We start from the raw sequence: 121,291 nt of genomic DNA, 5'->3' as shown, positions 1-121,291 counted from the left end.
GTCAAGATTTCACTGTAGCTAAAAATTCTTGAATACATACCCAAAATGACCAACAATGTGGTCACTTTTGAAATCATGTTTACCCTCAGACCGATTTGAATACAATATCCTTTTATAGGGAAGATAAGATATACTTCGTGGGGAAAAGTTGCTCAATAATTAGAGTCCTCTATACTTAGAGTCAGTTTAGTTGAATGGGAAAACAAGGAAGAGAGAAAGTGAGGAATAGAAAATGAATTTTTGGGTTGTTCGGTTGGGAGGAAAAGAGAGATTTTGGCAAGGCTCAAGTATTTTCTCCCCAAGCCAACCATAATATAATCTCTCTAATTAAGAGAGAAAACTTGGGTGATTGTGTTTGTTGTTGCTTCAGTTGATTTCAATTACATTTTTATCCCTCTAATTATAACGTTGATTACAACTACCAACCACGCATCTTTATTTCCTTCTTGGGAGAAATTCTACATTATCCCCATTTTTTTGGGGTGCAGTAATTACAAGTAGTCAACCTACCAATATATCACATTTGATGGTTTCATCGTCACATTAAGTAGTATCAATATCAAATATGACCATACTTACATTTGGTGGTTCCCTTATTGTTTAGTCATATAAGATGATTTTATTGTCATATTAGACAGTACTAAAATCACATATAACCTTACTTTTGTCACATTCAATGATTTTTTTCATTCATATTAGATGGCTCCAATATCACATTGGGCAATACTAACATCACATTTTACCATACGTTTGTCACATTTGGTGGTTTTCTTATTTTTTTTAGTCACATTAGATGGTTTTATCACCTCATTGGATAATACCAACATCATATACGATCGTACTTTTATCACACTTGATGATTCCATTTTTTTTTCTCACATTGGATGATGCAAACATCATAGCCCATCTTATTCCAAAGAAGCAACCCGCCCGCTCTTTTTTTGTTTGTAGAAGATATTTTTTGTTGGACCCTCCCCCCCCCCTCTTTTTTAGTTTTAGGCAGTATCAACATCACATATGACTATATCATTGTTATATTCAATGGTTCTTTGTTTTTTTACTCACATTGGATAGTTCTAACGTCAAATTGGGTATTATGAACATCACATATGATCATACTATTGTTACATTCGGTAGTTCCTTTCTTTTTTAGTCACAGTGGATGGTGTTAACATCACATTAAGTAGTACCAGCATCTTGTATAATTCTACCATTGTCACATTAGATGGTTTTCTTATTTATTAGTCATACATTGGATGGTTCCATAGTCACGTTGGGTAATACCAAAGTCACATTTGACCCATTACATTGTTAAATTCAATAAATTTCTTATGTTTTAGTCACATTAGGTAGTGCCAAAGTCACATTAGTAGTATACCAACATCTCATATAACCTTATTATAGTCACGTTTGATATTTACCTTTTCTTTTTGTTACATTGGTTGGTTCCATAGTCACATTGGGCATTACCAATATCACATATGGTCATACTATTGTTACTTTCAGTGGTTCTTTTATTTTTTACACACAATAGATAGTACTATTGTCATATTAGGTCGTACCAACACCACATATGACCATATCACTATCACATTTGGTGGTTCATTTATTTTTTACTTACATTGGATAGTGTCAACATCACATTAGATGGTACCAACATCACAAATGATTGTATCATTGTCACATTTAATGGTTCCCTTAATTTTCTTACTCATATTAGATGCTACCAACATCACATTAGGTAGTACTACATTACATATAAGCGTACCACTATAACATATGGTAATTCTCCTATTTCTCTCACATTGGATGGTGTTGATGTTAGATAGAACTAGCATCACATATGATTGTACCATTGTCACATTTAGTGATTACCTTTTTTCTTTGTCATATTGGATGGTATCAACGTCACATTAATTGGTGATTACCAAAGTTACATTTGGCGGTTCCTTTTATTTTTTTAAACACTCTTGATGGTACCAACGGAACATTGGGTAGTGCCATCCAATATGACTAAAACTCAACATGGCTAATAATGAAAATAAAAATGAAAATTTTATTTTTATGCCACTTAATTAAGATGCATAACCTAAAATAATTTTATTTTAACATTTATTATAAATTTTCTCAATGTTGATCTTCTCTCCATTCTCTGTCACTTTCTCAATGAGTTTGGGTATCCCTCTTGCCCTCTTTACGATTGAAATATTCAAAATATTTTGAGATTTAAAATTTCATATTTTAATAAAAAGCTATTGGATTAAATAATAAGTCATGGTATGTTTATCACATGTTCACTCTCTCCACCTCTCCAAGTAACTTTTGGAATGGGTGGCTCAAATTTTCATTGTTCATCAATTTCAATAAAACTCATGACTGCGATTCATATAAGTTCCAAAATATCATCATCGTTGTCTCAGAGTTAGAGAAATGCCTTACATTATTTTTTTTCTATAATGAAATTGAAAGGGCAAATGAGTTATAATGTATTTCATCATAAAGAAACCAATACAATAATCTATGATATGTGAGAGAAAAATTCTATATCAAATTGATGTTGAGAGAGCAAAATCTAATATTGAGTTTTTTTTAGTAATAACTAAAAATTTAACAATGAATTGTCCTAAAATAGGAATAAACTTAAAACTAACATGGAAACTATACATGCCCAAAAATAGCTATAAAATCTATGAGTGAGAATATACCGCAAAACCTTGAATATGACTAAAATTCTGTCATTAACAAATAAAGTGAGTGAAATAAAATTCAAAAACTTTAAAAATGATTAAAATTTCATTGAAACCTTAAAATAACCTAAATACCCATAATACCTTAAATTTCAAAAATGATGTGAAAATCCCAAGAATGATGTGAAAATCCCTAAAATCTTTAAAATGACCATAATAGCATTAGAACTACTATATTTAGGTTGGGTAGAAAATAGGGGTATTTTTTGTAACTGTTTTTTCCCATTATTTTCTGTTTCCAAAAACAATGTTCTATTTTTGAGATTAAAACATTTGTTTGGCAACCTAAAATGGATAGAAAACAAAAAATTTTCTCAAAACTCAATTTGTGAATGAAATTGAAAACATGCAAAATGCTGTTTTCAGTTTCTAATTTTCAAAAGTCAATAAAAACATGCATTTAATTTAATGAATTTGTCTCATTTAATGAGTTAGGATTAGAGTTCAAATCCTAGTAACAACATATTTTAGTATTTTCTTTCTTTTTTCTTCAAAAAACTATTTTTATAATTTCAACTAACCAAATATGTTTTTTATTTCATAAATACAAGAAAATTGTTTTTTTCTTTATATTCCCAAAAAAAAAATTTTTAAAATAGAAAACAAAAATTGTTACCAAACATAACCAAGATTTTTGAGTTGTTTGGTTGGGAGAGAAAAATGGAGAGATTTTGGTAGGGCTTGGGTATTTTCTACTCGGGCCATCAAAATGTAATCTCTCCAATTTAGAGAGAAAACTTAGGTGATAGAATGTTTTTTGTCTCTCTCATTATAACATTAACCACAATTACCAACTACATATCTTAATCTTTTTTTTCTTTTCTTTTTTTTGCAAAAAATCTTATCTTCTTTCTTTATTTTTATTTTTTTTCAAATGCAACATTTCTGCTTTTTGTTCACTATAGAGTCTCTGTCAATGATCCTGATCTTTCACTGCTTCTCTCTCATAGTCTAGGAATCACGAACACTTCATTTAAGGTGTCGTACCTGCGTCATACTAGTGTTGTATCTGCCGTTTTACATTATATTTTTTCTAAAATTGCTCGTGTCACCGTATCATATCTGAGTCCATGTCCATGCTTCCTAGCTTGCAGAACCTCGTCCACTTGACTCTGCGCGCATCTAGATTCACTTCCAGAATGCTTCAAAGTAGAGGATTCAAAGTTGCAATCTAGTCTAAGTCAACTAGTTATCTTGAAATGAGTTGGTTTTCACTTTCAGTGAAGGAGTTGTGGATGTTGTCAATGGTGGCTTTAGTGATTATGAATTGTGAGCTATTGATTGCGTTGACGATTTCAAGTTTAATATAAACTAGTCACTAACCTGTGCAATGCACGGAAGGTAAGCCATTGTGAAATTTCAATCAATTTTATGTTTAAAACATAATGATTAACATAATGTCTCTAGCATAATTATCCCAAACATGTAATTTTAAGTAGCAAGTAGCAATAGCTCGATTTTTATCTTCAGTATCACATTTAAGACCATGATCACTTCCCCTGTCCTAAGATCCAACATCAAATAGCCATATCATATATATAACTTTGACGTTGTCTAGAAAAAATGTAGTTATAAATATAGTAAAATATATATGGATTTAATATTGAAAACTTTTTGCTAAAAGTACTCTAAATAAAAGTAATTGTTAGCTAAAATAATACAGTGGGACCTAGGAATAGTACCAAAACGTGCAATGGGTCCATGAATAGTAACAAAAATAAGCTGAATAGTAAAATAAATGGGCTTTTTAATTTGGAGCCAAATGCACACTTATTGGGAACATTGTTAACAAATCTTGTAAAAAAGATTTCAATTTTTTTTTTTCATTTGTGTATTATGTTTTTGTAGGAAAGATTGATTCTCAGCTGGGCATTATAATTTGTGGAAATTTAATGCTCCTTTTGTTTACATAAATTTTTAAGAGCATCATCTTCGTGTTTGTATTTCTTGTAGCAAGGAGTTGAAGACTTTTTTTCAAGACCTCCTTCAGGTATTATAAGGAACATCTTTCCTTTCCATACAAAAATTTAAAAAAAAATGTTATATAATCCATAGAACTTTCATAAAATCATGAAAAATACAAACCTTTCTTGTAAGGTCAAATTCACATAATTAAGCCTGTCACCATCTAACTTTTACAATGAAAATATCCAATTAGAATGGTTACAAAATATCTCCCATATGCCAAGCACAAAAACCTAATCAAAAAAAGAAAAGAAGAAAGAAAAATCAATTTAATACTTTATAAAATATCAAAAGGTCAGAAAACTAACAAATTATGGTCCATACGAAACACTAGACCTATCAATTTGATCCCAATTCACAACCAACATCAAAACAAAACTATAATTGAAAGAAAAAACGTAAAGGACTTGTTAACACATAGTACCGATGAGCCCGAGATGTTGGAGTTGGGATACACATTCCTAGGGACTTAAGAATTGCACTGCCACTGCCTTCTGAAGAGGAAAAAAAGAAAAAAGAACACAATGGATAAATTGAATCTCAAACAAAGAGAGATAAACTATTTCACAAAATCATAGACCTCTACGCTGAAGAAGAAAGTGAACTGGAGACAGAGGAGAAGACGTTACTATGTTGCATGCGTTTAGGGTTTGTGGAGTACCTACCTTAAGGGTTTGTGGAGGAAGATTTTAAAACCCAAATAATAAAACCAAAAAACCTAAAATGGAATATAGCATTAAAACCTGCTAAAAAAATATTTGTGAAAACTAAAGGCTCTCCACCGTACATAGAGAGAGGGTGAAGAATTAGAATGAACTTGAAGTTTTTGAGTTTTGTCTCAAGAAATATAAACTGAAATTTATTAGGAAATGTGTAAAATCTATAACTACCCACTGGAACAATGCAATTGAACACCAACAATAGCAAAAAATTGTACTGAAATGGTTTGTATAAGCCCCAAATGAAAAGATACATTCTTCAGTGTTTTTAATGGTAGATGTGACATTAATTTATGTAGCCATGTGGCACATGAAAAAGTGGTCAACAAAAAATCAAACGTTTCGACTATTAGTTATTACTAGTCATAGACCCGCGCGTTGCGCGAGATAATATTATTGTTTTAGTTATTATTGCTTAATAGTTGATTTTTCATTTTCTTTCAAGTTAATATATTGATTTTTGAAAAATATACAATCTAATATATTAATTCAACAACAAAAATAATAATAATGTTGAATAAAATAATGTGAGAAGAAAAAAAAGTTAAAAAAAAAGGATATAACAATAAACACCAAATTAATTATCTCTAAATAAATACCAAATTATTTAAATCATATTATGTAATATTACATTCTTATATACTATATTTAATTCTTTACAATGCAATATGATAAAATTTAACAACCAATGTGAAAAAAAAAAAAAAAAAAAAAACAACAACAACAACAACTTAAAACACAATTAAATCACATCAACCTAAAGTAGAGTTCTAAAAAACACTAAAATTTCTCAACCTAAAGCAGAGATACAAAAAAAAAAATATATATATATATATATATATATATATATAAATCACCAAAAATTGAGAGAGAGAGAGAGAGAGAGAAATTAATTTTTTTGTGAAGAAAAATTATGCATATAATGGAAAAGAGAATGCCAAATTTATACTAAAAGGATAACAATAAGAAGAACCAAAATAAAGGGAAAGATGAAGAGTGATATTAAGAGAAAGGGTAGTGGGGAGATGAAAATGTAAATGTTAAAAAAAAAGTACAAGTTAATTTATTTAAATTTAAATAAAATATTATATGTTTAATTAAAAAAAGAAAATATAAATAATTTAATTATATGGAGAATGTGACTGAGTTTAAATATTGAATAAAATAAGATTAAAAGATTAAAAAAGTAAATATATATATATAACAATAAACTCCAAATTACCCAAATCATGTTATGTAATAGAATAATATATATATATATTATATTTTTTAATTTTTAATATTTTTATAACGCAATAGTATAATATTTAACAATCAAAGAGAACCAAAAAAACTTAAAACGCAAAACTAAATTGTACCAACCCAACGTAGAGTTATAACAAACACAAAAATTTATCAACTTAAGCAAACATGTAGGAAAATAAAAAATAAAAAATAAAAACACTCCAAAATTTTGTGTGTGTGTGTGTGTGTGTGTGAGAGAGAGAGAGAGAGAGAGAGGGAGAGCGAGAAATAACCTTTCTGTGATGGAAAACTATACAAAGAATGTAAGAGAGAATAACAAATTTATAGAGAATGATGTGAATATGAAGAGACAAAATAAGGAATATGAATGGAAAGATGAATAATGACATTAAGGTTGAGGGTACGTAGTGGGGAGATGAAAAGGTAAGGGAGGGAAAGATGAAGAGACAAAATAAAGAAAGATGAAAAGTGATATTAAGGTGGAGGGTAGTGGGGAGATGAAAAGGTAAAGGCATGAGAAAGATTGGAGAAAATGCAATTATTAAAAAAAAGCAAATGTTAAAAAACAATTGTAGGAAAATTAGAAAGAAAAAGGATAATGATGTGAATGCTGATGTGGCTTAACGTGAACACAGTAACATTAAAAGCTAGGTTTTAGCTTTTATATATATATATATATATATATATATATATATATATATATATATATATCACCAAAAATTGAGAGAGTGAGAGAGTGAGAGAGAGAGAAATAAATTTTTTTGTGAAGAAAAATTATGCATATAATGGAAAGAGAATGTCAAATGTATACTATAACAATAAGAATAACCAAAATAAAGGGAAAGATGAAGAGTGATATTAAGAGAGAGGGTAGTGGGGAGATGAAAATGTAAAGGGAAAGAGAAAGATTGAAGAAAGTGTAAATGTTAAAAAAAGTAAGTACAATTTAATTTATTTAAATTTAAATAAAATATTATATGCTTAATTAAAAGAAAAAACAAAGAAATAATTTAATTATATGGAGGATGTGACTGAGTTTAAATATTAAATAAAATAAGATGAAAAGAGTAAAAAAGTAAATATATATAACAATCAACTCCAAATTACACAAATCATGTTATGTAATAGAATAATATATATTATATTCTTATATATTATCTTTTTTAATTTTTTAATTTTTTTATAATGCAATAGTATAATATTTCACAATCAAAGAGAACCAAAAAAACTTAAAACACAAAACTAAATCGTACCAACCCAATGTAGAGTTATAACAAACACAAAAATTTATCAACTTAAGTAGAGATGTAGGAAAATTAAAAAAAACACTCCAAAAATTTGTGTGTATGTGTGTGTGTGAGAGAGAGAGAGAGAGGGAGGGAGAAACAACCTTTCTGTGATGGAAAACTATGCAAAGAATGTAAGAGAGAATAACAAATTTATAGAAGATGATGTGAATATGAAGAGACAAAATAAGGAATATGAATGGAAAGATGAATAGTGAGATTAAGGTTGAGAGTAGTGGGGAGATGAAAAGGTAAGGGAGGGAAAGATGAAGAGACAAAGTAAAGAAAGATGAAAAGTGATATTAAGGTTGAGGGTAGTAGGAAGATGAAAAGATAAAGGCAAGAGAAAGGTTGGAGAAAATGCAATTATTAAAATAAAATAAAAAGCAAATGTTAATAAACAATTGTAGGAAAATAAGAAGAAAAAAAAAGGATAATGATGTAAATGCTGATATGACTCAACGTGAGCATAATAACATTAAACGGCACGTTTCAGGTTTTAGTAATATATAGATTATATAAATTCTAAAATTTAAATACACTCATCATGTAAGGTGTATAGCTAGAGATTTTAAAAATTCTTGAAAATAAGAGCCGAAGGTATAGTCTTGAGTCATTTGGTTGCCCATGAAACCACCAAAGACTCAGTTTGTATAAATACGTTTCAGCTAGACATTTTAACAAACTCTTGGTATTCCAAATTGAGTACTGGCTGCACTCTTTGCATTAAACGTCCACCCCAAATATATGTTTCGAAACAAAAATTAATATCTTCGCTTTTAAACCACCTTATACGTTGTCGTTTAACTCCCTTTGGTACTCGACTTTGTTTTATTTTTTATTTTTTATTTATAAAGTAAAATCTACTTTCAAACCTTTTTTGTTACTTTGCTCTTAATTAGCTTCTTGAGTCGAAACTTTCCGGGACTATAGAAACTCTGTGCAAATATGTCATTCTAATTTTCGTTAATCTTCTAAAAAAAACGTTAAATACATTAAGATACTTTGATATTTCAAGGTCTCATGGAGTAGTGGGTTTTTTTTTTTTTTACAATTAATTTCATTTTTTTGTCCTTTAAGTTTGGAATTTACTTCAAGAGATAAATTGATAAATATTTTGATGAAGAATAGAATTTACTTCTAAACTAATTCAGAAGAAAAATCCGCAAATTCACGACATAGTGATTCAAATGGCCATCCACATGTATTATAGGTTACATAACCTAATTAATGAATCAATTGGGTTGTTTGAATAATTTAATAAGTCTTATGATTTAATACATATAGATAGTTCAATGGATCACCATATAATAAATTAGAAAAAATTCCCCTAAATCAGTTTGGAGGAAAACTGTCATTTGATTAAAACCATGATCTAAAGGAAGAAAAACCAAACCCATTTCACACCATTTTAACACAACCCCTTTTTCACCATACTCAAAAACCAAAATTACAAACATCGACTCTACCCCTAGCGTGTATGATTATATCTCCAATCTGTTTAAATCTATTATCTATATCTAACTTGTATATGATTAGGTCATACTTGAATCTGTATGAGACAACCCATTTCTCAAGTATACATGAGGGCATAATAACGCAACTTCTCAAGTCTACGAGAAAGTAGATTTGTAAATGAATAGCTCAAGTTTGGCTCAAGAACAAATTAGTTAATGACGAGAAGTGTACAATGATTGTCCATAAAGTGACCATCATTACTAAGGATAACTGTCATTACTAAGGACAATCGTAAGCATACATTAATGCCCAGATATAAATTCCTTATTTAAATAGCACAAGTGTAACGGATGTACAGCTTTTTCCAGCTATCAGCTTACAGCTGTTACAACTACCTCAAGCTGACCATTACATAGCCATTACAAGACATTGAATGGGGAAGTTAAATGGCTACTAAATGAGTCATTTAACCCTCCAGCTCAACCATAACTGATAGATAACGATAAAATGCTCGTCTATATTGCAAACCGTCCAAATTAATGATGAGTAAAAGCATAGACAAGTGTAAGCGCAATAATTCCAGACAGCATTCAATGACCAAATGATAAATGAGCACGGAGCCGTTATTGCCGTCCAATGATGTGCATTTAAATGGCCGTTACGAACATTAAAGGGCTAGGATTAAGTGGTAATTATTGAGCCATAAATCCTTCAGCTGTGGTTAAACATTAAAGAGGCCAGTAAATTGAGCATTTATTCACACATACAAATTTCTCTACAAATTACTTATTTCTAAAGAGTTTAAGCTAATTTAAGCATCAGAGAGTCTTTGGCAGGCCCCAAACCAATGTCATTATCTACTTAATGTTTTCTCTTACACAGGATCTCCAAGTCGTCTATTGTATTGACGAGGAACATACTGGCGAGGCAAAATCACGTTTTATCAGTTAATATTTGTGTATTCAACAAACAATTCAAACTCAAGCTTAGGTCTATGCTCAACTATTAAGCAAGCTAAACTTCAATATCGTGTTTGTGAACAAGAATGTGAGTATAAGGCATGATTTTAAGTATATACAATACCATATTTTTATATATATACATGTATGAAACTATATTTATATAGACTTGAAATTAGATTTTGATAAGTTCATAAGATATCATTTTAAATAATATAAATATTCTATGTCGTAATAAAAATCATATATAATGTTAAGTTAGTTATCCAATACAAGGTTAATGAATCTAATTTTTTATATATTTACAAATGAAAACTTGTCTTTCTAATTATTATAAATAAAATATAATTTCAACTAAAATATAGTTCCTAACTATTAGAAGAGATTTAAGGAGCAAAAAATTTTGTAAGTGATATTTACTATATATGGGAAAAGAATAGGGTTAGATTCATAATTTCATATTACATATGATGTAACATTAAATAATATTACAGTCTTCAATATTTTTTTATTAGATATGATTTTTGACAAATCCACTATTGAATTAGATTACGAACCAAAAACCATTGATCCACAATTTAATTAAACCGGGTCAATGGGTTGAATTTTTTTTTTTTTTTAATAATTGAGAATTGGGGCGATGAGCTTCAACACTCATTTTGTTAAGCTTCATACAGATGGTAGTGCATTAGGAAATCTAGAGAAAGCAAACTTAGTCTCTTTCTCTTGATGACTCTATGCATGAAAATAAGAATGAAAAATACTAATTGGAATGAATGAGGGACGAACTATTTATATTTTATAGACACTTAACCATATGCACGAACGAATGAATTATTTCAAAAAGCTAAATGATCTTAATGGTCCAAATCGAAATTTTTTTAAGTGTTCCGATACTGTGCTTTTAAACAAATGAAGAAAGAAGAAGAAAGTGCTACTACATGTATTTATTCATGCATACGTCACTACAAAAAAACTGGCCTACTGCGGCGGGCCAAAACCGCCGCTAAAGCCCCAAAAACCGCCGCTATAGGTACATTTCACCTATTGCGGCGGGGGCTATTGCGGCGGTTCTACCCGCCAGCCTTGTCGCGACGCAATAGCTCTATTGCGGCGGTACAAAAACCCGCCGCTATAAATACGCCTTTTAGCGGCGGTTTTGGTCTATTGCGGCGGGCAGAAAACCGCCGCTATATGTGGTTACATTTAGGTCTATTGACCTTTTAGCGGCGGGATATGCGTGCCGCTATAGGTGACAATCTTTAGCGGCAGGATAGCCCGCCGCTATAGGGCTTCAATTATAGCATAATTTTAGACCTTTAGCGGCGCTTTTTACCCGCCGCTATAGGTTAAAATTAAAATTAAAAAAAAAAAAAAAAAAAAAAACCCGTCCAATTACAAACAACCCGTAATAATGTTACCACAAATGCCTCCAAACAAACATTATATTGACATAGAAGCACAATGAAGTATCAATGTCCGTCATAGAAATAAGTGTTAATATAATAAAATAGACAAGCTTCAGAATTATATATCCTTGAACCAAATGCAACATAACTACCACTAGAAGGAGCAAACACATGAGTTTGCAGAAAAAATAACTTACTACAAGCATTGTGAGCAAAGATCCAATCAATGACATTACGGACATTCCGAAATAAGATTAACAAAATAATTTATTAACTATAATTTCCTTTATTTTTAATTTAATTTTTTGGTACACAAATGCTTACATGCATATATATAAGTTGCATGATCCAGCATCCGTATTCAAGTAGAAACACAACACTCATTTCTTTCCCTTATAAACATAAAAGCTGCACACTATCATCCCATACATAAAACTTTAATCCCACAATGTGTTTAAAAATCTCAAATAACACAACGACCAATCTTAAAACGACCAAATCTCAAATAATTGTATTAGAACATAATAAATTCTTCAAGAAAAAAACACACAAACATTGAGATATAATTTTAAGGAGACACGTTCTTTACAAGCATGAAAGACACATTCAAAGTCACATAATTTATAAAATGAAATTGATTTACGCACTGTACATGAACAAGGCATAGGATTGTGAACTATATCTTTGTCTCCATTGACTTAAAATTATCTAACATATATTCTACGTACTCAGAATCGAATAAATTTTGTGTAATCCAACCTAGCCAAAGAAAGAGCACAAACACAAATTAAATACCAATTCAGAATGCATATATAACAATTTCAAGGTAAACCAAGGACTTAAAAATGCAGATTTTTCAGTAAAAAAAATCAAAAAGAGAAAGTACAAGCACTAGTATGTGTTTAAATCATAAGAAGAGACAACTAGTAAAGAGAACCTAAAAGCAATTATCTTAGGGCAAGAATTTTTTATTAAAAAAAAATTCAATACATGCAACCATATTAGGAGGAAGTTCCTCAATCGTTCAACATGTTTGCAAGCAAGATGCCTGCAAATTATCAAACATTACTGTGTTTAAATAAACAAGTATAATAAGTAAAACCATAAGAGAATTGTCACCAAGTAATAGTTCAGCTTGAGCATTGAATGGTGAAATTCATTATTAAAAAAAACACACACACACAAGCTTAAATAATTCAACCCATACAAATATGGGGAAGGAGAGAATATAGCTTCAGTAAATAGAAAAACAAAAAAAAAACAAAAAACAAAAACAAAAAAAGAAAAAGAAAAACAAAACAAAAAAAGGGTCTAGCTGAAATACTGAAAAATTAATACAAGTAATAAAGTAGTTCTTTATGGTGAGAGACATTGACCTTACGTTAGGGGGTGTCATACTATAAAAAAAATTATAAAAAAAAAAAACAGGTGGGGTCCAAAGTCAATCAATTCTTACTACATCGCAAAACCAACCAAAGCATATAACATCATTAAGATGGCTTAATTGGTATCAAATTCATGTTAAAGTCAATCCGTGGAGTATTAATGAGAAAGAAACTATTAACCCAAAGTAAATACCCCATCCCCTGAGTCTGAGAGTGCACTAATGAGTCAAATATCTTTCTAAATCCTTTTGAGCATTATATCTTTCTAAATCCTTTTGAGTATACAATTTTTTTTTAGTTTGCAATACACATGTATAAAAAATATTCAAAAAAGGGCTTAGCATCTTGACCTTAAAGTGGCAATGTAGCATTATACTACAATAGTAAAACATTTGGCATCAAATTTAGCTCCTCTTTAAATAATCTAATGACTAAACATACCTATATAACGAGAAAATGTATTCATCAACTGATGATCAATTGGCTTTATTAATTAAAAGAAAAAAAAAAAACTAAAACCATAAGCTACAAGATAAAATAAATAGAAATTGAAATGAAATATAAATAAAAAAGATAAGAAAAGTACTGGGAAATTGAAATTAATTTATGGAGTTGAATGAAAAAGAAACTAGGCTAGTGTTGATTTGCTAGGCTAGTGTAGTGGCTACGTGTTTGGGAAAGCAATTTTGAGGCTTGTAAGGGACATGGACAGGTGGGGCTATGCTGTGGGGGGGCAATCAATTTCCTTGAAGGGGGACCCGCTCATAAATAATAAAAAAAAGGTATTGAGTCACATTTTTAGTTTTTAACCTACAATAAAATATTTTGTAAAATTTTTGTAGGGGCCTTGGACCCCCCTGCTATACACACAGTTCCGCCCCTGCTGCAAAGGGACCATGATCTAACAAGGAAAAAAAAAAAAAAAGATCTCAGTACAACAAGATCCCTCTCCTCTTAATCTAACAACAGCAACAACCACAGTAAAAAAAAAACAACTAATCCAAGTCCTGAACTAGTCAAGAAAAACATAACCCCCATAAACTGATTTAAACATCAATATACAGAAATCAATCCCAAATACCTAAGCAAAACATAACCAAGTCTCATATTACCATAAGCCCCACAAAACATAATACACCCACAAGCTGATTTCAATTCTATGTCAGAAAAACCATGCCCAAACCTAAACAAAAAAAAAAAAACACAACCCTAAACCATAAAACAACCCAAAAAATAAATACCCATCAACCATTTCTTTGTTCTTACCACAAATCACAACCATAGCAACGAAAAAAATTAAAACTTTACATGACCTCAGATCAAAACAACTCATAAAACCCACAAAGCTAAAACACCCACCAGCTGATTCAACCCCAAAGCTAAGATTTTGAGCTAATTTACCATAATTTCATTTTCTCAACAACCAAACATAGCTTACAACAACAAAAAAAAAAATCATAGAGATAGAGAGAAAACTTACAGCAGGAAATCTGGTATCGAGCTTTTTCCTCATGGCTATGAGATCTTTAAGGCATTGAATTTAAATACTAAAACATTAAAAAAACACAAAATAGAGTATCAAAATTTTTTAGAGAAAACACACTCCGATTCCCACGTTTTAGACTCGAGCAAAGAAAAGAGAAAAAAAAATAAACATAAAATAAACATAAAAACCAAATCCCTAATTTAACTCGAATACATCAAAAAAAAAAAGTTAGGCGACTAACCACCAGAATGCTTGTTGAACCACCTAGCTGTCCCTAACAATGGAATTGTAAGTGTGGTGACCCATTATGCTTTAACGAGATAAACAAAGCCATTCATCAAGAAAAAAAAATCGAATTTTGAATTTTCTTTTATTATTGCGTCAATACAAAATAAAGGAGCATGGAATTAACATACATATTAACATGCTAGAAAAATCGAGATGTAGTTACCATACAATGATAAAGTGTTTGAAAAAACACGAAGAAGAAAATAAAGGAGCATGGAATTAACATACATATTAACAACAAAAAAATTAGGATTACAATTTCTTCCAATTTTAATCAATATTTTAAGACAAGTGACCAACTTTTAAGAGCAATGCCCATGAGTAATATGTGATGTCACTCCCTCAAAATTACATTCTATTATATACTATATAATTATATTTGTGATCTTGTTTGTCCTATATGAACCAGTCAAAAGATTAAAGGATATATTATACATCCTTTGACCTGAATGATTCATACCAAAAGATTCGGATGAAAACATTCACACTCTCAGATCTATCAAATCTGAAATGGGTTGACACCAGTTTCAAACTTTTGTAATTTGATACCAATAAAGCAAAGAACTTAAACAAACCCCCCCAACCAAACCAAATCCAAATATGTAACATTATTAATTCTTATTCTCTCTGATGCTTCCTTAAAAAAATGATGACAAAAATGAAAATTAATAATCACTGACTTCAATGGCTCTCTATTTTTCACATTAAAAATCAAAACTAAATATCTACATCAAAATTAGAACAATAACCCACCACGCTTCTTGCTTAAAAAATTGAATTGAGGTATTTTGTTTTTCTATTTAGTATTTCAATAAACAAAAACAAAGTTAATCACGAAGTCAAAATTTTCTAAATTATTCATTAATCTTTCATTTTCCTCGGTTCCTAAGTGACCCAATTCACAAAAACCGAACAATAAAACAATAAACTAGAATTGAATAGAGAGAGATACCTTGGAAGAGGTACTTGCAGATCTCTCTACGATTCTTCTCTGAAATAATCTGAAAATTGAACAAAACGAAACATTAATATATTAACACGCCTAAACACACACACAAACACATATACAGATTCAGAGAGAGAGACCATGGTTGCGAAGCGAAGAAAATACGAGCTCTCGGTTATTGACGGAGCGACGGCAGAGATATAGAGGAGCTCGAGCACTGAAAACCCTAGAGAAAATGCCCTAGTAAAAATGGTGGTTTATAGTTTTGTCCAAGAAAGAGATGAGTGAAGAGAGAGAGAGGGGATGGGGAATGAGGAGGGCGGCTGAATGAGAAAAGAGATGTTTAGGGTTTTTTATGTTTAGTTTTAAATATAACCAAAACGACGTAGTTTGGATAATAGTAACTTTAAAAATGAAAAGGGAAAAAAGGTTGTCATGGAGGTTAGAACCTTGGACAAGTCCTTGAAAAATATGCACGGTACACATGTTAACCACTAAGGCAACATTAATGTTATTTGTTCATTATTATCTATGTATGATATAAGACTGAAATTTTTTACTTTTTCAAAGACCTATATTAGATTTAGGATTTAAAAAATAATTATAATATTTTTAATTAGACCTCACATTAGATTTTTTTTTATATATAAAAAAATGACTCACTTTAGGTTTCAATACAAAGAAAAAAAAAAAAAAAAACTCACGTAAAACTCTCACACTATTTAGTTTAAAACATTAAAATGATGATGTGGAAAATTGTGGGAGTTTCAGATGTTTCGGTTTTAATAATGATGAATTTCAGTTAGATTAAAATGGATTGTTGTTAAAGTAATATTTTTATCAACTTATAAATTATAAGAGAAGAAGATAAAAAAAAATTTATATTTATTTTAAAAAAAAATTAAAAACAAATTCTCCAATTTGGTGAAGTCACTTGGTTATTTTATTAATGAGCTATGAAATAAAATTTAAAAACAAAAAACAATCAAATATACTCAATAAAATTCACCACTCAAATTTCTCAAAAAAAAAAAAACCACACGACAAAAATTATCACACATTCTTATTAAAAAATTTAAAAAAAAATTATCATGGCTATTATTAAATTTATGTAAGAATTTTAATATTTGACTAACTACGTTTACTTTTTAAAAAAAATAATATTACTAATTGGATGGTCAGATTGAGATAACATAATCATACAAGTACACAACACATATCAGTCACGTGCCATTCTTAGATTTGAAATCTAACTGTTGGACTTGAAGAGTATAATGAAAGGTTAATTTTGGTAAATTTGGTCACAATCAAATGGTAGATTTATCAAAATTCACATCAAATTAAGAAATATAGGGTTGGGTTCAAGTTACACTTGATGTAACTCTAAAAAATGTTACACCAACCAATAACTTATTGTTGAATTCATATTTTGAAAATCCAACCGTTGGACCACATTTTCTATATGTTCTTAACATGCGTACCAATTTTCATGCCAATCGGATGTAATTTACCATTTGATCTTTAAACTCATCTTTTATGCGTTATTGTAAACTACAAAAAGATGAAATAAAAACAATGAATCAAGAAAGGACTATTAATCTTTGATTACCTTGAAATTTTTTAATCATGAAAACTATATGAAGATAATGTAATCTAACGGTAGATTTGTCAAAATTCACATCGAATTACGAAATATAGGGTTGGGTTCAAGTTACACTTGATGTAACTCTAAAAAATGTTACACCAACCAATAACTTATTGTTGAATTCATATTTTGAAAATCCAACCGTTGGACCACATTTTCTATATGTTCTTAACATGCGTGCCAATTTTCATGCCAATCGGATGTAATTTACCATTTGATCTTTAAACTCATCTTTTATGCGTTATTGTAAACTACAAAAACTTGAATTTAAACAATTGATTGATGACATGACTATTAATCTTTGATCACCTTGAAATTTTTTAATCATGAAAACTATATGAAGATAATGTAATCTAACGGTAGATTTGTCAAAATTCACATCGAATTACGAAATATAGGGTTGGGTTCAAGTTACACTTGATGTAACTCTAAAAAATGTTACACCAACCAATAACTTATTGTTGAATTCATATTTTGAAAATCCAACCGTTGGACCACATTTTCTATATGTTCTTAACATGCGTGCCAATTTTCATGCCAATCGGATGTAATTTACCATTTGATCTTTAAACTCATCTTTTATGCGTTATTGTAAACTACAAAAACTTGAATTTAAACAATTGATTGATGACATGACTATTAATCTTTGATCACCTTGAAATTTTTTAAGCATGAAAACTATATGAAGATAATATAATCTAACGGTAGATTTGTCAAAATTCACATCGAATTACGAAATATAGAATTGGGTTCAAGTTACGCTTGATGTAACTCTAAAAAATGTTACATCAACCAATAACTTATTGTTGAATTCATATTTTGAAAATCCAACCGTTGGATCACATTTTCTATATGTTCTTAACATGCGTGCCAATTTTCATGCCAATCGGATGTAATTTACCATTTGATCTTTAAACTCATCTTTTATGCGTTATTGTAAACTACAAAAACTTGAATTTAAACAATTGATTGATGGCATGACTATTAATCTTTGATCACCTTGAAATTTTTTAAGCATGAAAACTATATGAAGATAATATAATCTAACGGTAGATTTGTCAAAATTCACATCGAATTACGAAATATAGGGTTGGGTTCAAGTTACACTTGATGTAACTCTAAAAAATGGTACACCAACCAATAACTTATTGTTGAATTCATATTTTGAAAATCCAACCGTTGGACCACATTTTCTATATGTTCTTAACATGCGTGCCAATTTTCATGCCAATCGGATGTAATTTACCATTTGATCTTTAAACTCATCTTTTATGCGTTATTGTAAACTACAAAAACTTGAATTTAAACAATTAATTGATGACATGACTATTAATCTTTGATCACCTTGAAATTTTTTAAGCATGAAAACTATATAAAGATAATGTAATCTAACGGTAGATTTGTCAAAATTCACATCGAATTACGAAATATAAGGTTAGGTTCAAGTTACGCTTGATGTAACTCTAAAAAATGTTACACCAACCAATAACTTATTGTTGAATTCATATTTTGAAAATCCAACCGTTGGATCACATTTTCTATATGTTCTTAACATGCATGCCAATTTTTATGCCAATCGGATGTAATTTACCATTTGATCTTTAAACTCATCCTTTATGCGTTATTTTTAATTACAAAAACTTAAATTTAAACAATTGATTGATGACATGGCTATTAATCTTTGATCACCTTGAAATTTTGTAAGCATGAAAAATATATGAAGATAATGTAATCTAACGGTAGATTTGTCAAAATTCACATCGAATTAAGAAATATAGGGTTGGGTTCAAGTTACACTTGATGTAACTCTAAAAAATGTTACACCAACCAATAACTTATTGTTGAATTCATATTTTGAAAATTCAACTGTTGGATCACATTTTCTATATGTTCTTAACATGCATGCCAATTTTTATGTCAATCGGATGTAATTTACCATTTGATCTTTAAACTCATCTTTTATGCGTTATTGTAAACTACAAAAACTTGATTTTATACAAAAACCTTACCTATAGCGGCGGTTACAAAAAACGCCGCAATAGATCTCATCTATCGCGGCGGGCCAAAAACGCGCCGCAGGCGGCGATATAGCGGCGGTTTTTGCACCCGCCGCAATAGGACTGCTGCAATTTCAGGGTCTATTGCGGCTGGTCTTTGACCCGCAGGTAAATCTAAGCCACTGGCCCCTAATGCGGGTCTATTACGGCGGGTCACTGTCCCGCCGAAATAGTACGCCGCAATATACTTAGGTCTATTGCGGCGGGCGATGACCCGCCGCAATGGTCTCATTAACATGGCGGGCCGAAAAAGCGCCGCAATAGGCGACTTATAGCGGCAGTTTTCTCACCCGCCGCAATAGGCCCGCCGCAATAGGCCAGTTTTCTTGTAGTGCGTTGCACATATATAGACAAGTATCATGCCTAGGTCAAAGGAAGAAAATTATCCAAAAAGTCTGAGAGGCACTAAAAAGTTCACTAAAAATTACACATGATCCCTTTTGTGGTTATAATTTTGTGGAACCAATCGCCCAAGTGATTTTTTAAAAAAAATGAAAAAAATTCATATATGGTTGAGAGTAGGAAAATTTGAATCCTAAGGGGGTGTTTGATACATACACTTAACAACTGAAAACATGTGTTTGAAAATATGTGTGAAAATATGTGTGGATGAAAAAATGTGTAAAAATATGTGTAATATTGTTTAAAAACTGAAAACATGTGTTTAAGTGAGTGTACCAAACGATACCTAAATTTCTTTCTTGAAAATACTGGGAGGTATCAATTAGTTAGGCTACAAAGCTCTTTTTTTTTTTTCTTTTTTTGAAACATGCTACAAAGCTCTTAATTAGACCCAAGTGAGTTGAATGGTAAAAAGAGCATAAACTTTTCAGATTTTTTTCTTCTTTTTTTTTTTTGGTTGTGGCAAGTTACAACAGGTCGATTGGGTTCGATGGGGGTGGGGGGTGGGGTGGGCTATGCGTAAAATAATTTGCATATGAAAGGGTGTTATTTTATGGTTAATTAAAATTATTTTCAATATGACCAGAATTTTAGGTTGGGCGTGGGCAAAACACCTAAAATTTGGGGGAAAATTTTCCTAAATTATTTTACATGAAAACAAATGAACCCATAAATATAAAATATTAATTATGTATATTTATTGAGAAGAAGCAATTTATATTTTAACGAGTAAGAATAATATATTTTAAGTAAAAATATACATTATAGAAAGTTTCATAAATATTATTGGAGTGACATTTAATTAAAAAATGTCCACCTCATACTTTCGTCTTAGGGTTCAAACTATATCAAGCCGCCTTGTTAATTTGATGGAAAGCATTTAAGAGCTAATGTTATTATGTCCATAATTTTTTAGCTCACAGTCCTTTTCATTTTAATTTTGAGCATGTTTTGATACTATACTCGATATATATCATCTGCCACAAGAACATATATTAATGCTTTTTTTCTTTTTATTGATAGATAGAAATCACCAGGACATACAAGTTAAATCGAAGTACATGATTAAGAGGTATTAATAGACGTTCTTCAATTTAAAATAGAGGTTGTTCTAAAACATCAAGGTTTAAATGAAGGTGGCTTTCTAATCTTAGTAGCCTGCTCAAAGCCATATGCAATCTCAATCAACGTTGGCTCTGAGCCCTTTAGTCCTCCAAAGGTTATGCCAAAGGGCACACCGTTATTATCATATCCTGCAGGGACATTAATACCAGGGAATCCCCCAATTGCAAGAACTGGAGCAGCATCTGGACCAGGTGTTACCAGTGCATCTAACCTATTCTTACGCATCAGTTTCTCAAATCCATCCCTGGAAAGATTTTTCAAGTTAAGCAATGCCGCCTTCTCATTATTGCCAATTCCATTCGTGGCTTGGGATAATAGAAAGTTGGCTTGGCCATATTCCTTGATCTTTTCCTGCATGTCCATTCAAGTCAAATTTTCAGCATAAAAAGACAAGCTTTGCCCATGTCGCTTGAGTATCCAACCATGGATCAAAGAAATTAAGGGAACCTTTGGTGATATTTCACCCATTAGAAAATAAGTAATTGAAATATTTATTTATTATATTGTTGAAGTGACATCAATCATTCATATTCATTATCACGCAAGTTTGTAAGTTTTGTATAACAAAATTGGTTGTAATTTTAAAATTTTCCTACTTACTATAACAGGGTTATTCAAGTTGAATGCAATTATGTCTGCCAATGACCTCACTGTAGAGTTGCTCAGCTCTTTTAGGTAGTCGTTTATTGAAATCTTGAACTCAGCCAGCAGAGCAATTAATTCGCCGCTTTGTGAGGGATCCATAATAACATCAAGATTTGCTATTTCCAGATTGTCCACTATAGTCGCACCTCTTTGCCTTGACATAAACAAAAGAAAACAAAAAGTTACTACTGTAGAAGTGCTTGATTAAATGTTACATACTGCGCTAGTGAAGCCAATAATAGCCTAGGTTCGAGAGTAAGACAAACATGCTGAAGGGGCTAACTTGTTTGTGCTACAAATGTGCATATGCATTACTTTCCTACTGCCCTTGCAGAAATTTACCTTAACACATTTAGATGATGCTCAAAGGCTGGAATTGCAGAGGTTCCATTATATGAGTCCAAAAATGGTTCTCTCACAACACCCAATATCTTTCCTTTGAGGCCATCTTCATTCAGAAATTGTATGTAGCCACCTGGAGGTATGAACACAGATGCTGCCTTTGTTGCTTCATAATCTCTTGGATCAAAACCCACAATCGCATCAAGCACATACACTGCATCTGTTACAGTTCTGCATATGGGCCTGTAATTGGACATAATCAAAATTCCTTAGTTAAACCTCAGCCTAAAGTAGCATCCATTCTGTGCCACATACATAAGCTCACTTCTGCCTGATAAATTCCTATTTATCCTAACATCTGAAGCTGTTAATAAATGATGAATCTAATCACTTAATCATTATTCTATCACCACATAGTATTCAAATATAGAAGAGGATCAAGGAGTAGTTTCTCACCCTTTTTTAAAAAAAAATTTTATTTTATCAATTCCCTGCAAAAGAAAATTGAAGGCACAATCTAATGGTATGTGATTAGTAAAACAACTAGTAACAGACTAGCTTACCCAATGGTGTCCTGACGAGGCGAGATTGGGATGACACCAGCACGGCTGGTGAGACCAACAGTGGGTTTAATCCCTACAACCGAGTTGTGATCAGCTGGACAGATGATGGAGCCATCTGTTTCAGTCCCCAGTGACACTGATACCATGTTTGCTGCAACTGAGATTGCAGGTCCACTGCTTGAACCACATGGATCCGCGGATTCCACATAAGGATTCTACATGTTCCCCCCCAAAAAAATTCATGATATATGTATGTATATATATGAGCAGTTTTATCACCAAAGAACAGAAGTAGAGCAAACAAGCAGCCAAGCTGCACTCAACAAAAACTCAATACAAGTTACCTAAGAATTATGAATATCTTTGTTGTAATAAATTTGCATTATTCCTAAGTCGACATCCTATCAAGTTCAACTCACTTAAGTTCAACTCACTTAAGCACCGAACCCAAACCAAACTAGGCTTTACTGTTAGTGGAGATGTTGTAAGTTAGTTAATTAAATGACAAACTTTAGTTACAAAATTGGTTATAACCTAAAACTACAACCTTACTTAATATTTTTTTATTATAAGGTAAATTTTGACAAATCTACCATTGGATTACATCAATTTTTTTTTTTATACAAGATAGAATTTCTACTCTAGCCTAATTTAAGTGTATATGTATAAATCTTCATCTTGGGACTTGAACTCTGACCTTTCATGCTTGAAAATTTCTAAAAATTAAAACTTAATGACTGTGTCATCAATAAATTTTTAAAATTACAAGTTTTGTAGTTTATAATCAACATAGATATAAAAGCAGAGACCTCATTGAGCGAGGGTCTAAGCTTTGCCAAGTGGCACTTCCTATGAAGTTTTTCTACAATCATCCAACTCTCCCATTAATTGACTAAGTTTACATCACAACTCTCTCTCTTCTTCATGTTTTTTAGTATACCAAATGTTTCAATCTTTTTTTTTTTTTAAAGGATACTAATAACTAATGAGATTGAGATAGATAATCTTCTAGCATTTTTGTTGCCTAAATTACACAAATCCATATCTTTTATTTACAATAATCATTATTATTTTATTTTATTCTATGGGAATCCTTTTTATTTTATAGTGATGAATTTACATACAAACATCTCATAAACAAAGTCTCCTACAGTCTTTTTTTTTTTTTTTTTTTTGGTACGACAAGTTTTTACGTTAGTTATATAAAAAGTTTTTACTTTTATGATTGTGTAGATGCATTAATCACAGCTTGCCTCCAAAATGATGTTTTGGTTTTCGCCTTTTTGTTTTCAAATTATGTACATTATCAATACTCTGCTATAATGATTAATGTAGGATTTACTAAACCTTTGACTCCCCAACCTCTCTCTCACGCTTTGCCTTCCCCTCTCGACTTTGACTATATGCATCCATTCTCTTTCTTTCTCTCTTAAAAAAACTCTCTCCATACTCACAATTTTTTAAAACACCAGGCCAATAGAAGAAACCTATTGCTCTTGTGATTTTTTGTTGTACCAATGGCTATCCATTGCACATTAAGTGACCTTGACATGTATGAGTTCAAGCTATCTTTTGTTACTTTCAAAAATTCATTTCTTCTACAATCGGTAGGGTTAAGATCGTGAGATTCTGTATTTTGTTATTTTCTTTTATAGGTTGTGTTATTGTGTATATCTATTTCCAAAAGATGCTTGAAATCTAGAACTGAGAAGTCAATAATTGTTTATTAGTGTAAAAGTCTCATTGTCATTGTCCTTTCAAGATTGTTTAATCTTAGTATATGGCTTGAGTAGACTGGTCTTTTCAAAATAAACAAAAACTAAACCTACTGTAAATCATAAATTGGATTATAGAGATCAAGCAGTAATCATCTAGGGTGGAGGTTTTTTTTATTTATTATTATTTATAAATATAAGATAGAAATTCTACTCTAGCCAAATCTAAGTGTACATGTGTGTGAAACTTTCTCCTGGAAACTTGAACCTCGGCCCTTGCCCCCCATACCCCATGCCCCACAAGTACTTATAATTGTGGAGTGACCATCACACCAAGGGTGTGCAGTGGTAGGGTGGAGGGGATTTAGTCAATGGCAATTGAATTTTTAGAGGAAAAACAACACGATTATTCAATCCGCATTCTTTAGACTCCAAAACTTCTTTCTCGAGTAAGTCTCTTCATATTTTAATAAAAAAAATACATATTGAATTTTTTCCTACAATAAATTGAGTTTTGAGTTAATGGTTTTTTTTTTTTTTTGAGTTTTGGTTTAATGATGATTGTATAATGATCTATATGTTGTGTGTGCTTTCTTTTCTATGAAATTCAATACTGTATCAATTGAGGATTTTAGCATTTGGTTCATTAAGGTTTTTTTTTTTTTTTTTAATTCTAAATTTCATCTTTATTTCATTATTTTGTTTTTGTCACTTTTTATAATAAACTCATAACTAACAAAGTTCTATGACAATTATGGTATAATATATATACAACATTCTCCGAATTTATCTTACATAAAACATTGCAATATTATCCGTGCATCGCATGGGCAACTTACTAGTTATACATAAAATATAAACTTATAGATCATATAATAATATTTATTTTATTGAGTAAAATTCTACGCTAGCACTACCACCTATTTGACCAATTTTATAGTTGAAAATTTAATAAACTTTATTTTATATATATATATAGTTATACATAAAATATAAACTTATAGATCATATAATAAATAATATATAATAATATTTATTTTATTGAGTAAAATTCTACACTACCACTACCACCGATTTGACCAATTTTATAGTTGAAACTTTAATAAATTTTATTATATATATCAACTAATAAATAATTCTCTTATCAAACAAACAAACAAAAAAAAAGTTAGTAAGTAATTTTCAAGAAGAAAAAAAATAATAATAAAAAATAACTAACCAGGGATTGTCCACCTCTGGCACACCAACCATCAGGTATCTCCGAAGACCGAACTCCATACCACTCAGTAAGACTAGCCTTCCCTAAGATGACAGCTCCGGCTTTTCTCAAACGTTGGACCACGCCGGCATCTCTAGCTACCGTTGATCCCAGCAGCGCGTACGACCCACACGTCGTGTTCAGCTTGTCCTTAGTCCCTATACTGTCTTTCGACAGTATGGGGATCCCATGCAACTCTCCCAAAGATCGACGGCCCTGATCTTTCGCCGCCGCCGCCGCCTGCCTCTCGCGGTCAGCCTCGTCCGCTTGATTAAGCGCGTCTGGATTCACTTCCAGTACGCTGCGGAGCAGGGGATTCAAGGCTTCGATCTGGTCTAGGTACAAGTCGACGAGTTGTCTTGAAGTGAGTTGGTTTTTGGAGAAGGCGAGGTGGATGTCGTCGATGGTGGCTTCGGTGATTGAGAATTGTGAGCCGTTGATTGGGTTGACGAAGATGGTAGAGAAAAGTAACAGCAATAAAAGCAAGGTCAACGGTGAAGAGGAGAGGAGAGACGTAGTTGGACTGTGGCTCTGCATTTTAGTTAGTTTCAAGCTTCAAACCATCAGTCAGCAAAATCCGGCGGAGAACAGTGGAAGTGCTACAACATCTATCCATAATCCATCTATACATACCTCTTTCACTGCCTTGTACTGATTTATTGTTTAATAGGTAATACTTTAATTTCTTTTTTAGTTTTGTGAGCCCTTCACAACTGAGTCACTCGTTGGAAAAGCTGAAAGTTTTACCCTTCAGTTGTGTTGACTTCTAAGCCACCTCTACTCTCATCATTTTTAATTTTTTTTCCTCTTTTAATTTTAATTTTATCACTGCCCCGGTTATAATCTAAAAAATAATTATTAATTTGTTATTATTATTGAGTGATATTTGGGATTTGGGCATGAGTTTAACATATTAGTTGAAATATGAATTTATAATTATAAAATTCTTATAAATTTATATGGGTTTTGATGAACAACCTGCAATAAAATTTTTTTTTAAAAAAGTAGCTATAACCGAAACGGCATAATGAAATTGACTGGTTCTAGACTTGTATCGAAATTTTCTGTTTTAATTAACAAGCTGAAGTAAGTTTTGAAATAATATTCAGAACATTTTATTTATTTATTTATTTATAAGAATGCAGGTATATATATTGTGTAAACTTAAAATATCCATAAGACCACTCATAATAAGGATGCTAAAATGACTAAATAGTCATTTTAGCAATGTTATTAATTCCGTTTCGGACCCCGTTTCGATTTGTCTAGTGGAATGAAATATTTCGGTACCGGCCTATTCCAGTGTACCGTTTTGGAGTGTTTTGGAGTTCCTAAAATATATAGATATATATATATATATATATGTATATGTATATGTATATATATAACTAAATATTATTACTATTATATAAAGTAATGAATTTTATTTTATTTTTAAAAAAATCTTAAATAAAGTGGGATTAAAAAAAATATTTATTTATAATTTTTCTACAAATAATACAATAAATATAGTGTATAAACTTTCACCTTAAAAAAAAATTCAATGCAGTGGATAAAAAAAATTATGGAAATATTTTTTAACTTTTCACTTGTGGCATTGTTGTAAATAACTAAGTATTTATGAATAGTTTTTTAGTTGGAAATTTCCTAGAAGCTTCCTTACCATTTTCATTAGCCCACACATATTATTCCACTTATCAATATCATTTCCTCTTCATCTGATCTCCTTTCTTCTACTTCACAAACTTCTCCGCCTTTTATCTTCTTCTTCTTCTTCTTCTTCTTCTTCTTTTTTTTTTAAAATAATTTAATGCATCCTTAAGTCTTAACTCTTCCTCACACAAACAAAGGCTGGAGCTCAACACGCCCAACAGGTAAGTGTTCTCCAGCAAAGTAAATGTCAATAACAGAGAAGTACGGTGGCTCAAAGCAACAAGGATGAAGAAGTGAGTTTTAATGGCAGCACTTGAGCTTTGTCCATGACTTGAATTTTTTTTCTTCTTCTTCTTCGATCTGATGTGAATCTTGTCTTTCTTCTTCTTCTTTTTTTTTTTTTTTTTTTCTTCTTTTTCTTCGATCTTTGTGAACTGTGAAGTGTGAAGCAAATCCAAAACACATACCGGCCGAATCTTTAGTTTCGGCCAGTATTTGCCGAAACACACCAGAATGACCGAAATGCCCCGGAATTGGCCGGATTTTGACCCAAGGTGGAACAAAGGGTATTCCTGTTTCGGATTTTATACCGGTACGAGAAATTCCGTCTGTTCCGGCCGGAACGGAACGGAATTCATAACAATGCATTTTAGCAACCAAAACACTAAAAACATATACTACAATAAAGAATGTAAAATTAAAAATTTTTGAGTGATTGCTACAACGAGCTACTATCTTTAGTAGCTTATTGTATAGCAGCCCGTTGTATCTAGATGTTATAACAAAAACCTTTTTTTTATTTTATTTTATCTATCTCTCTTTTGTCTTTCTTCAAACATATCTCTCTTTCTGTCTCTCTTATGCTTTGTTACTTTGGTTGAACTAGCTACTCCTCACTTCCTCTTTTTTTCTTCAATCTTTTGCATTTTTTCTTTGGCCAAACCACCCTGCAACTGAAGCTTCCTCATCTTTGTCTTCCTTTGATTTTCTCTCTTTGAGATTAAACTTTGGTGGTGGTTGATTTTGAGTGTGGCTCTTGTGAATTGATGGTTCTAGTGGTGGTAGTGGTTGATTTTGGGTGTGGATCTCGTAGATTGGTGGTTTCAGTGGTGGTTGATTTTGAATGTGGGTCTTGTAGATTGGTGGATCTAGTGATGGTGGTAGTTGATTTTGAGTGTGAGTCTTGTGGATTGGTGGTTGTAGTGGTGGTGGTGGTTGATTTTTGGGGTGCATCTTGTGGATTGCTGGCTGTAGTGGTGGTAGTGGTTGATTTTGGGTGTGGGTTTGGTAGCTGTGGTGGTGGTGGTGGTGGTGGTGGTGGTGGTGGTGGTGGTGGTTGATTTGGCTGTGGGTTTGGCTATGGCCGTGAGTTGTGGTTCTTACGGTGGCTGATAGGTGTGATTTGTTAGTTGTGAATGTTAGTTGTTGCTTATTGTGTTAAATATGTTATTTTATCTTGTTGTTTATATTATTTTAATTTGTTGTAGGATAAAATAGAATTTTTGATGTTGGGATAATTTAAAAATGAGTTGTTAAAATAGATCAAGTGACTTTTTGAGTTGTTAAAAGCTATATTTTTTGACATTCTAATCCATCTATTATACTTATTTAATTATTATTATTTATTTATTTATAGGAATATAGGTACATATATTATGTAAACTTAAAGTTCTTTAAGTTGTTAAGCATTCAACAACTACTTTAACTTTAGGATCTAGAACTATTAAGGATTTCACACTGATATAAAATACAATAAAATAGTCATGAGACTTACCTATATCTATTCATGCAATTCTCTTGATATCTAGTGAATAATAATAATTTTTTGTAGGGTTGGTTTCTCTTTCTTTACCTTTTTTTTGCTATATACGCTCAGTTTAGTCAAATTCAATCTATGATGAGAAAAACTGAATACCTTAATGGGTATAGAGAAGACCAATTTCCTAGTTTACTTTAATCTCCACTTCAGCATCAAAGTTGGAGTCACTTTAGAAAACCACTTCTCTAATTTACCAATCAGATAAGACACTAACGGATATGTCTTTATATTCTATTAAACCTCTAACTTATTACACATGCTTATCGCATGGTAAACCAAATTAATTTAGTCTCACATATTAAACATAAATATAACTTTTTCCTTTAATTTTTTTTCCCTTTGTAGTAAACCATGATATAATTATAAAACTAGCTAGCTTTATCAAAAGCTAACAAAGTCTCCACCACAGGTGGTGGGTTACAAAAAACAACAAAATGGGTGAAGGCTTGCACTCCTAACTTGGCCAAAGCATCCGCACATTGATTGGCTTCACGGTAGGCATAAAACACTCGCTTGTTTGGGATTTGCTTCAAGAGGCTCCTGCAATTAGATAGCAATGGTTCCATCATGATATTTTCAGCTTCATCATTCATAAGCAAAACAATACTCAACGCATCAAGCTCAATGATAAGGTTGTTCAACTCCATCTCCCTAGCTAGATTTAGACCATCTCTCAACACCCACAGTTCAGCCATGAAACTGTTGGTGTGCCCAATCCCTCTAGCATATCCTTTCACCCATTTACCTTCATGATCACAAAATAAACCTCCTCCACCTGCCTTACCTGGGTTTGTCAGGGCTGAACCATTAGAGTTAAGCTTTAACCAGCCCCTCGGTGGCTTCTCCCACCCCACAGGAACGATAGCTTTGGATGATTTGATCCTAGCTTCAAGCCCAATAGCATACCATTCAGCATTGTACCTCAAACATTTTTTCGAGCACTAATTGTCTACAATTCCTGTCCTAAAAACATAATTATTCCTGTGTAACCACAGCTGCCAAAGCCCCAAAGGAAAAATAATCCTCCAAGGTATGCCTTTCACTGTGGCATTCGTGAGCTCCCTGCAATTAATTTCCATCCATTCTTTAAATGGAAGATCAAAAGAGTTACTAGTGCAGATAGGAACATGTAGTTTCTGCCAGAAGTTATGGGCAAATTCATAGCCCTTAAAAAGATGTTCAATAGACTCAATCTCCCTATTGCATATTTTACACACCGGATCAAGAATTAAACCCCTTGAACCCAAAAGTTCAGCCATGGGTAAGCTACCATGTAGACAAAGCCACAAGAAGAACTGAACCTTAGGAGGAGTTTCAGACTTCCAAACCCAATTGTATGACATAGTGTTCAGGTTCAAGGGATTTAATCCCCCAGCAATGAGATAGGCTGATTTACGGGAGAATAAGCCATTCCTTGCGTATGCCCACAAGAGTTCATCAACTGAGTGGGGGGCAAAAGAGAAAGGAGTCGTCAAAATAGAATCTAGAACTCTTTCAGGAAGATCAAAAGAGATGCTAGATGGGATCCAAACATTATTCTCATCAAAGCATTGTTTAATTGTTAGAACAGCCTCCCCCCTGGCAAGGGGTCCTTCAATGAGCTCTCTTAACCTCCCTTTAGGAAGCCAAAAGTCCATCCACATATTTACTAATTTACCATTCTTTACAATCCATTTCAGACCTTTCACATAAATTGGTCCCCCCCTTTTTACAGGCTGCCCAAATCCGAGAGCAAGGCAACTTCCTTCCCTCCTCAGTCATCCTGTTAGGCTGGGAAGCACGGGTGCGGTGTTTGGGCCACCGCACCCGCGTCCGACGCGGCGACGCGTAGGCGACACCGCTGCCTACGCGTCCGTGCCGTGTCGGGCAATAAAAAATTAATTTTTTCAGTGCGATTCAAGCCGATTCGGCCTAAATCGGTCCGTATTGGGCACAACACCGATACCGGCCGAAATTCAAAAAAAAAAAAAAAGCCAAACATTGCGTTTTGGAAAAAAAACTCAGAAACCCTTATATGCTTATAGCCCTCACAGATCACTCGTCTCAGCCAAAACTCTCTTCATTTTTTTTTCAAGTCCGGTTCTGCTCTCAAGTCTCAGCCGACCCAGCCCTGCCTCTTCAAGCTAGTGCTCTCAAGTCTCTCCCACTCTCTGCCTTCACTCTTCAGCTAGCTCTCTCCCATTCTCTGCCTTCACTCTTCAAAACATCTCATTTTTCAGCGCTCCACTTCTTCTCCCTTGCTCTCCGTCTCCCCTCACTGTCAGGTATCATAGCTGATAGCTCTCACACTCACACTCTTAGTTTATTGTTAATAGATTATTTTTTATTAGTTAATAGTTATTATGATTTGTGATTGTGTTGTGGATCTATGATGAGCTGATTTTTTTATTTTAGTTTTTGTGAGTCTTGTGACGTTTAATTTTTTATTTAGTTAATAGTTATTATTACTCAAATTTGTGATTGTGTTGTGAATCTATGATGATCTGATTTTTTTTTTTTTTTTTTTTTTGTGTGAGTCTTGTGACATTGGGGTTTGATTTTTTATTTAGTTAATAGTTATTATATATTTGGAAATTATTTGTAGGTTAAATTGAATCTGTTGAATTTGCAATGGATGAAGCTACTAGCACAAAAAGTTCACCTTCATCTAATGAAGGAGTGCCAAATGATGAAGCTCCTCTTTGGCAGTATGTGACTAAAATAGAAAAACCATCTGGTTCTACTGTTAAATCAGGTGGAAACACACACTTTAAGCGCAACTATTGTGGGAATATTTATTTGGGATCCTATTCTAGGGTTAAGGCTCATTTATTAAGAATTGTTAATAAATGTATTAAAGTATGCCCTAGTGTTACACCGAGCCATAGGTTGGAAATGTAGCGAATGCATGATCAGGTTGAGAATGATAAGTTAGAAAGAGAATGGAGAAAACAAATTCCCTTACCCCCGCCTCCCCCAAGCCATGGGAATATTGGGAGTAGTCCCCCATTTCAGACAAAAGAAGAGAGTGATAGTACAAATCCCTTTGATGGTAATAAGAGGAGGAAGGTTGTAAATCCTACAATGGAGAAATTATTCCAAAATAATGCTAGACATGAATTGGATAGTCAAATTGCTAGGATGTTTTACATCGGTGGGATTTCGTTTAACTTTGCAAGGAACCCATATTATCGTAGTTCCTATTCATATGCCACTACTCATAACATTCCAGGTTATGTTCCTCCTAGATACAATGCCTTGAGAACAACACTTTTGCAAAGAAAAAAAGCTCATGTTGATAGACTTTTGAAACCAATTAAGGACTTTTGGGTTGAAAATTGTGTAAGTATAGTTTCTGATGGATGGTCAGATCCACAAAGGAGGCCTCTTATTAATATTATGGCTGTATCAGATGGGGGTCCAGTGTTTATTAAGGCAATTGATGGGTCAGGTGAGTTCAAAGAAAAACATTATATTGCTGGGGTGTTGAGGGATGCTATAAAAGAGATTGGACATGAGAAAATTGTCCAAGTCATCACTGATAATGCTAATGTGATGAAATCTGTTGGAGCTCTTATTAAGGGTGAGTATCCTAAAATATTTTGGACACCCTGTGTTGTCCACACTCTCAATCTAGCTTTGAAAAATATTTGTGCAGCAAAAAACACTGAAAAGAATGAAGTTACTTATAAGGAATGTAGTTGGATTACACATATTACTGATGATGCATCCTTCATACGTGTTTTTATCATGAACCATTCAATGAGGTTGGCAATGTTTAATGAATTTTTTCCATTAAAATTGCTTTAAGTTGCTGATACCAGATTTGCTTCGGTTGTTATAATGTTAAAAAGGTTGAAGTTGATAAAAAGATGCCTTCAAGCCATGGCTATTAATGAGCAATGGGCTTCTTATAGGGAGGATGATGTTGGAAAAGCTCAAAAGGTGAAGGAGAATATTCTAAGTGATCTTTGGTGGGATAAGGTTGATTATATCCTTGAATTCACAACACCTATTTATGATATGATACAAGTAGCTGACTCAGATAAGCCTTGTCTTCATCTTGTGTATGAGATGTGGGATTCAATGATAGAGAAGGTAAATGTAGTAATATATCAGCATGAAGGCTTGGAAGATAATGAGTATAGCTCATTTTGGAGTGTGGTGTATGATATACTTATTGATCGTTGGACTAAAAATTGTACTCCACTACACTGCTTGGCTCATTCCTTAAATCCTAGCTAAGTACATTTATTCTCTATTTTCTTTAGTTCCCCCCTTCTAGTAAAACACACGTTTCATTTATATTTGTTTTTCAATCTTTAACTCTAGGTATTACTCCACTGAATGGCTTTTGGAGAATTCAAAACGCATCCCTCCATATCGAGATCATGAAATTTCTATGGAAAGGAGCAAGTGTTTGGATCGATTCTTTGAAGATGTGAATGAATTAAATGTGGTGAAGTCTGAGTTTGCTGCATTTTCAGGAGGGAGGTTTCCTTCACCAGCTGTCTTGACAGATAGGTGGGTTTTACAACCTTTGGTTTGGTGGCAATACCATGGCTCCGCATTTCCAACTCTTCAAACCCTTGCCCTTAAACTTCTTGGACAACCTTGTTCATCCTCATGTGTTGAGAGAAATTGGAGCACATACAAATTTATTCATTCCTTAAAAAGAAACAAAATGGCTCCTGCACGCGCTAAGGATTTGGTATATGCGCATTCTAATCTTCGACTCTTGTCAAGGTGCAATGCGGAGTACATAAATAGAGATACAAAGATGCGGGATATTGTAGGAGACTCTTGGAATGAGAGCGACATACATGGAGGAGCTGGAATGTTGAGAATGCAGCTCTTACACTTGATGAGCCAGAGTTGGAGGCCATGGTTATTGGGAATGTTAGCACTAGTGTTACTACCAGTGAAAGTGAAGTTCGAAGTGAAGCTATTGATCTTGATGATGATGAAGTTGGTGTTTGATTGTCTTGTTGATGTATCTTTTATTTTGTTTTAGTTTCAAACTTGTGAGTTGTATTTTAATTTTTGAACATCATGGAATGTTTATATAATGGAATTGTATTCTAGTTATTATTTACTATTGTTCTTAAATTTGGTATATGTTTATATAATGTGAAAAAAGTATGTTTAGCAATATATTAAAAATATAAATAAAAATATTTTTAATAATTTTTTAATCGCCGCACCTGCACCCTACTTTTTTAGAAATTGCCGAGTTCCGCACCCGCACCCGAATCCTGAAACACACTCGTGCTTCATAGCTGTTAGGACACAAATATTTAGCTTGAAGCATTCTTGCCCACGGCATCCCCTCCTCATGAGCAAGTCTCCAGCATAACTTAGCTAACATAGCTTGGTTTCTATGCTTCATTGAATATAACCCCAACCCACCAAGCTCTTTAGGTAGAGTAATGGTGCTCCACTGAACCATGTGCATCCTCCTCTTCACCTCAATTGAACACCAAATGAAGTCTCTTATCATCTTATCAATAGAATCACATATTTTTATAGAAATGCTATGGCATTGCATGTAATAATCTGCAATAGGAGCTGCAGCAGATTTAACAAGAACTAGTCTTCCTGCCCTTGACAACAGCTTTGTTTTCCAACCAGCAAGCTTACTTTGAACTTTATCCAAGATAAAGCTGAAAGCATTACCCACTCTGCCTTTGTGAATACTATATATATATATATATATATATATATATATATATATATATATATATATATATATTGATTATCAGAAAAAGAATACTATATTTGAATTTAGACAAGTGGGAAGTGTGTCATCTTTTTTCTTTTTTCTTTTTTTCTTTTTTAACTAGACAAGTATCTATCATGCGTGGGTCAAACCAATAAAATTATCCAAAGTTAGTTACTAAATAGTCCATTGAAAATGATGAAAAATTATTATTATTATTATTATTATTATTATTATTATTATTATTATTATATATAATATTTTTACAACAAATCCTAGATGATAAGTACTAGTGGGAATCTAGGTCCACAATTTATATTGTTTTTTTACCCATGTTACCACTTGCTATTTAGAATTTGTTTAGAGCATAGATGTAACATTTCTCAAAAATTATTGTAAAGAAGTGACATTTTGGGAGGGGGGGGGGGGGTAATTGATTGTGGCAAGGCTAAAAATTATTAGATCATGTTCTTGTTTGAATTAACTTTTGCTCTTTTGTTCTGTGGTATGATAGTGAAAGCCTTGATAACAATTGGTTGTGGGTCTCAGTCCCACTTTTATTTTGGCTAAAATATAACCATCCAAACACTTGCAAAATCACATTTTTCCAAGAACAATATCAACAACCACGTAATTCGCCAAGTGAACAACTTCCTTGAATGCTATATTTTGATAATTGGGTTGTAATAAGGCGATATTACAATAAATACACCATGCCAAGAAAAAAGGGAGGCAGTCGTTCCCTTGTAGCTTGTTCAAATGCATAAGAAATCTCAATCAGCTTCGGTTCTGAACCCTTTAAGCCCCCAAAACTAATCCCAAACGGCATTCCATTGCTTTCATACCCGGCTGGAACAGTTATTGCCGGGTAACCACCAATTGGTATTACTGTGGAAGCATTTGAGCCTATTGTCAACATTGCATCCAAGTAATTGTCCTTCATTAGTTTCTCAAACCCATATTTTGACAAGTTTGCCATCATCTCTACTGCCTCTGTATCTCTTGCTCTCCAATCCCACTTGTATTCTCCGATGCAATGAAGTCATCCTGACCATATTCTTTCAATTTTTCCTGCAATAACCGAAGTATGTCTGTTTGAATACCGCTTATTTTGCTGAAAACTGTAAACTGAAAAAAATAAAAAAAAATTAATAAAAAAGTTACTGTTTACACGCGGTTTATTGTTCATTTGCTTGTTTGCATTGTTAATGTCGCATGAACAGTAAATAAATTGTCTGCATATATCAAACACAAAAAAGAGCTGTGAAATTGTATTGACGTGCATATTTTATTCATTCTTTTGGAGGTAATTAAAAATCAACATAATATTTTGTTAAAAATTTCAAAAGTATATAATGCAAAACCACATATAGAGGTTTTTCCAGAACCTCACAACAACTACTAAATCATAGTCAAATTTTGGGGTCAATTATGAAGTTCAATAGACTAATTGAATCCTCAAAATATAGGGTGTTTGCGACTCATTAAAAACAGCTAACCAATATTGCTATCTCTGGAAGTTGTTTTACCAATTTGGTCCAACAATAGCTTATTAGTGTGCTTATCATGCTGAATGTCCATCTATCAAAGAATAATATACTTACTGTAACTGGGTTATTCAAGTTGAATGCAATTATGTCTGCCAATGATTTCACTGTAGAGTTGCTCAGCTCTTTCAGGTAGTCATTTAATGCAATCTTGAATTCGGCCAGCAATGCAATTAATTCGCCACTTTGAGAGGGATCCACAATCACATCGATGTTTGCTATTTCCAGATTGTCTATTATAGTTGCACCTCTTTGCCTTGCCATAACCAAAGTAAAACCAAAGTAAAACCAAAGGTTAAGAACTTGATTAAATGTTACATTGTCTTGCTTTTTCCTAACTATGCTAGTGAAAGCAATAATGGCCCAAGTTGGAGAGTTGGTCAAACATGTTGAAGGGGTTAACTTGTGTGTGCTAGAACTGTGCATATGTATTACTTTCCAGTTACAACTGCCCTTGCATAAATTTACCTTAACACATTCAGATGACGCTCAAAGGCTAGAATTGCAGAGGTTCCATTATAAGAGTCCAAAAACGGTTTCCTTACAACACCCAATCTCTTCCCCTAGGCCATTTTCATTTAGAAATTGTCTATAACCACCTGGAGGTATGAACACAGATGCTGCTTTTGTTGCTTCATTATCTCGTGGATCAAAACCGACAATGGCATCAAGCACATACACTGCATCTGTCACAGTTCTGCATGTGGGCCTGTAATTGCACATGATCAAAATTCATTACTTAAACCTCTGCCTAAAAGGAAACCATCCTGTGTCACATACATAAGTTCACTTCTCCTTGATAAATTCTTACTTATCCTAAAATCGTAGGCTACTAGGACATGATCAAGTTAATCGCTTAACCACTATTCTATCACACTATCTAGTGCTAGTTTTTTACCTCTTATATATATAAAATCAAGGTGCAACAGATTAACTTACCCAATTGTGTCCTGACGAGGAGAGATTGGGACGACACCGGAACAGCTGGTGAGACCAACAGTGGGTTTAATCCCTACAACCGAGTTGTGATCAGCTGGACAGATGATGGAGCCATTAGTTTCAGTCCCCAGTGACACTGATACCATGTTTGCTGCCACTGAGATCGCGGACCCACTGCTTGACCCACATGTACCCCCGGATTTCAGATAAGAATTCTGCATGGTTCCCCAAAATATTTCATGATTGAAGACCTCTTTTGTGTGTGTGTGTGTGACTATATATATATATATATATATATATTGGATGAATATGAAATTTTATTCACTAAAGAGCAGAAGTGGAGCACAAGTAGCCAAGCTGCAGACAACAAAAACTCAATGCAACATTCGAAACCAGCAGCAAAGCTGCAACTAATGGACGTTCCCCTAGGTATACTCAAACACAATGAAAGGATATTCCAAATAATGTTTTTCAAAACATGAATTCAATTTAAAAAATGTGTGTAACAAAATATGTGTTAACAATTCTTATCATTCCAAATAATATACATTATCTATTATCTAAGAAGTACAGATACTCCAAAATCTCTGTCGTGTTCATGTTGGACACGGACACAGTACCTTAGGGACACTGCTACAGGCTTGTCCTTGGAGTTAATTAGTTAATTGTTATATGTATGGATTCAGATCCTCTAGAGTTCCTAGGGTACTCTACCAAGTAGAGTTCATTAAATCCTAACCACTCTTTAATGATTTAATGGTATAAATTTTGCCATGTCAGCATTTTATTAACAATCATCTTAATTGTTTTGTTTACAACATTATTTTATTATTTCAAGAATATTATTAATGAAATGTTGACATGGCAAAATCTAAACCATTAAATCATTAAAGAGTGGTTAGGATTTAATGAACTCTACTGGTAGAGTACCCTAAGAACTCTAGAGGATCTGAATCCTATATGTATTGTCTCTTAACTTTTCAAAATTTATTGTTCAAAATTTATTGTGTTGTGTCCATGTCCGTACATGTCCGCACTTGTCATTAGAATGCCCTGTTTTAAATGGAATTCCTAATTTTTTTTACACTGGCAACTTATATTTCACGACATATTGCACAATTGCTCAAACAATTTCAACTTCATTCCTAATCCGGTCTGTGTCCATGCCATCATCAAAAATGTTAAAATTACTATCAATTTTAGTACAAAATGTTTATAAACTCAATAACAAAATAAATAAATGTCTAAGTTACGGACTCAATTTTAATACCATGATCTCTTTCTAGTCCATGCAAAAGTGGAAGCATTGTACACTAAGTAGGACTTTTATTACATTTATGTGATCTACAAGGTCATGATTTGCACCCAAACCCAAAGTCAAAATTGGGATAGGCCCAACAAGTCCAATACAATGAATTTGTAGAGAGTGAGCTTAAAATCTAGGTTCTAGTAATTTTAGATAACAAAGATAATGGACTAGATTGCAACACCATACACATGGGATAGTTTATATATTAGAAATTGTTCTCGGACTCAAGCCGAGGATATTGGGTCTTATATTTCACTCTTCTCAAAGATAGATTACAGTTATTGATCTTAATGTCTATAGTTTTTTTCTCTCCTTTTTCTTCTAATCTCCCTCTTCTCCGGAACCTCTCTCCTTCTTATACATCCCCTTTCTCCCCATTCCCGCTCTCCACATGTCGCTCTAAGTAGCTCCCCTGGATACTTGTCCCATCTGCACCTTCCTGTGGTTTTTAGGCAATAGCTGTAAAGCTGACGATCACTGTTCAGATATCACTTTCTCATTAATGCGGCCAAAGACTTAGGTACAGAGCATTCAATGTGGTGGTAGCAGCTTTCTTCAAGATATTTCCTATCCGTTCTTCCTCTTTATTCCCTTGTGAAACATATCTTCATCTACAAGACCTTCTAAAATATCATTCTAGTCAACATGACGTACCATTTGATCTTCACTTCACTTAGCTGAGGAGATACCCCTTCTCAGACTACTTATGCAAACCTATTTCACAATAACCTGCTCATGGGCTTTTAAGCTTCACATCCTCTCTACCATCAATCTGTCCTCGGACAGGTAAGTATTCTCAGATCAAGCCCATGGTCCAAAAACATGTTTTGGGCCTTTTATCCTCACAATAGCCCCTCAAAACTTTATTTTTCTCTCCCATCCGAGGAGAAAATTGGAGTTTTGACCCAATGCCACAACCTTTGCACACTTCTCAAATTTCCACACTTAAGAACGTAACTTCTCACTTTTGAAACTACTCCTGATACTTCGAAATCCATGACGCCACCATTAAATGCTCCAGGCGGTGCCCTGTCCTCCACGTCCAACGGTGAGATGCAAATCTAACAGTCAGAATTTCCCCTTAAATTTTGAGTAGGATAACTCCCACTCAGTGCCGCATCTCATATAAAACGTCTGGAAGGTTGCAATTATTCCATTACTTCAGAAATCGATTAGCCTTTAAGAATTACCTATTTTCCTAATTCCCAAGAAGCTCCTGAAGAATCACTTGTTCTTTTTCTAGTAAATTTTCACGCTCCCAAGCTCTTTTATTCTCGGCCGTTCTTCTCGGACCCATTAATTTTACATCTTTATTCTAAATCGTCATTTTCATTTCATCCAAATGGGTAGATTCAAAAGTTTAGTAGACACTCCCGCCGGTATGGAAGGCTTCCGAGCTAAATACCACATTCTCTAGGGAGTGGGTTTGAGGTACTGTGCCCCAGACGCCATATAAGACAATAGGAAAGAAGGGGAAGTTGTCATTCCCATAATCGCATTTTTAGAAGGAGGAATGACACTTCCCATGGAGAACGTAACCCAAGACTACCTGTATAATCATAGATTATGCCCAGACCAATGTGCACCTAACATGTTTAGAATCTTAGGCTATATCGACGCTCTCAACAAGCAAATAGGTTTAAGACTCACATGGCACGATGTTGTCCATATGTATGAGTGTCGCTCACTTAAGGACACAAGGTATTACCTCTAGTTTAGGTCTAACATTGTTAGACTCATATCTTGTCTTCCCAAATCTAACAAAGGCATGAAGGATGACTACCTAATCGCCTTCGGGGAGTGGTACGACGGTCCTCATTGTCTAGTCAAAGAGGGAACACTAGGTGTGATTCCATAGAATTTAGGTCCCCTGGCATGGGGTTTAGTTCTTCTAATTCTATAATTTAGATTTACATTGCACTTAAGTTTCTCTTTAGTTGGCGGCTGTTATTGGTCTAACCATATTTGGCTTCTCGGATGTTTTTTGTAGATAAGCAGCACGTATCACCTCGTTTGAGTCTATCCAACATCAAGGATTTTAACAGAGTTTTAAGATCTGAGGTGTTTATGAGTGAAAACGGGTAGTCAAGGGCAGCTCATCTCAACTTGGGCTTTGAACCTCTATCAAATACCTTTCAAGACATTAGTAACGCAATCATCACGGATGACCGTAGACTCAAAAGAATAGACATCTCAAAAACGAGATTCCTCACCTCACGAGATCTACTCGATGGCCCTTATGTCATCCTTTACGTATGCCCAATAGCAGTAGTTCCCCCAACCGTACACCTCGAAGCAGCGGCTCTCCGAGAAGAGTCCACATCTTCATGCTTGTCTCTCGAGGAAGAAATAGACCAATTTCGACTTGAGGAAGTAGAAAAAACACCAGAGGACCCTATTGTCAACCTCTCAGACGAAGAAAACAAATCTAACACAAGTTCTGGTATTAGAGGTTTCATTGTTGCGCGTGTAGATAGCAGCGCCGAGGAAGAGGAAGAAAAAATGTCTCTGCAAAAAGGAAGAGGCTTGAAGGCTATCCTTGCTGATAGGGGTAAGCAAGCCTCCAAGGGAGCTTCGGGGTCTCAGCCCTCTGCCAATCCCCCACCCCTTCCTCCTCCTCCTCCCAATACCCTACTTCCCATACCAAATCTTAAAAAGAAAATACAAGATGAAGGTGAGGAGGGGGAGTTGGCTCAATGGAAGGGGCCTAAACAACAAAAGATAACCAAAGGCCAGACACGAGCCTCTTCTGTGGAGAGTAGGGAGAGCCATGAATTGGCCGAGGTATGCTAAACCCAATCCAATTGGGCCCCTCGGTTGGAGTTGGATGGAGCCGTTATTCCCCAAAACTCTACAATAAGAGAATTTCAAAAAGGGCACGCCCATTATTTGGCGTAGGCCTTAGAGCAGCCTATACTTCTGCCTAAGGATATGGCCCCCCTAAGAAAAATGAGGCAGCAAAAGCTCTTCCTGTCCCTCAAAAGGGACTTAGCTTGGGTAAGATTAATTATTAGCGTCAACATCTCCTCTTACATTGTTTTGTTATCATTCATTTTCTATTAGTATTATTTTGTTATGATGCACTAGTTCGTTGCTTTTATGCAGACTATCTAGGAGGTATTCGTTGCCGAGGAATGGGTAAATGACACTCGGAACGAGGCTAAAGCCGAGGCTAACCTTAGGACCGAGACTGAAAAAGCCCTTAGTTTGGCCAAGCACGAGAAAAAAGAGCTTATTGACAAACTGGAAAGAGAGGGGAAAGTAAGGAGAAGTGCTGAGGCTGGACTTAAGACTGCCGAGACTCAGGCGGAGGAGCAATGCAAACAACTCCATCACAAAGGAATAGAGCTAGCCACTACCCAACAAGAAATTCTGAGCTTGAAGGGTCAGTTAGCTCAAGCCAAGGAAGCGGCTCGCACCATCAAGGAGACCGTGGAGGCCGCATCACTGGCTTTCTACAATCGTGGGGTCAAAGAAACAGAGATCCGGCTGGCTGAGGAGCTTACTGAGGTATGTAGGGACTACTGCCAGCAAGTATAGGCGGAAGCCCACGATATGGTAGGAGTCCCTGCTACCTTTAAATGGAGGAAGGCCGAAAACATATGGTATCCCCCAGATATCTGTGCGATTGAAGCCTTCCTTCCCCCTTCAACTACCCTCGAGACACTTCTTCCTGCACAACCCTCCACCGCCCAAGGCTCTCTTTCACCTCCTAAAGTATCTACGGGTCCTGACCAAGTTGTGGACCAAAGTGAGAAGACTGATAAGGTTTTGAGCGGGAAGGCTAAACAGGGTGATCCTCAAGCAAGAGAGAAAAATAAGGGAAAAGAGGTTATGCCCCTATCCGAGGCCAAAGCTCTAAATGCTCCCCTCACTATCAAAGAAGTGGCTCCCAAACCTAAATAGACTAAGCCCAAACCAAAAGGAACTGAGGACAAACAGGAAATTGCAACAAAGTCCAAAGAAGACCTTCTGCTGAAGACCAAGGCCTAGCCTAGGACTCTCCTTCCTCTTTACCCAATTTTGGGATAGCTTCAGCTTACTATATGTTTACTTTTGTACTTCTATCCATGTTTTTATCTACAATGTAGTTACGCACAGTTGTAATGACAAGTTCAAGATTATTTTTTATCTTTTATTTGATACAAATTTTTATTCCTTTGGTATATGAATGATCGACTGTTTAATTGAATAAAATAGGTTTTAACGCATGATCAGATAACATATGTAGTTTGACAAGGAAATAATTTATCTTCTAGAATGAATGAATGAATCTCCAAAACATTTGTATTACTCACCTAGGATTATATTCCCTCTGAGATTAACAAGCAAAAGCAAACAAATACACATCAAAAGTGTGCATAAACCCAAAGCAAGAGATGTAAAATCCCAAACGTGGTCATCTATGTAACACTTAGGAAAATAATAAAAGATACCAATTTTTATGTGGTTCAAGGAGCTAGGCATAGCCAAGGATTTGTTCGGAACTTAGAGAAAGAATGAAAGATATCAATTTTGCTAAGGTATGTGGTCTGAGGAGCCAGGCATGACAGAGTTTCAGTTTGATATTTAGAAAAATAAATTGAATTGTTAATTTCCCCAAAGTAGATGATTCGAGGACCAGACATAACTAAAGTTTTGTTCAACACTTAATAAAATATTAATTTTTACAAAGTATGTGGCCCGAGGAGCCAGACATGACCAAGTTTCAGTTTGATAATTAAAAAAATGAACTGAAGTGTTAATTTCTCCAAAGTAGATGATCCGAGGACTAAACATAACTAAGGTTCTGTTCAACACTTAATAAAATATCAATTTCTACAATGTATGAGGTTTGAGGAGCCAAGCATAACCAAGTTTCAGTTTGATATTTAGAAAAATGAACTGAAGTGTTAATTTTCCCAAAATAGATGATCCGAAGACCAAACATAACTAAAGTTCTGTTTAACACTTGATAAAATATCAATTTATATAAGGTATGTGGTCTGAGGAGCTAGGTATGACCAAGTTTCAGTTTGGTACTTAGAAAAATAGTAAACTACTTAACACAGTGTCAACAGAAATAAGATGTCAGAAGTGCCTTTCATTAATAGTAATACCTTTGTAGGTTATTTACATTCCAAGGACGAGGTACAACATTTTCATCTAGATCTTCTAGATAATATGCCCTTATTCCAGCTACCGAAGTGATGGGTCCTTCCCAGTTAGGTCCCATTTTCCCCATGCTGGGTTCTTCGCAATTCCCAAAACCTTCCTCAATACCAAATCTCCAGGTCCAAGTGGCCTTAGCCTTACATGGAAATCATACCCTTGCTTAAGCTTATGCTAATAATAAGCTAGCTGAATCATAGCGTTTCCTCATTGCTCTTCAACTAAGTCTAAACTTTTTTCTAATAAATTTTCATTACTGCTTGGGATGAAAGAGCTCGTCCTCAATGTCGAAAACCTAGTTTCTAGAGGGATTACAGCCTCAGCTCCATAAGTCATAGAGAAGGGTGTCTCTCCAGTGGACCTTAGAGGTGTAGTTCAATACGTCCACAAAACATGTGGCAATTCTTCCACCTACCTTCCCTTAGTATCATCTAGTCTTTTCTTAAACCCATTAACTATAACCTTATTGATAGTCTCGGCTTGCCCATTCCCTTGTGGATAAGTTAGAGTGGAATATCTATTCGTAATGCCTAGATCACAACAGTATCTTCTAAAGACCCTACTATCAAATTGCAGGTTGTTATCTGAAATAAGAGTGTGAGGGATTCTAAACCTAGTGACAATCTTTTTCCAAAAAAAAAATTCGCATCCAAATCCCTAATATTTGACAATAGCTCAGCTTCAACCCATTTAGTGAAATAATCTGTTCCAAAGAGCAACCACCTCTTATTTCCTACTGCTTTCAGGAAAGGCCCTACAATATTTAAGCCCCATTGAGCAAAAGGTCAAGGACTAGATAGAGGGTTAAGGATACCCCCTGGTTGATGGATGTTGGGAGCAAATTTCTAACATTAGTCACACTTCTTTGCATAATCTTGTCTCTCTCTGCATATTTGGCCACCAATACCCTTGTATAAAAGCTCTATGAGATGAAGATCTTCCTCCTGTGTGACTTTCACAAATCCCTTCGTGTAACTCTTTCAAAAGTAAGTCCATTACTTCAGGGTATACACAGCAAATAAGGTCCTAAAAAAGAGCATTTGTACAACTTCTGGTCCTCGAACAGCCAAAACCGAGGTGTTTTTCTGCGTACTTTATCTGCTTGGGACTTCTCTTTGGGCAAGATATCATTCTTAAGGAATGACACTATAGGATCCATCCAACTAGGTCACACCCTAATTTGATGAATCCGAATGGTGTCACTATTCGTCCTAGTGGGTTTACACAGATCTTCAATAAGAATGACCCAAGGTAGGCCTTGTGCCGAGGATGTCGCAAGGGTGGCTAGGGAGTCAGCATGGGTATTCCTGCTCCTAGAGATACGTAACAAGGTAAAAGATTCAAATTTTGATTGTAAATACCTGACCTAGGTTAGATAATCTTGCATTCTCGGATCTCTAGCCTCTAACTCTCCTTCCACCTGGCCCACCACTAATCTTGAATCTAAGAATATTTGCACTGTTTTTCCACCCATCTTCTGAACCATAGCCATTCCTACCAGTAGAGCATCATATTCTGCCTCATTGTTGGTGGCCGAGAACCCAGTCTCAAGGACTTCTCGAAATTAATTCCATCAAGAGACACCAAAACTAGCCCCACACTAGATCCTCTTTGGTTTGCTGCTCTGTCGACGTATACTTTCCATTCCAGTGGTTCTTTACGCGAAATCGCGCCAACTGATTTTTCATCCATGTCCAGCCTCTTAGCATCCTCTTCCAATGAGGGCTCAACAAATTCCGCCACCAAATCAACAAGGACTTGGCCGTTCATAGAGGTGCGAGGCATATACTTGATATTAAAAGCCCCCAAAATGGTATCCCATTTGGCAATCCTTCCCGTATAGTCAGCACTTCAAAGTATAGACCGAAGAAGAAGTTGAGTTAAAACAATAGTTGTATGAGATTGGAAGTAATGGGGAAGCTTATGCGTAGCATGCACCACTGCTAGGATCGCTTTTTCCAACGATAAATAATGCACCTCAGCCTCATGCAGGGATTTGCTCACGTAATAAACTGGTCTTTGTACACCATTATCAACTCGTATCAGAACCAGACTAACGGCATGATTAGCCACAGCAATATATACGAATAGAACTTCATCCATTTCTGGCAGAGACATAATAGGTGGTAGCGAAAGATACTCTTTAAGTTGCTGAAAAGCTAAGGCACACTCCTCGATCCATTCAAATCCCTTCCACTCATTCAACAACTGGAAGAAAGGTCTGCATCTATCTACGGACTGAGAAATAAACCGGTTGAGAGCAGCAGTCATCCTTGTCAACTTCTGAACCTTTTTAGGATTCCAAGGTGGCTGTAAGCTATTAATTGCCCTAACCTGCACATGATTAACTTCAATTCCTCGATGAGTTATCATGTAACCTAGAAATTTATCTAATCCCACAAAAGAACACTTAGAAGCATTAAGACACAACTTATACTTTCTTAGCGTCTGAAAAGTGTCATTTAGGTCTTCCACATGCATGGAAACTATTTTACTTTTCACCACCATGTCATCCACATACACTTCAATAGTCTTTCCCATCTATGGCTCAAACATCTTGGTCATCATCCTGATAGGTAGCTCCTGCGTTCTTCAAACCAAAAGACATTACCCTATGGTGATAATTCTCTATAAAAGTGACAAGAGCTGTCTTCTCCTAATCATCCAGAGCCAAAGGTATTTGGTGATAACCTTGAAAAACATCAAAAAAACTTATTTGAGGATGCTCAACAGTGGCATCCACCAGCTAATCTATACGAGGCATTAGGAAAGAATCTTTAGGACAAGCCTTGTTCAAATCTATGAAGTCTACGCATATTCTCCATTTTCCAAATTTTATTCTTCACTACCACTGTATGCGCCAACCATTTAAGATAAAATACCTCCTTGATAGCGCCGGTCTTTTTGAGCTTGACTACCTCTTCTTTGACGGCCTCGAAATGCTCCTTAGATGAGCGTCGAGGTGGTTGCTTCCTTGGCACCACAACAAGATTGACATGTAGACGATGACAAATGAAGCTCGGGTCCACTCCAAGGGCCTCATAAGCATTCCATGCGAAAACATCAACGTTCTTCTTCAAGAACATAACCAGCACCTCTTTCTCCTAAGGTGGCAACTGAACTCCCACCTGAAAGAATCTTTCAAGGTCGTCATCTATAACAACTTCCTCTAACCCCTCACACGTGAGGTCTTCTACTACTGCCATCATGGGCGTGTCTAGAGTCATTCATTGCTATAAGCCCCCTCCACAGAAGCAGAGGATTCCACCTTAGGCTGATGTAGAATTGCAGCCGCCATACACTGTTTAGCCACAGATTGACTCCCAATCAGCTCTGCGATTTGGTCCCTAGATGGAAATTTCACCTTCAAGTGTAGAGTTGAGAAAACCACATCTAAGGAATGAAGCCAAGGTCTTGCCACAATGGCCGTATAAGGAGAATAGGCATCTACCACAATGAAATCCACTTCTACCACCTCTGAGCCTGATTGCGCAAGTAACCTAATTTGCCCCTTTGGTAAGACAGCCTTCCCCTCAAAGCTCATAAGCCTTAAGATCCTTAAAATTTAAGTTTAGCCCTTTAAACAAGTCGGGGTACATAATATCTACACTACTACCTTGGTCGACCATCACCCTCCTCACGTCGTAGCCCCATATCCTCAGCGTAACCACCAAAGCATCATCATGCAATTAAATAGTCTCAATCTTGTCCTCTTCTGAGAAACCTAAAATTGGTGGGATATTCCCCTTATCCCTCTTTGGCTTAGAACTAGAATCCTCGGCAAGGGTTCGTGCTATGGACATTACACTAGAAAGACAAGAGCCAGTCCTTCCAAGAGCAGCAAAGATAACATTGATGGTACCCAAAGGAGGTCTTGAAGAAGTGTTGCCTTGATTCACCGAGCCTGAATGGTCTCCCTACCTATTGGCTTGATAAAAAAACTACTTTAACCTCCCCTCCCTAACTAACTACTCTAAATGATTCCATAGGGTCCTACAATCTTTAGTGGTATGGCCCCTTTCTTGATGATATTGGCAATGAAGATTTTGATTACGCCTCATGGGGTCTCCTGCCATCTTGTTGGGCCATTTGAAATATGGCTCATTCTGGATTTTCTCCAACAGCTGATGTACCGGTTCTTGGAATACAACATTAACCACCTAAGGAGTGGCAGGACTGGATGACTGCCCGACAAAATCTCTTCGGTGGCTGTTGTTATTGTATCTGTCTGACCTGAAATCCCTCATATCTTAAAGGATAACCTTCGCCTTCGATTTACTTTGCTACTGATCCTCCTTAACCTGCTTATATTCGTCGATGCGGTCCATGAACCGACATACACTCCTTACAGGCTTATTGGTCAAAGATTTCCTTAAGTCATGCTCGGCAGGTAGGCCAACCTTGAAAGTCCTTATTGCTACATCAACGAAATCTCCATTGATCTCGTTGAACATCTCCCAATATCTATCAAAATACGTTTTCAGGGTTTCCCCTTTCTGCATAGCCATGGACAATAACGAATCTAGAAGCCGAGGAACTCTATTACATGTAATGAAGTGAGACCCAAACGCTCGGGTGAGTTCCATAAAAGAATCAATGGAACCCGCCCTTAAGCCATTAAACCATCTCATCACCATAGGTCCTAGACTAGATGGGAAGACCTTGCCCATTAAAGTTTCAATCTAGGAATGCACTGCCATCCTCTGATTAAAGTGACTCACATGCTCCACAGGTTCCATTCGACCATTATAAATGGTGAAAGTTGGCTTGATGAATCGCCGAGGAAGCTTCCCTTTTTCCACCCTACCTGTGAAATGTGACTTAGAAATTTAGTGCAACGCCCTACTCATAGCGTCCTTTCCTAAGCCTCTGCCTGATCAATTCTTACCCCTACAACCATGAAGGTTGTCCTCCTTACAAGAGAAAGTCACATCAGGGGAAGTTCTTGACCCGGGCCTGAAACTGCTATCCTTGGAGTCCTTAGAGGAAAGGTCAGAAAATGAGGGAGTTCGTCTTTGCCTTTCGCAGCGCAGCTTCCTCTTCAAACGGTCAATCTCCAGCTGCATGGCCTTGGCATTTTCCTCGTGAAGAACTCTGCTTCCACCTCATGAGTGACTCCTACTAGTATGAGTTGTATGCACACTACCCTCCCGATCTCTTTCCTGCTTAAGATGTAGGAAATGATCCTCATGTTGGGACCCCATAAACTCTACATGGTGTGGACCTAAGCCTACCATAACATTTAACTTCCTAAAACGCAAGATTCCCCACAGATGTCGCCAATTGTAAGGTCACGATTTGCACCCAAACTCAAAGACAAAATTGGGGTAGGCCCAAAAAGCCCAATACAATGAATTTGTAGAGAGTGGGCTTGAAATCTGGGTTCTAGTGATTTTAGATAATAAAGATGATGGGCAAGATTGCAACACCATACACATAAGATAGTTTATATATCAGAAATTTTCCTCGGACTTAAGCCGAGAATACTGGGTATTATATTTCACTCTTCTCAAAGATAGATTACAGTTATTGATCTTAATGTCTAGTCTTTTTTCTCTCCTTTTTCTTTTGATCTCCCTCTTCTCCGGGACCTCTCTCCTTCTTATACATCCCCTTTCTCCCCATTCTCGCTCTCCACGTGTAGCTCTAGGCAGCTCCCCTAGATACTTGTCTCATCCGCATCTTTATGTGGTTTTTAGGTAATAGTTGTAAAGCTCACGATCACTGCTCAGATATCACTTTCTCATTAATGCGGCCAGAGACTTAGGTACAAAACATTCAATGCAATGATAACAGCTTTTTTCAAGATATTTCCTATTTATTCTTCCTCTCTGTTCCCTTGTGAAACATATCTTCATCTACAAGACCTTCCAAAATATCAGTCTAGTCAACATGGCATACCATCTAATCTTCACTTCACTTAGCCGAGGGGATACCCCTTCTCGAACTACTTCTACAAACCTATTTCACAATAATCTACTCATGGACTTTTAAGCTTGACATCCTCACTACCATCAATCTATCCTCAGATAGGTAAGTATCCTCATATCAAGCCCATGGCCTAAAAACATGCCTTGAGCCTTTTATCCTCACATGATCAATAACACTTCAATATTTGTAACAAGTGTGTGGCAAAATTTGCGATATCCTAGTATCACTCTTATTTATTGATTTATTTTATCTACTTAAACTCTGGATTGAGTTTTGACTGGTTGGACTGAGTTTTGAAACTCAAGACATGTTTTGGCCTAGCTCGATGTGGAGTTGCTATCTTTTAATTGATTAACTATAATGTTATGATCACAACTACTAGCTAAAGACATAATTAAGAATTACAATCAATTAAACAATTATAAATTTGTTGTCAAAAAAAAATTGTGTCCATAACAATATAGTTTAATTAAAGAATCTGGTTAATGTATGCCTTTAGGACGCACTTTAACTATTTATTTTGAGTTTTCTAAAAAAAAAAATCAATTTTGAGAAAGTTTTTATACAAAATTGAAAAAATTGTTAAAATTATTAATTACTTTTTTATTTTTTCATAAAAAATTTTTCTAAAATAATTTATTAATGCATACCCTAACGATACACGTTAATAAATCACTTAATTAAATAACCATAAAAACTGAAAACTAATAAACTTCATAAAGTAAAAAATCTATACACTCAAATATAAGACTAACCACTGCTTGTCCACCTCTAGCCACCAACCATCGGAAATCTCCGACGACCGAACCCCATACCATTCAGAAAGACTACCCTTCCCCAATATCACCGCCCCGACACTTCTTAACCATTGAACCACGCCGGCATCTCTAGCCACCACTGATCCCAGCAGCACGTACGACCCACACGTGATGTTCGGGTTATCCTTAGTCACTATACTGTCTTTCAACAGTATGAGAATCCCATGCAACTCTCCCAATGATCGACACTTCTGATCTTTCGCCACCTTCTCCCACTCGCGGTCATCCTCCTCGGCTTGATTCCGAGCGTCTGGATTCACTTCCAGCACGATGCGAAGCTGGGGATTCAATGCTGCAATGCAATCTGGTCCAAGTACAAGTCAACGAGTTGCCTTGAAGTGAATTGGTTTTCGTTGAAGGCACGGTGGACGTCGTCGATGGTGGCTTCCGTGATTGTGAATTGTGAGCCGTTGATTGCGTTGACGAAGATAGAGAAGACTAAAAGTAACAGCGAGGTTAATGGTGTCCGCATTTTCGTTTCAATCATGTTTCAGCAAAACCCGGCGGAGAAGTGTAGTCTTGACTCCTGTGTAGAAGTGCAACTACATGTGCACACTGCATGCTGCGTACTTACTACGTTAGACATATACATAACCTTTTGGTCCTATTTTAATTTAGACAAGTTGTGTTTTTCTTCTTTTAATGAGTTAGACAAGTAATTATCATGTATTGGTCAAAGTAATAAAATTACGGTAATAAAATTATGCAAAAATATTAAGTTAGGCATGAAGAAGTCTGGTCAAAGTAATAAAATTATGCAAAATTATAAAGTTAGGTACTGAAATTTTCGGGGTTTTTTGGGTGCCTATGATAGTGCTAACAAATTATTGGATCATGATAATAGAAGTTCTGATACCAATTTATTGTGATTCGAGATTACCAAAAACTCATTCATATAAATAATAAAATAAAATAAAATTTTATTCGAACTTTATATATAGGATTTTAGACAATCAGCATGCGTTCATGAAAGGAAAAATAAATATTGAAGCATGTTTGAGTCTGGATATACTTCTGCTAGAAGTTTTTTTTTTTTTTTTGGTTGAAATTTGATAAGAAAGATTTGTATTTTTAAATAATGTTGCAGGTTTAAATCAATTCGCCGCAAAAATTATAGGCTTAGATAGTGCTTAACAAAGGCATAATTACCAAGCACGAACGAATGAATTATTTCAAAAAGCTAAATGATCTTAATGGTCCAAATCGAAATTTTTTTTAGTGTTCCGATACTGTGCTTTTAAACAAATGAAGAAAGAAGAAGAAAGTGCTACTACATGTATTTATTCATGCATACGTTGCACATATATAGACAAGTATCATGCCTAGGTCAAAGGAAGAAAATTATCCAAAAAGTCTGAGAGGCACTAAAAAGTTCACTAAAAATTACACATGATCCCTTTTGTGGTTATAATTTTGTGGAACCAATCGCCCAAGTGATTTTTTAAAAAAAATAAAAAAATTCATATATGGTTGAGAGTAGGAAAATTTGAATCCTAAGGGGGTGTTTGGTACAAGCACTTAACAACTGAAAACATGTGTTTGAAAATATGTGTGGATGAAAAAATATGTAAAAATATGTGTAATATTGTTTAAAAACTGAAAACATATGTTTGAGTGGGTGTACCAAACGATGCCTAAATTTCTTTCTTGGAAATACTGGGAGGTATCAATTAGTTAGGCAACAAAGCTCTTTTTTTTTCTTTTTCTTTTTTCTTTTTTTGAAACATGCTACAAAGCTCTTAATTAGACCCAAGTGAGTTGAATGGTAAAAAGAGCATAAACTTTTCAGATTTTTTTTTTTTTGGGTTGTGGCAAGTTACAACAGGTCGATTGGGTTCGATGGGGGTGGGGGGTGGGGTGGGCTATGCGTAAAATAATTTGCATATGAAAGGGTGTTATTTTATGGTTAATTAAAATTATTTTCAATATGACCAGAATTTTAGGTTGGGCGTGGGCAAAACACCTAAAATTTGGGGGAAAATTTTCCTAAATTATTTTACATGAAAACAAATGAACCCATAAATATAAAATATTAATTATGTATATTTATTGAGAAGAAGCAATTTATATTTTAACGAGTAAGAATAATATATTTTAAATAAAAATATACATTATAGAAAGTTTCATAAATATTATTGGAGTGACATTTAAATTAAAAAATGTCCACTTCATACTTTCGTCTTAGGGTTCAAACTATATCAAGCCACCTTGTTAATTTGATGGAAAGCATTTAAGAGCTAATGTTATTATGTCCATAATTTTTTAGCTCACAGTCCTTCTCATTTTAATTTTGAGCATGTTTATATACTATACTCGATATATCATCTGCCATAAGAACATATATTAATGCTTTTTTTATTTTTATTGATAGATAGAAATCACCAGGACATACAAGTTTAATAGAAGTACATGATTAAGAGGTATTAATAGACGTTCTTCAATTTAAAATAGAGGTTGTTCTAAAACATCAAGGTTTAAATGAAGGTGGCTTTCTAATCTTAGTAGCCTGCTCAAAGCCATATGCAATCTCAATCAACGTTGGCTCTGAGCCCTTTAGTCCTCCAAAGGTTATGCCAAAGGGCACACCGTTATTATCATATCCTGCAGGGACATTAATACCAGGGAATCCCCCAATTGCAAGAACTGGAGCAGCATCTGGACCAGGTGTTACCAATGCATCTAACCTATACTTATGCATCAGTTTCTCAAATCCATCCCTGGAAAGATTTTTCAAGTTAAGCAATGCCGCCTTCTCATTATTGCCAATTCCATTCGTGGCTTGGGATGCTAGAAAGATGGCTTGGCCATATTCCTTGATCTTTTCCTGCATGTCCATTCAAGTCAAATTTTCAGCATAAAAATACAAGCTTTGCCCATGTCGCTTGAGTATCCAACCATGGATCAAAGAAATTAAGGGAACCTTTGGTGATCATATTTCACCCATTAGAAAATAAGTAATTGAAATATTTATTTATTATATTGTTGAAGTGACATCAATCATTCATATTCATTATCACGCAAGTTTGTAAGTTTTGTATAATAAAATTTGTTGTAATTTTAAAATTTTCCTACTTACCAGATCTGAGAACTTGTTGTCGAAGGCTATTACATCTGCCAAGGACCGCACTGGAGAAACCAACAGATCTTTTAGATATGCATTTAGGGATAGTTTGAACTCAGCCAGCAAAGCTGTTGCTTCCCCACTTAATGTGACATCCAAGATAACATCGATGTTGGCTATTTCCAAGTGGTCTATCAAAATTGCACCTTCTTGCCTTTGTAACATAAAAAATTGTGACATATTAAAGCAACGCCATTATGTTAAGCCAATTTATTACTTGATAAATTTTGTTTATTTATTTATTTTGATTAGTACATGGAACTCTTTTACCTTAGAGTTTGGAAATGATGCTCAAAAGCTTTAGAATGGAGAGATCCAGTGCCAGAAGTAAAGAAGGGATTCCTAACTATTCCCAACCTTTTCCCTTTGAGCCTGTAAGCATTTAGAAACTGTTTATAGCCACCACGTGGAATGTACTTTGATGCACTTTTTGTTGCTTTATCATTGCAGTCAAAACCTGCAATGGTATTAAGAACATGAACAGCATCTGATACTGTCCTCGTGATTGGCCTGTTCAATTAGTCACAGTGGCACTCCATTTAGACTATTTGTACATAAATAACCATGGTGAATGAAAATTGCAACAAAAAGTCTTAGGGAAACAAAAAAGTAAACCTTTTAGAGATAGATTTGATTATGTTATGACATATCATGTTGTGCAAAAGCTTTTATGTTCTGTTTGGGCCAAATTTTTAATGGCTCAAAAAAATTGGGCCTGCAATAAAAACAATAACACATCCCTTGTATTCAAATGCAATTTTTTTAAATTAGATGCGATGGACTTTACAGAGCAGATGGCCCAGCTTGGAGCCATGGAAAGAACAGAATGGCCTATATGGCCCAATTTAACCTTCATCACCTAATATGTTGATATGAGTAGCAAACTCGACATGTAAAATGTGACGAATCCAGGTCAAAAAGATAAGCCAATCAAAGTTCGACAAGTGCCGCAGGGATGAGGAAGACCAAACACGTTACCAGTTCAAATTGATTTTACTTTATTAATCTAATTAAGTTACTCGATTGATAGATTCTCAAAAAAAAAAAAAAAAAAAAAGGGCGGGGAGTTATTTGATTGATATTTGTAATAGAAAATTTTAGATGGAGCACTGTGCTCAATTGGATGCTTAGAATTGTAAGGGTAAATGTAACCCTCAATATTTTCTGTTTACCTTTTACATTGGTTACATGTTTCATAGGTGGTAAAGAGCACTGACATGTGGACACTACATGTTATGAAATATTAGTTGTATACTATCGTTACAGAAAAGACTATCCCGTGAATGTGAATACGTTGCAATGCTTCATGACACAAAGAATACATTAGAGCATTCACATCAATTTATGCAAATATTTTTTACTATTTTAGTATATAAAAATCATTTTTTTTTATTTTACATAATTACTTTAATTTTAAAAAACACTCACATTATATTTATCTTTTCTATTATCTATTTTATTAAAATATCAATTTTTCATGATTTTTTAATTGTTTCTCTATCTTCCGTATTATTCATAAATCAGATCCACTATCTACTCTCTTCTTTCATTTTCGAGAAACACAAAGAATGAATAAAATATGTATATACACAACTATAGTAATCATGTAAATTTACATGACTATTATAGCTAAAATGGAAAATGGACCATAGATGCATAACTTTACATGGATAATGTAAGTGATTTTTAAGTTAATTGGCCAAAATTTTTTGTTTAAGCCATTTTTCATGGAATGATGCAAGTGCTCTTATAATCTCACAATGGAAAGTGTAAAATCACATACCCAATAGTGTCCTGCCTAGGAGAGACTGGGATGACCCCTGCTCGGCTGGTGAGCCCAACGGTTGGCTTGATGCTTACTACTGAGTTAAAACTGGCAGGACATAGGATTGAGCCATCAGTCTCGGTCCCAAGTGCCACTGCTACCAGATTTGCCGCAGCTGATATTGCTGGCCCACTACTTGACCCACAAGGAGTTACTGATAAAACGTAAGGGTTCTGCATGCAATAGCAAAACATTAGGTCTTCGTCACATTAAGTATATAGTTTTTTTTAATAAAAGTATATATATATATATATATATATATATATTTTGTTAGTGTTTCCTATTAGCTCACTTTGTCAAATTTTTTTCTGGCCAAATTCCAGCTAATATTTAAGTTTACTTGAGTTTCAGAATCTTAACTTCGATATTTTTGTACTCTAAATTTCCCCCTTTTTTTAAGGTTAGTTTTTATAGATGCCTGTTGAAAATTAGATGCTAAAATTGAGAATTTGAGAACCATTACATTTATAGTTTGGGATTTCTATTGCCTGTTAGAGTTGTAATTGAAATGATATATATGCTTTATAAATAATTCAGGTTTGTCTCAGGAAATATTTACTTTATATTCATTTATTTCGCAAACAAGCCAATTCCATTTAAAGCTTGCTTGCAAAATGAGCTTAGTTCAAATATAATAATGTGTTAGGAAACAAGCTTGTAAGTATGATCATTTTGATTAAAATATATCTAATATTATAATTATATCAACTTGAGATTGAATTGTGTAAGTTTGTAAACAAAGTTGTAAGATATCTAACTACTCTTATTAATTTAGGGATAATATTCATGAACAGTAAATAAATACCAAAAAAAAAAAAGCCATAGTTATGAAACAGAGAGTTAGAGAGTTAAAGACAAAGAGGGTCTTACAGAATTTGACGTCTTCATGTGAACATTTCAGAAGAACATAACAGAAAGCAAATTCTAGAGATATATATAGTATAGTATAGTCAATGTTATTAGACTATGATATAATATGAAATAGTCAAATAGATACGTATGTTTTTGTATTCTATATATATATTTTTTAAATGGTTCAGAAGGTTGAGCAGTGTTTAAGCAACTTGAAACTACAAATGTTGTTAACAAAGTAAGGAACCTCACGTGTATCTCGAATCTCCAGACAACAACAGATACAACGAAAGGGGCGTGAAGACATAACTCGAGCACCGTTAACATCTAGAATCATAATTGTGTTTTCAAGACATACACAAAAGAAGTGAGAAGATTTTAAAGAAATTAACAGTGATGTGTCTCTAAAATAATCTAACTTTTGAATACACAGAATAGACTTTAAATCTTTTTAATTTACACTCATTTTTCGATATAGAATTAACTCATTGTTTTTTTCTTTTGAAAATACTAAGTATTTTAACACACACACAAGTAGTATTCTTTTGTTTGAACTTTCTAACTTTGATATTTAAAAAAATAAAAAATAAAAAAAAGTGCCGAAATTCAGTAGCTCTTCACTTTGTAGAAGCAAGTGGAATCATTCTCAAATTCACTACAATTCATTTATGGGAAAAGTTAATGGATGCTCTAATGGAATTGATTTAGGAAAAAATTTTAGAAAATTTTCATGGAAAAAAAACAACGAACTTTTTTGATAAAAATTTTTATATTTTCCATCAAAGCAATATTTAGACTTTTCTAAAATGGTCTACTAACAAATGTCCTAAGGACACCTATTAAAGTACCTTTATTCTATTGTGGTCAATATCAATAAAAGAAACAAAAAGGTGTTTAATTCTAAAGAATATTAAAAATAAAAATAAGGAGAGAAAAATTAATAGACCGGTCCTTAAAAGTTGGAAAGAAAACACAATAATCTTCCAAGTTCCAAGTGTTTTTATTGCATTGTAAGGGTGCATTCAAGGCATACTAATTGGGTCCTTATGGCTATAGTATTTAACGGTGAGAGAGTGTTAGAGGAGATGAGAGTGAGACTGTGTATATATATTACCAAGGCTCAAATTTGGAGAATTATCTATCTCTCTCTCAACAACCTTCCACATAAGACTCTCGTTAAGTGAGACATCATTAGTTACTCTTTTCACCTTTCTCTTCTCTTCTATTTTGGCATACCTAAACAATATATACATAAGGGCGAGGATTCTGCATACAATACCAAAACATTGGGGTCTTGGTCACAATTAAGTTTATTGGCTTGAATTAAAGTCGCATTAAGAGTATAGGTTTTTTTTTTAATAAAAGTATTGGCGAAAATGGCCTAACAACATGTTTAGGAAAAATATTTAGTAATCTATCACTATTTGTAAAATATATAGTAATTTACTATTATTTTGTAATTCATGAAACTTAAGTTTTATATGTAACTCGAGTTCCCAAAAATTGAATTTCTTAAAAAAGTGCGACATTTTTTAATAAAAAGGTCTACGTGGAATGAAAATTTATAATATAAATTTCAAGTTCTTTGAAGTTATATATATATATAATTTGGCAAGCGCATAAAATTTACTCACTTTGCCCTGGGCACCTCTTGCACTAAAACCACTAGGTGCTGCAAGTGACCTAAAATTAGCCCACTCGCTCAAGCTAGCCTTCCCCAGTATGATAGCCCCAGCATTTCTCAACTTGGTTACCACACCAGCATCCCTAGGCACAACTGAGCCAAGCAGTGCAAACGAGCCAGCCGTGGTATTCAGCTTATCCTTTGTTCCAATAGTATCCTTGACCAATACTGGAATACCATGCAACCCAGATAGTGACCTGGGTGCCTTAGCGTTGCGCTCGTGGTCTGCCTTATCTGCTTCATATAGAGCATCTGGGTTCACCTCTATGACTCCATGAAGGACCGGGTTGAGTTTCCGGATTTCTCCAATGTAAAACTCAACGAGTTGTCTCGAGGTGAGTTGGTTTTGCTTGAAGGCAAGCTGGAGGTCATCAATGGTCGCTTCTCTGATTGAGAAACCATAGCCCGTGATAATGTGAGACCCTGATGGTAATATGGCTAGGAGAATTAATAGAACGGATGAGATTGAGAAGTGAGAATTGATAAGACTTGAGTTGCCTTTGGTAGCCATTGTGTGTTGGCTAGTTATTTGAGCATGTATATATATTGACATTACCAGGCAATAAATAATCAAAATAAACCTGCGAGACCCATGACAGCTTATATAGTTTGAAACATGAATTAGCAATTAATTATAACACAATTGGGATGGTCTATTTGTAACCAAGTTAAGGTTTGGTCTATATTGTTAAATAGATTAGTAATGTGATGTGTTATACCATGTTATAATGAACCATAATATAAGTATATATAAGTGACTGTAGAGAGGGCCGGGAAATTCCCGACCTATTAAAAGCTGACACATCATACTATTAAGTCTACAAAGTACAGTCAATTACAAAGCGCCACGTACTACAACTAGTTTCTACCATCACCATTCAGGAACTAATAGAAATTTGTCAAGTATCATGAAATAAAAACATTAAAAAAAAGCATACAAAATATCAATCACATATCAGCACGTTTTAGCAATAACACATGCCACACATCAACAAGTGTAAGTAATGACATTTGGTGCATGTAAGCAATGACACCCAACGCGTGTAAGCAATGACATAAATGATCTAATCAATTGCTGACATGTGTCACCTTGAAAATCAAGACATTTTAGAGAATCAAACGATGTCATGTGTCTTGGAGAAAAAGTCATAAAAATCCTCCAATCAGACTATGACATATGTCATCAATTAGACTCTGTCACGTGTTGCTTATCCACCCCCAAACTCTTATAAATAAAAGTCTTCCTAAGGCATTTCCACACACCAAAGCATCTTGGAATATACACTAACACATCTTGGGACTCACACACCAACACATCTTGGAAGACATTGTAAACACAAAATTTCTCAATTGCAGAAAATCAAACAAATTGAAAAATGTTTTCCACAAATATAATGTTGTATTAATCAAGTAGTAAGTACAATTACTGTTTTGATTCTTTTACAAAAATGCTCCTCTGATTCTATCTTCTTTATGGTCTTGACTCAAACGCGAAATTTTCTTTCATTTGGCTGGAAGATGGATCAATTGATCTTCACAACGTATCTCTGGCTTTGAGCTTGTTAGAGATTTATTCTTCAAGTCCTTCAAATGTTCTTCAAGTTCTTCAAAGATTCTTGAGATAGAATTTCTCTAGAGTTTGGGCTTCTTGAAAACTTGGTGTTGAAAATGAGAGGGGATGTCCCCTATTTATATTGGTTTCAGAGGATAGGCTCCACTTTAAATTGATATGCTTGAAAATATGTAGTACATTTTTTATTGGCCCAAATTTTGCTTAGGGATAATTATCTCTACTTATCTATTTTGATAAAGATAATGATCAACAAAGATAAATAATTATCTCTATTTAATTTATTTATTTTAATAAAGATAATTATCCATCAATTTTGAATAGAAAATTTATCTTTATATATTTTTTTAATAAAAATAATTATCCATAAACTTTGAATAGGAGATTTATCTTTATCTTGTGGGCCAAGTGACACTTGGCAAATTTCAATATGCCAATATAATATCAATTTGGATAACACATGTCATCATTTGATATAACTAATTTGATGACATATTAATCTAGAATTTTTCACTAAACTTGATATGGCATTTTATAATTAGCTTAAAATTTTGCCTCCTACCGACATCTTGGGAGAGCTCTTAGAAGACTCCAAGGCATCCATGCCACAAGCAACATCAAAGAAGATTCAAAAGTATAGAAGCTTTGCTGAAATCAAGCCCTGAAGCCCCCAGGAACTTCAAGAACTTCATCTTCGAATACGAAGAACATTCGAAGAAAAATCATCCAAATCATCTTTCTAGATCTCAAAATTCACTAGAATCAAGCTCAAAAACCTCTAGAGACTCCAAGAAACCACAAATTGGTGAAGCTCAATGGCTTCAATTCTCTAAAGCTCCAAAGAACTTCCATTATAAACCTTCGAATACAAAGAACATTCAAAGAGAAATCATCCAAATCATTTTCTTAGATCTCAAAGTTTGTTGGAATTAAGCTCAAAAGCTTCTAGAAACTTCAACAAACCACAAATTGGTGAAGCTCAACGGATTCAAGCCTCCAAACCCTAAAGAACTTCCACCATAAACCATCAAATACAAAGAACATGTGAAGAACATGAACACATGAAGAACGTGAAAAACAAAGGATTTCTAACAAGTTCATAGCTAGAAATTCATTGTAATTATGTTTCAAAGACCTTCGATACATTCTTCAACCAAATTGAAGTTCATTTGGTGTTCGAATCAAAATCACATTACCACAATTCCAATCAACAAATCTTTCAAAGAAATCGAATCAGAAGATCACTCTTTTGTAATCACAGAGAATTGTACCACACATTCATCAATACCAATTCACATTTATGAAACTATTTTACTTGTTTGACTTTATTTCAAACTCGAAGCGAAAGTTTATGAAGTCTTGAGGTTGGGTAAGTATGAGAAGATCCCTTGAAGATACCTTGAAGAATGCCTTTGAAGAAACCTTGATAAAGAATGTGCTAATTGACTGATTTCAAAGCTTCAAATGAAGAAACGGAGTCCAAAATCAAAATCTACGTGAAAAAACTAGGCAAGATAGGTCATTTCAAAAAAATTTACTTTTGGTTAAAGGTCAATGCAATAAGTTAAAGTCAACGATCACGTCAAAGTCAACAACTAGCACGGTCAACGATCTACACAGTCTGGGTTGGATCACGGATCAAGTTGCAAAGGCACTGTTGTCATGTGATGATGTGTCAATGATGTGGACTAAGGCTAACGTGGCTAAACTTGCACGTTTAATGACATGACAAGATGACGTCAATCTTGAAGTCAATGAGTTTTTCAGCGCATATATGTCTTAGTCTGATGATAAAGAACTATAATCGGAAATAGACGTTATAAGTTGACACTTTCTAAAAAAAATTATTTGTCATTATGTTGTGACGATAAATATAATGTATTTATTTTTTTAACTGGTTAAAAATATTAGTACATAAATACTACCCATTAGTTACTTTGGTCTGTATGAGTAGAATTTATTTAAGATAAAGTTTGGGTACAAACTTGGTAATAATCTAAGATTAGAACTCTCTCTAATAAATTTAACATGACAACGTATTTTGAAAATCTAATAATTGAATTATATATTCTTTATGTTTTTAACACACATGTCAAATTTCATATTAATAAGATGTTATTTACTATTTGATCTATAAACTAAATTTTATGCATAATTTAATACTACAGTAACTTGAAATTTAAATATTTGATTGATGATATAGCTATTGATTTTTATCAAACATATATACAAACAAAACTTAAGGCACTGAAACAACATGAAACAAGAAAACTATAATATAAAACACTTCTGACTCAAATAACCATTTTCTTTTTAAGATTATTTAGACCAACATTTAATTTGAAATTACTATTTTTTTTTTAAAAAAAAAATTGGAGAGATTAATAAATTTTTTGAATTTAGACTTCCAAAATATATAGTAATAAATTTTTTTTTTTTAAATCAGGGGTCATGGCCCCCATTAGTTTAAAGGTCGTCCTTTCATTCCTCCCTATCATCTAGGTGAAATATCTCCTTTTCTTTGTATGGAGTTTTTAGAAATGCCACTATTTGAAAATATGGTTGATGATGATTAAATCGAACTTATTTTTTAAAATAACTAGAAATACTACATAAATACCCCTTCTCTCCACTCATCAAACTGAGGCCACATGGGGAGATACCATCCCACTGGCTTAAAACTAATCAACTTCATTTTAATTTAATTAATTTAATTCAACGTTAATTTATTACAAAAAGCGATTGAATCATATTTAGTGATTAAATTAATTAAAATAGTCCAAGCTAAATATGCTCTTATAGTTATAGTTAGAAAACAAAATATCTAATTTTTTTTATATGTCAACTTACAATTTAATTAAAAAAAACTGGCCATTCAAATTGAGGCCACAACATTTCCCATACGCTTAAGGCATGGGGAGATACCATCCCACTGGCTTAAAACTAATAAACTTTATTTTAATTTAATTAAACATTAAGTTATTACAAAAAGCAATTGAATTGTAGCTAGTGATTAAATTAATTAAAATAATACAGACTAAATATGCCCTTATAATTAATGTCAAGAAATAAAATATTTAATTTATTATATATCAATTTATGATTCAATTAAACAAATTTTCTCTCCACTCAAAACAAGGCCACAACACTCCGCATGCACTTAAGGCACGGGGAGATACCATCCCATTGGTTTAAAACTAATCAAATTTATTTTAATTTAATTAAACATTAATTTATTACAAAAAGCAATTGAATCATATTTAGTGATTAAATTAGTCTATATATTTAACAATAAGTGAAGCTAAGAAAAATTCAAATTACAATTCTAAATTAAAGTTTCAATTTTACGTCATGTGTCCTAAATTATTTATTTTTAAAAAGTTTTATTTCTTAATTTTAGAATTAAATGTGGGACCACATCATATATATTCATCCAAGTGAGTTATTAAGTACAAAAACCAAAGAGTCTAGTTTAAATGAATCTTATAAAAAGTGTTTCACAATAATCTTTTTTTTTTAAATATGGACAATTTACATTTTATACCTAATAATATCCTTACAAATTTTTTTAAAGAGTTAACAAAATATAAAAATGACTATTAATAGTATTTAAATTATATATAGGAATTATAGTATACATCTTATTATATATTTTTAACTGTTTCCATGCATATATATATATATGAGGTTACAAGCTAATTTATATAAATTATATGTGAAATCAGTGGTTCGGCCATTGATCCAACCCTAATTGAAAAAAAAGTCGGGTCTTTTCCAATTCTTTTTTCAACCTGATATTAAAAACAGGGATGAAGAAAAAAAAAATCTACTAGCATGCATTGTGTCAATACTTGTCAATTCTTAAAATAAATTACCCTAACTTAATGGTGCCTTTTTTTGGCTAGATCCAATATGCCTTGTTGAAAGTCCAAAAACTTTGAACATGACCTTGAAAATGAACTGGGGGTTGTTGGAAGCTAACACTTTTCAAGTTTTGTCGTAGCAATGTGAGCCTCATTATTTATAAACCAATTTCCAAACAATATAGCCTTAAAGTGAATTAGCGTTAATACTGGAAACCAAAATAATTTGGTGACTGAAAATTTTTTATACATTAGTCATTGAGGCATTAAATCTCAAATAGACTTTGATATTTCTTTAGTTGTGCTCAAGCATATTATCAGTTGGTGGACTAAATATGTACACACTCAAAAATTTATAGCGTGTTTTTGTGTTAAAATTACATTCCCTCCCCTTTTTGTATATTTATTTCTATTAAAAAAAAAATTGTAAGTAAAGACCACGTTGGGGCTGCCCCCCCTAACCTTAATGAAATGATAGATTATAAATAAATTGTAAGTAAATTCAATTTCTGGCCCCCCTAGAATTTGAGGAAAAAATGATACAAAGAAAAAAAAATCTAGCCCATTCCTTTGCTCAGTAGATCCTCCATTTTTGGTAAAACAAGACAGCCCCTCAAATCCAAACACCAAAAATACTATAACAAATCCCCAAACCATAAATTTATTAGTTATTTACTTGGAAAAAAAACCTGGATAAAATGAAAAAAATCCCTTCTCCACCCTTCAGCGACTCAACAATCTGCTTTGGTTGTTGTCGTCCGCTCTGCTCCAACCTCTAGTTAAAATAATCCAAGCTAAATATGCCCTTATATTTATTGTTAGAAAATAAAATATCTAATTTTTTATATATTAATTGAAAATTCAATTAAACAATTTTTTCCTTCGCTCAAACCAAGGCCAGAACACTCCCCATGCACTTGAGGCATGGGGAGATACCATCCCGCTGGCTTAAAACTAGTCAACTTTATTTAATTTAATTAAACATTAATTAATTACAAAAAGCAATTGAATAATATCAAGTAATTAAATTAACTAAAATAATCCAAGCTAAGTATGCCCTTATAGTTATTGTTAGGAAATAAAATTAATATCTATTTTGTTATTTATCAATTTACAATTCAATTAAATAATTTTTCCCTCTGCTCAAACCGAGGCCACAACACTCCCCACGCACTTAAGGCATAGGGAGATACCATCCCACTGGCTTAAAATTAATCAACTTTATGTTGATTCAATTAAACATTAATTTTTTACAAAAAGTAATTGAATCATATTTAGTGATTAAATTAATTAATATAATCCAAGCTAAATATGCCCTAAATATCTAATTTTTTATATGTCAACTTACGATTCAATTAAACAATTTTTTTTTCTTTAATCTTAATAATTTAACTGTTATAAATAATAAAAATACTATTTACATTTAATTATAAGATATTACATAATGAGAATTTTTCAAAATGAAAAATTATCAATAAAATTTAGAACAATTTATTTAAGTATATACAAATATATACATTTTAATAACTAAAAAATCAAAAGTATATCAAATAATTAAAAAATTATGCTTCTTGTATGCCAAGTGTTTGGTAAATTACTTTCATAAGTTATGAGGTTATATTACTTCATTTTTGGTTATGATAACTGTTATATTTATGAGTTGCATTCCTAGTTGTTAATATGTGCTAGCTAACTATCTTATAGTGCGGATTCTTTTTTTGTAAAACACTTAAACTACTATAATTGGAGGTATATTTATTTTCTTCTGCAACTCTAAATTTATTCTTAAATTTGATATTAGACTCATCCTTCATGTGATGTTATTAATAGAATGTTTACTTTACTATAGTGTTGACTAATTTTGTTATTAGAATATGTACTTTACTATGGTGTTGACTAATTGGTTGTCGGTAGATAGCAATGCATTGACTTAGAGGACATAAGTAAAATATTTTAGACAAATTTAGCTACAAAATTGATTGTAGCTTAATGCTACAACCTTACTCAATAAAATAAACATTTCTGCATATTTTTTACTCTCTTAATACACATGTCAAATTTTGTGTTAATTAATTGTTATTTACTACATGATCTATAAGATTATATTTTATGTATAATTTTAAACTACAAAAACTTGCAATTTAAAAAATTTATTGATGACATAGCTATTGATCTTTAATTTTCTAGAAATTTTGTAAGCATGAAAAATATAAGAAGAAGATATAATCTAATGGTGGGTTTGTCGAAATTCATGTCCAATAAAAAGATATTGAGTAAGACTATATTCTTAAGCTACAACCAATTTTGAAGCAGAATTGTCCAAAATATTTAATGTTTTGAAAGTGTATTTAATGTATTCAATTGGAAATGGATTAGTCTTATCGTATTATTTAGTAATATTGTTGTTAAATGAACTTATAACATTGTCTTTATTATATTTAGGATTGTGATAATGCAGGTGACCATTCTCCTACTGCGCAAATTCAATCATCAGGGGAATCTTATTAGGAAATATGCCGCTTGTGATTTTTATTGGTTTGAGGACTAATTAATTTATCTTGTTGCACTAAATGTATTAAATGGCTTGCAATTTTTTTTTTTTTATAGAAATAGCATTGTAATTTTATTCAAACATAAACTGAATCAGCTTGAATTACAGAAAAAAGATACAAAGGAACATCCTCCATCCACACCGAATACTCGCTAACATGTCTTGCATGTCTAGCAATGTTATGGGCTGCACTATTCTTTTGTCTCAATACATGACTGAATTTAATATACGTAAAATCCTTAGCAAGCTCCTTTGCTTCATCAACCAAGTGTCCATATTCTGTCAAAGACGAGTTCTCACCTGCTAGAGCATCTATGGTAATCTTGGAATCTCCTTCTAGCACGATAGAGGGCAAACCAAGATCATTTCCAAAACGGAGAGTTTTAGTTGCAACTATGACCTCCACTACTATCACCTAAAAAGGCAATGAGAACGTTTCAGCCATAGACACAACCACTCGCTCATTCATGTCTATGAATCCACATTCATCAACTACATCCCTAAATAGCTACATCTAAGCATGACCCCAATTACTGCCACCTTTCTTCTCCGCTTCTCTCGAAATCTCATTAAAATCACCATGGAAGCCTGTAAACCTCCAAGCACCTTCGCTGCCTTTCCCAATAATACAATTGATATGATTTTTTAAGGATGATTCTACTTTTAGATTCATTGTTTCCTTCCAAATAACACCATTCCACCTCCTCGATGAATCAGGGGTACAAAGAACATATGATCAAAATGTGTTAGGACATATGTGTTTCATTTGTTTAAAACATATTTCATTCTTTTATGTAATTGGCTAATCCTTTGACAAAACGCACTTTACTTGTAATTGGGTAGATTTAGGATGATTTTAATGCTTCAAGAAACTGTGTTTCAAGATCAAGTGTTGAAGTCATCAAGTTTGTCCAAGAAATAAGCTGAAAAGTGCACATTCATTAAAGCTCGATAGCTAGCTCGACAGCTAGCATGTGTCGAGGTTTAAAGAGCTGTTCCAGCCCCGTGGCTCGACAGCATCTCGATACCTCTATCTGTCGAGGTTTAAGAAAAACAAATTCTGAGTTTTGTTTTTATTCCAATTCGTGGATTTGTCTTTGGACCTTCTTTTCTTCTAACCCTAGACATAAAAAAGGATTATTTTAAGGGCCGTCAAAGTGTTCTCAAGTTGCACAAGCATTGAGAAATCCTTATTCATGCAAATTGTGACTTGAGATGAAGTTCTTGCCTAGTTCATCTCTCTTGTGAAGAAGTTATTGTGTCTTTGCACCATAGGGTTTTGTAACCAAGCATCTTCTTGATCTTCATCGTGTGGATGAATTGAAGAACTTTGCAGCCAACAATCTTCTCTAGTTGGTGATTGAAGTCGCGTACTAGGATCCGCACAATTGGTTAGTCACGTAGTGGGAGCTGTGCATTGAAAGGAAAAATCGTCACTACAGAACAAGTCCAATTGGGTATTGGGGTAAGGGTTCAACTGTAGGTTGGTAAGGTACTAAGATTCCTTTACTTGTAACTGCTTGTTGTGATAATAGTGAGAATTTCGGGAGTGGTGACCTTAAATTCACCCGATGGGGTTTTTGCCGTGTAGGTTTTTCCCATTCGTAAACAAATCACCGTGTCATTTAATTTCCGCTGCATACTTAGTTTAATTGATGATTTGTTTGTGCTACCATGCTTTGCATGTTAAATTGGTTAATTAATTGAACTTGGCTAATTAATTAATTAATTCATCACAATGGGTTAATACTTTTTTGGCCTATCAAAATGTAATCTTCGTTTTATTTTTTTAGCCTTACTTCATCTGTCCATGTCTCGACAATGAACACGATGGAGGGATCTTTAGCCTGGGTTAAATCACCAAGCTTCTTCTCTGTCACTAGGTTCCCAAGCCCATGACAATTCCATACTACACTACAAAAAAAAGGTTCTTAGGCCGCGTTTTTAAAACGTGGCTATAGGACAATTTGGTCTATAGCCACGTTTTTTTAGGCCACATTTTTACCCCTGGCCTAAAATACGTAACTATAGGCTTGAGGGGATCTATGGCCACATTTTTTCAAACGCGGCTATAAGCCAAGACAATGGCCGCATTTTAATAACCGTGGCTATAGGCCAGGACCAATGGCCACGTTTCAATAAATGTGGCTATAGGACATACTCTAGCCGCGTTCAAAACGCGGCCATAGTTGTGAGCTAAAGCCACGTTTTAAAAATGCGGCTTCAGCCCATCACTATGGTCGCCTTTTTAAAACGCGACTTTAGCCCACAACTATAGCCACGTTTTAAACGCAGATATAACCCCTGAATACTTTTTTCAATTTTTCTATAGCCCCAAAATGATCCAAGGGAAACAATGAATATGTACAACTGAAATAACACTAGCTAACTTTCCTTTAAAGGAAATTATCTTCCAACATCTTGTTTTAAGCCTTGAGCATATTTTAATAATGAAACAAAAAGAAAAACCCTTAATTCCAAATCAAAAAAATCTCCATCACAATTCACAAAACAAATCATAGAAGTAGGAGAGTTATACCAATTCCTTAAACAATGGCTCTAGTGTCCCAATTTTGTGACCAATAGGTAGGATCTCCCAAGGTCGGCTTACCCTATCAATATCTCCTTTTTCAAGCAAAATTGGAGTATTAGGAGGCAAATTAAGCTGCTTAAGTACCTTCAACACAACCAACAATACAAATATTATCGGCATGTGCAACCATATTAGCTAACTCACCTTAAATCACAGCTTTGTCATACATATTATTAAATCACCATCATAAACTTTAGAAAAACTCATTTCTTTTCTAAAAACCGTCATATAACCTATCACGTTACCTCTTTAAAGATGCATATGGTATTCATTCAAAAGAATATCTATCTCATCAGTTTTACACATCAAAATACAAAGGGAAAATCAAAATATGATTCTATTAATCAATTTTACACAGAGAACGACAAAGGGAAATCTATATATATATATATATATATATATATATATATATATATATATATATATATATATATATCAAAATAGTAGGGAATTCCCACTGCAGTAAAGACGTAGTAGTTGTAGCAATTATATACCCAATGATGAAAAGAGAAATTACATCAATAAAATGCCGTGGGTTAAAACCAAAAGGTAAGAAGCATGCATTCTTTTGTGATTGCTTTAAGATGAAGTTAGGAGCATTAAGTCTAAGGCAGGAACCTTTTTAAGGCTTGTTTTCACATAAATGCCAAAAGAAAGAAAAAAATGTATTCAACACAAATGCAGCACCTATAGTCATAAGTAGTCCCCAATAAAAATCCATGATCCCATCATTCCTGAGGCAGTATGGCACAAAGAACGTAATATAGACACATCTTTATTGACTTTGAGCTAGTTTATGAAATGAAGTGTTTTATTTTGGATCATGAATTATGCCAAATTAGCTTGGATATTTTGCATCTTGAGCTGAAGTAGGCCCAACTAATGTAGGAATAACCCATCAACACAATGTAGGTATAACTAGCTTAGTCTCTCCTAGAAAAATTCATGGCTCCACCGCTACTTTTGAACTCCGGACTTTTGAAATCTACTCTAATTATGACTACATAGTTGGCTTCTATAAAGGCTTGATTTGTAGCACTATTTTATGTGCCCAATTTTGATAAGAGAATATATTTGTGGAATATAAAGTTTATGATAGCTACTAGTACGGAAGGAGGAGGAAAGGAAAAAAAAAAAAAAACCTTTTTCAATGCAGCTTCAAGTTAACCTTTTTGCTTCTCAAGTTCTCCTATCTCTACCACCAATTCGTAGAAAATGCCATAATCTTTTGTTTAAAACCATAATGAAATGGATCACAAACAAACAAAAGCTATTGTCAAAAAAACAGTCCACTGCATATCATATAAGGTAGAAACTTTTCATAGGTATCAGATAAGGTAGAATCTTTTCATATAAAATGAATTGAAATGGACTGAAAATGACCAAATAGACCAAGCTAGACTGGATGGACCGAAGTGAAACTAATAGACCAAAATGGACCAAAAGTGCCTAATAGACCAAAGTGGACTGAATAGGCCAAAATGGACCAAATATTCTAAATTGGACCAAAGTGGCTGAATTGGTCTGAATAGACAAAATGAACCCAATGGACCGAATTGAGTCACCAATGCAGTTAATAGAAAATTCTAATGTAGAGCCATATCTTGTCACTTGCCATTGCAACCAGAAGAGCCAATGGTGCCTCTCTAATGGTGCAACCAGAAGCACAAGACAACGGCAAAGTCAAAATAAATATATAACAAGAATTAGAGTAAAAAACAACGTCCACAAGACAATACCAACATGCAAAATAGTGAAACACTATATGGTTACTATAAGTAAGACTTACAGGTTAAATATTCAACTGAATTCATTCAGAATAGTGAAATGAGTAACAAAGCGAGACTCCTAACTGTTAGATGATAATGGGGGGTTAAGCTAGACTCCTAACTCTTAACGCAGTACATCAACTTTACCAAACACAAAAAGAAGTTTTGAAGAATCACAAACTTACCTATACACCTCTCTTGTGTGCTCCATGTCTTTGGGCCGTCAAGCTCTTCGTACATGGCAAAACTAATCCTATAAAACAAAAGGCCAAAGGCAAACAATCAGCAACAAAGTTTAACAATACGAAATCCAATTAAGTGAATTTCAATCCAAATTCTCAAACAGCAAAATGGACAATAAGTAAATATATCTCTACCAATACGATTTCTCTCTAGGAAACCTCTCTAATTCTCTCCTTAAATCATAAAAAATAAAAAATAAAATAAAATAAAAGCATAAATTCCTACATCTACAAAAAGAAGAAGCATAAAGATAATAGTGGTTTGTTATCAAAGAGTTTGTGTTTGATTTAAATTGGGAAACCAAGCAGCATAATCCCCTAAAAAAAGAAGAGTAAACTCCTACCCCAAAAAAAAAAAGCGTAAATTCTTATTACCTGACTGCCATTGAAGTTTAATGCCAACATTGACTCAGCCAAAGAAAAAAAAAAAAATATATATATATATATATATATATATGTATGTATATAAAATAAAGTAAAAATAAATCTCACTAAAAAAATAACAAAAAAATAAATAAATGATACATGGCATATTTACTTCATTGCTTCAATTAAATTTCACCAAGAGACTTCTAATATTAATGAGAAACTTAAAAACAAAAATCAGGTAGCACAACAATCAGCTCCCTTCAGTTGGTTAGCTGGCTCCATGAGGTTGATAGCAGCCCCTATTTGAAATTCATTGAGAATTTTCTCAAGCACCTGGCGTACATTCCTTTTAAACCCAAAACAGAGCCACCCATTAAAAGAGCAAGCCACAACCATTACAAACAACCAAAGAAAATCATACAAAATCACAAAATGCAACAAGACTATCCCATATTTTGGTTCTCAACGCAACAAGACTATCAACACTGTTCTGCCATGCATCACAAGCTACCCATTGACTTCCAACCACCCAATAAGCTATCTATCCACTCCTGCCACCACCAGCACTGCCAAAATCTGATTTGGACAACAAATCATTTATTTGTTGGGAAAAATAAGAGAGCATTTGAAACCATGATTTCAATTTCCTACCATCAAATGCAGGCATTTGAAAGCAGTCACCTACTATTATCAAGCACATTAATGAAGCTAACGTATTGAAGTAAATAGAGAGGATTATCTAGATGAAGGAGACAAAAGAAAATATGTAAAAAATCATGTGATTTAAATATATATATAAATAAAATAAAATAGCATACCTACCTTTTCTACATATTCAACTACGGTAGGGTTAATCACCTCCTTGATTACTTGCATGGGTAGAGCATGTGGAGGCCCCTCCATAAAAACCACAAGTGCATGGAGTGCTGCTCTAAACTAGTCAACCACAACAAAGGATAGTTAAATAGTCATTAAATGATTGGAAGCCACTTCTGTTGACTACTATAACTCTTCATGGATGACCATATGCAGTTAGAAAACAAAAAAACAAAATAAATGAGCTTCTCTCCATGATAAAACATACACCTTTTGCAAGACCTCAGAACTCAGACTCAGTGAACCATTAAATCAAACCCCAAAAGACTCATACAATATATGAACGGATATATATATATATATATATGACCCAAATTATTTAAACAAATCTATGGTACTTATGAAGCACTTGAAAATAAGCCCATTTTAAACAGAGACATTGAAGAACTCCAATCAATGATATAATAACTCATAAATCACATGAATTAATTCAAAGTGGCCAAACCAAACATAAAACCTCGATCACGTTACAACAATATGATTCCTTAAATCTCAAATAATTGGAGTAGTAAAAAAAAAATGTAAGAATCAAATAGTATACATACCAAGGTTATTGTCGAGGGTTTTGGTGAACTGGTTGAGAGTTGGGGGGACCTTGAGCCTCTACTTAAGGATCCTCTTCTTCCTCTGAAGCTGAACAGTCTTAGGCCATTTGATGAATCGGGTCAGATCTCTCTCCGGTGGCAAAGCCCCATCGATCTCAACATCTCATCCAGATCAACAACCTTCTTCAATAACCACCACCGCTCTGCCTTGCCGCCACGCGTCAATATATACGGCGTCTCCTCTCCGTCGTCTCCTTTGGTGCGATTCTCCATCAACCACGACTGCTCGATCTCTCCCAACAAATCCATCTCCGTCTCCCCACGCGGTGGCACGTCCGGCACTGTTAGCAACCCTCACCACCACCACTAGATCGTGAAGTGCACCGCTCCTCAGAAATGAACCTGTATGTGATCTCCTACCACTAACCCCGAAATTTCCATATATACCCCTCTACCTGGATATATAAAAATCATATATAATCTCTCTTATCAAAGCTAGAGGGTTGAGATCAGAGATGGAGGATGACGGTTGAGAGATGGAGGCTTGGAGGGTGAGGGTTGAGATCGGGCTTGAGAGATAGAGGCTGATGTGCGATTGATGAGGCTAGGGTTGAATTTAGACAAAGAAAGGTTTGAAAGGCTTAGATCAGTGCCTTAGGGGTTTTTTTCTTTCCAATTTATAGTAGGGGTCGTAGCCTCATTTTTTCAAACACAGCTTCAGGGACTTTAGGCCGCGTCTACAAAAACGCAACTTCAGGGGTGACTATGGCCACCTGTTTAATAAACACTGCTTTAGGACAGACCTATAGCCGTGTTCTATAAATGTGACCTCAGCCCATTCTAGAAAAACATAGCTAGAGAACCAACAAACGCAAATACAAACCTGGTCTTGGGCTGCGTTTGACACACGCAGCCACAAATATGGTGCTATGGGTACGTTTCAGGGAAACGCTACTCAACTAGGGTCTTAGGCCGCATTTTTGCAAACACGGCTAAAAAAACGTGGCTTAAGATCCACGTGTTGTGTAGTGCTATGAGACTTATGGTTTCTAGCGGGGCTGCACAGCAGCCACCACCATTAAATCCGATGAAACTTCGTCATCCAACACTTGCATTCATTTACAGGGAAAGTCTGAGGTGGACACCATGCACATGCTCACTTTTCTCTTTTTTTCCAAGTCAAGAGTGTCTACGGCTCTGCATAATTCTCTTCCATGACCTAATTTTTGTTGGTTGCACATTAATCTCATCCGTTAATATGTTTTGCTCATCACATGAATTGGTGATCACGTGATTAGTTTGATGGGAGGCAACTAGGGTTAAAACCAATGATATGTTGTCATTCTCCAAACCTAACAAATTGGTGGTAATTGCATTCAAGGTGGGGTCTTTAATGTTGTTCGCCACATTCAATTCTCCATTCAGACTCCTATCCGTTGCCTTTGCTAAGTTGGGGTAGTTAACTTCCTCATCAAATTCAGCAAATTGAGAAAGGCAACCTAAGTCAATGCTCTTTCTGTTAGCCTTAATAGCTTCCTGATTTTTCAACAAAGAATGATTGTCCCTCATAATCTCCACCGAATCAATTTCGACCCACAAAATCTATTGTGCATTTAATTTCGTAACTGCCTCTTCTATCTGCCTGTCATTCTGCCTTTCCTCTTCCATGATTGGTTCGGCTTCCACCAGAGACATGGTGACTAAATTTTGGTGAGCCACATTCTGATCACCACCTTCACCTGTACTCTGTCTTTTCCCTTCCTCCTTTCTCTTTTAGTACCTTGGGACATAAATGACATTCTTTCCTGCCGAAGTGTAAGGTGGCACTCTCAATGATATGTTGTCATTCTCCAAACCTAACAAATTGGTGGTAATTGCATTCAAGGTGGGGTCTTTAATGCTGTTCCCCACATTCAATTCTCCATTCAGACTCCTATCCATTGCCTTTGCTGAGCTAGGGTAGTTAACTTCCTCATCAAATTCAGCAAATTGAGAAAGGCAACCCAAGTCAATGCCCTTTCCGTTAGCCTTAATAGCTTCCTGATTTTTCGACAAAGAATGATTGTCCCTCATAATCTCCACCGAATCAATTTCAACCCCCAAAATCTGTCGTGCATTTAATTCCGTAACTGCCTTTTCTGTCTGCCTGTCATTTCGCCTTTCCTCTTCCATGATTGGTTCGGCTTCCACCAGAGACATGGTGACTAAATTTTGGTGAGCCACGTTCTAATCACCGCCTTCACCCCTACTCTGTGGCTTTTCCCTTCCTCCTTTCTTCTTATACTGCCCTGGGACATAAATGACATCCTTTCTCGCCGAAGTGTAAGGTGGCACTCTCAATGAAGGTCCAAACTGCTGCTTGTCCAAGGTTCGCGTGCCATTGCTTTGGACCCATAGATCGCAATCCCTATCATTGTGAGTTAGACAACCACACCAATAACACAAGCTAGATAGTCGTTCATATTTGAACTTGACCCATCGTTTCTCACCACTAGGTAGAGTAATGACCCTACCTTTGCACAAAGGAAGGGTAATATCAATTGCCACCCTCACACGAAAAAAGGTACCTCCATCCTCGTCCACCGCTCCATTGGATTTTTGAATGTCTCCCACAGTATCACACAAACTCTCTGTCACTTTCCTTGTCTGGAAGCTAGTAGGAATGTCATCGACTTGCACCCAAAACGAAACCTTTTTAAACTCAAGCTCTTGCACTGGGGTATCTCCTGTATACCTTTGCATAATGATCAAATGCTTATCAAAACTCCAAGGTTGGCTTTTTAGAATCTTATCCACATCCGAGAAATTATCAAACACGAACAACACGATATTGTTGCCTTAGTTCCTGATTCTAAATTCATTAGTTATCCTTTATAGTTTCCTGAAAGTTTGAGCTACCACCTCCATTCAGAGAAAGCGTGTAGTAAAGAATTTTGCATCGATCAAGAACTCACCCCTCCCTCCTATGGCTTTCCGGAAGGATGAAACCAATCCGCTCTTTTTCCGATAATGATAGATTGTTCCAGCTCCTTGACAGCTGCTCCATTGCCTCCTAGCAATGCTTAATGAGAATTCCTAATTTCAAAGTAGAGAATATAAGAACTGCTTCCCACACTCCACGAATGAAAATTACCACTAGCTCGAAGAGTACGCTTGATACTCTTTGAGGAAAATATTTTAACAAACAAAACTCTCCATCGAAGAAGGGACAAAACTTCTACAGTCTAACTGAAGCAGGAGACCCTACTTTCTTAGTAACTGAGAGACAATATTCTTCAATGATTGTCATGTGCTAGTTAGTGCAATACAAATGGCTTGCAACTTTGATATGGCATTCTAGACATTTCAAATGTCTTGTATTAGGAATAACAATTATCATAGCTAAAAATTTTATTATTGTATTATAGTAATTTAATAATTTGAATATGTTTGATTATTGTGGTGTCTATATTGCATGCGTAAACTAGATCTAGTCATTTATTTAATATTGATTTTTCATCTAATGACTGTAAGAAAGCTCTCATGGGTACTTTCTAGTATGCATAGTTAGTGTCATCGAATAAATGAGATATAATCAACGATTGTCCTCTATCCATGACAACAAGGGTCAATGGATCTCACAACAAAGATTAATCATAATCAAAGTGTGTCTGCTCAAATACCACTTGATAGGCCAAGAATGTATTAACCCCTTGTGATGAATTAACCAATTAATTAGCCAAGTTAATTAATTACTTCAATTAACATGCAATACGTGTGGTAGCACAAACAAATCACCAACTAACTTAATATGCAGCGGAAAATAAAATTGACACGGTGATTTGTTTACGAATGGGAAAAACCTCCAAGGCAAAAACTCCACCGGGTGAATTTAAGGTCACTACTCTAGAGAATCCACTATTATGACAACAAACGGTTACAAGTAAAGGAATTCCAATACCTTATACCAACCTACAGTTGAACCCTTGCCCCAATACACAGTTGGACTTATTCTGTAGTGAAAATCTCTCATTTTCAATGCACGGCTCCCAGTATGTGACTAACCAATCGATGCATGGATCTTAGTACGCAGTTTACTCACCAAATTAAGAAAGATGTTCATTGCCAAGTTCTTCAGTTCATCGACACGATGAAGATCACGAAGTTCCTTGGTTACAAAACCCTACGGCTTACAAACGTAGCAACTTCTCCAAGAAAAAAATGAACTAGGGAAAATTTTGTCTCTGGTCACAATTTGCATGAACAAAAATTTTACCTCACACTTGTACAACCTTTGACGGCTCTTAAAATAATCCTTATATATGTTTAGGGTTGTGAAAAAAGAAAGCCTAAACAAGTATACACGGATATGTGTGAAATCAGATCTGAAAAACTGATTTTCGTAAATCTCGGTAGATAGGGTATCTATCGAGCAGTTGTCGAGCATTGGGATAAAACTGCATTTTAAATCTCAATCGATGCTATCTGTCGAGTTAACTATTGAGTTTTAAAATCTAGCACTTCTTTACTTGTTTCTTGGATAGACTTGCATGACTTCAATACTTGGACTTGAACTCTTGTTCCTTTAAGTATTAAACACATCCTGGATCTACCCAATTACAAGTAAAGTGCATTTTGTCATAAGATTAACCAATTCTAAATGACATATATTCTTAACATGATTCACATATGTCCTAACAATGTCCATTCAAGTCAAATATTCAGCATCAAAAGAACAAGCTTTGCCCATGTCACTTGAATAAACAACCATGGATTGAAAAAATTAAGGGAACCTTTGGTAATATGTCACCCTAGAGAAAGTAAGTAATTTAAACATTTATTTATTATATTGTTGAAGTGACACCAATAATTTATATTTATTAGCACGCAAGTTTGTAAGTTCTGTATAGTAAAATTTGTTGTAATTTTAGAATTTTCCTACTTACCACATCTGAGAACTTGATGTTCAATTGTATTACATCTGCCAAGGACTGCACTGGAGAAACCACCAGATCTTTTAGATATGCATTTAAGGATAGTTTGAACTCAACCAGCAAAGCCATTGCTTTCCTACTTAATGTGACATTCAAGATAACATCGATGTTGGTTATTTCCAAGTGGTCTATCAAAATTGCACCTTCTTGCCTTTATAACATGAAAATTATGACATATTAAAGCAACATCACTATATAGAGCCAATTTCTTACTTGAATAATTTTGCCGTTTATTTAGATTATTACTTGGAAATATTTTACCTTAAAGTCTGGAAATGATAGTCAAAAGCTTTAGCCTGAAGAGATCCAGTGCTAGAAGTGAAGAAGGGATTCCTAACTATTCCCAACCTCTTCTCTTTGAGCCTATCAGCATTTAGAAACTGTTCATTGTTAGAAAATCTGATTTTGCATCTCATACAAAACACACAGTGAAAGCAACAAACACAAATTTACTTCATTCATGAGAGATAACATGTAACCTTGAATTTTAGAACAAAGAATATAAAGCATACCGTGATGCAGTGAAATTCAAAACCAAGACTTGAGAATACCTTTAATCTTCATCTCAATTCCACATCATGCCTAAGAAGTGTGGTATCTCAATCAGTCTTTATATACATTGATTCTCCAAATAAAAAAAATCCTTCTTCTTCTCCTTGTAGAGAAAAACTGTTTTCTTTCTTTTCATCATACATACATTCTAACTACCTTGGTAGTTATTTTATTTAATAACTCTTATGAAATAAAAAACTGATTATCTAATTGAGTTAACCTTTTAAGCCTAGCCAATTGGGCTTTAGTTTGTGGCTTGAAATGGGACCAAAGGGAACAAATAAGACTCTAGCCTCAATAGGCCTTAGGCTTTTCTGTCTTAACAAGTCTAAAGTTACCATTATATAAATATAATTGCACTATAGGCCTTATTAATAAATTATATCCCAAAACTCTAATGATATCATTTGACCCCTCCCTGAAATATCCATAGTGAACAAAGGAGCCGTTTGGATAGAACTTATTGCTGAAAACTGAAAACTGAAAACTGAAAACACTGTAGCGAAATAATTTTTAAATGTGTAAATAGTACTGCGGGACCTATTTTTAATAAAAAAATTGCTAAAAAAGTATATACACAGTGCGCGCACAGTACGCGCACTGCGCACTTGTCTCCGCAGCAGCAAAAAAAAAAAAAAAAAAAAAAAAAAAAAAAAGGAAAGTAGCAAAACGCGGACGCAGCTACTTTCAGCTGAATCCAAACACATTCAAAGTCATAATAAACTGTCACTTTGTAAACAACTATGTTATCCTTGAGTACCCGGTTTAATTTTTTAGTTATTCACATTCATTGAAATCCAATTTCAATAAATATAAGCTTTAGTAACTCCTTACTAAAGTGGGTGCCCTGAATAACCAGTTCCCATAAAACTTATCTCAAGGAAATATTTTGTGTCTCTACAAAAAAGATTATGGATTCCATCTTGAGAATATGTATTCCCTCAACACCATGTGTGGTTACCCAATATACTAAGGTTTTGACCGTGAATATCAGATCTCACTCCTGATATATCAAAGTAACCTACATTTCATGATTGGGTTCACTACCCTTTCAAGATTGAGAGTCTATGAAATTAGAAGTCGTGAGATTAATTATTCAAGTAACAGTTGTTGATTGAATAATTAATCTTACAGTGGTCTAGTTCAATATATCTTAACTCTTAAGACACATCAACACATCAACTAGAAGTCTCCACTTCTATAATCAAAACAAATCATAGTTGATGTGTTATAGTCTTCACAGATGAAAAGTCCAATTTCATCACTGACTACAAACTACATTTTGATTTTATTAGGAGCTTGTGATTTACATCTTCTATGACTAAATCACATACAATGCATCTCATGAATTATGATAATGTCCTATTATGACATTTATAAATAGTCTCATAAAATTAAACAATTTAATTATTTATGACATGCCAATAAATTAGATTTTAGGGCATAAACCCTAACATTTATAGCCACCACGTGAAATGTACTTTGATGCATCCTTTGTTGCTTTATCATTGTTGTCGAAACTTGCAATGGCATCAAGAGCATAAACATCATCTGATACCGTCCTGGTGATTGGCCTACTCAATTAGTCACAATATATGGCACTTCACTTAGACCATTTGTACGTACATAACCATGGTGAATGAAAAATGCAACACAAGTCTTAGAAAAAGAAAAGAAGAAGTAAACCTTTTAGAGATAGATATGATTATGTTATTTGGAAATCACATAGAATAATGTCAAAATGGATTATGCCATATTATGTTGTGCAAAAGCTATTGTGTAATGTTTGGGCCAAAGTTTTAATGGCTCAAAATAATTGGGCCCTGCAAGAAAAATAATACCATACCCCTTGGATACAAAATGCAATTTTCCAAAATTAGATGAGATGGACTTTACAGAGCGGCTGGCTCATCTTGGAGCCATGGAAAGAACAGAATCGCCTATGTGGCCCAATTTAACCTTCATCACCTAACATGTTGATAGGAGTAGCAAACTCGACATGTAACATGAATCCAGGTTAAAAAGACAAGCCAATCAAAGTTCGACAAGTGACGAAGGGATGAGAAAGACCAAACACGTTACCAATTCAAATTGATTTTACTTTATTAATCCAAGTTATTTGATTGATATTTGTAATAGAAAATTTTAGGTGGAGCACTGTGCCCAATTAGATGCTTAGAATTGTAATGGTAAATGTAACCCTCAATATTTTCTGTTTATCTTTTACATTGGTTACATGTTTCACAGTTGGTAACAAATATACAATAACAAAGTTACATTAGAAAAATGAAATCACGTACCAGTCGAAAAGGTTCTTGGTCCAGTCAAATATATGAAAGAAGCTAGCCTTTGTTCTTCCCCATATAAGAAATGGTGTTGGACAATTTATGGTAAATTTGTTTATATTTGTTTTCGATTGAATTATTTCTCCTTGTTGCTTTCTAATTGGGATATATGTCATGTCCCGTCCCATTTTAATGGGTTTGGACAATGCTTAGAGACTTATTGTACAATATGATTATTTGAGTTACACTGTTCTTTGTGGACAGGCCGGTCCTTTCAATAGGCTTATTAGGCCATTGCCTGTGGCCCCTAAGTGAAAATGAGGCTCCAAAATTTTGAAAAAGAAGGTAGTAGAAATAAAAAATAAAAAATATAGTTTCAGATAAAACTTCAAAAAATCTAATACATCCTTCTGACCAAAGAACAAAAAATCTGGAACATCCTTATAAATATTGGTACCCCAAAATATTCTTTGGTCTAAACAAAATTAATCATCCCAAAAATATCATTCTTAACCTGCAAACAAATAAAAAATAAACTAGATAAAATGCAAATCCAGTCTAAAAAATTACCCACAAAACAATTTCAAATCAAAAATCTCAAATCCCTAAAATTTAGTCATACATTTTCTTACTCTCACTCTTGCTCTCCACCACTCTCTCTCAGCTAGATGATGATAGTTCGCAAAAGTATTGACTTAAACTTTAATCTTTTCTTAAACATGATGTTTATTATGATATTAATGGCGGTTTAAATTTGTTTTCAGAATTAAAAATTTTAAAATATTTTTTTTACAAATAAAATAATATACTCCAATTGACATACTAAATAATATAAAAATGTTATATTTATTTCCAAATACATGCATTACTTATAGAATTTTACTAACAATACCTGTTATAGTTGCTTCTGTATGAAGAACTTTTGAAAATTAAAATTAATAAAATCATATCTAAGATCGACAATGTTTCAAGAAAGATTAAGTAGATTAACTATACTATCGATTGAAAATATAATGTTAGAAGAACTTGAATACAAAAATTTAATTAGTCAATTTACATCTCAAAAGGAAAGAAAAATAAATTTTAAATGAAATATATTATAATATAAAAATATTAAATAAATATTAATTTATTTAATACATAAATAAAAAATAAAATAAAATAAACAAAACGCTTATTTTAGTTCTCGCCTAAGGCTCCAAAATGTCTAGGGTGGGCCTTGTATGCGAAACACATGTTATAGATACTAAAACATAGACAGACGATGAAATTGTCAACTGGTTGTGGTTTTAGTAGTTGTAGTTAAAGATTGTATTTGAAGCTCTACTTGAAAGAATTTCTAATTGAAGAAACTCACTCGACCGAAAATGAGATGCGCAAGTAAGAAAAGAAGTTCACTTAGCAAATCAAATTAGAGTAAGAGATTTTTCATTCAAGCAAGACCAAGGAAAGTAGAATACCTATTTTTCTTTTAACCTTAATTTCAGTTGTCATTTACACCCTACTTTGAGCACCTATGGAACGTGCCTTATGCGAGAGAGTAAGAGACTATAAAACTCAAAGCTTTTGAGGAAAAAAAAAAACCTATGCCTTTTTACCTTAAGCTTTATTGAAAAATCATGCTAGACTATCCACTTGCCTTGTGATCCAAAGACAGTGCTTGAGAGTTTGATCAAGCCACAAAGTCTTATTCTAGTGGTGTCCACTATAGCAAAATCTTCAAGAAGTTCCTTGAAGTGCTAGAAGTCTTGGTTTCTGCAAATGAGGTATTCAAATCTCACAAAAAGTAATACACAAGTCTTCTCAAAAGTCTTGGCTTGTGCAGAAGGTACTGAACCTCTCAAATCTCACAAAGAGTAACACAAAAGTCTTCTCAAAAGTCTTTAAAACGTAGTTAGGGTTTTCTTTCTATATGTAGAGAAGTTTAAGTGAAACCCTAAACGTTTTTGTTGTGATTGGACTGAAATAACCTTCTGCAGAAAACCCTATTTGCGATTTTCAATCGGTCAAGTCTATTTCTCGATCAGTCAAAAAAAACAAAACTTGACTTCTTCTTTTCTGCAATCACCTGAATTTTAAATCTTGAAACATACTTATTTAAGCACACTCTAAACACTTAATCTAGACTTGTTTTGATCTCGGTTTGTCAACACAATACAACCATGATTCTAAACATTTAATCTAAATCTTTAGAACCTAACAAAATCAATAATCTTGCAATTAACATAAGGGGTCTAAAATAGATGTTTTATCAAGGATTCAGATATTATTGTACCTCTAGACATCATGAACAAACCTGAAGAAATTACTCGTGGTAGTGAAAACATGTGCACACTTGACACATGACCTATATAGGTCTGACTCTTCATACTCCTCCTTTCAAGATGGCTCTTAAACGGACAAGCCACCCTAATATCTAGAAAGAATAAGATCCAAGGTTTTCTCTAATATATATATATATATATTCATAGCTAAAACTCATAGAAAAAGTTCAATTAAAATTTGAAATTAGAATCCATTCTTGTTCCATGTGTCTAAATTTATGTGGGGACCACACTTAATTATCTACTTAAGTTTGTGTTATATGTTCACTTAAGTTTTTTAATCTTTGTGCCAAATGGGTTAATGAGTGCAAAATACTAAGAATCTAATCTTAATCAACTATAAAAAAAAAATAATAATAAAAAAAAAAACCAATCACATATGTTTGTTTGTTTAGACCCCTAAACACATAGATTGTTTAAAATTAGTTAATTAGCCAAGTAGTTTCTTAGGTTTATTATTGAAATTTAGGTTAAACAGTAATAAATCATATCATGTAGTGCGGAAAAATAAATAAGATACCGATATAATTACCTAGGAAAACCAATGAAACCAACAATTTCAAGGTAAAAACTTGGGTAGGATTTGACCTAACTATCCTCAAGGCAAAAAATGCACTATAATAGAATGGAAATTTTTACAATAGACTTAACCCTAAACCTACTGCTATCTCATGTAATACTTACTCAGACGACCACTAGCAACTCCAAATCCACGGACTCTTCTATCTTGAATCTATTGCACACAAACACCCACGTTTGTGACTTTGAGTTCCTCCTCAAAGGTTTCAGATAACCATCAGTATTTGATTTTGTTGCAGCAACCTTTACAACACTAGATCTTGAGATTCTTCAAGGAATATTTCAGGTAGATGGCTTTAAAGAGCTTTGGGAACCAAAACCCTAGATCTACACTTGGAGGCACAATATGCACTCTTCTCTCTCTAAAAAAAAAATCCTAAAAACCCCATCTAGGGTTAGCCTATAATGTCCTTTAAATACTGCAAAAAATGGATTGTGATATCGGCTTCAAACGGATAAGTTATGGGCTTTTTACTTTTCTAATTTTTATTGATTTGCGTCTTCTGATCGATTGAAAAATTCTCCCGATCGATTGGAAAATTCTCTCAATCGATCGAAAAATTCTCCTAATTGATCGAACTAGTCTAATTTTGACTTTCTAAACCTACGGCTTGTATGTTCTTTAAGTTTTTACTTGCAGTACTTTGAGCATTGTCTAATATGACTTCATAGACTCTAAGATGTATATTTAGACAAGTTTATGTTCACAATTTGCCAATTGTTCTAAACTTTTAGAACCTAACAGTCTCCCCCCCCCCCCCCCTTTGGCAATCCGTGAAACATGCAAATAAAAAACAAACATGCAAACTAACTCTCCCCTTAATGTAGATACATCACAAATCTTTTATTTTCTCCCCCTTTCAAAAACAATTTCATCTCCCCCTAAATAAAAACCTTTTCAACATGATTCCCAAATTTTATTTATTTCTCCCCCTTTTTGTCACGTATTGACAAAGACAACTTAATCAAGAATAAATAGTAAATATACACAATAGAAGGATAAGAGAAAGTAGAGAATCAAGGAAACACACAAGATATCAGCTCCATAGAAAATATAGGAAACTCCCCTTATAAAGAGCAACAACTCCCCATTATGAACAGCATAGGTTGTAAAAACAACTTTCTTGCCCCTATAAAAATATAGAAAAAACAAAAAAAGTTTTGGGAAAATAGTTTTGGGGAAAATTTAGGAGGTGGGGAAAACTAAAAAGACACAAACCAAACTTAAAAAAAAAAAAGAGTTGAAGATTCACAAGAATACAAATACTCTCTCTTTCAATATATGCAAACTTGATACTATGTGACCCATAAACAAATGCATGCAAACACTTCAAGCATAATCAGTTAAGACTATCTAATATAAATCAAGTTGAGTACCCAATTTAGTAAAGTGTATGCGTGTTATGTGTGAAAACAGTGAGAGATATGATTGCAAAAATGCAAGATGAAAAAAAATGCAATGCATGTGAATCCAAACACAAATGAAGCATGAAAAGACTGATCAATCAAGAACTTAAAAAAAAAAAAAAAATTCCAAGTTCAATCCGTCTAAAGGAATCGAGCATCAATTGAAAAAATTTTGGAAATTTTCGATCGATCAAACATCAATTGAATTAGGTAGAGAGTTTTTACTTTAAAACCCGAACATTTTCAATCGATCGAAGATATGCTTCAATTGGTTGAACAATGTAAATTTTAAAACTTTAAAAATCTGGAAATTTTTATGCAGAAAAACAACTTTAAGTGTAGTTTTTATGACTCAATGCAGATGCACATGATCCAAAAAAGTTTTTAAAAATATGATGCCTCTTAAATGCATATATCAAAACTAGTTCATATGTAATCACAAAAATTTGCATTTACATATCAGTTCGTATGTAATTGAAGAAGGCTAGATTAGTCAACACATACAATCTTATGTATAGAATTTAGCAAAGATTTGTGCATGGTGTGTCCAACTAGTAAGTGTATGAGATACATAAAAGGTGATATGTAAATAGTAATTAAACAATTTTTTTTATCGTCAATCACATTAGTTTGAAAGTGACTATCACCTAAAAAATTACATCATATAACTCCTACATCTCCCTGAAAACACGCTTGCAATCATGTAATAGCTTTTTTATTTTGCTTTTCTTTTTCTTTTTCTTTTGAATTTTCTTTTGATTTTTCTTATTCATTTTGAAATCAACACCTCGTTTAATCTTGCTGTGCAAGTGCTACACCTTACCGAGCACGGTTTTTATAATTTGCACACACATGTTCATGATTGGCAAGTAACAGTGGTGAGATGGTTATTTATGTCCTTCTCCTAGGATTTTTTAGTCTTTACAATCAAAAGAATGTGAAATCAAAATCAAGACCATTTGTTTAAAGACTATAAACAACTCACACAATAAAGCACTACATAATACAAACTAGCAAAGTGCAAAAAATAGCTCATCAAAGATGAATAAGCTACACAATCATGAAATATAAATTTCATTGGCCAACCTTAATTACACACTTGATGATGTGTAATACAAAAAAAATAAAAATGTTTTTGTGTTTTTAAATTATGACCAAAAATCAAAAAGCACACATTATGCTAAATGAATAAAATGCAAAAGCAATGCATGACAATGCTCAACTAAGCTATAGACGGTACACAAACAAGAAATATCAATTTTGTAATTAACCCATGAGTACATGTACAAACTAGTACATACTCATACAACATCCAAAATAGCTTATGCACTTAGTAATGCAACACATACTTTCTATGTTTCTCCACAATATCAAGCATGTTCTAAGTTAAGAGAGAGATATTATAATTTATGTAATCCTCAAGAAAAAATAAAACAAGACCCAAAATAAAATATTTTTGTCTATTGAAAATTTCAATGTTTTTGGATTTTTTTTTTTTTGAATAATAAAAATAACCTAAGAAAATAAAACAACCAAAAACTAAAAGAAAACATGTCCACAAATAATTGAAAGAATTAAATCAAGGATGGGTAAGCAATACTCACCTTTGCAAGTTTTTTCTCACCCATACAACACGAGTCTTTGGCTTTGTAGATGAAGAACCATGAGAAGCAGAGTGTATTTAAGGAATTACACAATTCTTCTGAGAAAGACTGAAATCCTGCAATTTCCTTTCACAAGCCAACAAGTTTAAATTTTTCAAAAACATATAAAACAATTTATCATGACTTGTGGCATGAGAAGCTATCTCGTGAAAAAGTCACATGAGGAGCACATGCCAGAAGCTAAAGAGTCATGCCAGGCTGTTGATTTCGCGAATGTCTCACAGGTAAGGCCTTCTTGCGAAATAATCGCGAAACATTCTACCTGGAGGATTTTTAAGTGTGACTTTCTTACCCTTCACCCATACTATATATACCCTAATTACCCACGAAAGTATAGGAGGCTATTCAGAGAGCCTAGATAGGTTTTCTACAACATAACACACCCATCCTTTAGAGAGAGAGCTACCCATCCTTAGTGAGAAATCATTGTAGCCTATTCTCCTTCTCTCTCCTATTATTATACCTTGAGAGGAAATTTATACCTAAATACAACTCATACCTTTTTAGAGTGTAAAGAGTGTTTTGGAACTTGGAAAGTTTTGAAAATTTGCCAAAAGAAGCCAGTGAGGCTTGGCGGATGCAATTGGGCGTATTGCAAGATCCGAAAAGTTAGAGAAAACATGACTCCAAGAAGTCCGTTGGTAGCAGGAGCTTGGAGGGCTCAAGTACATTGAGTAAACTAGGCTTGGAGGGTCTTTTGTTATTCGTGTACTCCAACTTTATTCTCTAGTGGATCAATTTCGACTTGAAGGGTCGCAGAGAGGTTTTTCGTTGAGTTCTTCGGTTTCCTCTTGAATAATATGTCTCGGTGTTGTCTTGTATTTGCATCCTTCTTCCCTACTTTCTTAGCTTTCATTTTATTGTTGATTTATGATAAATATGGCTTAGAGTAGTTTTATTGTTTGTTTGCTCGCATTTACTCTATTCCGAACTTAAATTAAGTTAGAGTAAAATCAACCGAGCCGTAATTTTTATTTGGAGGTCTAAACAGCTCTTGTGTTTTCACACATATTCGAGCTTTCAATTGGTATCAGAGCAAGTGCACTTGTTGTGGTTTCATTACCTAAGTGCGATCGTAGACCCCGTTTGAGATGTAACGATCACAATCCCTCAATGTACCTCCCTATAGACTAGGCCGGAGGCCGCCAAATCCACATGGAATAAGTCAGCCCTCACGGCAGCTAATGTAAATATTAAGGCTTTAAATGCTATTTTTTGGTTGTTTCTCATGCTAAATTTCACAAGATCTCTCATGTTACAATTGTCAAGGAGGCGTGGCAAATTTTGGAGATGACCTATGAAGGAACCAAAAAGGTGAAGGATACCAAGTTGCAAATGCTTACCACACACTTCGAGGAGTTAAAGATAAGTGAAGACGAGTCATTCGACACGTTTTATGGGAAGCTAAATGAAGTGGTGATTGGAAAGTTCAACTTGGGCGAAAAGACAGAGGACTCCAAGATTTTGAGGAAAATTCTCTGATCATTGCCGGAGAGCTTTCGTGCAAAGGTTACCACCATCGAAGAGAGCAATGACCTTGATGAGATTAAAATTCAAGAACACATCGGTTTTTTTCAAACCTATGAGCTATCTCTCCCATCATAAAGGAAGGGCAAGTCTCTTGCACTCAAGACAATCAATGAGAGATTGGAAGCTCAAGACTCCTCGGATGAGGATGAGGTGGAAGAAGAAGTGGTGTACCTAGCTAAGAACTTCCCTAAGTTCTTAAAGTTCAAGAGAGATGGGAAGTGTTTTGAGAAGGACAAATTCTCAAGCATCAAGAAGGGCAAGAAAGATTTCGAGAAGAAGGATTCCAAAGATTCTTATCCATCTCAAGTGGTCACATGCTTTGAGTGCAAATGGCATGGGCATGTAAAGAAAGAATGCCCCACATATTTGAAAGCAAAGGATAAAGTTTTTGCCACTACCCTTAATGATTCCGAAAGCTCAAATTCAGACATGGAAGGAGAGTGTGATAGTGACAGAAACTGTAAGGCCTTCATGGCAATCACCTTCGTTGACTCTAAGGATGATTTGAGCAATTTGGTTGATGAGCTTGGTGTGCATTCGGACAGTGAAGAAGTTGAAGGTTCGGATGATGAAGATGTGTGCCTCAATGAAGGTGAGAAGAACCTTCAAGAAGTCTATGATGCTTTGCTAGAAGATTGTTGCAAATATGCTAAGGTTGCGAATAATGCCATGAAAAAGATGAAGAAAATTGAAGAAGAGCATAGGTGCACCCATGTGCAACTTAAGGAAGCGAAGTGTGAAGTAGAAAGGCTTAAGGGAGAATTGGTGGAAGCCTATTCTAAAATCAAGTTTCTCAAACTTGAAATTATTCAAGCAAATGTCAAGGTTGAGCGCATTTCCACCATGATAGGCCAAAAAAAAAATGTATTGACCCCTTATGATAAATTAATTGATAAATTACTCAAATTTATTAATTAATCAAATTAACATGCAATGTATGTGGCAGCACAAACAAATCACCAACTAAAGTAAAATGCAGGGGAAAATAAAGTTAACATAGAGATTTGTTTTCAAATAGGGAAAACCTCCAAGGCAAAAACCCCCACCGGGTGATTTTAAAGTCACCACTCCAGAGAATTCACTATTATCACAACAAGTGGTTACAAGTAAAGGAATCCCAGTATCTTATACTAACCTACAGTTGAACCTTTACCCCAATACCCAATTGGACTTGTTATGTAGTGACAATCTCTCCTTTCAATGCACCGCTCCCAGTATGTGACTGACCAATAGATACGCATATCCCAGTATGCGACTTGATCATCAACTTGAGAAGGATGTTGGCTGCAAAGTTCTTCAGTTCATCAACATGATGAAGATCACAAAGTCGTTTGATCACAAAACCCTACAGTGTACAAACACAACAGTTTCGTCATGATGAACTAGGGCAAACTAGGTTTCCGGTTACAATTTACATGAACAACGCTTTGCTTCACACTTGTGCAATTGTGCTCTCTATGATGACCCTTAAAATAATCTTTATATATGTTTAGGGCTATGAGAAAAGAAAACTCAAACACATACTCACGGATTGGAATGAAATCAGAACTGAAAATCTGATTTTCATAATTCTCGATATCTGTCAAGTTTCGGGCTTAGACAGCCTTTTAAATCTCGATAGATACTAGCTATCGAGCTAGTTGTTGAGTTTTAAAAACCAGCACTTCATTACTTGATTCTTGAATAGACTTGCATGGCTTTAACACTTGAACTTGAAACCTTATTCCTTGAAGTATTAAACACTTCCTAGATCTACCCAAATACAAGTAAAGTGCGTTTTGTCAAAGGAATAGCCAATACATGATAACATATGTTCCTAACATGAATCTCATATGTCCTAACACACCAAGAAACTTGACAGTCTGCTATCTTCACAAAAATCTTCACATGATAAGACCGATCTAATTTATATCGGTGAAGGAAGCTCTAGCAGCAAACCCAAGAAGGAAGTGAGGTTCATATCGGCCAAGAATCTAGAGAAACTCAAAAAGGTAAAGCCTGAAATTAAGACCCTTGTCGTTGCAAAGAGAACCATTGATGCAAAACAAAAGGATAAAGGGAAGTCATTACCCAAAAATCAAAGGGGGCCTCAAGTGAAGCATTGTTGTCATCATTGTGGAGTGCTTCGGCATACAAGGCCAAATTGTTTCAAGCTTCATGCACTCAAGAAGGTTGATTCTATGCGTGGCCAAGACAATTCAAGAAGAATGCCAAAGGGAATACAAGATAAAAGAGATAATGAGGGACAACTCATTAGAAACATTATGGAAATGTTGAAGAACATTTCATTATGCCTTGCTAGCTTCACCCCGTGGTTTGAAAGCTATTTCAGTCATACCCATCCATCTAAGGATCTCACCCAAAACACTCATAAAGTATGGGTGAAGAAAGGAACTCATGCATGATCACTAACTATGCCTATGCATATATACTTCCAACAAATTAGAGTTTTAGTTTCATGCATCATGACATATACAAACTTCCTGTGTCATTGCTTTCGGTTATAGCATGTTTCTTTTTCTAGTTTGTTTTTGTTGATCTTACTTTACATGTTCTATTTTTTAGGATGTTGAAAAATTCAAAAACCATAAAAATTGAAAATTTTCCAAAAAGTTTGATCACTTGTGTTGTGTTTATCACATGTGAGTTTAGCCTAGTACCTTCGTACTAATGGCGTAGCACACTTACAAACTTAGCTTGTTATGTATGTACATCTATCTTTGTGGAAAAAATCTTGACATCTATGTATGATTGTTGTAAATCGATCTTCAAGCTTATCATGGATGATTAGTCAATAGACTTTATGGTTTTGATACATGCATAGACTTGTGCCTATATATCTTTCCACATTTTATGTTTTTGCTTTATAGCTCAACAAATGTCAAATCTTAAAAAGAGATAATGAGCTGCCAAAGCCATCGCACATACTAGTATTTGACTAGGAAAAAGGGAAAGCAACTTGTATTAAAATGTATAGTGCCCAAAAAGCCAAAGGCTTGCTCTCAAAATTGAAATATCAAAAAATTTAGGCATCGATCTCAAAATGAGATATATTGTTCTTAAATGGCCAAAAGTTATAAGTTGAAAAAAGCTAAAAGAAAAGCTTCAAAGATTTGTAATCATTTTCTTGTAGGAGGTCTTTTATGTTCATTTCTATAATTGAGATAGATCACTTGACTTAGTAATAGTTGTGTATGACTTGATTGAATTGATTATTGAAGTTTCACTCTAATCTAAGGATTTTTCCACATTTGATACACACACACAACACACAAATCTATTATTCAATAAATACTTATTTCTTTTGTGTGATTGTCAATGTTCAAATGTGATGTGTATACTCAATTGCTTGTCAATCAAACCCAAAGGCAATGCTTAAAAGTGTTGGTTTCAAGTTTCAAGTTCGAGCTGACTGTAGTAAAAGGGAATAACTTTCTGCCTTGCTCAACCGATTAAGAAATTAGACTCAACTAATCGAGAATCGCAGAAATCAAATTCTACAGAAGTTTTAAATAAGGCCCAAGCTCACGAAAATGTTTAGGGTTTCATTCTAACTTCTCCACATATAAAAAGGAAACCCTAACGACATTTTTCAGACTTTTGGAAAACTTATATGTTACTCCTTGTGAGATATGAGACTTTATGTACCGTCTAACTACACAAGAATCTACCGGAACAAGTATCAATCAAACATTGGTAGAACCTACACTACAACGGCTGGGATAACCCCAGAAAGCACCGAAATAGAGTCAAAATGCCTATCCCAATGTTTTTTTTCCCGGTGCTTCAAACTGCCACGCAATGACGGTCGATATAGGCTCGTCGGACCTACACCAGCGCTTTTCAAAAGCGTCGAGATAGGTCCCAATGCTTTTCAAACCCTATACCAGCACTTTTTAAACAGCTGCTATAGGGTTTTTTTTTCTTTAAATACAAGCTATAACGACAGTTTAAAAACGCTAGGATAGGTCCTTTTTTAATATAGCCTAGAGTGGCGGTTTTAAAAGCGCTACTATAGGCATTTTGAAATACAAGCTTGAAAAGGCCTATAGCGGCAGTTTCAAAAGCGCTGTTATAGGTCCTGCTTTTCACAAAAATAAAATAAAATAAAATAAATAAATAAAATTGAGCAGAAATATTTTACCTACATTTTGTTTTCCCAACTTGTTTATAGCTAAACAAAAATCAATATAAAATAAATGACTAGATCTAGTTGACACACGCCAATTTAGACCCTACAATAATCAAACATATTCAAACTATCAAAACAAATATAATACAATAGTACAATTTCTAGCTATAATAATTGTTATGCCTAATACAAGACATTCCAAATGTCTAGAATGTTACATCACAGTTGCAAACTAAAAAATAAACACAAGCTTGATAATTGATTTTGCACAGTAGGAGAATGATCACCCACATCATCACCATCCTAAATATAATAAAGACAATGTAATAAGTTCATTTAACGACAACGTTGCTAAATAACACAATAGGAATACAGCTCATAACCTTATATAACAATTCTCACAACAACAAAAAGTAATCTAATTGTATACCTCATAAAGGTAATTTATCAAATACTTAGCATGCAACAAGCATCCAAAACTTCTAATATTTTGATTCATTATGTATATTTAGCCCCCTTTGCATTCCATAATAAGATGATTTAACAATCAAGCAATCTCAAACTTCCAAGTAACATTTAAAACCGCCAACTCCCACTTTATACTCATTTATTTCTGACCCACAACCCTTATAAGCAAGAAGAGTAAAGGATACACACACAGCCTTCGGACTAGGAAAGAACTAACCCACCCCCAAAAAAACACAAACACACATTAACAGAGAGAGTGTGAGACTCAACCTATTTTATCCAAATATACACACAAAACACAAGCAACACTTCCAAAATTAATGTACACCACCTTATGATACTATGCAAGCCACCCACTTGCTCCAAATAAACAGTCCACCACAGTAGAAATTTTAAGCATTCATTATATAAGTACGAAATTATGAAGCATAATTTATAAAGAGGGGAAAGAGAGAATAGATTTTAAGCATTCACTATATAAGTAAGAAATCCAAGAGATAGAAAATATATATAAAGAGGGGAAAGAGAGAAAGTGACAAAATGGTACCTTCTTTGAGTGCATCTTAATATATATATTTGAGACTTGAGCCTATCAACCTGGCTATCTCTATAGAAGTATTATATTTACAATGACAGCAAAAAAATAAAAATAAATCAAATTGTATCAATGAGGAGAAAACAAAAACAAAAACCAACAAAACAAAACAAAGGGGACAGATGAAGTATATTAGCTCTGCACACACAAGATCCTCTTAATACAAAGAAATCAACAAATAAATTTTTGAAGATGCCCATAAGAAAAGTGTTATGATATCAGTTCAAAAAACCCCGTAATTAATAAACAATAGAGATCCCTTTCCTATCCTCAAGAGGAATATAAGGAACCCAATCCATTTTCATTTGTTTCATGGGGATAATTTCTTCAGCCTCTCTCTCAACAAAGTTAATCCCTATCTTATCAAAGGGAGGGAAATGAGATACAACCTGTAAAACAGGAATCCAAAGCAAATTAACAAGCCAGAAATATGAAATATTTGTTTGAGTTATGCAACAAAAAAAAATCTACTAGCACTAACAACACTCACTAAAGAATAAAATTATTTGTTGCCTAACAAGAAAGTACTAGAACAGTGAAATAGAGACCAAAACACTTGCTTGCATCAAAAAGTGGTAGGAAAACAAAAATACACATTACAAAATGATTGTCCTCATGACATATTAAAAAGGTAAAAATGGTGAGGCAAAAAATTTGGGCAAAAAATTTATAAAAAAAATGCTCTAAGTCCTGACGTTAAAGATCAATTTTGATATATGTCAGTGTCATACTAAAAACTTATACAAACCATATTAATTTCAATTAATACAAATTTCTTTTTTATATAAGTAATAGGAATTTTATTGAAATAGAAGAACATTGTGTTCACAATGATACATATAACTCAAGAATTAAAGCTAACAGATGGTAGAAATGCAGAAAGTATAGGACAAACAACATCCACAATGTAAACCTAAAAAATAGATAGAAATGCATCATGTTCAATTAATACAAATTTCATTTGAAATTTCACTACAACAAAATGTATTTTTAGCAACAAAAATTAGCGAGGAAATATTTTTCGTCACTAAAAATACAGCTTTAGCGACGAAATATGGATTTCGTTACTAATAATGAAAAAAAAATTATAACATTTAGCGACGAAAAGTAATTTTCGTCACTATTGATGATCTAAAATATGAGCACCAAAGGGGAAAAATAATTTTGGCAGGAACTTAATTAATCTATAGCGATGAAACATTTCATCGCTAAAAGTTGAAATTTTTAGTGACGAAAGATTTCGTCACTGTAGGTGTTGCTATGAATAGTATTAGCGACAAAAATCATAATTTGTCACCAAAAGTATGCTATAGCGACGAAATCTGAATTTCGTCGCTAAAAATTTCACACAAAATAGGTTTTTCATTTCATAGTTTTAGCGATGAAACCATAATTCGTCACTAAAAGTATGTTATAGTGACAAAATCTGAATTTCATCGCTAAATATCATAACAAAATCCAGCTAAAAGTTTGCTATAGCGATGAAATTATATTCGTCGCTAAAATCGTAACAAAATGTGGCTAAAACTATGTTCTAGTGACGAAATCATATTCATCGCTAAAGAATACAGCTTAAATGGGTTAAATTTCAACAAAAAAAAATTCCTTTCCCTCTAAGGGTCTGTTTGGATAGAACTTATTGCTAAAAACTGAAAACTGAAAATACTGTACAAAAATAATTTTTTAATGTGTAAAAATTACTGTTCATTCCAAAAAGTAATGTTCATTGGCCTAAAATCACTGTTCATGGCCAATGAACAGTGACAGATGTGCGTGGAAAAAAAAAAAAAAAAAAAGTTGAACGTGGACGCACGTTTTGCTATCCAAACGCCCTCTAAATTTAGTCTAAGGGTCCGTTTGGATGTAGCTGAAACTGAAAACTGAAAAATACTGTAGCAAAATAATTTTTTAATGTGTAAAATATACTGTTCACGCTTAAAGTTACTGTTCATTGGCCTAAAATCACTGTTCATGGCCAATGAACAATACACAATGCACGTCCCAGTGAAGAAAAAAAAAAGGGGGAAAGGGTTGAAACCCAGACGCTGGGCATTTCAGCCCCTCCCAAACGCACACTAAGACGTTAAAAAGTTTCAATTGATGAAAATAGATAAAAATGAACTAAAATATTGACAAACACTTTCAAGGCAAAGCCTGACACAGGACAATCAGAACAAAATGAAACAACAATAAAATAAATGGATATGACCTAGGAGTCAGCACCTAGGCCTTACTTGGAGTCAGTACCAAGCGGGAAAACCACTAGGAGTCAGCACCTAGGGTGGACCTGGAGTCGGCACTAGACCAAAGAAAAGACCAAACGGCCATTTTTTATCATTCATAAAAATATCAACTAACTCGACGAGGAGTACAATAAGTTGCTTATAAAGGATTGCTAAACCCTAGTTCTAATTGACTAGGAAACCCTAATTGTCTTATTACAAAAATAACCTTGCCTCCAAATTAAAATACTAAAATACTAATAGTCTAATAAACTACTAAGACCTAAAACATAAATATACAATTGACTTGCAAACATAAATAATATTAAATAATAATTTCCCTGCATCTCCCGCATCAAAGCCCCTTCTCACAAACAACATCCATGATGTCAACCTAAAAAATTATTATCAATCAAACTAATGTTTTTTAAAATAATTTAATATACAAAATTTTACAGTGTATAAAGTTTAAGACATCAAAAAAATTTCAATTGAGTTGCAAAAGAATTGACAACAAAAGTCCTTTATCAAAAAATAAATACCACAACTATGGAGGCAGGATCAAGTAAATTGTGCATCCAAGATACAATGCTCCAAGCCTTCAACTCCAGATTTCAAAGTTGTGCCTTAAAGTAACAGCCACATGGTTTAGACCAGAGAAGCCTCAAGCGTCTAAAAATATGAGCATAGGTTTTACCATTGGTTGCAGATTGAAGAAGCCGAAGGCTTGGAGGAAAATCAATGAGGCAAATGTAAAGTACCCAAAAGCCACATGGTGATATGTATATAAACTGAAAACACTATAGCAAAATAATTTTTAAATGTGTAAATAGTGCCATGAGACCCATTTTTAATGAAAAAGTAGCTGAAAAGTGAAGTTTGTGGGTCCCTTGAACAGTGCACGAGTGCACTCATGCACTGTTCATGAAAAAAAGTCAACAACTGCGGCTTAAAAAAAAAAAGAGAAAACAGGCAAACATGAAAATGCTGTATCCAAACTGGCAAAATGTATAAACCCAGTGAAAATTGCAACTCAAGAAGCCACTATTAATTCAAAATTGAAAAATAATGATAATAATAATAATAGAAAAATGAAGCCCTAACCAAGTTACGGCAATTATTTAGCAATTGAGAAATTGCAAGCCTAAGAAAATAACTTCCACAAATTATATTGAGGAAAACCTCAATGAAATATTGAAGTCCAAGAAATGTTTGTAACTCACTTCTAGATTAGAGAAATTCCAGTTGAATTGGTAGACATCGTCCAATTGATCCCACTGTTATAATTTCACTATAAAATATTAGCCATAACTGGACAAATTATAATAACTTAAGATGAGAGAATTAAAAAGAATTAGCAAACCTCTGCCCCAACAGGGAATACTTCCTTCCATAAATCTTCCTGCATAAGCACAACAAAATATAAAACATAATCAAAAACACAAACTCACAAGTTTCACTTAGGTGCACGCCTTTAACTTGCCCACATCACAATAAAAATTTTCCATGTGCAAAACAACATTAAGAAAAAGCCGGAGCACTATCAATTAATAACTATCTTTTGTAATAACATTGCTAAGCAAGAGCAACAATTCTTTTAAAAAACAAATAATAAAAACTGTATTGATAAAGCTACTTTATACAAAAATAGCACAAAGAAGGCAAAATGTAAAAAGAAGAAAAAAGAAAATAACAGAAAAGAAAATTAAATACAAGAGAGAATGGAACTAATGAACAAAGGAAGGGAATCACTAAATGTGAGTCGCCAAGCCTGAGAACAATCAAACAAAGAACTACTAAAAGAAGCATGCAGCTGGTCTCCCGAACTTTCCACATCCTCAAAAGCCTATGAAGCTTTCAGTTAAAAAATCTAATCTAAAGGATAAAGCCTAATATGTTATTCTAAGAAAGCTTTATGCTTAGTTGGATGGAATTTTCAACTTGTATATTATTAGGATTTTTGGTATTGTGTTCTGCTAGTGGTTAAGTTTTGGAAACAAAACTTAACAAATAACATAACCCAATTATCAAAAAGTCAAAAATTCCATCCAACTAAGCCTCTAGATTAATAAAATTCAAAAATTCTTTAGAATTAGCCTTTTTTAGCTGAAAGCTTAAATTAACGCAGATTAAAAAAATTGATAATAACTAATCACTTTCAGATTCGTACAATGCAAATATACTATACTACCAAGCTTGAAGAATCAACACAAATTACAATGCAAACAATATCGAAAATAAAAAGCTCGCTACTATAAACCAATCCAAGAAACAAACTTTGTATTATTACATAAGTAGATTGAATTTGCAAATAAAAACTAGGAATTATCAATCTACTACCAAGTTACGCTTATCCTCAAAGTACTCAAGTTCGGTTTTGGGCTTGGATGCTTTGACCCGCTCAAATATCAGGGATTAGACTTAAAGATTAATAAATAAAAATATTAAAAATCATATAAGGTTATTTCTTCTTTAGACGTTTACATTGTCTTTTGTTTTATCTCTACTTAAAAAGAAAAAGACAAAAGATTCATCTAATAAAACAAAATAGAATACATACTTTTCAAAAAATAAAAAACTAAACCAAACCTTAGAGAGTGCAAAACAGAATACCATTGAATGCTGACTAATGAAGAAGGCATGATTACTAGCTATCAGTGGCTCAACTGTTTAGTGTTTGACTTTTCTTAATTTTTCAAGTTATAAATTTATCAATTCAAAAAGAAAGATTAAAAAAAAGTACGAAGAATAGATCTAAAAGAGTGTACTCACTGACTCACTGTAGTACATCCAATAGTGGGGAGTATAGCCTTTCTCTTTCTTTAGTCTTTCCCAAATATACATTTGCTTCAAAAACTCAGAAAAGTGAATGTTTACCATGTTATGTAAAAAGGAAAAAATTGCATTTCATTCTCCCATTATGTCACATAATAATAATAATAATAATAATAATAATAATAATAATAATAATAATAATAAAGAAATCACATGTTCCTTGACTCTAGAACTGAATGATACCAAAAAAAAACCTAGAATCACAATCCAATAGCCACTACAGTAGCAGAAAACATTTAATAAAAAAAAAATAAAGAAAAGAAAAGAAAAACCAAAGGGCCATAACTCAAACCCACACCACTAGCTAACACACCTGTAAATCCACAACCTATAGTACCATGATAGAAGGAAATAAAATATTCCAAAGACAAAAATAAAACCCAAAAAACCATGGGTCAAATCCACACCACCACCAAATGCCATGTGCAGCCACCATGGCATTCCTCTCAGTATACTTAATTGTTCTTATTTATACTTAATTGTGCTAAAAAAAAAAACTAATTATTTTTGCATTATTTCCAAAGGAAACTTGCACCAACAACAAGACAAAATACTCTTACAGAACTCAAGGTTTAGAGGAGGGAATCAAAATAGAGCAACCAAATTAAAATTTGAAATAGCCACTTCATATATATAATGGTTTTACATATGCCATCATAGTTCCTACATAATACTCAATGCTCTTACTTTGGGGATATAACTTTGAGGGCGTTGGCTAAAAGTCGTATTTTTCAAACTTTTACTGCTAAAGGTGGGTGGATAAATTTAAAGCACATAATAGTATTCCCAAAACAAGTTTATTGCTTCACTGCTATAGGAAATTAGAATAATGATTAATGACCAACCAAATATCTCATATACTATTTCAACCTACATTGTGTATTTTTCATTTGTCAGAATATAACTACATGTTTTTTATTCATGGTTAGTAGCAAAACCAAATTGAATGATTCCAGTTTCCAAACTTTTGCATGTAAAAAATAATTTGTAACAATAGTCAATCTTATAAATGTATTTAAAATAAAAGTCAATCTTTTAATAGAGTTTTCTTTACTTACTTTCCTTCCTTTGTTAATTACTTTGGAAGCCCATTCAAAGCCTATGAACCAAGGGATAAAAACTTTAATCCCTATTACAGCTCAGTGGATTGAACAAATCCATACTGACCCTTGAAAATACCTTCCTCATCAAGGAGGAACATACCCTAAATCACCTACTTCAATGACTAACAACTCAGTACAACTTTTGATTTTTCTAAATTCAAAAAAGAAAAAGCAAAATTTCCATAACATTGTAATCAACCAAACGGGAAAAAAAAAATCAATAAATTTCGTCATAGCCTCAGAGATCATCAACAATACAACTGAAATAATGATTGACAATCTAATCAAACACAAAGACAACATTGATCATGACACATATTGAGAAAACCAAAAACCAAAGACAAATATTTATATAAAAGAAAAAAATTTTAAAAAAAATAAAAAGAGGGGAAGCTATACCGTCGGAGTGAGGCAATGAAGGTGGGTAAGCAAGCGGCGGGAAGGGATGGCTGGGCAGGCTGAGCGGCAAGGGAGTGAGAGGGAGAGTGAGGAAGAATGAGAGAGAGAGAGAGAGAGAGAGAGAGTTTGGGAATTTTGAGTGTTTGATTTTAGCGAGAGAGTAATGGCCTGTTTGGGAGAGAGAGAGAGAGAGAGAGAGAGTAGAAGAGAATGATTACCCTCCACCTTGTTTGGATGTTTTTATAATTAGTAAAGGGGAAGGGAGTAATTAGCCCTTCCCCTTATTTTTAACATTGTAATTTTATAAATATAATAAGGGTAAATTAGGTAATTTACTTTATCAATAATTTTATGTGCTCTACTCTCCCTCCAAATCTCTCCAATTTGGGGAACTAAAAATGAGGGGTTGGAGGTAGTTAAAACCCCTTCAAACCCCTCCCCCTCATTCCTTAAAAAACTTCCAAACAAGGTAATTGAATTACTCCCCTTCCCTCTACTCTACTCCCCTCCTTTTTTAAACATCCAAACAGGCCATAAGTGTGCAAACCCAAAATTTTGGTGGGAACCCGAAGAGTTTTAGAGGGAATTCAGTATATTTTTATTGTGACAAAATTTTTACCTATTATAGCGGATTTAAAGCCGATGCAATAGAGAAAGAGTAGGCTAAGGTATATTATGATGGAATATAACTTGTTGTGGCGAAACTCATGCCCGACGTAATAGATCTTTACGGATTTTTTAATAAAATAATATTTAATACTTCAAATTAAAAAAATATAATTTAATCCTACAAAATAAAAAAAATTTATAGTTTAATACTTCAAATTACTAAAATAAAATTTAATACTACAATTGTCAATAAAATATAATTTACTAATTAATAACAATATAATTAATACTTCTAATTATGTGTGTGTGTGTATTAATAATAAAAATTAATTGAGTATAATTTAATAATTAATAAGATTTAATATTACACTTCAAATTAAAAAAATATAATTTAACACTAAAAATTAATAAAATAAAATATATTAAAATATAATTTAATATTACTTTGGAATGACTAAAATACCCCTAAAACTAAAAGAATGCCAACTTATCTCCATAAACATAGAAAATGACCGAAACACCCCTACCACCCAAAAAATGGCTAAAACACCCCTAAAGCAAGAAAAATAACTGAAATACCTTTGAAGCCTAAAAAAAGACCACAATACCCTTGAATCCTATGAAAACACCAAAATTTGAGGAAATATAATGTATTATTCAGTGAAAACGACTGAAATACCCCTAAGACTAAAAGAAGGCCAACCAACCCCACAATAAACTCAAAAAATGGTTGAGCCACAAAAATACCCCGACGGTTGAAAATGAACCAAATACCTCATACGCATTAAAAATGTCCACTATACACCCTAAGCCAAAAGGTGACCAAAATACCTTGAAAACTTTAAAAATGACCAAAGTACCCCTAAACCCTAAAATGACCAAAAATACACTCTAAGACTAAAAAAAATGACCCAAATACCCCCGTAAACGCAAAAAAATGACCAAATACCCCCTATGCATTAAAAAGTGTCACACACATACATCCTTAGTCCAAAAAATGACATCAACGCCCTTGGAACTTAAAAAATTATTAAAATGTTTAAAGCTTATGAGATCATTTCTTATGTGTTGGGGGGTATTTCAGTCATGCTATAACATTTCTCTAATTTTTCTATCATTATAACGCTACCTTCACAGGTTCTTCAAGCATAAAAAATGATCGATCATTTTTTACACTTTAGGGGTGTATTGATAATTTTTTAGGTTCCGAGTGTATTTTAGATAGCTCCAACAATTACGAGGGCGTTGTGGTCATTTTTTGATTTATAGGGGTATATTGGTCTTATTTTAGTCATCAAGGGATATTTTGGTCTTTTTCAAACATAGGGGGATATTTATGGTTGGTTTCCATGTTTCAAGGGGGATTTTGGTAATTTTATGCGCTTTAGAAGGGGGGGGGGTTTGGTCTTTTTTTAAAGTTTCAAGAGTGTTTCGGTCATTATTTATGTTTCAGAGCTAATTCAGTCTTCTTCTTTTTTATTTTCTGTGGCGCATTGGTCTTTTTCCGGTATCGGGTGTATGTTGGACATTTTTTGTGGTTATGAGAGCATTGTGGTCATTTTTTTCAATTTATAGGACTATTTTGGTATTATTCAAGTAGTCAAGGGGTTTTTCACCTTTTTCAGGCATGGGGGGTACATTTGTCATTTTCTAGCTTTTAGGAGGTATTTCAGCCAATTTTTTATGTTTCGGGGGTGTATTAGTCTTTTTGCTCTATTATCTCAACCTTAAGTAAATAACAAATTTGTTCTTGTTTCCTTAATTTCTTTAAAACCTTTTATCCTCTTTCCCTTTAAAATGTGATGGTGGCATTCCTATGTTTAATTTTTCAATCATTTTCTATTGAGAAGAATAGTAAAATTTATTATTAATTTTATTAGAAAATGTTCATAAATTGATGTGATAACAAGTACCATTAGTGTCACATCAATAATTTAGATTTTTTTTTGTTTTAAAAAAAATTATTTACTATATAAGTTAAATCCTAAAAGCTATTGTTGCATCAAATAGAATCTACTCTCTATAATAAATCGCTACACTCTAATTTTATTAAAATAGATTATCTTATTAATGGTTAGGATAGCTTGATTTAGGTAAAAAAGTCTTACCTCAATTTTAAAATATTTAAAATTATACTTCAACTACATTTTATTACCAAAAAATTCAACAAATTTGAAATAAAATTTAATGTATACTTTATCTCATAAAAAATTGGCTCTCATTATATTATTTAAAATAGTTTATCTTATTAATTATTAGGAAAGATCACTCTAGGTAATAATTTATTAACTAAGTCACTAAATTTTAAATTATAATCCTACCCAGATTCTACTACTAGAAATTGAAAGAAATATATAAAAGTAATTTTTTTAAAAAAAATTTACTAAATTAATATAATAAAATGTATACATCAGATACCATTATTATGTCAAGTGACTCAATTTATTTTTGTATTTCAATAATTCAATCTAAGTGAACCTCTAGTAAAGTTTCTAGGGAAGAAAATTTTGATAATATTTGTAAAATAATTTTCTTTTGCATAAAATATTTAATTAATCCATGCATTGCCATGCAACTAGTTAGTTTATAAAAGCTATTTACTAAAATTACGAAAAAATTGTAGCAATGTAACTCAAAAAAAAAAAAAAACAAAAAAAAAAAACAAAAATGTAGTATTACTCATTTGTTCATGGAAGCCTTTAAATGTGGCCGCAGAACTAGTTACCTAGAAGGGTGATGAGTGCATGGCGTATAGCCAGGATAGTGCATGCATTAGAAGGATGGAAAGAGCACGAATGTCGTTACAAAATGTCCAACATGAAAAAGGTTTGGCAAGCAAGTCTTCGACATGAATTTCAACCTTTGAAGTTCCCAAATGAATATAATTATATAAATTCATAAGCAAATATACGCATACACAGATGCAACTTTTTGCATTGGTGTGTGCAGTGTGGTTAGAATTTATATGTATTCCTTCTATTCGGGATGTGATATCTTTGTTTAATTAATTGGGTAGAACTATCCAACTGCTTGCTTAATTTGGTTTGTGTGAGCAATATCTTTGGGATATCAATATCATGCATGTCTTGTAATTTATTTCAATATTCTACTACTTCGATCTCTGCCCTTCCTTGTTAGTACGTCTACTGGCCTTTCAAAATGAACTTGATGAACAAAAAATGGTATAAATTAATTAATTAAAAATTAAAAAGGTAATAAAAAGATAAAATGTTAAAAAAAATTCCATGTTAATTTTGACATCAACAAGTAGCTGTATGATACACCAAATCTAAATATGTTGCATTACCCTAGAATTAGAGGTGTGCATGGGTCGAGTTGGAAGATATTTTCAACCCAACCCAACTTTGTTAGGTTGAAGAATTATCAAGCCAGCCCACATGAGTCGAATTGGGTTGGGTTCAGTCAGTGGGCTATCCATATATGTTTTATGCCTTGCAACAAATTGGAGTTTCATCAATTATTTGAACACCATTTTCAATAAATTTTTACAATTCATATAATATGCTTAAATTATATTCCATAGTTTCAAATTCATTAAACTAATTTTCAAAATACCAAAATCAATCAAACTAAAAAATTAGAATAAAGATAATAAAAATCAACTTATCTACATGCATGGTGGGTCAAGTTGGGCCAAATGGGTTAAAAATGCTATCAACCTAAACTCGACCTTACTTAAGGCTAAAAATAAAATTTCAACTCAACCCAATCCAACCCACTATCCTATGAAACCAAATCAAGGAGTCAGATAAGGTTGGATTGTGTCGGTTTGTCGAGTTTAATGCACACCCCTACCTAAACCTACAACTTGCAAAAAATAATATCACCCATCCAATAAATATTACATTTGAACATACCGGGACCTTTCAAAACAGAAACAAGAAAAGCAAGTATATATAAGTTCCTATCATAAAAGAGAGAGCATAATATTAAGTAAGTACAATTTGATTCTCAAAATGGTGCAACGAAGACTTGATGTATATATTCAACTTCTATCTTTAACCTAAAAATAAATTTTAAAAAAGGTATGTACTCCAATTCAAAGTAAATATGATAAATATCTTCATTACCGACGGCTAATACGTCCTGTTAGGAGGCATTTGGTTCGCCGTGATGTTACATTACACCGTAATCTTTATATATTAAGATGATTCAAAAAGTTAGTTATGACTTCAAAAATGTCAAAAATACTCATAATCGAATAAGATAATCCTTATTTCTAAAAAATAAAAAAATAGGGTTAAAATTGCAATTCAACAAAATTATAAAATATATATAAATATATATATATATATATATATATATATATATATATATATATATATATATATATATATCTATCTATTTTTGTTTTTCCAAGCACACATTACGTTTGATACATTTTTTCTTAAAAATTAACATAGCAATTTACTACTTTTCAAAATCCTAAATTTTAACTTCTTAAAAATCCCTTGCTGTGTAACCTCACTAACAATAGACAAATTCAGATTTAAAAATTACATTAAACCCAAAATCAAAAAAAGCCTCATCGTACATGCAGAGTGCGCTTGATGAGGCTTGTATTGCATTGTTATAATCTTGCATTAATGTAATCTCAATATAAGAATACAACATTAGATTGTTTACGAAGATGATGTGATATATTTTGTAATTTTAGATTATGATAATATTAAAAAAAATAATAATAATAGGCAACAAAAAGGGTGACATTACTTTTGGCAATACTATATACGTATCGAAAAAAGACAACTTTTGTCACCAAAAATTCATTTTGCTGTAGTATGTACATCTCTTGGCTTGTCAAATTCCAACTCTCTCTCTCTCTCTCTCTCTCTCTCTCTCTCTCTCTCTCTCTCTCTCTATATATATATATATATATATATATATATAAACTTTATTTTTGAGTAATTATGTTGTACTTCCTAAATAGTTGATTGGTATGCCTACTTTCACATGAATGATCGATGGTCCCAAGAATGAAATTTAGGGCAAAACTCACCATCAATGTGAGAGGACGAAATGTCTTACTGTACTTTTAAGGTAAAGTCTCTAATAGTTAAATAACAGATCTAGGGTTCAATACTCATTTACACCAAAAACCGATTAGTATTTTTTGCCTTAGATGACTCATTAACTTTAGAGCATATAAAGCATGGGTAAAATCTAGGTATAAGAATGCATAAATTTTTTGTTTCTTTTTCATTAGAAGAAACAATGATATTATTTTCATGGTTAAAAACTTGGGACATGTTCTAATTTTTCATTCTTAAAAAAGAAAAGAAATTTTTTTTCATTTAGTTTTTTTATTATTATATTTTTATATGTTGCATTGTTTATATTAAAGCATATAAAATGACATTTAACATTTAACTTTTTAGAAAAAAAAAATTGATTACATAGATTTGTTTTTAAAAAACTATCCTCGTATTCTAATGTGTAGTCTATAATTTATTTAAAGAACTAGTTAGGGTGGCTCTTAGTGAGAAAATTAAGATAAAATTTTATTTGAAGAAATATGAAACTATATACATAAAAAAAGGTATATTATACAAAGTTCATTTCATTTGTATAAGAATTTCGATCATACACAAAGTTGTGGTAGCTATTTAATATATGAATATCTATTTTATTATAATAATTTCTTAGTACTTATTTGTTAAAGGTAATATTCACTCTCTAAAAAGTTCTAAAAATGATAACGAATATCATCATCTTCCAACAATATACAACTGATTTTTGCTAAGACATTGTCACAATATTTAAATTTTCATAATGTATGTATGATGTCATATGTTACGATTGAAACTCTTCATCAAATACCTTAAACCATACATAATCAAAATTTTGTCATTCATAATTTCTTCTTTATCATTCTACATGAGCCTAGGTGCAATGTTTAGCTTACTTAGTTTTTAATGAACACCCGTTTAGGCAAGAAAAGAAACCAGACAAAATAAATAAATAAATAAATAAAAAGATAACAAAATGCATGTGTCATTAAATTTTCTTTTAGATAAATTATAAGTTTCAAATATTAAAACCTAGAAAATCAATGTTCTTTAGGTAACAAATAAAACACCTTATATTATCATTCCAACTTCCCAAGTATTACTATCATCTAAAACTCAAAATATGTGAAGAAAATTTTGGAGGGATGTTAAAATTTAGTGGGAGTATTTTAGATATTACACAATGAAATATATTAAGAATTGCTGAGGACAAATTTTTCACACCACATAGTATTTATTTCATTAGCAACTCGCACCACATCAACAAATTTTGGATTTTGGAAAAAACCTCTTTTACAGCCCAAAAGAGCCCATATTCACAAAATGATGCCGAAGCCCATGGTCCAAAACCCATGGTGATATTATCTCATCAAAGCCCATAGTTCAAACTCATGGCACAACATCTCATTTTTGACTCATGATCCAAGCTTATGAGTCTCTTTGGGGGAATTTTGGAAGTCATGGTTTGGAGGGTCAAGAAGTATGTTCAGTAAAGCTCAAGTAGTTCAAAGTTAATAAAGGAAAACATGTTACTTGGCATGTCTTTCCCAATTCCTTGAACTCTGATGAGTCAATGTGTAATAGATAGCATCTAGTAAGTCTCTCATATCACATAGCACTTAAAATGATAAAACTGTCCATGCTTTTTACATAAAATTAATGTTCATCATATAATATAAGTTTAAAAATGTAATCATATTATTTGCTATAAATTATATTTTTATTTTTATTTAAATCAATCCCAAGCACATGGTTAAATCTATATTAATATCTCATATCTAGCATTAAATGATCTCTTTGCTCTCCAAGATTTGGTCAAAACACAAAGAGATCATAATTACATCTCTAAAACTTTATCAAGTATCAACCAATTAGTCTATTACTTACCAAAATTATATATGGATTAAACATATAATTTTTCAAAAAATGAAACATAGCCAAAAATACCAAAAATAGTTCCAGTATAAACTTCCTTAACTCCAGCAGAAGCTGCAATAGCTCTAGCAGAAGCTGCAATAGCTCTAGCAGAAGCTGCAGTAGCTCCAGCAAAAGCTGTAATGGCTCCAACAGCAGCTTAGGCAACTGACACATATCCAAAAGTAACATCATCAACTCATTAATACCCAATTCCAACAGCTTGCTGCCATACCAAAAAAACCAAGGGTCCTATGAAAGAAATCATACCATTTTAAACTAAGATCTTTAGCTTCCAGCTGCAATACCAGAAATAGAACAATCCCATAAAGATTATCTTTACCATTTTTAGTCAAACCCATGAATTTAATGCAAAATTTTTTCTCCAGCAGAAGACTTCACACAGCTGACATCCTCCAATTGTGTCAAGACAGTTACTGTTGTAGACATAACAGCTACATTAGCAGCCTTAAAGTTTCAAACTTTCTTCTTTTTGCTAAAAAACAAAAGCCCACTAATAAAACCACTTACTTTATCAAAGACTTTTTCTTATTTGCTAAATTTCCCTTCAACTAATTATAATCTAGTTACATACTTGGCTCTATATAAAGAGGACCAAGCCACATACTAAGACACACCATCCATCCCTCTTTCATCCTTAATATTCTAAAACTTCATTCATTTTGCTGCCATATCTCTAAGCATCTCCATATCTTTCTTCATCTTTCTTACAAAACCTCTTTCTTAAATAACAACACAACACACATATTACAACACTACTACTCATCTCTTCCACACTCGATTATTCTAAAATATCATCATTTTGCTGCCCATAAACACATATGCATTTCTTTCTCTATTTCTCTTACAATACCTCTCTTCTTAGAAAGCAATATAACCAATGTCATAACACAAAAAACAACTCCAACAGTGACTATAAGCTCATGTATTTACTATATTTAACCTTCATATTATCTATCTTATACTTTCATATATTTACAAACACATTCCTCACAAGTTATCCATACAAACTTCTCGCATATATTTCTCATCTATCTTACAAACACCACATCTCACAAAACATATATATTTCTTACCATCTCCATACATCTTAAAAGATACCAAATACTTCCAAGAACATATTACAAAAGCCCTTTCTCATGGAAGACATATGAACATTAAAGATTATAAGTCATTCTCTTAAAAGGCACAATGATCTCATATTAAAGTCATTCTCATAAAAGACATAAATTTCTAATACTAAAAGTCCTTCTTATGGAAGGCAATAACACTTATATTTGACTAAAAACTAAAAGATTATTATATTGGGAAAATTATTTAAGTGCATGATAAAGAGGATAAATTTAACCAACCCATGCACACGGCTGGACATGTTCTCTCCCCTTCTAGTTGCACCCATTTTCCCCTTCAATCATGAAGTCATCATGAAAGGACTCATAATATCATATTGTACCGCTGAACTCATCTTATCATGCTGCTGAAATGTTATAAGTCCACTGCTGTTATACAGTTGGAGTTACAAACTATGAAGATAAGTCATTATATTTTTATCTTCAAATTTATATTATTAAATATATTTTATTCATTATCATAATACCACTCGACTAATATTATTATAACGCTGGAATGTTATCAGCTCATTAACGCTATACGACTGAAGCCACAAATCATATAAAGAACGAAGTGATGCTATACGGCTGGAGTCGGAAACATACAAGATAAGTCAATATTTTTCTATCTTCAAGACTACATTATTAAGTACATGTTAACTCATTATCATTGTACCTCTGGATGCAAGTTACTTTAACATCATCTCACTTTTTAATAAAACATGAGCTTACTAATACTTCATTAATGAACATATTATTCAGACATAAACCACCGATGGACATATATTACTCAAACATAAACCACCAATGGACATATATTATTTGGACATGAATCACGGCTATATATAAACTATTTGACATACATTATTTGGACATAGACCATTGCTAGACATACTTTATTATATTGAACATGAAGTATACTACAACTAGATATGGACTATTAGACTCATCCCATTATTGGACATATGACAATTAATTAATCATTCTAATAGACATCACTTAACACACATAATAATAACGTTCAACTCACCATTTAATCAAATCTATTATGCTAAATATATTATTCATTTATTTCAACCACTATCATGATTCTAAGACTTTGGGTTTTATCTATTTTGTAGGCTTAAAATGCACCGGAAGCCATTTTTCTATGCAGCCCAATGTCAAGTTCCAGATTGGACTCCCCAAAACAAATTCGAGTCTACCAAAGTCACACCTCTAACAGAAAACACGTGGCTACGCACAAAAACTGCCCCCGACAAGAATTATAAGTTTTCATTAAGGTTTAACTTAGAGAATAACAATATGACATATTTGCTCCTTTAAATATTAAGAAGAAAATTGCTTGATTTTAAAGTTTAAGGAGAAATTGTGAACTACCCCAAACATAAAGGATGACAAGTGTTTTTATCCAAAAATTTTGCTTTTGCTTTTGTTTTGTGTGTGTAAAACTATGTATTTTTACTTAAAATGGTGCATAAAAATACAAAAAGTCAACCTAAGAAAACTGTAAGTGAAACGGTGAATTTTGGTTCAACAAAATTGATTAAACAAAAAAAAACAAAATCTAAATAAACAACAAGATGACACAACATAGTTATAATACCTTTATAATTTTATTTTATCTTATTTTGACTTGTAAAGAATTGACAGTTCAGCAATTGTGAAAATATTGTGATGACAACAAAATGTTTTAACATTTTCAAAAGAGAAATGTTATGTCTACAACGTTTTCATAACAAATCATAAGTAGTAGATTGTTACAGGTTGTTATTAGTAGGCAACAAAGTAATTTCATTAGTAAGTTTAAATTAGAAGTAATAATAATGTATCACCTATAATTTATTTTGAAAGTGTTGTGATAAATGTTGTGGATATAGTACTTCTTGTTTCAAAATACCTTTATTTTTAGTTGTGATTAGTTCCGATAAGATATTTTATTATTTTATTTCGATCTATAAGGAATTAACAATTGTGAAAATATTGTAGAAACTTGTTGTGCTCATATTTTATTATATATATTAAAAATGTAGCATTATATATATATATATATATATATATATATATATATATATATATATATATATATTATAAAAATAGAAAATAAAAAGTGGCCAGTGAAAGTGAAACAATGTGACTTGAACAAACCAAACAACTGTAACATTGCACATTCCCTCTTTTTATATATAAAAAGGGTCCGGTTAATGTGTGCCCTAAGGGCATACATTAACCCATCTATTTTTGGAAACATTTTATAGAAAATTGAAAAAATTGTAAAATTTTTCAATTCTCGATAAAACTTTTTTAAAAAATGAATGGCTTACGTTAGTCAATTCCATATAGAAGGGTCCAGTTGATGACTAATAGTAATTTTGTTTCAACATCGAGGGAGTGGAGGAAGCCTGGAAGGCGGCAGTTGATGACTAATTAATGACACCAAGGTTGGGGAGATAGTCCAAAGTGTCCATTGATTAGGGACAAACTTAATCAAGAATAGGGTCCGGTAGGTCATTAAAGAGATAAAGGGTAAAAGCAACTATATATTACAATATGTATTTGTAAGCACACAATTTGTACCCAGACCAAAACGCATGATGGGTTCAGGCTCAAATGGCCTTATATAATCAAATTTGTAGAGTGTGGGCTTGAAACCTTGGTTTTGTGGATATTGGACTACAGACGGAGGGTTAGGTTGCCAATTCACTCATAATCAAAGGATGAAAACAATGAGAAATCCTCCTCGAATGTAAGCTGAGGAAGTCTTATATTGCTATTTTTTCTTTGAGTAATAGTCTAAACTTGAAGGTGAAGTCTACAGTAATTTCTTTCATTGTCTTTCTTTTCTTGTTCTTCTGCGATCCCCCCTTACCATGCCCTTTCCTTTTCTTTTATATCATTCTTCTTTTTCCCTTCATCCTCCATATGTAGCACAAATTACCCTATTAGATACTTGTCCCATCCACCACCCTCTGAAAGTCTTCAAACAATAGCTGAAAGGCTGATCACCATTGTTCAGAGGTCATTTTCCCATTAATGCGGCTAGAGAGGTAGGTGCAGGGTCTTTAATGCGGTGGTAGTAGCATTTTCCCTTGATATTTTTCATATGTTCTTCCTTCCTATAACTGTGAGGAACATGCTCTTACCCCCACAGACTTTCCAGAACTCTCCTTCTAATCACAATGATGTGCTCTGTAATCCTTACTGGGTTCTATCAAGGAGATTCCCCTCCTCGGACAACACCGCTATCCTTTCCAGCAAGAGCCAGCTCATGGGCCTCTAAGGATATTCTCGGACAGGCTTATACCACTAATATCAGGCACAAGGCCCAAATACGTGTTTTAATCATTCTGCCCCACAATAGCCCCTCAAAACTTCATTTTTCTCCCCATCCGAGGAGAGAAGTGGAGTTTTGAACCGACACCGTAGCATCCACATGCTTAGCAAATTGTAACACATGAAAGGGTCACCTCGCCACTTCTAAATCGCTTCTGACGCCTCGAAGCCCGTAACACCCGCGTTAATGGCTGTAAGTTACAACCTGTTCCCCAAGTTCAACGGTGAGATTCGCATCCAACGGTCCGGATTCCTTCTCAATTTTGGGCGGGATAACCCCCATTCAATGTCGCCTCCCACAAGCCAAAACACCTAGGAAACCGAAAATCAACTTCTCACCTCAGAAATCAATCAAGTCTCATAACTTCCTATTCTCTTTCCTCTTAAGAAGCTCACGAAGAAGTATCTACCTCCCTTCCGTAAGTTTTCAACTCTTAACTCATTTCACCTTGGCTATTGTCCTCGGCCATTAATTATATCCTTTCCCTCACTAAATTTTTACTCTCACCAACACCAAATGGGTAGCTTCAAATGTCTGGTAGATATCGATGCCGGTATGGAGGGTTTTAGGGCCAAATACCATATTCCCCAAGATATAGGTTTGAGATATTGTCCCCCCGAAGCCATAGCCAACGATAGGAAAGAAGGAAAGGTTGTCATCCCCATTATCGCCTTCTTAGAGGGTGGGATGACACTTCTCATGAAAAACGTAACCAGTGAATACCTCCGTAACCGTAGAATATGCCTAAATCAATGCACACCCAACATGTTTAGAGTTTTAGGTTGCGTCGACACTCTAAATGAGCAGATGGGTCTAAATCTCATATGGCACGACGTTGTCTATATGTACGAGTGCCACAAACTTAAAGATGTAGAATATTACCTCAAATCTAGGCCTAGTATTGTGAGGTTCATATCTTGCCTTCCCAAATCCAATAAAGGCATGAAGGACGACTACCTTATTGCTTCTGGAATGTGGTACGACGGTCCTCATTGCCCAGTCGAATGAGGAGACCCAAGTGTGACTTCATAGGAATTAGATTCCCAAACCTATGACTTAATTCTATTAAGTTTATCATTTCTGATTACATTGGCTGCTATTACCTTTCTACTTTGCATTTACAGCTGATCTAACCATACTTATCTTTTTAGATATTTTTGCAGACAAACAACACGTATGACCCCGCCTAAGCTATTGTAGTGTCGTGGACCTCAATCGCGTTCTACGATCTGAGGTGTTCGTGAGTGAAGACCTGCAAGTGAGGGCAGCCCACCTCATACTGGGATACGATCCCTTATCTGAGAACTTCCAAGGCATCGGCAACGCGATCATTGCGGGTGACAAAAGCCACAGACAAATAAATATTTCGAGACCAGGCTTTCTCAACAAAAACGAGATACCGGACGATCCCTTAGTTATCCTCTACGCACGCCCCATCGTCGCAGTCCCTCTCTCAGTATACTCTCAAGCATCAGCCATCCAAGAAGAACCAACGTCCTCGCAATAATCACTTGAAGAGGAAATAGATCAGTTTCGACTTGAGGAAGCTGAGAGACCCCTAAAGGGCCACATCGTCACCATCTCAAACAAAGAAAACGAACCCTCGGAGGATTCTGGTATAAAAGGCTTAGTAACAGCACGAGTTAATACTAGCAACGAAGAAGAGGATATGGCCAGTTTGAGGACACTGATGTCCAGAAGGGGTACACAAGCTCCCAAAAAGGGCACTGTTGGATCTCAACCTCCTCCCAAGGTACCACCACCTCCCTCTCCTTCTGACCCTAAGATTCCAGCCTCCAACCCCAAAAAGAAAAGGAAGAACGAGGCCGAGGAGGCAGAGATGGCGAAACAAAAGAAACTTAAGCAACAGCTACAACAACAAAATGTTGCCAAGGGTAGAACGTGTGCCCCTTCCGTTGAGAGTGGGGAGAGCTATGACGTGGCCGAGGTGCACCGAACGCAAGTCAATTGGTCTCCCACGCTGGAACTAGATGGGGCCCCTATTTCTGGCCAATCCAGCATCAGAGCGTTCCAGCAAGGACATGCTCACCACCTCGCCAGCGCCCTAGAACAGCCTCTTCTTCTACCAAAGGATATGGAGGCTTTGGAAAAGATGAGCCAACCACACCTTTTCCTCTCCCTAAAAAGGGATTTAGCTCTGGTAAGTGCCCTTCAACTACTTCTATCTTGCTACCTCATTATCTTTCTATATAATATCTTTCATATATGTTTCTATGTTGTTTCTATCATAATGTGTTTGTTTACTATTTCAACGCAGGCCATCCAAGAAGTCTTTGCTGTAGAGAAATGGGTGGAAGACTTTCGGAAAAAAGCTACAACCAAACTCCAGGTTAGAGTCGAGACCGAGAAGGTTTTAGGCCGTGCCCTGGCAGAGAACAAGGATCTAACCAAAAAATTGGCATATGAGAAGAGAGAAAGAAATGGTGTCGAGGCCAGCCTTAAAATCACCAAGGTTCGAGTGGAGGGGCAACGCAAATTTCTGCGCCAAAAAGACAAGGACCTGTCCAAAGCTTAACAATAAAACTCTGACTTAAAAAAGGAGCTTGCTCAAGCCAAGGATGAGGCTCGTATTCTCAAGGAAACCATGGAGGCTGCCAAGAAGGCTGCTTATAATGAAGGGGTCGAGGTAACAGAAACCCGTCTGACCGAGGAGTTGGCAGAGTTGTGTAGGGAGTACTGTCATCAGGTTTGGGGCGAAGCCCTAAACGCGGCAGGAGTTCCAACCGATTTTGAATTGAGGAAGTCCGAGAACATTTGGATTCCATGGGATATCCAAGTGATTGAAGACATTCCTCCTAATTCAACTACCTCCGAAGCAATGCCTTCGGCACACCCATCTCCAATTCAAGAACCTCTTCCATCTTCTAAAGAACTTATTGGTTCTGATAAAGAGAAGGAACCAGGTGATGGGGTCGGGAAGCGCACAAGCGAGAATGCTGAGGCAAATGTTCCTCCACCAATGGAAAAGGATAAAGGGAAGCAAATCCAAACATCGTTCGAAGTGGAGCTTAAGCAAATAGAGGAGGAGGCCAAAACAAAAGAAGCTACCCATAAGTCCAGACAGGATCCTCCCCCAAAACTCTAGGCATAGGCCATGTAGGACTTTTTCCTTTATGTAATTTCTTTTTTTTTTATTAAGACTTTTGTCTCGATCTTTTTATTTCAGAGTTTCATTTCCAATGTACCCCTCGATAGAATTAATGAGAAATTTGAAAGATTGCTCTTTAACTCATTGCCAATCTCTGATAGCGAAATACTAATTTCCTTCACCTTAATATAAAATACATGCATGGAACAATTAATTCAATTTTTCAATGTACAGTGAAGCCTTTACAACGCCTCAGTCATCAATAACCCAACATAAAAGTACATTCACTTTATCAATTTTAATCATCATCAGATAAATTATGTATAGAAACTGTAATATATGAAGTGTAACAGCATACAATCAAGTATGTATGAATATTTCTACATTTAAATAAGAGAAATACAATCTAAGCTTTAATTTGGTGTTTAGTTTGGAGCATAAAGTAAACCGTCAAACTTACCATGGTTTATCAATACATCAATTTCCACGAGATATGTGGTCCGAGGACCATGCATGACCAAGTTTCTATTTGACACTTAGTATAATGAATCAAAATGTTAATTTTTTCAAAGTAGAAGGTCCGAGGACCCGACGTAACTAAGGTTCTATTTAACATTTAATAAGATATCAATTTTCACGAGGTATGTGGTCCAAGAACCATGCATGACCAAGTTTCTGTTTGACACTTAGTATAATGAATTGAAATGTTAATTTTCCCAAAGTAGAAGGTCCGAGGACCCGACGTAACTAAAGTTCTGTTTAACATTTAATAAGATATCAATTTCCACGAGGTATTTGGTCCGAGGACCATGCATGACCAAGTTTCCATTTAACACTTAGTATAATGAATCAAAATGTTAATTTCTCCAAAATAGAAGGTCCGAGGACCCGACGTAACTAAGGTTCTATTTAACATTTAATAAGATATCAATTTCCACGAGGTATGTGGTTCGAGGACCATGCATGACCAAGTTTCCGTTTGACACTTAATATAATGAATCGAAATGTTAATTTTTTCAAAGTAGAAGGTCCGAGGACATGACGTAACTAAGGTTCTATTTAACATTTAATAAGATATCAATTTTCATGAGGTATGTGGTCCGAGGACCATGCATGACCAAGTCTCTGTTTGACACTTAGTATAATGAATCAAAATGTTAATTTCCCCAAAGTAGAAGGTCCGAGGACCCAACGTAACTAAGGTTCTATTTAACATTTAATAAGATATCAATTTCCACGAGATATGTGGTCCAAGGACCATGCATGACCAAGTTTTTGTTTGACACTTAGTATAATGAATCGAAATGTTAATTTCTCCAAAGTAGAAGGTCTGAGGACCTGACGTAACTAAGGTTCTGTTTAACATTTAATAAGGTATCAATTTCCACGAGGTATGTGGTCCGAGGACCATGCATGACCAAGTTTTTGTTTGACACTTAGTATAATGAATCGAAATGTTAATTTCTCCAAAGTAGAAGGTCTGAGGACTCGACGTAACTAAGGTTCTGTTTAACATTTAATAAGATATCAATTTCCACGAGGTATGTGGTCCGAGGACCATGCATGACCAAGTTTTCGTTTGACACTTAGTATAATGAATCGAAATGTTAATTTTCTCAAAGTAGAAGATCCGAGGACCCGACGTAACTAAGTTTTGTTTAACATTTAATAAGATATCAATTTTCACGAGGTATGTGATCCAAGGACCATGCATGACCAAGTTTCTGTTTGACACTTAGTATAATGAATCGAAATGTTAATTTCTTCAAAGTAGAAGGTCCGAGGACCCAATGTAACTAAGGTTCTGTTTAACATTTAATAAGATATCAATTTTCACGAGGTATGTAGTCCGAGGACCATGCATGACCAAGTTTCTGTTTGACACTTAGTATAATGAATTGAAATACAACATAATGATAATTGAACAAAAATGACAGAAGTGCCTTTCATTAATAGTAATACCTTCGCAGGTTATTTACATTCCAAGGATGTTGTACAATTTTTCCATCTAAGACTGCTAAGCGATATGACCCTATACTCGCCACAGAAGTGATTCGGTATGGTCCTTCCTAGGTAGGTGCTAGGTTTCCCCATGTTGGATTCTTGGAGGTACCCATGACTTTCCTTAAGACCAAATCTCCAAGCGCAAGTGGCCTTAGCTTCACGTGAGCATCATATCCTCGTTTGAGCTTCTACTAATAATAAGCCAATTGAACCATGGCGGCCTCTTGTCGTTCCTCAACTAGATCCAGGCTTTTCTCTAGCAAACCATCGTTATTTTCTGGGCTGAAAGAGCTTGTCATCAACGTCGGAAACCCAGTTTCCAAAGGGATTACAGCCTCGGCCCCATAGGTCACAGAGAAGGGCGTTTCTCTTATGGACCTTCGTGGTGTAGTCCGATACGTCTACAGAACATGTGGTAATTCTTCCACCCACCTTCCTTTTGCATCGTCCAACCTTTTCTTCAGTCCATTTACTATCACCTTGTTAACAACCTCAGCCCGCCCCTTTCCCTGAGGATAAGCTGGAGTGGAGTATCTATTTGTGATACCCATGTCACCACAATATTTTCTGAAAGCTTTGCTATCAAACTGCAAATCATTATTTGAAATAAGTGTATGGGGTACTCCAAACCATGTGACGATGTTCTTCCAAACAAAATTCTTTGCATCCACATCCCTAATGTTTGACAAAGGCTCTACTTCAACCCATTTAGTAAAGTAATCGGTCCCTACGAGTAACCATCTTTTATTTCCCACAGCCTTTGGGAAGGGTCCTACTATATCCAATCCTCATTGTGCAAACGGCCACGGACTAAATAGAGGGTTAAGTACGCCATCGAGTTGGTGGATGTTAGGAGCAAACCTTTGGCATTGGTCACATTTTCTGGCGTAATCCTGAGCTTCTCTCTGTATATTGGGTCACCAATATCCTTAGGTCAGAGCTCTATGAGCTAAAGACCTCCCTCCTGTATGACTTCCATAAATCCCTTCATGCTATTCCTCCAACGGCGACTCTGTGGCTTCAGGGTGTATACACAACAAGTATGGCCCAGAAGTGGAGCGTTTATATTACTTCTAATCCTCGAACAACCAGAACCGAGGTGCCTTTCTACGAACTTTATCTGCCTCAGATCTGTCCTCGGGTAGGACATCACTTTTAAGAAAAGACATTATGGGGTCCATCCAACTAGGTCTGAGCCTAACCTGATGAATGTGGATGGTGTTTACAGTTGTCTGAGCAGGTTTCAACAGGTCTTCCACGAGAATGACCCGAGGCAAACCTTGAGCCGAGGATGTTGCAAGCGTGGCCAATGAATCTACATGTGTATTTCCACTCCTGGATATATGTGCCAAGATGAAAGAATCAAATCTGGACCGTAAGTGCCTAGCCCTGATCAGGTTTTCCTGCATTCTTGGATCTCTAGCCTCCAATGTCCCCAGCATTTGGCCTACAACTAACTGAGAATCCGAGAACATATAGACTGACTTTCTCCCCCATTTTCTGGACCATATCCATCCCGACCAAAAAATCCTCATATTCCGCCTCATTGTTAGTGGCCGAGAATCCTAATCTTAGAGACTTTTCAAATGTAAGGCCTTCTGGAGACACAAGAACTAGTTCGACACCAGACCCTCTCTGGTTCGCCGCCCCATAAACATACACTTTCCAAATCGGAAGTTCCTTGCATGAAATCATGCCAACTGATTTTCCATCCATGTGCAACTCCTTTACACTTTCTTCCAATGAGGGTTCAACGAATTCTGCCACCAAATCGGTAAGGACTTGGCCCTTCACAGAGGTGCGAGGCATATACTTGATATCAAAAGCCCCTAAGATAGTTCCCCACTTTGCTATCCTCCCTGAGTAGTCAGCACTTCGCAACACCAACTTTAGAGGGAGCTGAGTCAGAACAACAACCGTGTGGGATTGGAAATAGTAAGGAAGCTTACGCATGGCATGCACTACAGCCAGAATCGCCTTCTCCAATAATAAATAACGCACCTCAGTTTCATGCAAAGATTTGCTCACATAATAAACTGGTCTCTGTATACCGCCATCATCCCGTATCAAAACCAAACTGACAACATGAATGGCCACAGTTATATATGCAAACAGGACTTCATCGGCCTCAGGCCGAGACATGATGGGTGGTCGAGAAAGATACTCTTTAAGTTGTTGAAAAGAAAATGCACACTCCTCAGTCCATTTGAATCTCTTTCATTTATTCAACAACTGGAAGAAAGGTCTACACCTATCAGCGGACCGGGAAATAAACCTGTTGAGAGTAGTAGTCATCCTAGTTAACTTTTGAACTTCCTTTATATTCCAAGGTGGTTATAAGTCATGGATTGCTCTGACCTGGGCTGGGTTTACTTCTATTCCTCTATGAGTCACCATGTAGCCTAAGAATTTCCTAGAGCCCACCCCAAAGGAGCATTTAGAAGTGTTGAGGCACAACTTGTATCTCCTGAGCATTTGGAAGGTGTCATCCAAATCTTTCACATGCATAGGCACCTTCTTGCTTTTCACCACCATGTCATCCACATACACCTCAATAGTCTTTCCCAGCTGCAACTCAAACATCCTAATCGTCATCCTTTGGTAGGTAGCCCCCGCGTTTTTCAAACCAAACGGCATCACCTTATAATGATAATTTCCCGTAGGAGTAATGAAGGTTGTCTTCTCCTGGTCCTCCGGCGCCAAAGGTATTTGGTGATAGCCTTGAAAAACGTCCAAAAAACTCATCCGAGGATGCTCGACTGTAGCATCCACTAATTGATCTATACGAGGCATTGGAAATGAGTCCTTAGGACAGGCTTTGTTCAAGTCTGTGAAGTCCACACATACTCTCCACTTCCCATTCTTCTTCTTTACTACCACTGTGTGAGCCAACCATTTTGGGTAGAAAACTTCTTTAATAGCCCCAGCCCTTTTGAGCTTGAGCACCTTTTCCTTGACAGCCTCGGCATGCTCCTTAGAGGAACACTGAGGTGGCTGCCTCCTCAGAGTAACGGCAGGATTGACATTCAAATGATGACAAATAAAGTTTGGATCAACCCTGGGGGCCTCATAAGGATCCCATGCAAATATGTCCATATTATTTTTCAAAAACTTGACCAATTCCATCTTCTCCTGATGTGGCAGCCGAACACCTACCTGAAAGAACCTTTTAGGATCATCACCTATAAGGAATTTCTCTAGCTCTTCGCACATTGCCTCCTCTACTGTCATCGCATTGGGCGCATCCAGAGACGTTAATTGCTATAAGTACTCCGTAGCCGAGACCGAGGGTCCTGGCTCAGCTTGACGCAATATTGCATCTGATATACACTGTCTCGCCACTGATTGACTTTCGAGAATTTCTTCGATCTGTTCCCCTGAAGGGAACTTCACTTTGACATGTAATGTTGAAGATGCAGCACCCAAAGCATGCAGCCAAGGCCTTGCCAAGATGGCATTGTATGGGGAATAAACATCAACCATAATAAAATCCACATCCACTGTTTCTGGACCTGATTGCACAGGCAAACAAATTTGTCCTTTTGGTATGACAGCGTTCCCTTCAAAACTTATCAACGGTGAATCATAAGGAGTAAGATCTTCAAGTTTTAGATTAAGTCCCTTAAACAGGTCAGGGTACATAATATTTGCACCACTACCCTAATCAACTATCACTTTCTTCACATCATAACCCCTTATCCTTAGTGTAACCACCAGGGCATCGTCATGCGGTTGAATCGTCCCAACCTTATTTTCATCCGAAAAGCCCAAAATAGGTGGAGTAATCCCTTTAATCCTCTTCGGCCTCGAGCCAGACTCTTCCGCAAGGACACGTGACACAGACATTACCCTAGTAAGACATGAGCCAGTCCTTCCAAGAGCAGCAAAGATGACATTAATTGTTCCCAAGGGGGGGCACGGATGAGTTGTTCCTTTGGTTGTTGGATCCCGCCTGGTTTCCTTGCCCATTGGGATGGTAAAAATGTTGTTTCAACTTTCCTTCACTAGCCAACTGCTCCAAATGGTTCCACAGTGTCTGGCAGTTCTCGATGGTATGACCTATGTCCTGATGATACTGACACAAGAGATTCTGATTCCTCTTTGTAGGATCTCCAGCCATCCTAGGGGGCCATTTGAAGTATGGTTCCTTCCAAATCTTCTCTAGCAAATGATGTACCAGTTCTCGGAATACGTTGTTGACTGCCTGAGGGATGGCTGAACCAGATTGTCCAATGAAATCTCTCCTCGACCTGTTATTATTGTACTTATCCAACCTGAAATCCCTCCTCTCTTGAAAGATAACCTTCGCCTTCCCCTTACCTTGTTGTTGATCCTCCTCAACCCATTTGTATTCGTCAATACGATCCATGAGCCGACGTACGCTCCACACAGATTTTTTGGTTAGAGATTTCCTTAAGTCATGATCAGTTGGAAGGCCCACCTTGAAAGTGTTGATCGCCACCTTATCAAAGTCACCATCGATTTCATTAAACATCTCCCAATATCTGTCAGAGTACGTTTTCAAGGTCTCTCTCTCCCTCATGGCCATGGACAACAACGAGTCCAAAGGCCGAGAAACTCTGCTACAGGTAATGAAACGAGAACAAAATGCCTTAGTGAGCTCCATGAAAGAATCAATAGAACCCGCCTTTAAGCCATTATACCATCTCGTGGCAACAAGTCCCAAGCTAGAGGGGAAAGCTTTGCACATTAGGGTTTCATT

At 34.2% G+C, this 121,291-nt stretch overlaps 3 protein-coding genes, 1 long non-coding RNA gene and 1 pseudogene across 12 annotated transcripts; all 5 read right to left on the bottom strand.

The window, feature by feature from the left end:
• Window positions 1-14,494: 14,494 nt before the first annotated feature.
• On the bottom strand, window positions 14,495-16,081 carry LOC142642567 (uncharacterized). The gene is made up of 3 exons (XR_012845679.1): window positions 16,034-16,081; window positions 15,900-15,948; window positions 14,495-14,720 (listed from the first exon to the last, which is right to left on the bottom strand). It is a non-coding gene; the product is annotated as an uncharacterized LOC142642567 (long non-coding RNA).
• A 4,972-nt stretch (window positions 16,082-21,053) lies between these two features.
• Window positions 21,054-26,347, bottom strand: LOC142605343 (putative amidase At4g34880). Its single transcript, XM_075776802.1, has 5 exons — window positions 25,607-26,347; window positions 22,673-22,887; window positions 22,110-22,352; window positions 21,723-21,921; window positions 21,054-21,473 (listed from the first exon to the last, which is right to left on the bottom strand). The coding sequence occupies exons 1-5, from the start codon at window positions 26,180-26,182 to the stop codon at window positions 21,117-21,119; spliced, it is 1,590 nt and encodes a 529-aa protein (XP_075632917.1). The 5' UTR covers window positions 26,183-26,347; the 3' UTR covers window positions 21,054-21,116.
• Window positions 26,348-35,512: 9,165 nt separating this feature from the next.
• Window positions 35,513-50,997, bottom strand: LOC142644455 (putative amidase At4g34880; annotated as a pseudogene).
• A 1,915-nt stretch (window positions 50,998-52,912) lies between these two features.
• Window positions 52,913-73,050, bottom strand: LOC142642858 (putative amidase At4g34880). Of its 7 annotated transcripts, none has more exons than XM_075817293.1 (5): window positions 57,943-58,503; window positions 55,415-55,629; window positions 53,902-54,141; window positions 53,587-53,785; window positions 52,913-53,334 (listed from the first exon to the last, which is right to left on the bottom strand). In XM_075817293.1, the coding sequence occupies exons 1-5, from the start codon at window positions 58,501-58,503 to the stop codon at window positions 52,978-52,980; spliced, it is 1,572 nt and encodes a 523-aa protein (XP_075673408.1). In that variant the 3' UTR covers window positions 52,913-52,977. The 7 variants fall into 7 exon arrangements, 1 of the variants encoding a protein (XP_075673408.1); XR_012845752.1 differs by lacking the exons at window positions 52,913-53,334; window positions 53,587-53,785; window positions 53,902-54,141; window positions 57,943-58,503 and adding exons at window positions 69,712-69,794; window positions 70,524-70,591; window positions 71,772-71,885; window positions 72,371-73,050 and having other exon boundaries at window positions 55,533-55,629; XR_012845748.1 differs by lacking the exons at window positions 52,913-53,334; window positions 53,587-53,785; window positions 53,902-54,141; window positions 55,415-55,629; window positions 57,943-58,503 and adding exons at window positions 68,358-68,653; window positions 69,712-69,794; window positions 70,524-70,591; window positions 71,772-71,885; window positions 72,371-73,050.
• Window positions 73,051-91,851: 18,801 nt separating this feature from the next.
• LOC142641985 (protein HEAT INTOLERANT 4-like) lies at window positions 91,852-99,561 on the bottom strand. 3 transcript variants are annotated; one of them, XR_012845562.1, is made up of 4 exons: window positions 99,439-99,561; window positions 96,465-96,503; window positions 96,325-96,378; window positions 91,852-92,119 (listed from the first exon to the last, which is right to left on the bottom strand). XR_012845562.1 is itself a non-coding variant. In XM_075816319.1 (4 exons), exons 1-4 carry the CDS (start codon window positions 97,979-97,981, stop codon window positions 93,119-93,121), a joined length of 351 nt encoding a protein of 116 aa, XP_075672434.1. In that variant the 5' UTR covers window positions 97,982-97,996; the 3' UTR covers window positions 92,981-93,118. The 3 variants fall into 3 exon arrangements, 1 of the variants encoding a protein (XP_075672434.1); XR_012845563.1 differs by lacking the exons at window positions 91,852-92,119; window positions 99,439-99,561 and adding exons at window positions 92,981-93,268; window positions 97,882-97,996; XM_075816319.1 differs by lacking the exons at window positions 91,852-92,119; window positions 99,439-99,561 and adding exons at window positions 92,981-93,268; window positions 97,874-97,996.
• Between the last annotated feature and the right edge of the window lie 21,730 nt (window positions 99,562-121,291).

This window comes from Castanea sativa, chromosome 7, assembly GCF_040712315.1.
Source record: "Castanea sativa cultivar Marrone di Chiusa Pesio chromosome 7, ASM4071231v1".
Taxonomy (NCBI): domain Eukaryota; kingdom Viridiplantae; phylum Streptophyta; class Magnoliopsida; order Fagales; family Fagaceae; genus Castanea; species Castanea sativa.
Note: the sequence above shows the minus strand (reverse complement) of the source record. Positions and strands in the feature narration are given on the sequence as shown.

Excerpts from the sequence above, each read along its gene's own strand:
- LOC142605343 (XM_075776802.1), bottom strand. The coding sequence starts at position 26,182 with ATGCAGAGCCACAGTCCAACTACGTCTCTCCTCTCCTCTTCACCGTTG. Across the intron at positions 22,353-22,672 it reads CCTCGTCAGGACACCATTGG|GCCCATATGCAGAACTGTAA; the intron begins GTAAGCTAGTCT and ends GTCCAATTACAG. Across the intron at positions 21,922-22,109 it reads CATCATCTAAATGTGTTAAG|GCAAAGAGGTGCGACTATAG; the intron begins GTAAATTTCTGC and ends GTTTATGTCAAG.
- LOC142642858 (XM_075817293.1), bottom strand. The coding sequence starts at position 58,503 with ATGGCTACCAAAGGCAACTCAAGTCTTATCAATTCTCACTTCTCAATC. Across the intron at positions 55,630-57,942 it reads CAAGAGGTGCCCAGGGCAAA|AACCCTTACGTTTTATCAGT; the intron begins GTGAGTAAATTT and ends TATTGCATGCAG. Across the intron at positions 54,142-55,414 it reads CCTAGGCAGGACACTATTGG|GCCAATCACGAGGACAGTAT; the intron begins GTATGTGATTTT and ends CTAATTGAACAG.
- LOC142641985 (XM_075816319.1), bottom strand. The coding sequence starts at position 97,981 with ATGGTAAACATTCACTTTTCTGAGTTTTTGAAGCAAATGTATATTTGG. Across the intron at positions 96,504-97,873 it reads GGATGTACTACAGTGAGTCA|GAAGATTTATGGAAGGAAGT; the intron begins GTGAGTACACTC and ends GTGCTTATGCAG. Across the intron at positions 93,269-96,324 it reads GGAATTTCTCTAATCTAGAA|GTTGTATCTCATTTCCCTCC; the intron begins GTGAGTTACAAA and ends CCTGTTTTACAG.